The 114,481-nt window shown below is 37.3% G+C and overlaps 13 protein-coding genes across 15 annotated transcripts; 6 read left to right on the top strand and 7 right to left on the bottom strand.

Annotated features, from left to right (window-relative positions):
• Positions 1-6,305: 6,305 nt before the first annotated feature.
• On the top strand, positions 6,306-7,398 carry LOC112049319 (ragulator complex protein LAMTOR5). The gene has a single exon (XM_024087170.2). It carries the CDS (start codon positions 6,505-6,507, stop codon positions 6,781-6,783), a length of 279 nt encoding a protein of 92 aa, XP_023942938.2. The 5' UTR covers positions 6,306-6,504; the 3' UTR covers positions 6,784-7,398.
• A 266-nt stretch (positions 7,399-7,664) lies between these two features.
• Positions 7,665-22,001, bottom strand: LOC112049318 (calcium channel flower). Of its 2 annotated transcripts, XM_024087169.2 has the most exons (6): positions 21,892-22,001; positions 21,698-21,818; positions 18,862-19,069; positions 18,323-18,433; positions 14,434-14,561; positions 12,521-12,661 (listed from the first exon to the last, which is right to left on the bottom strand). In XM_024087169.2, the coding sequence occupies exons 1-5, from the start codon at positions 21,892-21,894 to the stop codon at positions 14,435-14,437; spliced, it is 570 nt and encodes a 189-aa protein (XP_023942937.1). In that variant the 5' UTR covers positions 21,895-22,001; the 3' UTR covers positions 12,521-12,661; position 14,434. The 2 variants fall into 2 exon arrangements, with proteins under 2 accessions (XP_023942936.2, XP_023942937.1); XM_024087168.2 differs by lacking the exon at positions 14,434-14,561 and having other exon boundaries at positions 7,665-12,661.
• Positions 22,002-22,398: 397 nt separating this feature from the next.
• Positions 22,399-48,425, top strand: LOC112049351 (enhancer of mRNA-decapping protein 4). The gene is made up of 24 exons (XM_024087207.2): positions 22,399-22,580; positions 23,580-23,785; positions 24,166-24,281; positions 25,937-26,046; positions 26,592-26,746; positions 27,237-27,490; positions 28,032-28,144; positions 28,864-29,058; positions 29,535-29,650; positions 30,355-30,458; positions 31,034-31,163; positions 31,486-31,601; positions 31,745-31,833; positions 32,716-32,795; positions 33,593-33,705; positions 34,345-34,510; positions 34,968-35,192; positions 36,154-36,277; positions 36,916-37,096; positions 37,826-37,991; positions 39,006-39,171; positions 39,739-39,847; positions 41,978-42,201; positions 42,809-48,425. The coding sequence occupies exons 1-24, from the start codon at positions 22,531-22,533 to the stop codon at positions 42,996-42,998; spliced, it is 3,498 nt and encodes a 1,165-aa protein (XP_023942975.2). The 5' UTR covers positions 22,399-22,530; the 3' UTR covers positions 42,999-48,425.
• A 455-nt stretch (positions 48,426-48,880) lies between these two features.
• On the top strand, positions 48,881-54,489 carry LOC112049343 (uncharacterized). Its single transcript, XM_024087196.2, has 7 exons — positions 48,881-49,149; positions 49,468-49,573; positions 51,136-51,280; positions 51,995-52,182; positions 52,746-52,908; positions 53,358-53,578; positions 54,224-54,489. Exons 1-7 carry the CDS (start codon positions 48,936-48,938, stop codon positions 54,402-54,404), a joined length of 1,218 nt encoding a protein of 405 aa, XP_023942964.2. The 5' UTR covers positions 48,881-48,935; the 3' UTR covers positions 54,405-54,489.
• Positions 54,490-54,640: 151 nt separating this feature from the next.
• LOC112049331 (reticulocalbin-2) lies at positions 54,641-69,043 on the top strand. Its single transcript, XM_024087183.2, has 7 exons — positions 54,641-55,019; positions 55,990-56,137; positions 57,676-57,823; positions 61,217-61,291; positions 62,274-62,394; positions 65,695-65,818; positions 66,900-69,043. Exons 1-7 carry the CDS (start codon positions 54,824-54,826, stop codon positions 67,057-67,059), a joined length of 972 nt encoding a protein of 323 aa, XP_023942951.2. The 5' UTR covers positions 54,641-54,823; the 3' UTR covers positions 67,060-69,043.
• Positions 69,044-69,961: 918 nt separating this feature from the next.
• On the bottom strand, positions 69,962-96,594 carry LOC112049326 (ras-related protein Rab-5B). Of its 2 annotated transcripts, none has more exons than XM_024087177.2 (6): positions 96,403-96,594; positions 92,243-92,493; positions 89,067-89,139; positions 77,604-77,820; positions 76,579-76,691; positions 69,962-76,374 (listed from the first exon to the last, which is right to left on the bottom strand). In XM_024087177.2, the coding sequence occupies exons 2-5, from the start codon at positions 92,488-92,490 to the stop codon at positions 76,588-76,590; spliced, it is 642 nt and encodes a 213-aa protein (XP_023942945.1). In that variant the 5' UTR covers positions 92,491-92,493; positions 96,403-96,594; the 3' UTR covers positions 69,962-76,374; positions 76,579-76,587. The 2 variants fall into 2 exon arrangements, with proteins under 2 accessions (XP_023942945.1, XP_023942944.1); XM_024087176.2 differs by lacking the exon at positions 96,403-96,594 and adding an exon at positions 95,865-96,262.
• A 749-nt stretch (positions 96,595-97,343) lies between these two features.
• On the top strand, positions 97,344-98,709 carry LOC112049358 (anaphase-promoting complex subunit 13). Its single transcript, XM_024087215.2, has 3 exons — positions 97,344-97,483; positions 97,643-97,914; positions 98,569-98,709. Coding segments are annotated over exons 2-3 (213 nt in total). The 5' UTR covers positions 97,344-97,483; positions 97,643-97,702; the 3' UTR covers positions 98,570-98,709.
• On the top strand, positions 97,477-99,235 carry LOC112049356 (rRNA-processing protein UTP23 homolog). Its single transcript, XM_024087213.2, has 2 exons — positions 97,477-97,621; positions 98,569-99,235. Exons 1-2 carry the CDS (start codon positions 97,502-97,504, stop codon positions 99,187-99,189), a joined length of 741 nt encoding a protein of 246 aa, XP_023942981.2. The 5' UTR covers positions 97,477-97,501; the 3' UTR covers positions 99,190-99,235.
• Positions 99,149-101,881, bottom strand: LOC112049357 (uncharacterized). The gene is made up of 3 exons (XM_024087214.2): positions 101,440-101,881; positions 100,548-100,789; positions 99,149-99,444 (listed from the first exon to the last, which is right to left on the bottom strand). The coding sequence occupies exons 1-3, from the start codon at positions 101,771-101,773 to the stop codon at positions 99,289-99,291; spliced, it is 732 nt and encodes a 243-aa protein (XP_023942982.2). The 5' UTR covers positions 101,774-101,881; the 3' UTR covers positions 99,149-99,288.
• Positions 101,882-102,118: 237 nt separating this feature from the next.
• LOC128199878 (NKAP family protein-like) lies at positions 102,119-104,014 on the bottom strand. Its single transcript, XM_052891192.1, has one exon. It carries the CDS (start codon positions 104,012-104,014, stop codon positions 102,119-102,121), a length of 1,896 nt encoding a protein of 631 aa, XP_052747152.1.
• A 360-nt stretch (positions 104,015-104,374) lies between these two features.
• Positions 104,375-106,270, bottom strand: LOC128199877 (NKAP family protein-like). The gene has a single exon (XM_052891191.1). It carries the CDS (start codon positions 106,268-106,270, stop codon positions 104,375-104,377), a length of 1,896 nt encoding a protein of 631 aa, XP_052747151.1.
• A 360-nt stretch (positions 106,271-106,630) lies between these two features.
• Positions 106,631-108,526, bottom strand: LOC128199876 (NKAP family protein-like). Its single transcript, XM_052891190.1, has one exon. It carries the CDS (start codon positions 108,524-108,526, stop codon positions 106,631-106,633), a length of 1,896 nt encoding a protein of 631 aa, XP_052747150.1.
• A 268-nt stretch (positions 108,527-108,794) lies between these two features.
• Positions 108,795-114,267, bottom strand: LOC112049355 (pre-mRNA-splicing factor CWC22 homolog). The gene is made up of 5 exons (XM_024087212.2): positions 113,054-114,267; positions 112,174-112,828; positions 111,586-111,724; positions 110,719-110,815; positions 108,795-110,589 (listed from the first exon to the last, which is right to left on the bottom strand). Exons 1-5 carry the CDS (start codon positions 114,093-114,095, stop codon positions 108,887-108,889), a joined length of 3,636 nt encoding a protein of 1,211 aa, XP_023942980.2. The 5' UTR covers positions 114,096-114,267; the 3' UTR covers positions 108,795-108,886.
• Positions 114,268-114,481: the final 214 nt, after the last annotated feature.

Here is a 114,481-nt window from a genome sequence, read left to right as displayed (position 1 = left end):
ACCCAGCTATAATCCAATGAACCTAGTTAAAATGTATAAATTATAGGTAGTCTATTTCAGTAACGGCACATTATGAATGGTTTAAATATAATGATTTTTATCTATATTAATATAATAAAAAGGAAAGATTTGATATACCAAAGACAGACATACGTTTTGGCTCGTATTGTCAATTTTTTTTTTTTTAAAGTTTCTGTGATTTCTGTGATTCTACATCCCACTTCAAAAAAAGGAGGAAGTTCTCAATTCATCCCAATCTTTGTTCTTTTTTCAATTTATGCAAAAACACTCGCAAAATATACGTTGCATAGATTTACAATTCGGTACAAGTACATTATAATTGTATGATACGTTGTCACATTATTATTACAATACTGCTTATTATTAATAAAAAATAATAAAGGTAATAAACAAACTCCTTACAACAAATTAATAGCAAATGTTTTCCCCCTGTAATTGCGCCTTCATGTGGAAAGGTATGTAAGACGATATTTTAAAGAATTTTTTTTAACGAAACTAATAATAAACTTTATAAATGAAACATGGAAATCGGTTTGTTAAAATTACAAATTGAGAGTCAACTTTTGTTTTTCAGACTTAAATCACTAAATAAATATACTCGTAAAAGCGAAAGAAGACTTAATCACGAAATCTCGAAACCGCGTGACGTTCAAAGATGAAATTTGCCAGGAAATTAGGTTTTAGTTAGTAGTGATCCGCTAAGAATAGATATTGCGACATGGCCGGAATAAGAAGGTAAAAGTACTGATCTGATTATCATGCAAAGTGTAGGTCCACGTAAGTAGGTACCTTTTTAAAAAAACGAGAATGTTGTGTACTACACAACTGAAGTAAAACTTCTTGAGCTCCCTCTCAATGTCCGTTAGCCTTATCCGAGTACACTTTTCGTAACGATTTTTACCAGCTTACTCCCCAAGTCGAGCATGCTTAAAGAAGATTTACTAAACTAAACCAGTGGCATACACGGTAAAAGTCGCGGTCGTTATAAATTTACATAGTGAAAAGGTTGCCTGGTAGAGTTTGTAAATAAGCGATAAGGCTACCTTTTGTTATGTACTTCTCATATATTTTGGTTGTAGGTAGGTACTTGTATGTAATGCAATCAACAAATTTGCAATAATTATCTATAATGAAAAATACAACCGACTTCAAAATTATAAAAATGTTTTTATTAAACTAAAAAGCGAAAAATAACATCGTATGTGCTACCTTCTCAGTTTGCTCAGTGCGATGAGTTAATTAAAGCCGTTTCTGAAAGAACTGTCTGAAAATCCTAAATCTTTATGATTTAAACGGCTTGAATTAATAAACAAAGAAAAAAGATTCCGACGAATTGATAACCTCCTCCTTTTTATATAGTCGGGTAATAATAAATACAACGGTCATAGGTAGTTACTAAAATATTTACCTTCACAGGTGTGTAAATAATACTAATTATTCGAATCACCTTTTTATCTCACAAGAAACGAGTTTTGTGAAATAAATTCTAGCTTATCAAGATTTCGCCAGGTTCGCTACACAGATTATCAATTTGGCAAGACTATTATTATAATTCACTTAAATTTTACTGTTTCTAACATCTAGCACTGTTCTCTCGTCGTTCACAACCTTGACATCTTGCAGCTTTCCTCTAAACGCTACGACGGCTACTGAAAATAAAAGATAAACAATTAAATGGCGGAACAAAGGAAAAGAAAACCGTCGTGCATATTTCTGCTGTCCACTTGACAGCAGAATTATGTAGTGTAAGTCATTAAACACCAACTGGCCTATTCGCTACCTCAGATGCTTTCAGAAAATAAAAACATCAGATCAGAAACAGAGGCGTAGTTACCGCTGTATCAGCCCCTTTCATTTATTTTAAGCAAACATTATTATTTTGTGAAATTTATACCCTTCATGTGGGCCCCTCAACTGATACAGGGCGCCTCCAAGGCACGCTACGCCACTGAACAGAACTCATTTGACATTTAATAGTTTTGTAAAGACGAGATTTGCAACGAAATATTTAGTTCGTTTCTCTCAATGAAGTTGCAATGTAAAACTTGCTAATGTTACACTGGGTCGGTTGATCTTAATAGGCCTTATATATGTATGTACACCAACGGTACACTTAGGGTTGCCAACTTTACTGTTTTTCACTAAATTATACTTTTTACTGTTGAACGAAAATAAAGTATACAAAATACTGTTTTCAGCATCAAAATGCTGACACGACATTATTGTGTGTTACTTAGACGCTCACAAATTTGTTTTTATTTAGTCAGTGGCATTTACTGAAAAAGTTTTTCTAATATTTAATGCTAAGTGGCGGGAGAATAGAAATAGAAAATAAATTTTATAAAAAATGAGCTCCTCATTTATTTTAATTTCAGTTATAATTAATTGTGATGAGGCGTAAGAAGTTTTTAAAAAAGATTGTAAATTAGAGAGTTGTGCGAGAAGCTCTAAAAGTATATATTTAAAACAAAAAATACTGTTCGTTTTTCTAAAATACTGTTTAATAATCTTCATAGCCCCGAGTATACTTTATTTCTTGTAAAAAAAAATTGGCAACCCTAGGTACACTACACCTCCGTCATTTGCATCGAAAAGCAGAACAGTTTTTTACATTCGGACTTCTGAGACAGGCTATTGAAGTAGGTAATTATTAGGGACCAAATGTGACGTGATCAATCTTCGGTCTGTTAATGAATCAATTGACAAGCTTGATTGGAACCACTTGGCGGACGTTTGTGATGTTTTCTGCTGTACTGTACCTATTCCTGTATATTATCAAAATAATTGTATAGCTTATTAAGTAGTAGAGTACATAAATGACGGAGCTTTTCGTGGGATGCACTATCAATCAACATGCTTATTTCAGGCAATATTGGCGTGTTCGAAGCATTGATTGCACTATAAGAACGTTTCCCTTGCCCTGCGAAGTGTTACTCGTTTATAGGCGTTCGTTTTACACTTACCGGCCAATCGTTATCATATTTATTGACCTACTGGATACGACATACTTTCACTTTAAAAGATCGGAGTAAAAATAGGAGAAGGTGACTCGGAGCAAAAGACCACCAGGGTTTTTCAGCGCAGGTTTCGGATATAAATTACTTAAATAAATAGACTTCGCCTTATAAATAAATGGCAATCGTATCCTTCACGCAGTGGCGTAGCGTGCATTGAAGGGGCCCTGTATCAGAATTAGTTGGGGGGCCCATATGAAAATTTCTTAAAACAGAAAGATGTTTGAAGAACCTATGAATATACGAGAATTTATAAAGTGGATTACATTTTACAAATTTTTGCTTTCACACGTAAGGGGCCCCTGCAGTTCGGGGGCTCCGTATCATTGATACGGCTGATACGACGGTAGCTACGCCCCTGTCTTCACGTAATACAACAATGCTGCTAAAAGCAGAATTAAACTTCCTATCTTCAGGCAATATCGGACCAGTAGTTCCTGAGATTAACGCGTTCAAACAAACAAACTCTTCAGCTTTATAATCGTCATCAACCCCTATTCGGCTCACTGCTGTGCTCGAGTCTCCTCTCAGAATGAGAGGGGTTAGGCCAATAGTCCACCACGCTGGCCCAATGCGGATTGGCAGACTTCACACACGCAGATAATTAAGATAATTCTCTGGTATGCAGGTTTCCTCACGATGTTTTCCTTCACCGATTGAGACGCGTGATATTTAATTTCTTAAAATGCACACAACTGAAAAGTTGGAGGTGCATGCCCCGGACCGGATTCGAACTCACACCCTCCGGAATCGGAGGCAGAGTTCATATCCCCTGGGCTATCACGGCTCTCAGCTTTATAATATTAATATAGATTACAACTTTTATAACTTTTTGAATCGTTATATCTCAAAAACGGTGGCTCGTAGAAAAAAAGTATTAATGAATTTTTTGTAGATATTTTATGATCTACAATTTTGCCTAAGGTATTTTTATGATAAAACTTACCGTTTTTCTGAAAATCTCGAAAAACTCATGTTTTTGACCTTTGACCTTAAATAAATTTTTTTCTTTACAGGGGAACTTTTAAATTTTGTTTTTAATGATATTTTAAACAATCTTACCGATTTTCAGCTTGGTGGGAATTTAGATAACTTTACTCTTATTTTTTGGTTTAATATGACCGGACTACAACTAAGGAACAAGAAATAGTAATTTACTTACAGTTCCACTTGACGACGCCGTTCTTCTCTCTATATCCTTTCCACCACTTGAACAAGTGAAGGAGAGCCATCACAGTCAGGGAGGCGAACAGACAGAAGACTAACACCTCTAACATCGCGAACGTTGGCAGTCGCCGCAAAAACCCGGTCGCCTTGATGACATTCGGGAATCGACTACATAGCGCAGAAAAATACGTAATTTGAATAATCCGCGAGCTAACGGCGAAATTCAGACGAGTTCGCAGTTTTCACTTATGTTAATAGATACTGCCTACTTTTGTATTCCATAAATTAAATAAATCACGCATCCTTTTAAGTATAATTAGAACAAAATGTAGAAATTTTAATAAAATCTACAAAATAAAAACAGTTTTCACACTGTTTTAAAAACTCAAATTGGGAAACTATGATGGTTTTGATACCATCTTAATATCCATAATATGGTAGCTGGGTCGAACCTACATTCTCTTAAAACTAGGTACTCACTTTTAACCGACTTCAGTAAAGTAGGACTTTATTTGAATCCTATATTTTTTCATGTTTCCTACTTCGTCATTTACTAACCAATTTAGATTTTTTGTTTGACAGGTTATTTGTTTTACCTCCTGAATGGTCAAATTAAATTTTCACGAAAATCGGTTTGTTTGGTTTTAAAGTCAAAATAACTAAAATAAGTGAACCAAATTGCGTATATTGTGATGTTTACGGTCACCACATTAGCACAAAAAATACATAATAGTCCCAATCATCCTTTTCCGGTTTCATCATCATCCGATGAGAAAGCTGGAACCAATATAATCCATCTTTGAAGTTCTTGAAGCCGAGTAATTTTTTTTGTTAGAAATATTTTTTATACTTACATTAAACATCTGATTAGCTTTTGGTTTTGTATATTTTATTTATTATTTTACCTCTGCCTAGATAACTATTGTAATAATTACGAGTAACTTCTCAACATGTTCCGCCAGCTCTCAGACTACCTCGCATGCACCCACACCGGTTTTGAGATGTTGTTATCGAAAATAAACTATTAACAATCGTTATGCAAGTAATTAGGCCAAATTACTGTTTTTTGCAACTTGAAATTATATTTTGAAGCTTTATCGTTTGCGACTTGCAGGTTCGTAGTGAGATACACTATCTTAGGGCATGATTGTGAATAATATTGTAACCTAATATGTAGGATAAATGATAATATTGTAAGAGGTAACATTTTGCACCTATGAATAGGTATGATTATGAATATGTGGTCAATGCTTTTTGTAAAACATTATTTTGCTTAGAAAGAAACGTAATCTTGAAATTTTGATGTAGGTACCTATGTAGGTATAATTATAATAGCAATTAGATTTATCAACTTTATCTCTAGTTAGGAAGGAACCTATTTAAAATTAATATTTAGACAATACACACATCACTATCTAGCCCCAAAGTAAGCGCAGCTTGTGTTCTAGGCTAAGGTAACTGATTTCATCCTGGAAACGTACCAATATAATACATATATATTAAAATAAACACACCCAGACACTGGAAAACGTCCATGGTCAACACACAAATATTTTCCAGTTCTGGGAATCGAACCCACGGCCGTGGATGCAGAGAACAGGGTCGCTACCCACTGCACCAGGTCACCGTCCACGTTACTGCATTATCATCATCATCCCATATTCGGCTCACTGCTGAGCTCGAGTCTCCTCTCAGAATAAGAGGGGTTAAAATAATCATGAGTTCTATCCTGGGTAACAATACCAAAAAAATATTTTTTTTTTAGTTTTTCTCTATTTATTTATTAGTTGTTTAAACCACTTTAAGTGTTTCATCAAACCTCGATGAAAAAAATAATTAAAATCAAAGTTCTCCATTTCAAACTGCCGCTGGTTTAGTTCTAAAATATTCAGCTTGCGGAACTAGTAGCGCTGCTATGTCTAACGTTTTCATGTACCTTAACTTCTCCTTGGAGTAATATATTCTTTGGTATACTCCCTCCACGCACAGAGTACTTTATTCTTTATTATCTTTACTATAGGCACTCATTGACCACAGTCCTTCTTGCCACAAACCTTAAGTATTGATATTTGAAGACAATGACATGACAGTTGACACTGACCAGTGACATTACATGTTGTGTTGTGAATTGTGATTTTTCAATTTCATTTTGCAGTTTACAGATTTTGACCAATAGTATTTTTCAATTTTTATTTTAATCTCTTAAAATAAACAAAATACAAATATATTTCGTTGTGCAAATAACACAATCAAAACTTACTGACAATTTACTATTCGATACATAATATCTGAAATAATAAATATGGAAAAGGAGCTGGACAAAGTGGTGGAAGAGATCATGTCCACACCTAACGTAGCTGGATGTCTGGTGGCTGACCACCAGGGTCTTTGCCTGGCTTCTAAAGGCACCGCACACGTCGATTCAGCTGGGCTTATCGTGGCTATATCCGAGCAGGCGTGCAAAATCGAGCCCAACTTGAAACCTCCCACCGTATGCTTGGAGACTGATAACAAACAATGCCTCATACAGAGGCACGGGACCATCACTGGTGCCGTGTTTAAACAAAAAGGTGTAGCGTAAGATGTGTATGTTGTATATAAGTAATATAGTCATAATATACAGATATTGTTAATAAAAATTGTGGATACAGTGTAAAATAAGGTATTTTTTATTCTTATTAAACTGACCCAACAGCTGAGTTTGACACTTTTTATGCCTGAATTTATTTTACAGTGAAGTAAGTAAATTTGGTAGTATTTCCAAAAAATAATTATACTCTGGAGTGTCTAACAATTGAACATTGTTAAAGTCAAAATCTGCTGAGGATGTTTTAAGAATGGTACTACTGGAACTGGGAGATGTGGGTTTTTCAAATTAATATCTGGTACTGCCTGAGCAAGATACTCCGTTCAAGGTCCAAAAACCAAAGCATGTTATTTTGTGTACTACTTGATTCTTGCTGCTTTATTAAACTAAGATGTTGTCATCATCTGATATTCTTTATCCCACTCAAGTGATCTTTACCCTTTTCCTTACCCCACATAAGTAACCTAAGATATAATTACAAAAATGTCAGACCAGGCAAACAGGCACAATTACAGACAAATTGTGTCTTATATTTGTTAAGTACGGTAATTTTGAATATAATTCATGTAATCTTATCTAATTTAAATAATAAATTATATGTTTATGTTGTGTCAGATTTTTTAATCAATTCTTCATATCTTTAACACTTATTTTATGCAACTATTACTTAAGTGTTAGATTCACCAGTAAGCTTTTTATGTGCACCACAACAAATCTTGAGATGAGAAAGACAAATGAAATATCATCCAATAGTGACAGAATAAAAATTATTGCTCGCTTTCTTTCAGTGACAAAAGAGAGTCACAGACAGACAATATGTTCACTTGATCAATGAAGTTTTTTGGGGAACAAAATAATAAATGAAAGATCAGAAACTCAATGTACACACATTTATTACAGATATGCCTTCCTAAACTTTTTAACATGTATTGACAAGAAACAATGCACTAATTAATAGCTACCAACTATTTATAACCATAATATTATATAGATTAAATTGAAGCTACCTGTAATATAATTATGAACAGTGTTGCCACACTATGAGTTAAAAATTATACCATTTTTAACCAAGTGGCTAACTACAAATCATTACACAACATTCAAACAATACATATTTCTTATCTTTTACTACTAGCAAAATCAAGTTAAAATCCTGTGCATAACATTGGAACTAATTTGGCTGTATACAAAACATTACCAGAAATCTGAATTGGCCTGTGATGTTTAACATTGATATTGCAAAATTTGGCAACTCTATTTATATCAGTCAGTTTTGTGGTCAAGATTTGTACACAATCAAATTAAAACCATTGGCAACCCTGTACAGCTAAAAATATAAATAATTATTTTATGTATAATGAAATATTTCCATAATTTAACAGTAACCAATCATGGTGTATCTCAGTAATGTGACCAATGTAACATGTTATTGTTAAATCTGATTTTAGAAAAAAAATATTACTGAAAGTTAATTTTTCTAGATTGCTTTCAGTAAAGCTTTTCATTAATCTTTTTCATATTATGCACTAAAAGTAACAAACCATTTTTTAAATAACAGCATAAAATATATACATCATTACATAATAAGGAATATTTAATGTTTTATTATTCTTAAAATAATATGAAGTATTAAAAATAAAAATTAATTAACATTATTAACTATTACACAAACTAAACATAAGGAAGCACATATAAACCTACCATTCATGATATTACAATGTTGCCAGACAAAATAAATGATCCATAAATAAATGAGGTTTTAAAAAATTTTATAAATGAAGTTAATTGTTGGCTGAATGAGCAAAGTTTTTAACCTAGAATTAACATTTACCTAAAGACTAGGGTCTTTTAATAATACTTATTACTTTTAAATCCTCCTAACATATTTTTATGTTACAAAAATATCAATAACAAGTCTCAACAAACTGGTAATTGGAAAAATGTCTGCAGTAAAGATTATACAATGAAAACGGCAGATAATATTTTAATCTATACATTTGACAAATGTGTCTTTTAGTTCATGCTAATTTCCAAAATTTCTAAACTGATTTTGATAGGTAGACTAACCCAGAGTTACAAGAGACAAATATCTTAGTGTTCCATAAACTGTGTGGAATTTTTTCCGTGTTTTAATTCATTGAGATTTGTTGGACGGGAAAAATATCCATAACAAACTGAATATGATTGTAAAGAATGAAATAATATGTAAATTCTCAACAGTAAAAAATTGCAACTTGCCGCCCTGTATAAGTTGAACGACAGTTTGGAAGTTGACACAAAAGCAACTAGAAGTTGCCAAAATATTAATTGGTTAATTAGTCAATAACAGTGGAAGTGGTAAACGTATGTGTTAGCTAACATACAAATTATGTGCAGAATATAGTCTTCAGCTAAGTATACAACAACTAGACTAACAAGAACGCTTTCTGTTTGTTGTTCAACACAATCTACTGCACATGCTAGACAAACTTACTAAAGATGTTCTTGTAAAATACTTTTTCAATAGTAATAATTTAAAGTAGTAATTTAAAGGATTAATTTCCTATGGAATGTTACATCATGTATTTATTTACATTTAAAAAAAAAAGAAAAAATATATTACAATTAATGATTAATTTTAAAAAATTGGTCTTTTTTTATAAGTAAAATTTAACTAACAAAAATTTCATTTAAAAAATAATTTTAATCACAATAAATAAATATTACAATGAATGTCTCTGATAGTCTTGGAAACTATTCTATAATATTGGTTTGAAACTAAAAAAAAATGTATACAAATTACCTAGCTGGTACAATATAGTGCAAATAATGCTCAAAATAATTTAAAGTACACATACTTGAATGTCATCCTAAAACATCACACAATAATTCACTATCTAATACACTTCTATACATAATAATATGTAATATATCGTAATTCATAATACATTAAGAAGATCAACAATTGATCTAATAATGAAACAAGGCTCTTCTAAAACGTTATAGGTAGAAGATGTTTATCAAAAAGTAAGATTGATTTAGGGTCCTGAAGTTTCCTGCTGAATTCATACAACAGAGCATCTATTTTATATTGATTGATTGATCAAATTACATTTCCATACAAAATATATATGGCTTCACATTGGCCCGCGATAAAAGCGAAAACGGCTTAAGCGAACATCGACAATGCTCCGTATCTGCATTATTTGGAAAAGCCAATGGTTATCTTATACGCTCCCGTGATTATTTCGCCTTGTATCCCTCAGTGTTTGACCATAAGCTTTACTTATGGTCCTTCGAGCCGGATACACAAACAAGTTGTAAACTGACGCAATTATATCCGCGAAGTTTTAAATCTATCAAAATATTTAGACAAAGTTATTATACAATAAATGCCATTTCAAATCTATATACTCGTAGATATATTGGTCCATAAAAATGAACTCCCAAAGTGTACTCGATTTCACGAGTAATATGACCTACAACTAGACTAATAACATGGGAATATAACATGCAAAACGTCACTTACAGTATGCGATGCCACGAATTTCGAATCAAACATCTTCAAATCATCAATCGAAATTGATACTTTGAATGTTAAAATTACAAATGACTCGAGACAAACCACGTGGCGTGTTCCTGTCATAACAAATGAAGACTTTCTATTCGTTATATGAATATACTTAATGATTTTTTCGTTTAATTAATAAACATGATTTCACCATATACAATGGTACCTAACATCAGAGTAGTTACACATTTATAATTCGGGTTAGTGCAGCAAATATGGCGAGTCCATAGTGTTCACAATACGCGTCGCCACGCCGTTGAATGATCGTCGTAAAGCGCATACAAATAATTTGGCAACACACATGACGTGGCTTATGGTAGTATCATTGCCACAATAGCTCCGGACAAAAAAAACCATGGCTCAAATATAGGAGATAAGAAAATGCAACCAAATGTTGCATTTACTAGTACAAGCAGTTTATAAAAAGTACTGTACCATTAAAATTTGGCATACACTATATTTTTTTGTTGCAATACAGTATTGGGCAATATGTTTCTATTCAAAGATTAATATTATAATTAGTGATTGATGCTTGATAATAATTCTATATTTAATCTGATAGATAAGATATGAGTTTGACCACCACAGAAATAATGATTTTTCATTGATTGGTTAATCAAAAATCATTCGGACCAGGATCCATCAACCTAAGGAGTCTGTGTTAAAGCCTCATATGGCTGTAACTACAGGCAACCATGCCATTCAGGCGAATACAGAAATGTTACTTATCAGCGTAAATAAGAAGATGACTAAATAATGCCTATCAATAATATCTAATGCAGGCCATAGGCTGCCTGTCCAACAAAACGGAGCAAGGCAGCGGAGCGGAGAAACGGATGAATGCGGAGCGGAGTTACGTACTGTGTATATACACTAGAGAAGAGCGAGGCTGCGTAGCGGAGTAAGAAAGTAATGCGGAGCCGACTTGTTGACGTGATTCCCCGCTCCGCTTACCGATTTTACATGAATTTTTAAACTAGCTCGCAAGTCCCTGTCCACTGAAGGGGAGCGGGGATTTTGTGCAATCCTATTGGTTAATATTTCCCCGTTTCTCGGCTCCGCTGCCTCGCTCCGCTTCGGTGGACTGGCAGTTCTAGTTTCTTTCTAAGCTTGACAGTTAAGTCAAGAAGACATATCAATATGATTAGAGGAAAATACAATATTTACTATTAAATATAAATATAAATAATCATGCCAATACACATTTCATATTTTAGATATGTCTGTCTATCTATGCATCCCAAAAATTATTATTAAAATACAATTTATTACTTCAACATTATATTGTTTAACAACTATTATATTGAGAATGAAAGCTTAACTATTTCTTCAAGTTTTGATGATATTGTACAAAATTTTTACCCAAAATTAAACATCTTTTTATCTATTCGTATATGTAGATATGACGGAAAAAATCTAAATTGCATATATTTAAATTCAGTTCAAAAACACATTTAGCATAATGTTAGGAAAATATTTGTTGATTAAAAAATATTTTTATCGCGCAGAGATCATTTGGAGGTTAAATAGAGATCAACCAGTATAATTTGGGCTCCCAAATAAACTAACCATAGAGCATTTCAAGTCTGAAAGAAGTTTCATCTAGCTTCAGCCATTTTTTTAAATAGCAACATAATATAAAGGTAACGTGGACAGGTGCAATGTACTTGTATATATGGACAAGTAACAGATATCTAATACACTAAAAGGAATACGATTTGAAGGTAAGCAATGCATTTATAAAATGCACACCACTGTATTGCAGATAGCTCAGTGAAGCTAAATGTAAAAAAAATCTTTAGATATTATTTTAACTTGGAGCGTACATATTTATTCACATATTGTGCTATAGTGGCTGTGTATTACCGCAAGATGTCATTTGCTATATTAAGAATTATTCAAGACACCCCAAGCACAGTATGTGAAAGTGTTGCAATAATCAAAGTCAGATTAAAATTCAAAACAAACCAATATAACTAGATCTCGCATACATACAAAAACCAACCGAGGAGCATTGTAACTTATATGAGTGACAAAGTGGTTACGACGCGAACACAATCCAATATAAGTAGGTCTCTCAAACATACTAATAACCGAAGAGCATTGAAGAGCGATAAATAGCTATGAAATTAACCAACATAAGTAGGTCTCTGGAACATACGAACAGAGGAGCGTGAGCCGGGTCGTTATGACTTGGTGGGCGGGCCGGTGAAGCTGAAAGGCTGCTCGTTGGTGACGAGGGTGGCGCGCGGCGCCGTGGTCGGCTGGCCCACGCCCGCCTCCAGGTTGGCAGCCGACGTCCTCATGTCATCTATTGACGCCCTAGGGAAACAACTGAGTGTTATGGAGCTCGCACACTAAGCGCCCACGACCCACGAACATGCGAACAAACGAAGGGTGTCGTGAAGAGAAATATCGCTTTATCTTTTTCGTTGCGTTGGGAGAAAGAGATAAATTGTCTATTTCTCGTCACGAGATATGTCGTTGGTCGCATGTTAGGCATACAGGTTGAGCGAAGAAATCATATGAACCGCATCATATCATATGCCAGACCGGGCGTCGCGACCAAGCTATGTATGGTTTGCTAAACTATGTCATTTTGCTTGAAATAAAGTCGAAAATTATTACAATAAACAACAATTACCTAATCCAGTATCGAAATTATTTAATTTTCGATTTTATTTCAATACAATGTAAAAATAAAAGTTAAAAGTAAAATAATTATGTTGTTTTTATAATAGGAGCCGGTAGCAGTAGTACATAAATCTAAAGGTACAACTAAAATATGCTTGAAAGTGCGATGTCTGATTATCAAAAGCCATTTGAAGGGAATTAAATCATTTAAGGTCGCTGCATACGGAACAGAATTAGAATGTGTAAGGGGCGGCATTACATCACGTCGGCTTCCCTTCCAGACTGATATAGAGCACGTTACGTATGCAGCAAGCTTTATTTGCAAGAATTGTAACACTAATTACAATTATAACACTGATGAATTCATTAAGTGCAAATAATTCAACTTAATAATATACTAAACTATGTACTACATTACTGTAGTAAAATATGTATGTCAAAGCATTTATTTAAATTAATTTTGAAGTGCCATGCAAAAGTGGATCAATAAACTTTAAATTCGTTTATTTCTACGTTGGTGATCTGTGATTTAGAAAAATAAAAATTATATCTTATAATCTAAGTGAATAACATAATAATCATTATCATTCATTTTGGGTTCCCCGTAGTCGGGTAAAAAATAGTGGCGTAAAAGAAAATTGTGAGTTTGCAAAAGTAAAAGGATCAGAATATATAACACATGTCACAACCCTATTTCGGCTACAGACCTGCAGATAACTGTACGTACAGTCGAGCTATTCAGTTACATCTGTGTGGAGGCAAAACTGTAAACTGTACCGTTTTTCTAATGATTTTGATTGAAATTTCAATTAGACATAATTGTACAGTTATTAGTTATTGTACAGTTAGAACTGATGGTCTGTAGCACGCATAACACGTATACTATTTGGCGACGTATATAAATACGTCTTCCGGAACTGGCTGCAAAATAAACAGGCAACAGAGTGCCTCGTGGCAGTTTTCATACTGTGACGGTCGCGTAACCTAAACGCGAAATTCTAAGGAATTGAAACAGCACCATCTAGTAGCACTGCTGCACAACTGTTTCAATTCCATATAAATTCGCGTTTACGTTTACGCGATCGTCACAGTGTGAAAACATTAAAAACTCCCACTAGGCACTCTGACAAGTCAAAAGTGCAACAAGCATCATCTCAATGACACAGGCATGTCGTCCCGAGACCGCCTAGTCCGCGAGCAGGGTTAAAACAAGCCAAAAATGCAACTATAACTTGGCAAATTCGTTCGTAACACTCCCGATGGACCGCGCGGGCCGGGAGGGGGTAGCCATGCCCCGCGCAGACGACTTCACATCCGCGCAGTCGTTCCCCCCCCCCCCCCCCCATATCATGGGAGTATCAACGAAATTGCCAAATTTATAATTCAAGTCAAACACGCGACTAGCCTAGTGAAACATGCAAGTAGGCAAGTGAAACATCCCCGCGACACATGGGTATTGCCTTAGTTGGGGCGCCACACGTCAGGGTCCTCCATGAGGGTGACGCTGTGGTCCTGCGTGGGCGGCGCGGGCGCGCCGGGCGGCGTGGTGCCGCCGGCCGCCATCGCCGCCATGTCGTCCCGAGAGCCCCTGGCCCGCAAGCAGGGTTAAACTCCGCACGTTCAACTAATGCGTTTCTGACATGTCTTAATAAACGAGCTCAGACCAATTATAGAAGGACCTGTATCGCACTCATAGTCACGAACAAAATTGTCTGTTATTTTCTGAAGAAAATGAGCTTAGATTTGGTATATATCTTATACTAAACTAGAAGTTTTTGCCCGTTTTTTACGCAATTCAATTACACAAAAAGGTTTTTTTACGGAGCTCTTTAACCGACGAACACGATTACAACTATTTAACATCGATTCTATAGAGACAGTTTTTATAATCGCATTAGATCGTTGATCATATACTTTGACAGAAAAGTAACGTCTAGCGTGGCAGGTCCTATACAATAATTGGTCTGAGTAAACGAGGTAACTTTGAAGGGACGTTGATTTGTTTTGTATAAAAAAAATGGATTTTGGCCTTTTAAATATTGAGCTATATTTTAATGATCACCGAATGACTGACATCAATGCCCAGTCCAAAACATTAATGCTGCATTAAAATTCGACAAGTGACTTCAGTTTATAAACTTTACACTAATCATATACTATGCACAAAAATTAAGGGAGCAGAAAAAAAATCCAAATTTTTGGGGGATTTTCAACAGGCTGTAACTTGTACAAAAATGGTCGTACAGCAAAAAAATAAAAAGCAAATTGTAGCTCTAAGTGTTTAGTTTTTGGATCTGAGTTTGAAAATTTTTTTTTGAAAATATTTTTCGAGTAATCATAAGAAAACCACCGAAAAAAAAATTTTCGAAATTTTTTTGGGTTTTTTTTTTAATTTACGGACGTGGAAAAAATTTTTTCGACTTAACCTCTATATGGACCGGATAGCTTGTTTATTCAGATTTAATTTCGTTTTTTTTTAAATCTCGATACGAGCATTTCTCGCTGAGATATCGATGTTTGAATGGAAAAAGATCATTTTGTCTTTGATTACCAATATCTCAGCAACCAATGATCGCACAGAAATTTTGAGGTTGGTTTTAAAAACTTGAATAAATTCTCTACAAGGATTAGCAATTGAATTTTGAAAATAAAATTTTTTTTCAATCATTACATGAATTTGAAAAAGCATCCAAAAAAGGGCTTTTTGTCGTTTTTTGGAAAATCAAGCGCCCAATCAAAAACATTGCGGAAACCACTGACGTTAAGTGTGCCTTTTACTGTTCAATATACCCACAAAAACCCTACAAAGTTTCAATTCAATCCAGCTAACCGTTTTTTTTCCCACTTGATCGAATTTTTTAAAAAATTAAAGGAGCAAGAATTTCGCTCTGAAAATGTCATAATTTTTTTTTTTCTTTAATTTTTCAAGTCACTAATACAGAATTGAGAGAAAAATTAAAAAGAAAAATTTTTTCATTTTTGACAAAAATTATGACATTTTCAGAGCGAAATTCTTAGTTTTCGTAATCAAAGACAAAATGATCTTTTTCCATTCAAACATCGATATCTCAGCGAGAAATGCTCGTATCGAGATTTAAAAAAAACGAAATTAAATCTGAATAAACAAGCTATCCGGTCCATATGGAGGTTGAGTCGAAAAAATTTTTTCCACGTCCGTAGATTAAAAAAAAAACCCAAAAAAATTTCGAAAATTTCTTTTTCGGTGGTTTTCTTATGATTACTCGAAAAATATTTTCAAAAAAAAATTTTCAAACTCAGATCCAAAAACTAAACACTTAGAGCTACAATTTGCTTTTTATTTTTTTGCTATACGACCATTTTTGTATAAGTTACAGCCTGTTGAAAATCCCCCAAAAATTTGGATTTTTTTTCTGCTCCCTTAATTTTTGTGCATAGTATATTTCTGAAATGTTAGAGGGTAACATTGTATAAAAGTGTTTGTCCTGTAAAGGTAATGAAAGAATTTCAACAACTGAGATTAAACAGTAAATAGGTACGGCATTAAAAGTGACTTCCGTTTATAAGCTTTACACTAATTTAGGACTAATGAAAAATTGTTGGAAATTTCATCTTTTTGAAATGTTAGAGGGCAACATTGTATGAAAGTGTGTCCTGTGAAGGTAATGAATTCTATTTAAAAATAGAATTTCAACTACTTACTGAGATTAAAAAGTAGTGATTTTTTTTGGATACTCACATTTTGTAATGGACAACATCTGTAGGCTTTATTTATATGAAATTGGACAGACAGAATAAAATTATCCGAAAAACCTTAGCTGGTTTTAAATAATAAACCATATGTTTTAAAATCCATAGTACGTCGTTACAAGGTTATGCCAATTGACTAATTGACAGATAGACGTCAGAAACGCATTCTTTCAACAGCCGGATTGTAGCTCAAACTCGATTAGTACACACCACACATTACAAGGGGGACTTTTCTTTAAAGCTTTTCATTTGAGGATCATCTGTAGGCCTAGGATGTGCGCCACGAGATATCTAGTGACGACATGAAGACACTATGGACCAATAGCGGTGAAATCTAAAATATTGCTCTCTCTTTCGTTACTATGGGACGAAAGAAAGAAAGCGATATTTTTGATTGTGCCGCTACGTCGAACGATATGTCGTAAACGCATCCTACTTAGGCCTTGTTGATTGGGTAAATTTTTAATTACTTTTATATTTAGTAAATTCGCAGTGAGACGTTAGTTATTATAAATATCCATGGGACCTGTTAGACGAGAGGTATAAAAAGTTGAAACACTATAAATAAATATTGTGTTATTTATCCAACAGGTACTCCACACAGAATACCACAAACATATAGAATACAAAAGATATATATAAGAATAAGGACTCATGAGAGACAATAATACTTTTCCCCTTGTATTGTGAATGGAAAAACAATACAAAATAGTGTTAGACAGTGCCCGCCACCTCATGTATTAGTAAAAAACCCCTAAAGTTAATTATTATTATTAATGGACATAATATCTACAATAATATGAATAATAAAAATATCAACTCCACTTCATTGCAATAATTGCTATTATTACAATATCCTTAGCATTATTTATATTTAAGTTATAAAATTTAGTTTTTTTTTTATTTCAATGCAATGTCATGGCATTATAATTTCGCGTAAATACACTTACTTTGATGTTACAATGGCATAAAAATACGAGTATGGTGGTTTTGACAACCGGTTAGTATCAGAAAGTCCATAAAATATAGTGTGTACTCAGTATGGAAGTCTTCAACAGGACCAAATTTTTTGCAAATTGATCCAGTAGTTTCGGAGAAATCAGTGTCAAGTACAAGATACCCTGTCAAGTACAGTATGGTACATCTACATTTCTTGTAAGTCCGTTGAAAATGTATAAACACAAAAACACAACAACATTAGTTGTTAATACAAAAACACAACAGTTAGTACAAACATAAAACTCCCATATTAAAATATTCAAGATAGTAGGCAAACCACATAGTCAATCTATGCCAGGAAGTCTGTTTCGTTTGATGTTGTCATATGTTTTGTGTGTGTAAACTTAAGGAACGTTATCATGTACACACATGTCAATTTTACACTTGCAACCTGTTTAGTCTCAAAAAGGCTAGAACTCACGAGCCGTAAAGCCAGTTCAACGTGAAAAAAAATACACTCCGGCGCGCCAGTCAAACGCTTCGCTGTATACTTTACCTCTATACGCAAAGTAAAACAGAGTTCTTGAATAGATTGACTATAGCTGGTCCTCGGCCGCGCATTCCAGGCATACGCGGTTGAGGACTCGACTCGGTTAAGTTAGCTTCTAATGCTAGACATACTTCTTTCCTAGCGCCATCATGCCGTAGATGATGCCCGTAGCGAAAATCAGCCCGCTGCCGAACCAAGTGCTCAGTGCGAAGAAACACAGGAAAAAGGGTGGCAGCGCTAATCTGTGGAGTAATTCATTTACCCATCATCATTATTGTATGTATAGTGGGTAGCCTATTTGTTCTGGGTAGAAGTACTAAAGTAAAGTCAGTAAAAAAATTCTATAGTTGGAAAGTTGGTTGTGTTATATACCCATGCCGTGCCAGCATGTTAAAGCTGCCAGTCCACCGAAGCGGAGCGAAGCAGCGGAGCCGAGAAACGAAGAAATATTAACCAATAGGATTGCACAAAATCTCCGCTCCTTTTAAGTGGGCAAGGACTTCATATTCTCTCTGCTATAAGGTGGAAGACTAATAATGGTAACAATATTGAATCATCGATTAAAGTAGGCTGAAATTTATGATATGATCGATAAACATGACTCTTCTTTAGTCATACTTATAGTTAGAATATCAAAAGAAATAGAAGAAGGTAAAAAAGAAATCGTTACCCCATATAAAGCGCCGCCTTGTTCCAATAAGGGCGCGACTCCACCTTGTCCGAGAGCACTTGCACGTAGTCAATGAAGAAGCAGCAGCAAGGCGCCTCGCAGACGATTACCAGGAAGCCGGCCAGCATCTGCCAGATGCCGGCGATGAGGCAGCTCACGTTCAGGAATATGATGCCCGTGCAGTTCAGCAGACCGAGGATAATGGCGACTGGAGATGTAAAATAATAAATTGTTAAGCCTGTAATACGCTGTAGCGCAAGGTGTCAACCCTGGAAGGAGTTGGAAGAACCTAGAGAGAGAAAGAGTAGAGAAAGTCTACACTGTACCGCAAGGAACTTCCTCGAGAGATGATCACATTGTAGCGTACATAAAGGCGTAAGGTAGCGCGCTTTACTATTACATAATAGGTCAAATACAGCTAATATATCGCGCGAGCGCGGCAAGGTAAGTGAGCAGTCTGGTTTTTCATTAAAATTGTTGATCCTAACACAGGCTGCTTAGCTCAGTTTGGTCCCCGGCTGGGCTGATTGAGGTTTTTTTATTTGGTCCAGGTCTGGCTAGTGGGAGGCTTCGGCCGTGACTAGTTACCACCGCCAAACGAATTAACATTCCGGTACGATGTCGTGTAGAAACCGACAGGGATGTGGTTTTCATCTTTCTCCAACAAGTTAGGCTGCTTTCATCTTAGACTGCATCATCACTTACCACCAGGTGGGATTGTAGTCAAGGGCTAACTTGTAAAGAATAAAAAAAAGTTAATTTTCGTAAAAAAGGAGTCGAGTAGTGTAGAAAGGCGCTACGTATTTGAACCTCCGGTTGTTTCGAATCTAACATTGACAACCACAACAAGTTGAGAGAAGCAAATCAATTAGTTTGTGTCTACACTTGTATTTGTAAGGTTCGAGGAGGGAATCAAAAGCAATTAACATTAATAAGTTAACATTCTATTCCCATATTCATAAACATGGATTAAGATTTAAACGTGATATTTATGCTCCAATGTTAACAAACAAACTCAGTTTACATAAATATCACAACTATACATACAACACTCATGTTAGTTATGTATTCCACACAGACAAAGTTGCAAGCACCAGTTAGTATACAATAAAATCATCAAAACTCCTCATTAACACTCATGTTTTACACTACAAGATAAGATTTTTCAGACATTTTTATCTTTGACATCATTAATACATTAAATAAATATAGATAACTTCCGCAATTGTTACAATTTCTTTATATTTTTACTTGGAATGTTACTTTAACCTCTCGTAGCTTGCATAAGGTTTAAAAAAATATATTAAATTAGTTAAATTTCTTCTCCAATAAAGAGTTGTAATAATTCCTAGGCTAGAATAGTGCATTTATCTATGAAGTAGTATAGCACACAGGTATTCAAATGAATAATTTGTTAGTGGGAGTAGACATTATTGGTGCTCATTGAAGACAATTTGGGTACTAAAATACATAACTAAAGCATTATACCCAACGGTACACTGAATGATGTTATTACTTTACCAAAGAAGAGACAAGAGAGAATTTTAAATTTAACGCTAAATATTTATTTGTCACATTAATATTATAACGGCGAAAGTATGTGTGTTTGTTTGTCCCTCTTTTACGCTGCAGCTACTAAAGCAATTTGGCTTAATAGGCTTTCATCCCGGAAATATCTATGGTTCCTGGGGCTGGATTTGCGAAAAACTTAATTCCACACAGATGAAGACACGGGCATCTGCTAGTATTTGATAAAATGCACATTGCGATGTTACCAGTAAACTAGCAGACACCTGACTCTCTTTTCTGTTTGTTACAAATCCCACCAGAATCTTGGATTTTTCTGAGATATGAAGTAGCCTATATTCTGCTTGAATTAGTCTATATACCAAAGGGTCTATGCCCATTGGCATGTCAGCCTCGGGAACCTAGGTATAACCCTGAATTAAAGTATATGGAGATGATATTATGGATCTGGTTTAAAAATAGGCTTAATAAAAGTATGTTTCTTGAAGAAAACAACATTTTTTTTCATTACTCTTCTTGCTCAAAAAGTTCACCAGTGAACAAAAGTGGAGAAATAACATTTGAAGCTGTATTATTTTTATCATAAGTCTTCAAAAATGTAAAGCTCAAGCTGTATGGTCAACAATCTTTGCTTGTCCGTTGGGGACAAATTAAAAATGTTGTAAAATATTATAGCAAACTTTTTTTGATAAAATAATGATTTCATTATTAAAGAAGAACTATCAATTTTTTTTTAGGTATAAGTAAATTGGCGGGTGATTAGTGTAGGCCAGGGTATTCCCTTTAAAGCTAAATTAGTTTCAGCGATTTGGCCATGATAAAGTAATGGTCATACAGCCAGACCTACTTTCACATTTATAATATTAGTATTGGGCATGGAAGTATGGATGATGGTGCATAAGGCAGAATTGTAGTAAATTGGAGTGGTTAAAAATTTCAGTTGGTTTTTTTTGTGTGATGCTTACTTGGTGTGTAAAACAGTTAAATTTTAACAATAAAAGTATGTAATATATTATATTTAATTCTTTGACTTTTTCTTTACTTTCAATATTGAAATTTATTATGTAAAAAAAATTATGAAGACTTCAGCAATTAATCGCTAATTATGTAATAAGTTATTAAATACGACAACAAATAAATATTGAAAAAAAAAGCTTTTGTTTTCTCCTCAACATTGTTTGGATACCAGCGGAGCTGATAAGATAAAGCTCATGATAATTATTGCCCCTTTCTTATTGCGATGTTTTTATTACAATTCTAGGTCATTAACATCGTACGGAGGGCGTTCAATAAACAATAAAATACTTACTGAAACTGCCAACTGTTCCCAGCCCTCGACCAGCGTAGCGCATCCACCAGGGGATGTCATCTTTCTGGGCATTCTCGCCCCCTGGCCGCGCCATTAACATCGTTATCTTGTCTGCCAACGACTGTAAATATAACACGCATTGTTATGAATAACAAATATAAATTAATATAATTTTAAAACATTAGAGATCTCACCATTTTCGAAAAAATCAATTCACTCCCCTTGCCTTGTCAGCTGTCAAACTGTGTCACAGACGAAAAACCGAAGAGATCATCGTTTGATACATGGCACCGCAGATTATATATTAACACGGCACCATAGATACTCTTAGATACGGACCACAAAAATCATAGACAGAGAATAATATATATTCGGGAGAAATCTTTAATACTTTTCCGAACATTACCGCGCCATTTTTAAGAAATATTTTGCTTCAGATCACGTGACCTTATTTCGTTTCCTCTTACTATTAGTTCTTTACCTATTACTTGGTGGTTGATTGATTGGTCGTGTCAAAGGATTGGTCTTTGGTACAAAATATCTTAGATACATAAATAAAGGTGTGAAAGCAAAATATGAATTCTGAGTTTTGACTCTTTTGTTCTATGACTCTTTGCTCTTTGTCTTTGGTCATTTGTAATAAACTAAACTAGTACTCTATCTTCATTTGTGGTCTGTACTCTGTGGTACTCTATGGTCACTTGTCAAGTTGTCAGTCGGCTTTTTTGTCGAGTTCGGCAAATTTTTCAGTTTATTAGCGAATAATTCACATTGCAACTAGTGTAATAGTGTATTTTCATGATTAATGTGTGAAATAAATAACTAGCCCAAAAATGCAACCAACTGCAATGCTTCCGAAACTATCGGATACAACTCAAACAATGTGAGAAACTTTTACTTTTTAAAAAAAGTTACTATTAGCGTTTAAAGTCTCAGATAGCTGTAATAAAAAGCTGTAGGTATAATAATTATAAAGATTGAAGGCTGTACTAATGGTTGTATTAACTAAACATAACCTTCAAATAGTCTAAACATTGGCGTACAAGTATTATGATTATGACACTACCTACTTGTTTTTATAGAACTTGCTAACCTTCCTAAAAAGACTACAATGTTTTATTTTACTATATTCAAGTAACGCTTCAGGTTTTCAGCCATCTATAAAAGCTACTTTCAGCCAAGATATTTATGATGAGATGCAAACAAATATCACTGCTAGCCAAATACTTCAGCAGTTGGATTGAGATTACAGTCGCGGAAAGTATGATATGTGGGAAATAATCCTCATGATGATGAAAGTTTTTATCTCAATTATTGACATGTTTAAAAAATTATAATTAATCATGTCACCTTGTTACCTTAAACGCACCACTCCTCATTGGACCAATGTAGTGGGTCTAAGCTCCATATCTTTAGAGCAAGTGTTGATTAGTTAGAGCCCACTACAGGGCTAGATCTCTTTTTTTATAGAGGGTGATAATATGGAGCTTGGACCCACTACATTGCTTGAATGACGAGTGGTGGGTTAAATATATTATATAAATAGGTAATAAGGTGAATTTGACTATATTTTAAGTCTAGGTCTAATCATGAGGTGTAGTAAATAAGATACATGTATCATATTTACTAAGTTATTTATACTGAAATCTTCCATGAAAAATGTGCATTTATTGTTTTATCATAGAGTTGTATATCTCCCTTCATAAAAACTACTTATTAAAATCTAATAATATGCTTCTTTTTATCCCAAAAAAAATCCATGGTTCCTGCAGGTTTTGTATTTCACATGAACAGAGTCACAGGCATAGTTATAAACTGCAAATGCTATGTTATTTGTGTGTATTTAAATAATTTTCACATGAATAAATATTTTCTATTTCAGATCATTCTCTGAAGAAGATAATGTATGCAGTTCGGAGCTTTATTCTTCCGATGTGCTGGTTACTACTAGCCGTGGCACACACAGCCACGGAAGCTCCAAGATAAGACTGAATAGTCTGGTGAACTTCAACTGGCAGGCCAAACTATATTCTGGACAGTTGGTGGCTGTTCATATCAGTGGAAACTATCTTGCTTATAGTGTTATAGGTATTTTTTTTCAAGAAGATTATTTGCCATATCTTTTTTTTAACATGACTAATATTCTCATTCCCCTCCAACTATTCGGGAAAGGCTATTAGGAGTGGGTACAACAATAGACCAACAGGGTGCCAATTGAACCACCTAAAGGTTGTACAGAACCCTTCATCATACCATCATGCATTGTCACTTAATCAGGTGTCAAGTAAGTGTCAAATTGATGTAGCCATGGGCTAACTACTCATTGAAAAAAAGACTACACATTTAACCCAACCAACTCAGGAAGAGTTTTACAGAAAATACTAGTCTTTAGCCCAAACCTTCACTTATTAGTATTTTTTAACTTAATATTTTGTTAATAAAAATATCTATTCCTATTTGAAACTCAGGGCAAACAGGACAATCGGGGCAATCAAAGCCAATGGGTATAGTGAAGATAGTGCAGATCCCTTGTCCAACAGGACAGACAGGACAGAGAGCTCTTATCAAGGGCTTTAAAACACCAGTAAGTACATAAACAGCGTACATTATAAATTTGTGATGGAACACGACTAAAACTCACGTGATGCAATGTTGGAGCATGCCCAGCTAGTTTTGAAAGTGTACAGGTCCTTTAGTCATAAACTGGTTTTTGCAATGCGGTACAATCCAAAATGCGACGCGGCGGCGCGCGCGGCCGCTCGCGTTGAGAGGGGGACTGAGGGGTGGATAGTGAAGGTTCCATTACACTCTCTGACAGTTCATGAATGTATTTCATAATAAATTATTATTAACTAGTAGTAAATTATAAAAATAAGTAAACCTTATTTTTGTAATTCACAATATTTATCAGGACAACTTAATTAACAATTACATGGACGAATGTACTCCTGTCAAACTGGGACTTGATACTATCCCCCATAGTGACACCGCAAAATATCTTGGGATACACCTAGACAAAAAACAAACATGGAGAACACATATAGTAAAAAAACGCGATGAACTAAATCAAACCTTCAGAAAACTTAACTGGCTTATGGGAAGGCATTCGCATGTCTCACTCAGTAATAAATTGCTCATTTATAAAACAGTAATAAAACCAGTGTGGACCTACGGCATTGAACTGTGGGGCACAGCCAAAAACTCAAACTTGGAAATACTACAAAGATTTCAGAATAAAGTTTTAAAAACCATCACAAATGCTCCATGGTTCACTAAGATATCGGAACTACATGAGTATCTTGACATAAAAACAGTAAAAGAAGAGGTTGAACTCAGATCAATGTGCTATAAAAATCGCATAAACACCCATGAAAATAAACTTGCAACTGCCCTCGGTCATCCAATAGATGTTAGAAGGCTAAAGCGCGCCTACATATGGGATCTCCTGTAAAAAAAAAAAAAAAAATCAAAATAATAAGAATGTACAAATGTACAAATGCAATACAAAAAATTAACAAATAAAATAAATTAGCATGGCCTTCAATGGAAGGTCAGCTACACATGCCATGTAGTACCCACAAGCAATTTGCTTAAAGCTGTTGCAGCTGATTGCACAATAGTAATGAATTAAAAAAAAAAAAAAAAAAAAAAAACTTAATTAACAAATCAAACTGTAACCAAAATAAGACTCTAGAATGGCGGAGAATGACCTTGAGTGGAGTCACACACTTGTGAATGTTGTGTGTAGGCTTAAGGGGCCCTTTGACAGTTGACAAACACTCTTCTTTTCCACTCAAGTCACTCTCCCCACCTATCCCAAGTAACCCATACAGTCCATTGGGGAGTCCTACTACAGGACTGCTAGTCATAGCAGAGATCTGCACCGCTACTTTATTGATATTCCTCAGGCACATACTAAACGGTTTAGTTCTATGCTTATACACACTGCAGAAAGCTTTTCCAGCACCCGTTTTCCTGTCCACCTATCTTATTGTATCTTCAAGTCAAGAGTGAACAAACATCTTCTAGGCAAGCTCATTCCCACCATAGTTCTTGTTCCTGTAATAATAATACAGGGCTAATATATAGCCCATATTGACACCCACAAAATAAAGTGGTAAAAGAATTTTTAAAATTGGTTTAGTAGGTCCAGAGATTACCCCCTATAATACTACAAATTTTATCTTTATTGATTAGTTTATAATATTTATTTTTAATAACTTATGTTTTAATTTTTAGGTGCAAGACCTTGCATTTGCGCATATTCAAGACCAAGTGATACTAGCCTGCATTGATGAGATGGGAAATATTTACATATATGAAATTGAACTCAAAAAAGAAGGTTTTTCGTAAGTTTATTAACCTGCCTGTAATTATAAACTTTGCTTGAATTCCTATGTTGTCAGATAAATTAAACAATTTACAGACATCCAGATTAGTATGCTTAGTTTACACTATTAGTGTGTTGATTCTTGATCTTTGACAGAGGGGTCAGCATATATATCATATTGTTATGAGCGAGGCAAGTCAGCATATAATTCGTCTAAGGGCGCGCATCATAGAACTACCTTTTTTTATTCTTTACAAGTAAGCACTTGACTCCAATCCCAACTGATAGTAAGTGATGATGCAGTTTGAGATGGAAGCAGGCAAACTTGTTAGGAGGAGAATGAAAATCCACATCCCTTTCGGTTTCTACACGACATCCTACCGGAACGCTAAATCGCTTGGCGGTACGTCTTTGTCGGTAGCGTGGTAACTCGTCACGACCGAAGCCTCCTACCATCCAGACCTGGACCAATTAAGAAGGGATCGAAGCCAGGACTTCCGTCATGTAAATCTACCGCGCATACCACTGCGCCACGGAGGCCGTCACAATACATATGATTTACAGGGTGACGGCGCTGGCAGAGGTGCGCGAGGACACGGGCGCGGGCGGCAACACGCACCGCGTCGTGTGGTGCCCCTACATCCCCGACGAGGAGGACTCCACCGACGACGATGACGTTGACGTGGCGCGCCTGCTGCTCACCACGCACGCCAACGAGGGTAAGTGTTCATACATTCTTGTGTTTTAAAAAAAAACTAGTGTCTCTGAGACCAACCAACCGAAGTAAAACTTTTTTCCAAAATAAAAACAAAGCGCCATCTATGAGCGTCAAGCATAACTGCACCGCAACAGGTTCTTGAAGTGTACAAAAAGGGATTGTTTCAAAGTTCTCTAAGAACGCCATCTACTGGTGGTTTAAAATAACAAACACTGTGGCTGTAAGGTAGCACGCATCTTAAAAGCCTCGCCCCACACTTTTAGTAATGCATTCATCAACTTACTACCAAGTCAAGCATGCGCAAAAAGTAATATTCCAATGTTTGTAATTCCCCTTCTTGTCTAATTAGTCTTTAGGACTGGTATAATACTAGTCCCAACAGGTGGGGATTAAACCAAACGACTTTGTTATAATCCACATTTCTACCATCAGTAAAGCAGAAAATAGTCTCATTGTGTTTTTTTTACAATAAGCGGTGTGTTGTGTTCCAGCACGTATGTGGAACGTGCGCGCGCTACAGGCAACGTGCTCAGTCGCGGCAGCGAGGGCGGGCGCGGACGCGGGGGCGAGCGCGGCAGCGGGCGGGGTAGCGGGCGCGGGCTGGGTGGCGGCGAGCGACGCGCAGCGAGCGGGCGCGGGGCTGTGCGCGGGCACGCACTCGGCCGCCGTCACCGCGGCCGCCTTCTCGCCCGACGGCACGGCGCTCGCCACCGCCTCCGCGGACGGATACGTCATGTTCGCTCAGGTAATTGCCTTTATTCGGATAAACTTATGCTAATAGCATTTAAAACACATAAAACTTAAAAAAAAACATATTTTGGTATTTGCAACTTGCTTATTTTCTGTAGATTATTTTGGCAATCGGCAATAGTTTCCATTTTGAACTATCATAAGCTCCTCTGTTCCATATCACTTCAGCTACTTCTCTAGTATCATCATCCAATCTCTTCTGCAGCCTACCTTTTTTTATACCTACCTTTTACCTTCTCTAGGATTATGATAACCTCAATATGTGCATGCCCAGCTCCATATCTGTCTTCTGATTTTCTATAGGTCCCAAATAGTTATGTATTTTTACGTTACATAACATCGTTTGTGTTATTAGTTTTTAATATGCTTTGCAGACTGGATAAACCTTTGACACTGTGCTCAGTTTATTCACAATCTAGTTTGTAGCCTCCATTCTGTGAAACGTTTTGTAAGGGCTTTGCTATTCATTAACTGTATAGTGTAGACTGTATAGTATAGCCAGTATAAGAATAGTAACATGGTTGTGGCACGTGCAGGTGTACATGGACCACGAGAGCAGCCCGCGCTGCCTGCACCGCTGGCAGCCGCACGGCGGCAAGCCGCTCAACAGCCTGTTCTTCCTCGACGACCACAAGGACTACCTCACTGAGTAAGTCTCTCAGAACCTGTAAGTGACGTACAGCTCTGACCAATTACCTTCTATTGGACTTGTATCACACTCATCATAACCATATAGTTTTGACAGATGGGTAACCTCTAGCGAGGTAGTTCCTATAGAAGGTAATTTGTCTAAAACTTAAGGTCAAACAGACATAAGCTTTGTCACTTTCTTACTTTATGTCAAATAACAAAGACAAAACTTGTGAATAAGCTATCATAAAAACTATGTCTAAATAATGTTACTGAAATAATAATGTCACATAATGTTAAACATCACATAATGTTTAACATTATGTGATGTTGACTTGTTCACCTTAGGTTTAGATCATCGTTATTTCTTCTTTTACTTAATTAAAACAATTGTATGATTGTGGGTAAGTAATATATACTCAAACAATTATATAAATTGTAAAATTTGCACGCCATTTATATGGCAATACACTGTGACTTTATATTTTGTATGTCCATCTTGTATATTTATTAAGTGTTAGTGTTGGTTAAGGCAAATTAAGTTCATTTCATTTCGAAAAGTTCTCAAAACCAGTCTGTTGTGGGAATTGTGCAGTATGACGTCCACAAATCTCGTCTAGCACATTAAGGCCAACCAAAATTGTATTAAACTGCACCACTTTGGTACAATTCTGGTTTTATAGGGTGGGTGCAATCTCTGTATTAGTACTAGGTAGATAATAATTATGGATGCTTCAGTTCCAACGTCCAGTTCTGGAAGTTCGCGGTGACGGGCGCAGAGAACAACACGTCCATCAAGATCTGGTCGTGCAAGTCGTGGGCGTGCCTGCAGAGCATCACCTTCAGCCCGCCGCCGGGCTGCGAGAGCCTGGGCATCAGCGCCGTGCTGGACGTCAGCGCCAACTTCCTGCTGCTGACTGACTACAACGCCAAGTGAATACTATTTTTTTTTATTCAATGAAAGTTACAAATGAGAAATATAAAGAGGCGTGTGCGTTACTCTGCGTGCGTGCGTGCGTTTTTATGCGTGCGTACATGCATTTGTTCGTGTGTTTGTGTATGTAATCTTTTTCGTGTTTCTAGGACAGCTCAATCGGTTTGAACGAAATAGGCCGCATTAAAAATGGCTTCACGAAACTCTTATATCATAAAACGTTTGTTAGAAATTTAGTTTTTTTTTAATAGCTTTCAAACGGCTATACCGATCGACTCTAAATACTAGTCAGCTCTTAAGCTCAAAAAACTTTCTAAGAATATTTATAGACTTTAAGAAACAGCAGTAAGGTTCATTTTATCGTAAAGTCAATTCAAAGAAATCAATAACAATAGGTACGTACTGTTTATTTGCCATTGTGAACCTTAAGGAGCTACCACTAAGGTCTATTGTGTAACATTACCTTCCGCCCCAGGAACCTGTACGTGCTGCGCATGGCGCGCGACAGCGACGACACGACGGCGTACTGCAAGAGCATCTCGCAGTTCCAGCTGCCCTTCCCTGTGTTGAGCTTCGCCATTGCTAACGCTGGTGAGTGACTTGGATGTCTCCTTGTATTGAATTGAATGTGTTTAGAGCTCAATGGCATGTACATGGTTTAGCAAAGTGGCTATGTACGCAGTATCGTCTGCATATACCGTCAGAGTTGTCTCGCAGAGTATTGGAATCTCGTCCGAGAACATGGAGCATAACAAGGGCTATAGCTGCCTTGGCGAACTCCTGCCACAGCTGGGTGTTCTGATGAGACTTATGCTTAAACCCTAACTCTGAACTTTCTGTCGAAAGTCAAATTGGAATCCTATGACTAGGATTAGCTTATTTAGGATAGCGGTCTTTTGAGTTTGTCAAAATTAAAATTATTAAAATTTATATATTTCAAATTGGCTTACTTTACAAGCATTTTTAAAATGTCCAATTTGACTTTTTATAGAGTTTTACAGTTTGGAAGGCAGAAGAGAAGAAGCAATGAATAAACTCAACAGAAACTCTCGTAAAATCACCATTCTTTATACTGGTCTTTTTTATGTGTCTATTAATTTCTTTGTCTATGTTCAACATACTACATAGTTTAAGCATTGTTCGAGCGAAAATGTAAGACTAAAATGCATGTTGATGACATTTATCAATTGAATAAGAATATAATAATTTATGTTGTAGCTTACTACCATCGGAATAAAATTGAGATATTTTTCAAAAAAGGGTATAATACCCTCGTATTTATATACTGTCAACAGAAGAGAAAATAGCCAAGTGCGAGTCGAGTTGCACGGACCCCTTCCACACGAACGGCTCGGGCGGCGAGGCTGACTCCCCGGTCGACTACGACGACCTGCACCATGTGAGTCTGTCATGTTTCATTTTTTTTTTATTAAAAGTACAAAATTAAACCTAACTATTATGCAACACAAACCACAGTTGGTTTTACTTTGTTTATTTCTTAATCTTACTGAATAGCGACACAATTCATTTAAATGACATTTTTTTTATAGTATAAAAAATGTACAAATGCCTAAACCATTTTCCTTGAGGTAGTTTCTAGTAATCTTGGTTTATATAAAATGTTAATCGTCATAACTGACATTTAGCTTTAGATGTGTTCTAGAAATTTATGTGTCATCGACCCATTTGCCTATTGCATCTTGTCTTTAATGTACACAAATTGTAAGAGAATCCGAGGGCGTAGGTACGAATCCAGTTCGGTGCATGCTCCTCTAACTTTTCAGTTGTGTGCATTTTAAGAATTTAAATATCACGTGTCACAAACGGTGAAGGAAAAACACCGTGAGGAAACCGGCATACCGTTTTGGGCCAGTGTGGTGGATTATTAGCCTAACCGCTCTCATACTGAGAGAAGACCCGTGTTCTACAGTAAGCCGAAAATGGGTTACTAATGATGATCATGATTGTCATCAGGATGACGGCGGTGACGGCAGAGTGCGCGGCGCGTCGCGCGTGCGCATCGAGCTGTACATCGTCCAGCCCAAGAGCTTGCAGCACGCTGAGCTGGAGTACGAGCCCACCACGCCCGGCGCGCAGCTGCACGGTACGTAGAATCGGCGAGGACTCTGCTGGTCTGCTGTATAGACCATACAACTGAAATATTCTTCAAACAGCAAAAAACAAAACGCCATTTATGAATCTCAGGCATCCCAACAGGTTCTTGAAGTGTTGAAAAATGGATTGTTTCAAAGTTCTCTGACAACGCCATCTACTGGTAGTTTTAAATAGCAAACACTGCGTCACTATGAACGTAGATGGCAGCACGCTATTATGCTTTTCATAACTTCTTATAATAAATTTAACTCCTGAAGTCAAGCATGCATAAAGAAGTTTTACGTTAAAAGCTATATATTAATTTAATTCAGATCCAGAGCGGGTGGCGCTGGAGGACGGCGAGGAGGATGCGTGCGGGGACGCGCTGCCCTCCTCCATCATCCAGCAGCAGACGCAGCAGCTCAAGAACTTGCTCATGAGGTCGCAGGTCAGGACTACGTATTTAATGTCGTCAAATTTAACCAGCTGACCTTGAGGGACAGCGAGGAGATAACAAAATCACAATGAAAGAAGTGTACTCGTAACACAAAAAACCAATTTCTTGCCTTAAATATTTCACATAATTTGCAGACACAACCCGGTAGTCTGATGGGGCCCCGACCGGAGTCTCCGACGTCGCTGCCTCCACCGCTGAACCTCATGACTCCGGATGCTTTCAGGTATACAAGCTTTACATTGATATTGAGCTAATTATAGTATATGATACTGGAGTTTCATTCTCATTTAATATGCATTTACCATGTTAAAAAAATTATACCATCCTAAGATCTTACATTACTTTTTAGTTTTTACAAGTGCCTCAACTTGTAAAAACTAAAAAGTAATGTAAGATCTTTGAACTTTTCGATAGTAATTTAGTATTAGCATTGTCTTTATCCTCTAAATTATTTGATATGCAGTTACAATATAATTTGTTGTGCAAGGGTATAAAATTGTAATTTGTAGTGCAAGGGTATAAAATTGTAATTTGTTGTAAATACTAGAGATGCGCCGACTATGACTTTTGCCGATTAGTCGACTAGCCGATTAGATTGCGAGTGTGTCGATGTGTTTTTCTTAATTGCTTGCTGATATAGCTGAGTAAAAGTAATTTTTCCAAGCAAGTGACATGATAAATATTTTTTTTTGTACAAATAATACTATTCTTGTTCATGGAAGTTAAAGACTTGTTTTAAAATTTAATCATGACAAAAAGAACATCTTTAGTAAAGATGTTTTTTTCTTCCTCAATGCATAATATTATTGAGAAATACATACAAAATAATATGCCGACTAGTCGGCGCTTTTTGCCGACTAATCGGCTTTACCGACTAGTCGGCAACTAGTCGGCGCATCACTAGTAAATACGGATAGTTTTCACATAGAATACTAAAGATTCCAGAATCAAACATTGAATTGTGTTCAATGTTCAAAGCGAGTGATTCATAAATTCCTGACTGTCGCTTCCTTGCTACAGGGATTTATCAAGTTTTCGTGAAAAAAAAATGAATTGTCCATTAGATTCACTAGAACAGAAATGAAACAATCTCGTTGTTTCCCAGTTCCCCGGGCAAACGCGACGACGATGACCCGCCTCTGTCCGCCACGCCGGAAATCTCCAACAAGTCCGCACTCTCTGGAGGTAAGTGTCCATTCATTGTAGACTTCTAAAGTAGGCGAAATATACAGTCGATACATCAAACTCATCCATTCACAATTGTATGAAAAAGTTCAGTCCTAGATTAGCCTATAAGCTATTTAAGCAATTGCTTACACCAGGTACGGCCAAGAGAAAAAACATGAAAGTCAAAGCAAATTCAAAATCCGTGTGTTTTAACATTGAGTGATATGTCTACCAACATTTATTCATTCTTTGTAGTTCGAAAATTTTGACTATGAAATACTTTAAATAGAACAAATTGACATATTTCTGCATGTTGGCTTCAAATTATTCTTTCATTTAAAATATATTTTGTAGTTACTCACAATTCATTTTCGGTTTATTTTGATTACAATTAATCTATATATATAAAAATTAATTGCTGTTCATTAGTCTCGCTAAAACTCGAGAACGGCTGAGTGGATTTATCTCATCTTGGTCAGAAATGTTCGTGGAGGTATAGAGAAGGTCTAAAAGGTGAGAAAAACTAGAATAATTGCCGGGAAAACCATAAAAACAACCGTTTTCTATTTCTCATACAAATGTCAAGTAGAAAAAGTAGGGTAGGGAGGGGTAGGGTAGGGTTAGAGTAGGGATAGGGAAGAAGTGCACATAAGTCAAAGCGAAGCTTGACCGGGTCCACTAGTCTAAAATATGAAATAAGAAAATATTTTTGGAATCTCTAACAATACTGGATGCAATTGACTTTAATTATACAAAATGTTGATTATATTTTTAGATCCTGTATAGCAAGGTTAAATACATGTGGTTTTGTCCAGCGATATCTGACGAGGCGCCGCTGGTAGAGAACAAAGCGTCGGGCGGCTCCAGCCCGAGTCGCGAGGTGCAGGAGATCATGGGCCACAACGACCAGCCCTTCTACACGGACTTGGTGAGACATCCACTCCAGTACGTCTATGATGTGTATTAGGACATAATGTCTCGTAAAAATTCAAAAATTCAAGGATATGATGCGTATTTCAATATACACACTACATATTTCATAAAGAAAATGTTTCTACATTTTCTTTATTATTACATGTTTTTGATAGCAGATGCATCCCACTTCTGATGCACGTGTATGTGACAGCTAATCTGATACAGCTAAAGTATGGAATGTTCTACAGTAATCTTTTCACTGCCATTTACAGTTTAGACGTCCTTAAAGTATAGAGTTAATAGTAGGCATCTTCTTTTACATAGAAAAGTTCTAAGAGTAAATAAAATGCGGCATTATCAGCAAGCAGGACCTATTGACCGACTAGCTACTGGACCGATTTTAAAAATTCTTCCATCAATAGGGTGCTATAGCTTGGCAATTTTATTGATGACACTCCCATGATATGCGGGCGACGGGAAGAAAGGACTCCTCCCGCGCCCCGCGTACCATCGGGAATACTACAAACGAATTTGCCAAGCTATACATTATCTACGAGTAACAGACTATATTTTATGCATGTGTACCTCGTCCTCACCCTCCGTAGTTCATTTTAATTCTGCGGTGAAACTAATCAAATTGTCTCTACATCAGGAAGAGGAGGAAGAGCTGACGAAGCAGAACGGCGCGCAAGAGCCGCAAGCCGCGCTGGAAGCTGCGCCGGCCGCAGACAGCCTGGCGCCCGCGGGACAGTTGTTCGGCGCCGACTTCTTCGCCCCGCCGGAGAAACCGCCGCCGCCCGCCAAACTCACTCACGCTAGTTAGTATACTAATAGGGAATATGCATGTAATTTAACTACCGATGTACTAAGTAAGAATTCATACGCGCGTTGTCGAAGTACTAGACATCAATATATCGCGTCCACAAGCATCGCGCGAATTTAAAATACGCGCGTAAATCGCGTGCACTACGCCAAACTCTCAACACGCGCTTGATTCGCGTGCAATTCGTATTGCGTGCAAGTCGAAATACTAGGGACGCCTTGTTGCGTCAAGTTAACGCGCGAACTCTAGAGCGAGTGCACCTTTGTCCAGGTCTGGCTGGTGGGAGACTTCGGCCGTGGCTAGTTACCGGCAAAGACGTACCGCCAAGCGATTTAGCGTTCCGGTACGATGCCGTGTAGAAACCGAAAGGGGTGTAATTAGTCTGGGGTTACAGGAGTTCGTCGAAGCGTATTTGGCTTTACATTATTTATTTGTATCTATGTTTCTTTCAGACAGCGACACATCGTGGCCCCAGATATCGCTGGCGCAGATCAACGAAGCGAACGCGCGCAAAGCGACGAGCGACAAGTCGAGCGCTCAGTCGCTCAGCGCGCCGCATCTCGCTCACGTGCCGAGCGCTCCCGTGAGCGAGCCGAGCGTGATCGAGCGGCACGTCGTGGACGAGGACACTAAGCGACGCTTGGAGTCGCTTGAACAAAAGCTGGATACTGTAACTGGTATGTATTGCTTCTATAGTAAGATCCCAGGGCCCCCAGACATTACTTATTCTCTGAGTAATGAAAAAGATGGGATATAGTAGTTATGTGTATACTCCAAACGTAACGTATGTTCGCAAGCTTGGATCGAAGGCCAGTTTACAGATACCAGGTGCGAAAGGTACGTAAAATCCTTACTTACTTTTCTAAGTCTAAGTGCTGATTTTTATATAGTTTAGTGTTATCGCCGCGTTGCAACGACTTGCGGTACGGACGGCTTCTGTGCGCTCGTGGCGTTCGAGCCGTCCACAACTCTTGTTGTGTAATTCTTTATGGGTTACTTGGGATAGGCGGGGAGAGTGACTTGAGTGGAAAAGGGGAGTGTTTGTTAACAGTCAAAGGATCCTTTAACCCTACACAACGTTCACTAGTGCGTGACTTCACTCAAGGTCATTCTCTGCCATTGTAGGGCATTTAATTGTCCTGACAAATGTTGTGAATCATAACCTTTGTTCGACATTAGTTTTCTTATTCTTGTAATCAACTCTGAGTCTGCTAAAATATGTTTTATGGAATATTGTTAATAATCAACAATCAACACTGACAGACACTTCCCGTCGGCGGTAATTTCTGCCAGACGCTTTAAAGCTTGTAAAAAATAATCATAAATTCACTTACATTCTGCTTTTCTTGCTTCATCTTTATTTATGACGTTTGGAGAACTATTTTAATACTTTTTGTAAGCAGCCAGACCAATCCTACGGGCTAAACTCCAGACAAATTAAATAGTCGATATAAGTATGAGTGTAAGGGCAGTTATTTTTTTTCTAGAATAAATAATAATAATAATAAAATAAATTTAGAATTTTGTATATTTGACCCGCGCGGTTTACGCTTAAACGGATTTCGCTTAAGCAGATTACGCTTAAGCTAATTACGCTTAAGCGGATTACGCGTTGTCTGAAGTAGCGCTACTCCGCAGAGCTGCTGTCGGCGCAGGCGCACTCGCTGGCGGCCGTGCGCGCCGAGCTGCAGGCGCCGCGCGCGCTGCTGGACGAGTCGCTGCAGCGCACCGCCAGCACCGTCGACAGCGCGCTCAGCGCCGGGTAACGTGCCCTTTATTCTTACTACGTTAAGGTCCAAATTTGTATGCATTCATGTATTAGACGTACTGCCGGGCTATTGGTACTATATAAATGGCTTAATTTCATTGATTCGAATTGTAAACAAATTATACCTAAATATTGCCTACAGTGTCGAATTGTATGTTCAAGAAATGTAAAAACTATTTATACACAAATATATAATGTAAGTAAACATAGAATTGTGCATTTGTGCGCTCAGTGGAGTAGAGAAATTCGGATTACTTTTTGCGGATTCGGATTTTGTTAGCACGTAACATATCTACTACTAGCTTGGACCAATTATTGTATAGGACCTGCCTCGCTAGACGTTACTTTTCTGTTAAAGTATATGATCAACGATCTAATGCGATTATAAAAACTGTCTCTATAGAATCGATGTTAAATAGTTGTAATCGTGTTCGTCGGTTAAAGAGCTCTGTAAAAATGTCTTTTTGTGTAATTGAATTGTGTAAAAAACGGGCAAAAACTTCTAGTTTAGTATAAGATATATACCAAATCTAAGCTCGTTTTCCTCAGAAAATGACAGGTCCTTTTATAATTGGTCTGAGACTACTAGAAAATATTAATGTAAAAGTGTGTGTCGTGCGGTTGTGCCGCAGATGGGAGCGCATCGCGCGGCTGGGCGAGGCGGCCAGCACGGCGGCGGCGGCGGCGGCGGGCAAGGGCGCGGCGCGCGCGCTGGAGCCGCTGGCGCACGCGCTGCAGCACGAGCTGGCCGCCAAGCTGTCCGCCACCGACCGCCTGTTGCGCGAGAACATCGACAAGCTGGCCAACAGCAAGGTCTTCTTAACTTGGTTTATCTCCTTGCGCCGTATTCCTCATTGCTGAGGGTCGAGACCCCTTACATATGCTTGCTTTTTGACGATGTCGCGCCATGTGGCTCGTGTGCCTTTGTGTCGACTGTGGCGCGGTCTGACTAACGCATCGGGCTCGAGGTCTCTTCCCTTCCACTTTGCCAGTGATTACTAGTTTCTCTAGGAATCCTGGCAATGTGTGTTTGACATAATTTTAATTGACATTTTAACATTTAATTGGTAATAATTACTTGACTTTGCACTAAATTTAACATGGTTTAATAATTTTGACAATAATTTTCACAGTAGTTTTTAATTAGATTTGGTCATAATCATTGAATCTTAAAATGTTAAATTGTATAAGCTATTACATATGTTTTCTTTTTTATCTGTTTTGCTTTTAAATTAGGATTATACATAGTCTATTTAAATTTTTCATACACCAAATTATTATGGTAGAAAGTATCAGGGTCTTATTTTAGGTCAGGATTAATTAAGTAATCTTTGTAAACCTGCTTTCTGATGAATAAATAAATTATTATTATTATTAATGTGGTCGAAGTACGCGAGGATCCTCTGAAGACAGGTGGTGGGCAGTCTCCTTGAGATCACTCCGTAATCACTCGGATTATCGATTGTTTTGCCTATAGACTTCTTAGTAGGATCGCTGCAAATTCACCGTGATCCTTTGCCTGACTCGTATCTCGTCCGGCAGACGGTAATGGAGCGGCTGAGCACGGCCATCGCCAAGTCACTGTCGGAGATGGTGCGCGAGTCGTTCCGCCAGGCGCTGTTCGAGAGCGTGGTGCCCGCCATGGAGAAGACGCACGCGCAGATCTTCCACCAGCTCAACCACGCCTTCCAGAGCGGCACCAAGGAGTGTGAGTACACAAAGTGCAAACAACAAACAAAATAGAAAATACACTGAGTGCCTCATCAGTGCATTGTGTGCTTACGTTGTGTTGACGCACACGACGTCGCAGCGTAAGAGTACGACCCAGTCGGTCCCAACAGTGCACACATGACAAATGACTGTTGCACTGTCCGTCGTCCGTTGAAATTTCGTATGCGCGTTAATATCGCATGTGATTGAAAATATATGAAAAACGACGTAGCGTCGACGCTCCGCCCTAAAGGTGCTCCGACATGTTGGCAATATTTATATTTTTAGCAGACTCAATAGTTGATTATAAAAATAAGAAAACCAATGTCGAACAAAGGTTAATTAACAAATCAAACTGTAACCAAAATAAAACCCTAGAATGGCAGAGAATGAACTTATGTGGAGTCACGCACTTGTGAACATTATCTGTAGGGTTAAAAGCGCCTTTGATAGTTAACAAACACTCCCGTTTTCCACTCACGTCAGTCTCCCCGCTTATCCCAAGTAACCCATAAAGAAAATTACACAAGAAATGTGGACGGCTCGAACCGTCGTTTCCGCCCGATCGTTACCCCTCTCTGACTCCCTAATCTTTACAAAAACAAGTTGCGCCACCTAGCGTCGGCACGAGCCAACACGAGATCGATTGACGCCATATCCGTCTCAGTCTATTTCCTACAATATATTATGTTTCGTTCCACATACCCAATATACAAAAAAGGGCACGCAAAATGAAGCTATTTACTATTCCAGCATGTAGGTTGGTGCAAACTCGCGAGTCACCTCTTGTTCGCGCGTTGGCTTTGCTAAGCGGGGTATTGGAGTGGGATCCGTGCTTAGATTTGTTTTTCTCCTCGCCTGCTGAATTTCACAGGACTTTTAGCAGATACGTACAAGTAATGCAGTAATTATAGATAGTTTATATAAACATATTAGGTTAAGCCTGTAATGTTTATATATGACATATGTGTATAAAATAAATAAATAAATTATTGTGTGTACTGTGTGACAGTCGCAGCGAACACCGAGGCGGCGGCGCGCGCGGCGGCCGAGCGCGGCGGCGCGGCGGCGGCGGCGTCGCTGCGCAGCGCGCTGGAGCGGCATGCGGAGGCGCTGGCGCACGCCGCCCCGTTGCAGCCGCAGCTGTTCGCCACGCAGCTCAAGGACGTCGTGCACGGGTGCGAACACGTGCGCTCTCTCTCAACAAAAAACATTCTCGATGGTCCGCGCGGGCCGGGAGGGGGGTAGCGATGCTCCGCGCGCACGACTTCATACCCACGCAATCCTTCCCCCGTCGCCCGCATATCTTCTCGTCGAACTTGCCAAGCTATACTCGCTCTATCTTCATCATTATCAACCCGTATTCGGCTCACTGCTGAACTCGGGTCTCCTCTCAGAAAGACAGGGATTAGGCCAATAGTCCACCACGCTGGCCCAATGCGGATTGGCAGACTTCACACACGAATTCTCTGGTGTGCAGGTTTCCTCACGATTGTTTTTTTCACCGTTTAAGACACGTGATATTTAATTTCTTAAAATGCACACAATTGAAAAGTTGGAGGTACATACACCGGACCGGATTCGAACCTACGCCCTCCAGAATCGGAGGCAGAGGTCATATCCACTGAGATATCACGACTCTATCTTCAGTGGATTACTATTGCACTCCTGAGTCAACAGTCTACTTTCACCGTCAGCTGCTGGAGCGCCAATATTCGTATTACATGACATGTTTGCGTGTCCAGGGTGCTAGAGAAGGAAGTGTCGTGGTGGCGCGACCAGACTCGCGCGGTGGTGCAGCAGTCGCGAGCGCACTCGCCCGCGCTCCTCACGCCCTCCATACCTGACCGACAGGTATTTATCATAATATTATTTATTTATTTTGTAAATTTACTGCATTTTATATTTAACACTTATGATATAGGTATTTTTAGCACAGCTGGCTAACCAAAACATCACTCATCTCCGATCCAACAAATTGGACTGATATGTGTTTAAGAGACTAAGCGACCACCATAGCAATAAGTATCATAGATTCCTTGTCTTCGCGGTACATCTGCAATATATGATGTCAAGGGGAGGGGACACCCATTCCTGTTAATAGTTGAATAGAGATTGTGTAAACCTGCACCCCTGTACTACGAGGACACGGTGATGTAGGTTACCTATAATGTTTGTACGATATTGAGATCATATCAATAGATGGTATGGTAGCTGGAGGCAATGCGGTATCGCGGTTTCGGTGCAGACCTTACACTGACAATTTAGAAAATGACCTTAGATGATATTCATAGACCTAAAGGCCCACGCAAACAGAAAGTGTATTAATTGCAAGCTTTAACTGCGCCAACGTTTTCAGAGACCTCCCCGGAGCGCCAGAAACTGTGTCCAGGAGTCCTTGCCATTCCTGCTCAGAGTATATTCATTTGCACTCACTCACTCACATTCGTATTTTCTTAGTAGCATATACAGGGTGTCCATATACGGAGAAGTCTGATCTGATTCACTAGAACGGCATCTAGTTCTATATTAGAAAGGGTATTCAAAGCTGCTCTTGTATGATCTTATCAAATTTGGCTAGGCGGGGTGAACAACACAAGCGTAGAAAGGAAGTGTTAGTTACCTGTCAAGGACGTCCTTAACCCTACACTATCGGTCACAAGTCCGGGAATCTACTCGGAAGTTTTTCTCTCTGCCATATGATGGACTCGACTCCGGGGCTAGGTACAGGCATATGAGATCAACATTACGCCTCAGGTGGTCTCATCGTGGACACAATACTTGCTTGTCCTGTGAAGTATTGCTATATTTAAAAGTGATGATTTTTGACTAACCATAGGGTGAGCATTTCGGAATTTGTCAGGGAAATTGGAAATTGTTTTAGAAATGTCAGACATTTTTGTCAGTGCTTTCTAGTGGACACCCTGATATATGTACACTGTACAGCTATTTGATGAGTTGTAAGTCGTTTCACCTTTTAAAAATTCAGTGGGTAATGAAATTAATTTTAAATAAAGGTTAGATAAATTATAATAATTAATGAATTAGTTTGATAGCTTTAAATTCTTAAAGCCCTCTATTTATCATGCCTTTATTCTTTTATTAATGTAATGAATTGCCAAAATAGTTATTGCTTAGTTACTAATGTTACTTTACTATAGACATAAAGTTTATGAATATTTCCCATAATTCACCTTAGAATGAGATTAAAGACAGTAATTTTTCAATCATTTTTATTATAAATTATTGTTTTTCTAGTGTTGTCTGACTAGTGTGTTAATTTAAAAAAAAACCTTTCCCATAAGGCCCTGAAACAATACGCAGGTAATTTTTATTCCATATAATTGACGAACAAAGCAGATGGTTTTGGTTAAACAGAGTTATACTTCACAAGGCATGCAATAAAGTACTATTTTGTATTCATCAATGTGACTGTAATTACATCAGAAACCTTACTGTGATTTGGCCTGTATTGTATGCTCGTATACAGGCCAAAACACACTAATGTTCTGCAGTAGAAGTGGTCCGGGGTGGCTCTGTCAGGAAAGCTTTACTAGTACTTGGTAACAGGGGCGAAGTGGGGAAATGATTAATAATAATCATTGCTTGTATGTTTGTTTGTCTCCTGTAACATGTGACCCACGATTTATACGTAGGTCCGGTCAGGATAGCGGCTATACGCAGGTCCACTGATCCGCAGAGTGCGTATCGGACGCATCGTGATTTTAAATTTCGGATGAGTGGACGCACTTGAATTACTTTCTATACAAAGAATACTAAAATTTGTTTGATGCAATGCGCCCGATGTGGGTCTGTAGACGTCTGCCATAAACCAAAAATACAGCTCTCTCTTTCGTCCTATTACAACGAAAGAACAAAGTTTCGGCTGTATTGGTAAACAATATGCCATTTTGTCTTTAAGAGATATCTTAGGCTTACTGTTACGGTCCTATCGCACACACTCATACTGGACGCAACTCGCAGATGCAGATGAACCAGATCCAGTCGCTGGTGATGAGCGGCGAGGTGAACACCGCGTTCCAGCTGGCGCTGTCCGCCTCCGACCTGGCGCTGGTGGTGGCGGCGTGCCGCGCTGCCGACCCCACGCGCGTGTTCGGCCCGCCCTGCTGCCTCAAGCAGCACGTGCTGCTGTCGCTCGTGCAGCAGCTCGGCGCCGACATGGCCAACGACACACACCTCAAGCACAGGTACGACACACCATTGTATATGCTGAATCGTTGAAGGGCTTGAAAGTTCGGTATTCATTCATTCTTTCGCCTCTGAAGCTAGTACACTACAACACTACAGATTCTCAGCCTCTCCCATTCACCAACGACATCACGGGGCTAAAATCACAGGTACACTAGACGTAACTTACGACTATTCATCAAATTTCCAAATATTTAACCTCAAGCAATGAGCTAACCCTTTACGTATTACAACTACTCATCAAATTTACAAATATTTGACCTCAAGCAATAAGCTAACCCTTTAAGTATTACTACTACTCACCAAATTTACAAATTTTGACCTCAAGCAATAAGCTAACCCTTCTCACCCTTAACCTCTTTCTTCGTCATAAACTAGCTTCCCATCCCATATAGATTTTGACAAAACTAAGAAAATCTCAAGTTTACTGATACTAGTGAACATTTGGTCCTTCTGATTTCTGAAGTCCATTTTCAACAATTATCGTCATATTTCAACTAATTAACAAAAACGAAAACTGACAAATTATATACCAAAATCTGCCTCATGAATTGTTTTATATTATGTATACAATAGATTGCCCTAACAGTATTCACTTGTACACAGGTATCTAGAAGACGCGATAATGAACCTGGACCCCAGCAACCCGGTGATGCGCGAGCACCTGCCCGGCGTGGTGCGCGAGCTGCAGAAGCAGATCAACAACTTCCTCAGCAGCAACGTTGGACACGCGCTCAGCCGCTCCTTCCGCGTGCTGCTGATGGCCACCGACGCGCTGCTCAAGCAGGCGGCCTGACCGCGCTGCTGCCGGTGCCGCTGCGCTTGCCCGCACACGTGATATATACCCTAGCGGTGACAGTGACTCAAGTGATATATATCCTAGTGGTTACAATGACTCAAGTGACGTTCATAGTGATATATACCCTAGCGGTTACAGTGACTCAAGTGATATATACCCTAGCAGTTTACATTGACTCAAGTGACATTCATAGTGATATTATACCCTAGCGGTTACATATACTCAAGTGACGTTCATAGTGATATATACCCTAGCGGTTACATTGACTCAAGTGACGTTCATAGTGATTTAAACCATAGCGGCTTACATTGACTCAAGTAACGTTCATAGTGATATAATACCCTAGCGGTTACATGTACTCAAGTGATGTTCACAGTGATATATACCGTAGCGGTTTACATTGACTTAAGTGATGTTCATAGTGCTATATGCCCTAGTGATTGTGTTTACAATGACTCAAGTGATGTTCAGTGATAATATATACCCTAGCAGTTGCGTTTACAATGACTCGAGTTATGTTCAAAGTGATAATATATACCCAAGTGGTTGTGTTTACAATGACTCAACCGATGTTCATAGTGAAACATACCCTAGCGGTTGCTTTCACTGACTCTAGTGACATTCATGGTGATATATAGCGGTTGTTTATACTGACCGCAGTGATGTTTAGTGATATATCCTAGAGGTATCATTTACACTGACTTGAGGGACATTCATAGTGATATATTATACCCTAGTGGATACATATACACTGACTCAAGTGATGTTCATAGTGATATATATCCTAGCGGTTGCATTTACAATGACTTGAGTGATGTTCATAGTGATAATATATACCCTAGTGGTTACATACACACTGACTCAAGTGATGTTCATAGTGATGTATATCCTAGCGGTTATGTTTACTCGGGCTAGAGTGACTCTCAGTGATATATAGCCTAGCAGTTACGTTAATTCTAACCGCAATGATGTTCACTGATATATATATTGACTGTTACATACTCATAGCAGTGATATAGCGGATTTAATGTACCCAAGTGTTAATGCACTGATTGAGCAGTGTTTATTTAGACATTTATAAATTTAAACTAAATATTGTAATGATTGTTTTTTTTGAATACTGAAATAGAAAAATGTCTAAAGCTTTACCTTAATTTGACTAGTTTTAAATCCAAATGTTGGGTATAATTATGTGGTTATTGTCAAAACATACCTTGATATCCAACCTGTGCAGAATTCTTAAAATATATCTGAAATCTTGAAAACCAGAACTTGTACAGTATAAGTGCACGATATATTTAATTTGAGGAAATCTGATTTATGTTGCATTGCGTTGTTAATAACTAAAACTTGTATTTGAAACTGGTTGTCTGGTCATGTCATATGTTCTGACTACGCACTTGAATTTTAGACATTTTTTTTTATTCTTTACAAGTTAGCCATCGACTTCAATCTCACCTGATGGTAAGTGAAGATGGAAGCGGGCTAACTTGTTAGGAGGATGAAAATCATTCACCTTGAAATTCAAATTCCTTAGATACAGAGCAACAAATTGGTGCTGACTCTTTGGGCGGGTTCAAGGAGCTTTGACCTTTATACATGAATCCTTATGCCAATGTATTTGCTGTTTGTATGACTAGAAAATACATGAAGCAAAGAAAAGTGGGTCAGAGGAAAATGAGGTAGATTAAAGTATTATATTATTAAAAACCTTTAATACTCGGTAAAAACGTAATAAGTAGTAAATGGTACTGCTTTTTAGAATTCTAACTGTTTGATTGTATTGTTAATGTTTTGGTCCTTACAATATAAGAAATGATTCAATGATTTATCAAAAAAAAAGTATTTTATTTGACATTGCTATAAATTATTTTCTGTAATCGTTAAAATAGTCTTAAATGAAACCTTTTATAGTGCTTTTAGTTTTAAATTAAATATAGAATATAGAATTTTTATAGACAAAGCATATAGCAGTCGTGGTTCCCGTTCCCGTAAGAATATGGGCATATATATAGCTTCCCAACAGTGAAAGAATTTTTCAAATTGATTCAGTAGTTTCAGAGCATATTGCATGCAAATACACAATCAAATCTTTCCTTTTTATAATATGTATTTGTATATATAAAACTTAACGACTGAGTATGTAGATTATACCTAGCACTTGTATATAACGCATACATTGAATTGTAACACTAATAAAAGGATAGGAATGATTGTCTGAATGTCAAGGTAGTTTTATATACTTGTAATATTGACTAGTCCATACAACATTGTTCTAGCTTAAGCCTTTTAAGCTAAAAGGAGATGATCCAAAATTGTATGGAGCCCAGGTCCAGTCATTGTACCCTAGCGGAAATAAAAGAAAATATTTTTTTTAACTATTTTTGATTATACAAATCTATAAATTTACTTTAATTCTTTCAAAATAATATTCATTATCTGCCAAGAAATGCAACACTATTAAGGTTAATAATGGCGGATTGATGACGTTTTCAATGCAGTCATCTATTTGACGTTTGCTGTCAATTGTCATGTCATAGTGGGCATGATGACTAGGTTTGAATATATTGATTTTTATGATACATTCGGGTAAATAAGGTCTATGTTAACTAATTTATCCGCGGCAGTGCCGCAAATCTGACCCTTTAAATCCCTGTAGCTCCGAAAGTAATGATCGCAGATACCGTGTTACTTTTACAAAATTGCTTTACTATTAGTATACTCTTAATTTATATACAATTTAAAAAACTGTCATCATCCCTGTTGCTTTAAGGGTGCCATCTTGATATAACTCAAAAACTTGGGTTTTAATTTTATTTATTTCTTTTTATTTAGTCACATTTATTCACTTTAATAAATTTTAATAAGATCCTTGTATTTTTAAAATTTTAAAGATATGGGGTACAAGACAGGACCTGAAATGGACCATCTCCTTTAAAAGATTCTAATTATAAAAGGCGTACATAAAGTCACGAATTCCTGTCCCATGCCAGTTTGCCATCCCAACAGACTATGAGAGTGAGGGAATAATAAATTCACCTATGTTAGCTCTCACACTTGTGCACTATAATATCCAGTATAAATACATCAAATGATTAATTCAAGTTTGTTTATTTTTGTTTTTAATTTAATTAATAATATGGTAGAATGTCACTGTGGCTATGTATATCCGTGGTGTCACCTGGATCAAGGTAAATCGCAAATAATTTTTTTTCTTTCTTTTTTTTTCTTTCTTTCAAATATTATTTTATACAAAACAATACATTACAAACATAGAAATATTTGAATTGTAAAATAATTTACAATTTCGTAGGTGTGATCAGAAAATCAAATCTATAATTCGTGTGGATTAACTTGACTGCTACCTTAAGCAACAAACATTATTCGAGCCAGGTGTCAAGTTATTCCGCACGAGCTGTAACGCGCAGACGAATTTGCAGGCACTCATAGTATGTTTCTTGTCTTACTACCATAACTAAAGAAGATGTAACTTAAAACTCGCATACATTGTTGAACTGCGCTGTTTCAAGGTTATGCCAACTGTTTGTCTTTGTAGTGATGAGACAAAATAACGAGGCAATTATAATTGAATATGTTTGAAACGCAATCTCTGAGCGGTCAGACTTTAGATGACTATTGATATTGTGGAATGCGTTTTTTAATTATCACGATTTAACGAGTATTTCGTGAGTAACTATATATGTAACGCCGCCATGTTTCTTATCGCCATAAACCATAATGTTATTGTTTATTTTTTATGTTATGGTATGTTATTTTACAGCAGCTTGAAGTGCACATTAAAAAAAGCATTACGACAATAGGTACATCAACGGATGAGAATTGAACCTTGGACTTTTTCATTTCATTAGACCTTCAGTCCATGAGGTGTTGAGGCTCGATTTTTTTATTGTTGACTTTAGTGTTTTTATGAATAATAAAATAATTTGTTATGTTTTCTGCGAACAAAAATTGGACTAAGTATTTGTAGAAATGGCTAGTTGGATTATTGTAATACAATTTAGTTAAAAGTTATAGAACATGTAAGTAAGGGTGGGGTTAGAAATGGTCGCTTGAAAAAAATAATTGATTTAAATGAAGCAACAAAAAACTAAATTACAGTTTATTTCATATAGCATGGTGCCGGTTACAATTCGTTTCGCTCTTTAAAGTTGGCCGCGTTAATAGTACGTTTTATGGACGTCATAAGGCAACTGTCACCGTACCCATGCTATTTGAAAAACATTATAGATCGGATGCTGTCGGTACATACCTACATACTGACTATTAGTGTCGCCGCACACGGGCCACACGCGACAGCCACAAACGCTGCCACAAGAAGCAAGAAGGGGCCACAAAAGTAACTGAAGTGCGACAGCTACTTGTGGTCGGTGGTCGACACTTGTGATCGGTGGCTGCTACTTTTCGACTCTGACAGGTTTACTGAGATATGGAGAGAGGGGTGTGGGATCGCCCGAGTGGCGTGTGGCGGCGTAAAGTTTTTTTTTTTTTTATTCTTTACAAGTTAGATTGATTACAATATCACCTGATAGTAAGTGATGATGTAACTTAAGATGGAAGCGGGCTAACTTGTTAGGAGGAGGAAAGAAAGAAGAAGTAGAATCTAAAAGTTACAGACAGTCAGTACCCTATCCTTATGACAGCATGTCTGTCTGTAACCCTTAAAAAGAAAGGGTGTACAGCTCAGCATATGCCGTGCACTACGTACCAGTATAATATACGGCGCTGATTTTCAGCTGAGACTCGTGTGACGTCACAGCTTATTACTAAATTAAAATAAGCAGCAAATATGTGTACCATTTTAAAAATATATAATTACTAATTAAACTCCACGACAGGAATCCACACCCCTCTCGGTTTCTACACGACATCATACCGGACGCTAAATCGCTTGGCGGTACGTCTTTGTCGGTAGGCTGGCCACGGCCAAAGCCTCCCACCAGCCAGACCTGGACCAATTAAGAAAACCTCAATCGGCCCAGCTGGGGATCGAACCCAGGACCTCCGTCTTGTCAATCCATCGCGCACACCACTGCGCCACGGAGTCCGTAAAAGTGGCCTGTGTGAGCCACAAAAAGCGAGCAGCGACAATTGTAGCGTGTGGCGGCCACCGGCTGTAACCGTGTGGGCGAGTCCATATAAAATGTATAAAAACTACAGGAAATATGCCGGTAGCGGCGTTTTGTGGTTGTGAACGGTGGCCCGTGTGCGGGACCCCTTATAACTAATACACCGTATACTGACTATAGTATGCGAACGAGACGATAATAAAAGCAACCCCATTTATAATCCTTATCTACCCGTGTTTGTCATTTAAAGTATTAAGTAAACTAAATGCCTATGACTAAACTGTTTATGATGAAAATATCACGTTAAAAATGTGAATAAAATTTATTTGATTTGTTATTTGTGTTTATTTTTCAAACCCACCTATCAACCAACATAATTAAGATAACAATATCTACTTGGACACCTAATTATTCTAAAAATACCTATCCGGAATAATTTAAAGGTCCCTAAATTAATTGGCCAAGTCGAAAGTTCATCCAAATGTTATATAGCAAAGGTTCTAAGCGCCCTTAGGTCCCAGAAAAGCCCACAACGATCTCGGCCAGAGAATTTTATGTTGTCACAGTGATCATAGTACCTACTTACGAGTATATGAAAAAATATGATGAGGAAAGATTTGATTTTTTGTTTGATGGGCTTCGAAACTACTGGGCCGAATTTCTCATCAATGGAAAGCTACATTATCAGTGAGTAACATGTTAGATTGTATTCCCACGAGAATGGAAACTATTCGTGGGGTCCCCTAAGTATTTTCGTCTGTAAAAAATAAATAATTGTTAGAAGGTAGTTGCAAAATATCACCTGACTCGCGTAGCTTGATAGTCTGACTAAAGTTAAGTGATAAAAATGTCTCCTCGCAGATTAGCAAGTATAAAGTTACGAAGAACCAAATCAGCCGGTGATTTGGACGTAATAAACTGCTGTTTCGAATCAAAGTGTGGGAAATGTGACTGTCCCAGCTCTCATAAATGCTCGCCTGCGAATGATACGCTGCTGGACAGCTTTGCAAAATGTCGTAAACAGATTTTGAGTTTGAAGCAAAATAACCAGAAATTAAGAGGTGAGAATATGTTCAGCACAGTGATTTAACTATTTTAGATTCAAAAGAGGATTTATTTAATTGAAATTGAGAAGATACCCGCGAGTCCGTTTCGTTAAATTCTGTTCTGCAGGAATCATGGCATTTTCCGAGATAAAAGTAACCTATGTTCTGCTCCAAAGTCCAACTTATCTGTTACGTAAAATTCATCTAAAGTTTAGCCACGAATGGTAACAGACAGACAGACTTAAGTAATTTAGCATTACTATATATGGATTTAGGAGACAATAAACTATTAAAGTTAAATAAACATACTATTTTTGTATATTGTTTAAACAGGTATCCTGATGAATCAACTGCAGCGTGTAGTGAAAGTAATAAAAGACGACTCTCAACTAACTTACAGAAATATAATTGCAAGCTTCATTGAGGAATCTACGAAAACGTAAGAATTAATTATTGTTATTAAAACAGTTGTTATCGCCTGATGCACCTCACTTCCCCGCACGCATGATTTCACACCCGTGCAGTCTGTCCCCCCGTCGTCCGCATATCATGAGAGTGTCATCAAGTCTTGCCAGACTATAGCATCTGATAGTAGTTGTTCAAGAATAGCGTGGTTGGCTTGTAGGTCTAAGGTTCAAACCTCCTTTTTTCTTTACAAGTTAGCCCTTGGCTACAATTTTACCAGATGGTATATGTGATGATGGCTAAGATGGAAACGGGCTAACTTGATATGAGGAGGATTAAAATTTACATCCGACATCGTACCGGAACGCTAAATTGCTTGGTGGTACTTCTTTGACGGTATGCGTGGTGACTAGCCACGGCCGAAGCCTCCCACCAGCCAGACCTGGGCCAATTAAGAAAACCTCAATCGGCCCAGCCGGGGATCGAATCCAGAACTTCGTCTTGTAATTCAATTGCGCCATGGAGGTCTGGTGCTGTAGTGGGCTGGTAAAATACCTCTCTTGTGCACAATAAAAACTGCATAATTTTTTTTTTTTTTTTTTTTTTTTATTGAGAAAGAATACAATAAGGAACTTAAGCTAACTTATCCTAATAACTATACAAATCATGCCCACGTGGAATGGTTGCCAGCCAGGCTGATCCTTTGCGCAAAAAATGAGCCAGCCCTTCTGTCACCAGTCGAGGCAACAAGCCGCGGTGAAATAGTACGGAAAAATTTTTTGGCACTGCGACTCCATGGCCCAAGGGTCTCCACGGCAAAAGGTACAAATATGTAACTCTCTGTCAGAGAGGCATACTTGAGCCACTTACCGGTTTCAGCTTTTTCTGCTGCGGCTCCCGGTCTTGATTCTGTCTCCCTGATATGACACGGTGCTAATGTGTCGACGCATGTAGCGTCCCACATTAGGGCCCGCCCCATTTCCCAGGGAACCAGCGTCAATCCATCAGGTCTCTTGCCATCATCCCGACTGATTCCTAACGGCTCGATTAGCGCAGGAATATTTATGGTGGCAAGAGCCCTTTTTATTATGTCATTAAGAGAGCCATGCCGAAATAGCCTACCGCCACTCCTTTGGCATGAAAGCCCGTGGATTCCAAATTTACTCACCTCTTTCCCACATGGACATTTGTGCTCTAAACACAATGGTGTACCCAATCTGAGTCCTAGAGCCACACGAAAACTTTCGTTGTCTAATAAAGTGCCAAGATTTTTCGATGGCAAAGCATGGAGCCAATACCCAGATTCCTTTTCGGATAATGCTAGAAGCCTGGCTCTATCTACAGCACTTGTAAGATTTTGAACTAAATTTTCATGTGTCAGCTGAACCAATGGAGCATCCCAAAGTTTTTGTGTAGTACGTTCCTTTGGGATGTCAACGTTGGGACATCTGACCTTCCAACTCTCTAGAGCCTCTGTGGCATAGGTTATGCAAACTGAATTGGAATTAAGAATACGAAATAAATTACCTCTATGATAGATATTTGTTCTAATGTTTTATGGACATTTCATATGTTCAATTTGACATTTGTCTCCAGACTAGACGAGTTGAACTTTGAGGGCTCGGATGATTCCGGGGAGTCAAATCAACAAGCGAGGAGTCTCCTGGCGGCTATCGAGCCTAAAAGCCTGCAGATCGACGCGGACATACGGGATGCTCTTACTAAGTTGACGCAGAAATATGTGAGTTTGTCAGATAGTGCGTGAGTTCAGCTAGCCGAGTATTATGCACGAATCGTTAAAAGTTCTACGTTTTCGTGACTTAAGTACCTACTCGTAATTATTCAGCATGTTTAAAAAAAAACTAACTTTACCTTTGCGGGACATTTAACTGCAACCGGTGGTCAGGGCTTCCAGAGTGGGGAACCTCTTCACAATACGCGCCGTCTCAAGAATAACTGCCTTCTGTATCCGACTCTTGATACAGCAGCTGAGTAAAAGGCATTGGCGTATCTAGGATAATATCCTAGGGTGGGCCCAGGCCCACCTTAAGGGGCCAGCCCCTGACATACCGCTGAACAGAGTCGACACTCATTATAGAAATGTCGTTGTATGTTTGTGGACGCTGGCCTCTGAAACGGGTCGACTGATTTTATTGATTTTTTCTTTGTATATTTTGTATTTAAGCGTCCATCATAGAATTTTAAATTGGTAGCCCAGAATTCTAGAGTGGGCGCTGGACCATTCTAGGGTGGGTCATTTTACATCAAATGGCTGTGAATAATAAAATAATTATATCTAAATTTAAATATTATTAGATAATGGTGATAATAATTTGTCGAAAACTTAAAATTGATGGGGTCTCTCCTTAAAGGAGAGAGAATATGGATAAGCTTCACGCCGCGTCGCTCCAATGCGTGTTAATTAATATTTATTATTATTTATTTACTAATATAGGAGCATCAAGAACAAGAATCCGCTCTGTTACTGAAGCGAATGCTCAAACCGCCGAAGCCTGACGAAAGCTCTAAACGAGGAGCATGTCTTGAAGATGGAAAAATTACAAGACAGTGGTGGAAAAACTTGTCCAAAAACAATGATCAGAAACTTGATCCTATCCATGATACTATGAAGACTAAACACAAGTTAGAACACAATTATCTATTTCACTAGTTTATATTTAATAATTTAATATTCTATTACGTATATTCTACATGTTTCAAGGATCATCAAACATATTAGAATAAGGTAAATTTAGTAAAATACTCGTATATTATACGCCTAACTTCAAGCCAGTTGTAACCCGCCAAGAGATATATAGAGATAGATGACACGATGGCAGCACTTTTGATTAGTTCCGATTTTGGCTACGCGCAAACTTATGGTGTGCGCAGTCTAGTTTCAGATAGCCTCAAAGATATATCTTACAAAAATCCTTACTTTCGAGTAGTTGTTGTAGGTATGTTAAGTGTAATATATACATATACGTATGCATAATTTAAGTACTTAGATGTACTTACGGAAAATTAATAAGTTTAAAGATTGATCCTATGAAGCTTTACCTTACCTTACCTTACATTATCAGCCAATAGACGTCCACTGCTGGACATAGGCCTCTTGCATGGATCTCCAAGCACAACGATTTCGAGTCACCAGCATCCAGCGGTTATTTGAAGCGTTACCATTATGTAATATGAGTTCACCATAGGTCAGGTTACGAGAATAAGAAGTTGGCAACACCCGACTTGTTGCCGAAGCTTGTCCTTCCTCCGCTAGTGGTGGAGACAGACCACCTCTACGACGGGGAGCAGAAGGTGCCGCCCAGCCCGCCGCAGCCGGTGGACCCCGAGGTGTCAGTTATAGATCATCTGGTGAGATACTTGTTGCACTATAGACAGCACAACTGTAACAATAGCTATTTATATTTATTATTTATTCTACAACCATTGAAATAAGTAAAAGATTAAAGCACTAGCAAACACCTGCGATTTAGTCCACTTTTAGATCTCCAAACCTTCACACTCGACCTTTTAGTCTGGTCAATGTGCATGTCTCGTTTGCACGTCGCAGACCTTGGACGAGTTGGAAGAATTCTACAGACCATTGATTGGTGACCCGGCTGCTAGGTCCCGCAGCAGATTATTTCAGCCCTGTCCCAAAATTGCGCACGAATGGTAAGGTACTGTTTGTCCACCATACCACCACCATCGACATTCAACATTGCGCATTCTTTAAGAATCTGTGACAAGATACTCGTCTCGTTTGGTGTTTAGATTTCCTCCGCCTTTTTTTAATTCGGTTAATGAGTCGTTAATTTTAGATGCAGTCGGCAGTAATCAACAAGAAGCTGTCGGACGGCGACTTCAACGGCTCGTTTGAGGAGGCGCTCTCGCACTGCAACCTGGCGCTGCTGATGGGAGCGTGCCGCGCGGCCGAGCCCGCCGCCGTGTTCAGCCCGTGCCGCCTGTCGCAGGCCGTGCTGCTGTCGCTGGTGCAGCAGCTGGCCACCGACATGGTGCACGACACGCAGCTCAAGTGCAGGTACCACTTGGCACTTCCGCCTCACGTCTGATCAACACGAAATTTTGATATCACGCGGCTTCAACATGTTGATAGGGTTATTCATGGCACCTCACGTATTTTTTCTCTGATTGTGTAAGTGCCGTAGGCTCCTTATGGGACCTCAGCGGCGTCACCGGGGGATTTGGGCGAGCGCAGAAGCATCGCCTGATGGGGCCCGAAGGCAGAAGAAGATGGGCGGAACGACTCTAAGGGCGTCTCCTCTGAGACTCGTACCTCGGCTTAAAGGGCCGTTCGGGAAGGGTGTTTTAGCCTGGCACCTCACGCACCATCACCCGAAAATTATGTGTTACCAGTGGCATAAATAGGGCGGTGCCCAGGCACAGGGCGTAGACTTTCGGGGGCGCAAGAATAGACAGAATTAAGGATCAGAATGGGCAACGCATTCGCAGTAGTGAACCTGCGTTTGCGTTTTAGTGAGTGAGACACAGTGGGTGGTATGATAGGCAAAGGGCGCAGTTATAGAAGCTCGCACAGGGCGCGGAAAAGGCTATTTACGGCACTGTGTGTAACTACGCATAGTTTAACCAAACCGCTTACTATACTTAGGTATCTATTAATTGAAGACGCTTCTGTATTTTTAATAAGTAATTTCATTATTTTCAGATATTTAGAAGAAGCTCTAATAAATCTGGACGTAACGGATCAAGTTACTCAGAAGCATCTACCGTTAGTTGTGGAAGAAGTTCGCAAGCATCTTTCGAAGTTTGTTCGCGCCTACCCACATCACGTCGCCAACCGTCGCATATCTTTGATAGTTATGGCGGCTGATAATTTGATCAAATGAAACTAAATTATGTATAATTTCTTTATACAGTTTCTTTATGTTTATGGTTAAAATATATTAAAAACCTACCTACAAGATCGTTGTACCTACTGTTTTTTTTGTACCTACTGTCGTCACGTCGGGTGGCGTCGGGTGGCGTCGGATGTCAGTAATGTGTTTCCGCCCTAATACTTAAATTGAATCAAGCTTTACAATCTGTCCGCTGCCAACTGTCAACAAATTGATGTTTCTTTTGTGAGTTTGTGACATTTTGTTATGTGATGTCTGTGCCTGTGCTTTTCATCTAAAAATACTTGCTGTATGTATTGATTGTAATTTGTGTTATTTCTAAAAAATAAAAAACAAATGCGTTACGCATAAAATAAGTAAGCGAAGGCGGAATCAATAAACATTGTGTTTTGTGTCAAAAACGTGAAACAATGTTGTCTCGGTACTTCCTGCCGTTCCTGTTACTCCTGACGCCAAACATTTTGGTGATATTCCTGTGCGCGACGGTCCACAGCCACAGCGTGGACAACAACGAGCGGGAGGAGGACGGAGCGTACCGGCCGCGGGACCACGACCATTATAACGATGTTGAGCACAACGTCGAGTTCGACCACGAAGCGATTATAGGTGAGTAAACAACGAGCTTACCGCTTGGCAGTAGCAGCGCCTGTCTTACTCATTGTGTATGTGTATATTTGGTCACGGTGCGCGCACGCAGGCTGTGTTGCAACGTTTAGTCTCTGATAAGCAATGTGGTTGAGATGTCGGTGAAACTCGCGCTGTTAGCCCTCGTACCGGTCGTGTTGGTTGTTACTTACTATTACTCGATAAGTGCGTAAAGTTTACTAAATTATTTTATTACTTTGCCAGTACCATGTATGTGTTGTTAGCAGCTTCACACAGCCAGTGAAATCAATATATTCTTTTTATGGTAGGCTGACTACTATCATGCCTGATGAAAAGTAGTGATCTTATCCTGGGTAATACTGTGAGCCAGATAACAAGCTCAAATGTATTGTTTCTGCAAAAAAAGGCTGAGGGAATTGAGTTTTAGTGTGTTTGTCTAGAATATGCCAATTCACTCTTGTCTTGCAGGTGTACAAAGTACAAGTTATTCTTACTATCTTGGCATCTTCAAGGCAAAAGTGAATGAAACTTCTAGGTAAGATTTCTCCACCTTAAGCATACTCTTACCTTGTATTGTGGATAAGCATGAGTATATTTCATTTAAAAAGAGAGTGGCAGGAAAGGTAATTCAACACTACTGCTGGCTTCTGACTGACTATATTAACTTGTTGAATTTCTAAAGTTATCTTAACTTAGAACTACAACCCTATATGCCACTCATCCACTAATGTTTTGTCTCACCTTTATCCTATCTTGAATTTTTTTTAACAATGACATGGTACTGATTTCTAAAGAATAAAATTATGAAAAGGAAATAACAAAATATGACTTTTTGTAATGCAAATATATTATTTAACTATATTGTAAGATATCAATTAAAAAAATAAAAATGAATTTGATTTTACCCTAATGAATTGACATGGGTAAAGCAGTTTACTTATTTCTTGGTTAATTAAAAACAAATATGTAGGTAGTGTAAAGGAAGCGGAGGAGTTTGATCGGCTCAGTCCAGAAGAGTCACGGCAGCGGCTGCAGAAGCTGCTCTACAGGATGGACCTCAACGGAGACCAATTCATCAGCAGGCCAGAGCTCAAAAAGTGGATCCTGAACTCTTTTATGTAAGTTTGTGTTAATTTTGTCATAGATTTGTTATACGAAATAATAATAAAATCATTTAAAAGCCAAATCTGGATGTTGAATATTTTTTGAAAAATTAACTGGAATGTGTAGAATTAGAAAGAATCAAACAGATCTCCAAAACAATTTTTTGATGTACAGTGAGATGGAAAGATGAAAGTAATTAAGTTGTTAAATAGGTTGAGTTTGTTGTAGGCTTATTATCACAGTAGATCCCCTGCATTTTTAACCAACTTCAAAAAAAGAGACTTCTCAATTTGATGTGTATGTTTTTCTATTTTTTATGTTTGTTACCACATAACATTTATTAACCAATTTTGAAAATTCTTTTTTGTTTGAAAGAGTATATACTTCCAGATTGGTCCCATTTTATTTTCATGAAAATTGGTTTGGTAATTTTGTGTTAAAATCAAAATAACAAATCATTTTAATTAACTTTGAATATTTTTTGTTAACTAGTAATGTCATTTGAGACAGTTAATTAATGGAAGTTTCACTTATTTTTGTCACTAAGCAGCATTGCTTACTTGTTTGCCCTGTGCTGTATTGGTCTTTGGCCAAACCAACTTGTGTTTTTATGTCATGCATTGTTGAACAAAAACTGTTAACCTAAACAACTATTATATATTTACATACAATGTTCTTGCTTGATTATATTTATTATTTATATCTTAAATGTTCTTATGGATTGTGACCACACCCTGCAAAGTATTGTTCTATTTATAGGTGATGGATTACCACTTCACATCAGGTAGACTATCTGCTACTATTACTATAAAAAACACCCTTAAACATATTTGAAATATATTTGAATGCCTGTTGTAACAATAACATACATTGAAACATGTTTAAAAAGATTTAATATTCTCAGATTTACATATTAAACTAGTTCTAAAATGCTTTTGTATTGCTTTGTGTGACATAAAAGGAAACTTCTGTCTCATTTGCATTTGAAGCTATGATTCATTCAGTAAGCATTTGAATGTCTGTAGACACAGTAAAGCTTTAACAACCTTACAATGCTCTTAAACATAAAACTGTATAAAGGTACATAGTTTTGTTTGAATGGGACAATATAAATAAGATATGTTGTTGTAAGGATGTATACAGCTAACATGGCAAACATTTTTCTGCTATATCTTCTTTCATATACATAAAAAAAAACTAAAATTGTGATTAAAACATGGGGTAGTGAATTAATATACTGTTTCTCAAACATGCTTGAAAATTTTAGCATTATTTTGACAACCTGCATAGAGATAAATCGAACTTGCTGTACTGGTCAAGTAGCAGCACTGGCAATGGTTGTATGAAAATCAATATCTATCGAGTTAAACTGCCAAAGAAATTACCATGTAAAATCATATTTGTCGTGTAATAAAAAAATGGAACAATCTTCTACTAAAACATGACAACCAAAGAGGTACAGATTAAAAATTTTATTTAATTTTTTTTATTGAAATTTTGCTAAGAGGTTTTCTGAGGAGTGTGACCATAAACGTGCAAATGTTTTGTGCAGCAACCTCTCTAAGGAGGAGGCAGAGGAGCGCATGTCAGAGGCGGACGAGAACCGCGACGGCATCGTGACGTGGCAGGAGTACGTGCGCGACACCTTCGGCGTGGACGGCGACGACCTCGACGCGACCGACGACGCCGACGCCGGCATGGTGAGCGACACTCCACCGTCGACAGGCGGACGAGCACCGCGACGGCATCGTGACGTGGCAGGAGTACGTGCGCGACACCTTCGGCGTGGACGGCGACGACCTCGACGCGACCGACGACGCCGACGCCGGCATGGTGAGCGACACTCCACCGTCGACAGGCGGACGAGCACCGCGACGGCATCGTGACGTGGCAGGAGTACGTGCGCGACACCTTCGGCGTGGACGGCGACGACCTCGACGCGACCGACGACGCCGACGCCGACATGGTGAGCGACACTCCACCGTCGTCGGACGGACGAGCAGACGTCGGGTTCGATACCCAGCTTGGGATAGTTAGGATTCTGTAATATCTAATAGGTCTGGACGGATTTCTGAGTCTCTACAGGCAAAGACGTAAAAACCGTCAGAGATATGGGTAGAATAAACTTGTACCTCTTCCAAATTAGCGCGCTTCCATCCATCATCACTTACCATCAAATGAAATCGCAGTCAATGGCTTGACTATTGTCTTTCAATAGTAAAAATAAGAAAATGAAAAAAAGGCGTCGACAGAAGGATGACCACCGCGACGGTGACGTGGCAGAAGTATTCTTATCAAGTCGAGGTAAAGTTAACTATGAGGGACTATTCAAGTTGTGCGTCATGTCGTCACAACTAGACGTGACATTTCGTTCTTACGAGCAGCTGTACGGTCGCAGAGACTAAACGTAAACAGTGCACGGTTCACGACACACGACGAGACTTGCATGCTACAGGTAAGGTTATTTTTAAAAAAGAATATTTGCCATATCTTTTAAATAAGACCAATATTGCCATTCCCCTCCGACTAGTCGGGAAAGGCTGTATTAGAAGTAGGCACGAGTACGACAACAAACCAACAGGCCGGAGTTCGAACCATTACCCCTCGGTGAAGAGTCCGACCGAGTGTTAAGCTATTGAGGCAAAGTTGGTATGGGAATGAATCCGGAGACTGCCGAGTGTTCCTCTTTGATGATGATCATGAATAAAAACTTTCCCAAGTCAAATACTGCTCATTAAAGACATCACAGCGACAAGTTAAAGTTTGCGAGATCGCTAATGATGCTTTTGTACAAAGAAATATGGCTAAAAATGTGTATGATATCCACCAATACAGATTTTTAACATAAAGGCAAACGCAAATCTATCTACGTTAGAAAAAATAGGTCGAAGTAAGTCCCTGAGCAATAATAATTGCTTAATATTCTTCATGTTGGCCCACTTATGTCAATTAAGGTTCGAAACAAATCCGTACCATTATATCTCATATCTAAATTTAGTGTAAGAATATTGTATCGACGCTCCGCCCGGTAATCTGTTTACGACGCGAAGTACTGAAATAACGTAGTACTTCGAATATCATTACCAAAACTCGCTATACAAGTGGATACGCCCAATTGTGTGGTGCAATCCATAATAATATGGATTAAACATTTATATTTATACTAGCGGACGCCCGCGACTTCGTCCGCGTAAATTTCGATGTCAACTTTACTACTACCCCTGCCCTACCCTACCCCTACCCTACCCTACCCCTACCCCTACCCTATCCTACCACTACCCCAACTCTACCCTAACCTACCCCTACCCTACCCCAAAACCTACCCCTAACTTACCTACACCATACCCCCATCCTACCCCTACCCCCATCCTACCCCTACCCTCCCCGTACCCTATCCCTTTCCTACCCCTATCCCACCCGTACCCCTATCTCACGCCTATCCTACCCCTACCCTACCATTTCCCTATCCTACCCGTACCTCTACTCTACCACTACCCTACCTCTACCCCTACCCTACCACTACCCTAAACCCGGCCCTAAACCTACCCTACCCCTACACTACCCCTACGCTTCCCTACCCGTACCCTACCCTGTAATTTCTCTATCTTACTCCTACCCTTAGCAAAATCGGTCCAGTCCTTCGAGAGTGGTGGTATGACCAAGAGAAATAGAGACTTCTATGCTAATAATATAAAGAGGTAAAGTTCGTGTGGTTGTAGGAGGTAATCTCTGGATCTACTGGACCGATTTGGAAAATTGTTTTACCAATAGAAAGCTACGTTATTTGCGAGTGTCATAGGCTATGTTTGATCCGCATATTCACACGGGAACGGGAACTACATAAATGAAAGCGCCGGGCGTCATATAGCGAAATTTCTGCGTCTTTTAGAAATTTTGTATTATCTCCGAAACTATTTAAGTAATTAACATACTGTAAAGGGCAAATCTTATCTCCATAATATCCTTGTGATTATTAAATAATTTATTTTAATAAGGATTAAAGTTTAGTTGTATAAATAATGACGCAAACCTACGTATATAAAATTAATAATTTTTAAAACACAAAAGGTACTATATCTGCTAATATATAGAAGATAGATATGTGGTGTCGCGGACTTTTTTGTAGAACTTTTAAAGATACATAAAGTCTCTATACATTAATTTCAATTTTACACAATAGTTAAGGCAGCGCATGCGAATAAGTCTGTTTAAGAGGATTTTCAGTCCGACCTGTATGACAAAAACTGTGATAATTCGGCTAATATATATGAGACCAATATAAAATATAGCCTATAGCACTCCCCGATAATGTAGCATTCTACTGGTGAAAGAATTTTTAAAATCGGACCAGTAGTTCCGAAGATTACCTCATTTAAAAAATGTGACAAACTTACAAACTTACAAACTTTACCTCTTTATAATATTAGTATAGATATTTACTAGCGGACCCGGTCAAGCTACGTTTTGACATAAGTGCACTTATTCTCTATCCCTACTCTACCCTTCTACCCCTACCCTACCCCTACCGCTTGACTCTTAAACGTTTGTATGGGAAATTGAAAAGGGCAGTTTTTAGGGGTTTCCCGGAATTTTTTTGATTTTTTCTCACCTTTTAAACCTTCCCTATACCTCCACGAACATTTCAAGACCAAGATAAGATAAATCCGTTAAGCCGAACAGCAATTCATTTTTATATATATAGATTTATTATTTATTTATATTAATATGCTTTTAAAATTTATCATATTTTAAGTAGTTCAGCGTTTAGCAGAGCTCAATCATCATCATCATCATCATCATCATCATCATCATCATCATCATCATCATCATCATTATCATTACCAGCCAATGGACGTCCATTTGCTGGACATAGGCCTCTTCCATGAACTTCCAAACAACTGTCACGAACTGCCAGCATTCAGCGGCTGACGGCTCCCTGCATCCCGCTTGATATCCTCGCTCCACCTTCCCGGTGCGGGGTCGCCATTCCAAAACCTTGGGGATCCCAAGGTTCTGACAAATTAGGGAGTTTTTTATTTTTTATTTTAGAGATAAAGGATAAACTCCCATAGTAAGGATTTTAAATTTTACAGATGCTCCAAGAGAAAACGATGTGGCAGGCGGCAGACATAGATGGCAATGGAGTTCTCAATTTTGAGGAATTTTCTGTAAGTTATTATGATTCTTTTATGTGTTTTTCTTGAGCTCAGAAATAGATATTTTCATGTGCGTGTCAGTTGTCTATTTTACCTTATTAGCTCACGATAGGGCCAGCTCGACTTTTAATTAACTTTGAGTAAATTTTGTGGATTTACTTTTAAGTTACGTGTTTTCTAATTCAATAATAATTTATTGTTAATTGATCAAAATTATCAACTAGTGAGTTTGCCATTGTAATTTTCGCTAACAATAGGCTTTTAAGGAGTACGAAAAATGCGATTGTTATTGATTTGATGTTAATACTAGGTGCCTAATAGACCAAAGCTAGTGAGTGAATAGGCTGATCTCGCTCTGTGTCCTAAGTATAGCCATCCTATACGTAAGGACAAACTGCGAGACCTTAGATCCATCCATCTGCTTCAATGCAGATAAACTTGGGCTTTGTCTTACGTTGCAAAGGCGGCCTTATCGTTAAAACGATTTCTTCATTACTTGTACGATTACCTATATCTAAGCAACTACAAGAGTTCACTAACCCTGAGGAGCACGCATCCTTTGACTTAGGGTTGCAAAGGCAGCCTTATCGTTAAAACTATTTTTTTAATTACTTGTACGAGTACCAATATCTAAGTAACTGTACAAGAGTTCACTAACCCCGAGGAGCACGCATCCTTTGACTTAGGGTTGCAAAGGCAGCCTTATCGTTAAAACTATTTTTTTTAATTACTTGTACAAGTACCAATATCTAAGTAACTGTACAAGAGTTCACTAACCCCGATCAGCACACATCCTTTGACTTAAGGTTGCAAAGGTAGCCTTATCGTTAAAACGATTTTTTTCATTACTTGTACGAGTACCAATATCTAAGTAACTGTACAAGAGTTCACTAACCCCGAGGAGCACGCATCCTTTGACTTAAGGTTGCAAAGGCGGCCTTATCTTTATAACGATTTTTTCATTACTTGTAGAATTATCTAAGTAACGTTGCAGGTGTTCACGAACCCCGAGGAGCACCCGCAGATGCACGCGCTGCTGGTGAACCAGACGCTGCGCGAGCGCGACGCCAACAACGACAGCGTGCTGGACTTCGGCGAGTACGTCGGCGACCGCGGTATACTGCGCTACAAGCTGCCTTTACACATCCCGCTGCAGATATACTAACTTTATACATCCATCTCCTATTCAAAACTGGACGCACAATCAGCTCAGACTAATTAGATAAAGATCTGCCTCGCAAGACATTATTTTTCTGTCAAGGTATATGATCAACGATCTTATGCGATTATAAACACTATCTCTATAGAATCGATGTTTCATAGTTTACAATCGTGTCCGTCGGTTAAAAACCTCCGTAAAAATACCCTTTTGTGTAGTTAAATGGTATAAAATATGTATGAAATCTAGCTTAGATTTCATTTCGTTTTCCTTAGAAAATGGCAGAAAATTTTTTTAGTTTGTGAATTTTGGTGCGATACTAGTCCTTATGTATTTAGTCTGAGACAATCAGCGACCAAAAAACGTCCCCACTCCATGAGCGCCAAACACAACTTCTTGGCACTCAATTCAAGTAGTCGCATTTGCAAAATCAACCTTAAACACAATCCTTGAGGTTGAATTTGCTCTGAATTTGGGATTTCATTGAATATTGGACTATATTTGAAGGCCTTTAGGTATAATTTTCTTTACCAATAATTCTATAACTGTCAAAGCAAAGTTGGCCAGTTTTTAAGTGACATTTTCTACATGATTGTGCGTCCTTTTATTATAAGAGGTCAATGACTTTATACTATACTATACTAGTACTAATACATAAAGCACTAATTTGTCATGTACAAATATTTGCCACCATCATAATTTTTAGTCAGTGGATGTCCTCTTCTTGTAAGACTTCATACAGCATGAAATTTAGCCGACTTTTTATATACACAATAAAAAGTGAGGGATCCCTTAAACCGACACCCATGGCCACAAGTCCTGGGACCTGCTTCAGGTGTTTCCTCTACCACAAAATGTTGGTACAAACACTGCCGCGTCCCGCTATACTATCTTCCAGGGACTTACTTGCATCTCAATGGTCGATGTGTTTTAAAAGTAAGGTTTACATGCTGATTTTTCATAAAACTTATTTTGTAGATCATATATTTTATACTGTTCAGCAATTATTAACCTAACCTAACCTATCAATTGATAGGTTAGGCTAGGTGTATGAATTATACAAACTAAAAAATATAACAAATCATTGGAATTACAACCGCTTTACTAACATGTAGTATAATTTATGTATTTATATTATAGACAAATTAGTGCTCGATTGATCTCACCTAATATTGCCAAAAATACTTTAATTACTGACAGAGTGAGTGTTGTCACATTAATAATTGTCCCTTTTACAATATTATGTGTGTGTGTATTTATTATGTATGAATATGTGTGTGTAGAGCGTATATATAGGTAAAAATAAAAAAAAATATCGTAAGCGAGTTTATACTACGTGTTATCTATAAGATTTTTTACAGTCTTTGTTTGACCTCTATGCTAATCCTTTTTGTAGGAATAATAGTTAATAAACCGATTGTAATGGGACTTACTTGTGCGTACGGGGCATTCTTTGAGTAGCGTTGCAATAAATTCGAAAAAATCTGTCTACAAAATATACAACAATTGACATGTAGATATGTTATACGCAGTCCGAACTGAGCAATTAGAATACTATTGTTATTTTTTTAAATAAAACATAGTAATTGAAAAAGGATTAATTAATAATAATTGTTTAACAATGCGTTGTCACAGTGAAAATCTATTGAAAAATTAAATTTATTATTTATTCTATAAAGCAAACTGAAATTCTCTTATAAAATGTAAAAATTCTACTCAACTACCTTCAATATGACTGCATAGTCACCCATCTCCCGTAGGTATAAAATAGCAAAAAAACAATTTGTCTATTCCGTGATTGTCTTTTTATTGTACAATATTGTTAACTATGGTCAATACATTCCATGTTCGTGATGAAAGCGGTTTTATTTATATCTTTCAATCAAAATTTTAAAAAGTTTTCTGTACCTATAGATATATCTTTTTTTATTAGTTACATGGCTCTGGAATCTAGCGCTATTGAACCAAATTTAATACTGTTTGTTTAACAGACTTTAATTCACAAACAAATACAATAATATGATAAATGAAATTTTGTTCGTTTGTGTGTGTTTGGATGTTCGTTACACTATAATTCAAAAATGGCTGAACGGATTTGCATGATATTTGGCACACTATAAGTTTATATAACAATATTTAGTTTATGTAGCTAACTAACATGCAGTACTTTTATCTATTTACGTTAAGTACGATTTTTCACACTAAGCTAATTTCGAAGCAAAATGTACTGTACTGACATTTTGTTAAAAGTTAAATTGGAATCCAAAACTAATGACAAAATTGCTATCCCAAGGGAAGTTTAAGAAGGGAAAGTTATGTCGTTTATGAAGACTTGCAGTTATGGGTTTTTTTACTGATGATACACGTCTATCTTCAGAAAAAAATCCTTATCCATTTAACTGCGCGCAGGATGCACACATCCCGGAATTTTTCTGCCTAGAAGTGTGCTAGATTACCCGGCTGGGCAACACTTTAAAATAAAACGAAATTGTGCTCTATTTTGTAATTATAAGATATATTTTAGACTGGAGAATGTAGATAAACTTGTAAAACATTCTGTGGCCGTAAAATCGGTTATCGGTTATTTATATAAAATTTATAGAACAGATCAAATAATTATTTTATCATCTGACTAAAATAAGAAATATCTTATTTTGTCATATCTTATTTTATCATCTGACTAAAATAAAAAATATCTTATTTTGTCATCTGACTAAAATAAGAAATATCTTATTTTGTCATATCTTATTTTATCATCTGACTAAAATAAAAAATATCTTATTTTGTCATCTGACTAAAATAAGAAATATCTTATTTTGTCATATCTTATTTTATCATCTGACTAAAATAAAAAATATCTTATTTTGTCATCTGACTAAAATAAGAAATATCTTATTTTGTCATATCTTATTTTATCATCTGACTAAAATAAGAAATATCATATTTTGTCAGATGTCAGTCAGATGATAAACTTCACTTGTATATTGTACTTGTATGTTGTATGAGTTCCAAAAAGGAATTTACGCTATAAAAGCGAAAAAATGTGTTGTTGTGTCTGTGACGTGTTTAGGAAGGATGCCATAAAACCTTGAACATAGCAAAAATGGTTAGCAACAAGAACTTTCGTTCAACGATAGATAAATCAGAGTCAGAAAGGCCTCCAGACATCGTTGTCAAAAACTACATAACTTTCCCTTATAACTAATGATTGAAATTCCAAAAACGCTAAAAAATACTAGCTCCCGTTGTTGGGCAGGCGTGCAGCAAGACAAGGAGTGGGTGCTCTCGGAGCGGGACAAGTTCGAGCACGAGCTGGACTCGAACCGGGACGGCGTGCTGGACGCGGCCGAGGTGCACCGCTGGGTCATACCCGACAACGGGTGAGTTAACATATTACATTAACCCTTCAAGTCTCTTGGCACTCGACCTTTTTAGTTTGCAATGTGTATGTCTTGCTTGCTCGACGCGGCCCTCGGGGGGCCAAATTCTACATAACAATTGATTCTACAAAACATTTATCGACGACCCACTCGTGGGCTTCCCGCCAGTTAACAAGACTGGCAGGCACAAGTTCCAGCTGATGTATATACGTACATTAGCTGGAACTTGCCCTAAGATTTTCCAAGATAATTTCTCAATTCTATTATAAATTACTCCTAAAGCCTTGGGTGACAAATATATTAGCATTCCTTTATGTCATTGCACGTTTTATAATTTTATGTAAGTTAGAAAATATCTTCCAATTCGAAGAATCTTTTACCCCTGGAGTCTTAATCCAAGAAACTTTTAATATCGGTCCGAAGTTGGTGATGTTACAACCCGTCGGTCCGTCAGTCTCGGTTATTCATGTAATCTGATAGTGATCGTTATTCATGTAAAGATCAAATAAAAAGAGAGGAGGATTTGGACACAGTGTCCAAATCATAATTTTATTTGAAAAGCGGACTTAAGGCGATACAATGTGCCTACTTTGAATGGCCTCTAAGGCCCAGTTCAGACTACTTTAGTATTTTAGTCGAGTACGAACTATGTTTAAAAAAAGTTTAAAAGTTTAAAAAGTTTTATTTGAGCAGTTTAAAAAGTACATAAAAACAAAAGGTGACGGTGATCCCACAAAAGTTATAACTGTGTTGTAAAACTGTGTTGTTTGGGCGGTAAATCCAAAAATTGTTCGTACTCGACTAAAATACTAAAGTAATCCGAGGCCATTCAGGAGAAGTAGAGTATACATATAGTCTGGCAAGTTCGTTGATGACACTTCCATGATATACGGTTGACGGGGGGAAAGACTGCGCTGATGGGAAATCTGCGTTCGGGGAAGTGAGTGCATCAGTTGTGGGTTTTTCATTCATCGCTACACGCTCCCCACCGCGCGCGGAAAATCGGGAGTGTTTCGAACGAAGTTGCCAAGCTATAGTCAAGTATTAGAAGTAGAATGATGACTTGATATTGTGCTCGCAGCGAAATAGCAGATGACGAGGTGGAGCACTTGTTCGCGGCGGCCGACGACGACCACGACGGTGCGCTGTCGTTCGCCGAAGTACTCCGACACCACGACGTGTTCGTGGGCAGCGAGGCTGACTATGACCACGACCACGATCGTTTCGACGACGAGCTGTAAACGACTTCCGACAAGCTGTGATCAATATCCGACGACTCGCCTACATACACCTTAACTAATGCATAAGACTCACTGGCAGAAAGTTTCCAACGGCTTTTTCTGACAACTGACCACGATTTAAAAAAAGTTGCCTAAAGAAAAAAGGCCTTTACTACCTGGATGGACGCTAACTTATCGGATGGTTGGGTAAAAACATTATTGAAATGAATATTTACAAATACTTTTGCGTATACAATGTATTTTTTGGACTGCCAATCTATACTAATATTATAAAGCTGAAGAGTTTGTTTGTTTGATTCAACGCGCTAATCTCTGGAACTACTGGTCCGATTTGAAAAATTCTTTCAGTGTTAGATAGCCCAAAAAATCTTTCAGTGTTAGATAGCCCATTTATCGAGGAAGGCTATATATTATCCCTGTATTCTTACGGGAACGGGAACCACGCGGATGAAACCGCGCGGCGTCAGCTAGTAATTTATAAACATAAGTTTGATTGTTATAATGCATGTAACGGTTATCCCTCGATAAAAAACACGATCAATGTCAAGGTACACCTTTAATACAACTGCGCCTTCGTTGGAGAGGACCACCCTACATAAAACGAACTGTAAGTTTATACACAAATGCGCTGGGTCACCTTACCACTAAATATCCGAAGCCGAAGACTTTCCGGAATGTGTTGACTGTATCTTTTTTGTAGCTTACGATTTTTCAACGCACTACCGTCGTTAAACCGTAAAAAAATATTAAAATTAATTACCGATATGTCACGACTAAGTTATACACGACTCGTTTTTATTGTGAAGTACCTATTGAACTAGAGCCGTGATAGCCCAGTGGATATGACCTCCGCCTCCGATTCCGGAAAGTGTGGGTTCGAATCCGGTCCGGGGCACGCACCTCCAACTTTGTAGTTGTGTGCATTTTATGAAATTAAATATCAAGTGTCTCAAACGGTGAAGGAAACATCGTGAGGAAACCTGCATACCAGAGAAATTTCTTAATTATCTGCGTGTGTGAAGTCTGCCAATCCGCATTGGGCCAGCGTGGTGGACTATTCGCCTAACCCCTCTCATTCTGAGAGGAGACTCGAGTTCAGCAGTGAGCCGAATATGAGTTGATAATGAACGAATGACCTATTAAACATTGTAGAGTAAATTTTTCTTTTCCCTAAGAAAGAACCTTCTAGGGCGTACGTAGAACAATTTACCTAAATCGCAGCGCGGTCGGATGTTTGATGAACGCATAGAAGTCAAGCATAGAATATACCTACATAGAATATTACATTAGTAATAAGAATTTTATTTATGTTGATACCTACGTTTTCTTTAATTATTAAGTTTAATGTTGTATCTGCATCTTAGTAATTAAGTTTATATTATTTTCAGTATCTGAAATTTTGTCTAATTAAGTAAATAGATAATTTGGTACAAATGTTATATTATTATTTATTGTCATTGTTTGCGTACAATTTATATTTTTAAGATACCTACGAAAAAATTGTATCCATAAACATCTAAAAACCAGTTTAAAGTACTTATTAGTAGTCATATTAATAATAATAGGTAGTTATTTTGAAAAACAGGCTTACGAAAAGATAATAATTTAGTTGGGTACATATACGATATTGTTGGGTTGGTAAAAGTCTATGCCAGTCGAACATTGTTTTGCCTCTATAAATGTAATAAGATTATTATTATTCTGTCTGTTCAGCTTAGCTATAACTCAAAAATGCAATTTATACATTATTTTCATAAAGTTCATAATACAAGACAGAAGCGATTACCAAACCCAACACTCATACTAGATTTGATATTTAGAATATTTTCTGCAGATGTTGTTTTCACTCAAAAACCTTTCATCAGAGGCTTTTTTAATGTTTTATACATATATTTTGTTTATACCTTAGAATGGACTGTAAAATAAATGTTATGTTACTTACATTGAATTTTCCTAGTCAAATAATAAATGGATATTTACGAAACATTGTTTTGTTTAGGTACATCCTACACTGCCCTGTCTTCAATTTCGCTATATGTCCATTCCTAACTCAATAAGAATCATCAATGCAGAAATTAATAATTAAGATTAAAACTAGAGAAAATTCATTACTATTTATTTTCATACACTTAACATATGTGGTTTTTGAAGAGATACTGTTATAGTTTACCGCAACTATGAACGCATGCCAGCAGCTTAAAAAAAAGGGATGGAGGTTGTTTAAATAAAAAACATCAAAGCATTTAAATTTACAATATTTTTTTATTCAATATAATAATCTTAATAAATCGAAAATATTTACACGATACAAAAACATACTATATGACCAATGCCCCCGCAACTGTTACACCGATTCACTTTGCTTGGCGAATACAAGACGGAGTTAACTTCAACATTAGTCTATAAGATTATACTATTGACTTGTTGAGACGTGGGTTTTATACTCCCTATTGTAAGAAAACGCATGCAAAAGTACTTTGCAACGCCACGAATATATCCGAATTATTTCTGTCGATCTTTACATCTACGCATATCAGCGATCCTTGCAAAGTGACGATGCAGTCTAAAATGGAAATGGTAATCTTAGAGTATGGCATATTTATTAAGCTACCCACATCACCGCGACATTCCAGAACCCACCATTCGTAACTGAATAGCGGTAAGCAGTGAGACACCACGCTTGAAACTGACCTACTGAAGTCATTTTGATGAAAAAGATGATCCAGAAGCCGCTATTTTCTTTGCCGTACCTAATTTCACATTTGCTGGTATAAGGGTCTAAAATTCAACACATTATGTAGAAGGAAACCAAACCTACATTATTTTCCTTAGAGATAAACAAAAATTTTCCAAATTAGGAACAAAGGCAGGTAAAGCAATAAGGTGGAAGTAAAACAAAAAATCAACTATAATATAATAATATATTATTTAAAGTATACATATAAAAACGGGATCGTGGTGATAATTCAATTAAACACCAAACCTAAACTAAATTGACAGCTGTATGTGCCATCCTTTTCAATGAAGAAAAGTAAAAAATATGACTTGAATGTCGTAAAAAATTACATCGTAGAACACCAGGCAGTTTAGTTTAGAATTCGTGTACAATCGAATTGGGACCAATTCTCAATTAATTAATTTATGTGGTTAGATTCATATAGAATACCAAAGAAAAGCCAGCTGAGACAATTGGTATTCTGTCCTCTCTCGCATTTTTAATTTTTAGAATTCTTAATTTATTGGCTTTACTTTTGATTTTATATGACCAAAATTACTATAGAAACCTTTATACAGCCAGACGTTGAACTAGACTCAAATTCTAGTATTTTGAGTTCCAGCCATTTTTTTTCTATCATGTCCTATGATTTCTTTACTTAGTATCGTATAAAGCACTGACATAACGATTATTTTAGAATATTATCACAACTATTAAAATTGTGATTTTTTTTGTTATATATTACACATTATTACTGATTTTTATTTAGCAGTAAATTTTAGTTTTTTTTTATATAACTTACACAGCGATTTAATTTAACCCAACCGTAAAACTATATATTATGTATAATATATTAACAACTAAAAATTACTTTACTACAATATTAGAACAATATATTTATGATGATGATGGTGATCATTACGATGATTTTTTGTTGTTGTTTTTTTTTAATTTACAACTTTTCATGACAATTTAAATGCAATTTACACGAGTGCTATGTCGTTCGAAAGCAATCAACGGTAAGTAGGTACAATCCGCTACAGAACTATCTGTATACGCAAATATAGACATATGTTGTTGCACAGCTAGTTGGTCAGATCAAAGATGCTGTAGAATAATTGAGAGATTCTCAGCAGGTTATAACAAAATCACAGCTGGGGATATTGAGTCTATACTAATGCCTAGTTCGGACTACTTCAGTATTTTAGTTAGAGTACGAACGATTTTTGGGCGGTAAATCCAAAAATTGTTCGTACTCCACTAAAACCCTAAAGTAGTCCGAACTAGGGATTAAAAATGTTGGGATAAGTACTAGTATAGAACTATCCACAATGTCAATTAAATAAGACTCGGACCAATTACCTTCTATACTACCTGTCTCGCTAGAGGATATAGTTATAGTTTTGACACCTGTCAAAAGTATACGCGTATGATCATATTCAAACGTGTTCATAAATACTGCGTCTATAGAATCGATATTTCATTGTGTTTAAATTACAGGTGTGTGTATCTCGATTTAAAATTGATAAGTAGTTTCGTTTAGTGTTTTTATTGGTGTTAAATATTTTCGATGTGCGAATTCATCCCTTTCAAAAAAACGACAGTTTTGTTGGCGAATTTGAGTACGATAAAAGTCTAATAGAAGGTAATTGCTTTGAGCCCAGCCTTATGAATCAACCAAAAACCAAGTTCTTCAACCAACTTGAGGGAAACCCGTTTGATATTATATGTATATGGATGTAAATATCTTCCATACAAACCAACGCAATGGTGCGACCAACTGGTTGTTCTAATATATCTGTTATTTGTATGACAAAAAGATGAGGTTATTCATAATTCTATATATCAGACAGCTTAATAACACGCGCGCGGCACGCTATATAGTATATATACGTACGTACAATTACTACACATACCCACTTTGTATGAAAATCTACTAACAGAATAAGGAGCCAGACGATAAAATAAAATGAAAAATATTATATCCAAATAATATTATAATTATAATTTCTTTATAATACAATAAACAATTTATTTCATACAATTCATACATTATGAGCGGTTCAACATTTTAGAATTTAGGACATTTCTAATATCTTCATGCTTGCCGAGTACCACCAACTAGCCCAAAAGATTATTAACATTTAAATCATTATCAAGCTGTATACAGCTTTTGTTCTGCTAATATATATAAGCTGCAACTCTGTATTCTAGTTGTGGGACGAGTGTATACAAAAGAATGGTATGATGGTCTAAGATCAGGCATTAGAAATATATACCCTCATCTGTTATTCATTAGTGATACATATATGATAGACAATGTTCACTCACTGTGACACATTGCAAATATGTTGCCTAAAAAACAGCGGCCAAACACATTTTTCATACAAAATCCAGGAAACCATGAAAGTTTAATTAAGCTTAAAATGAGCTTTCATTTAACATGTTAGACGACTGAAAAACTGATGAGGGTATATAATTAACATGACTGTTTATATCTGGCAACCCCACAGTTGCAGTGTGAAAGCAAGCAACCTTTACTTTTTTAATTCTTGATTCTTTAAAATTAACCAATGAGGGAAGGAAATTAAATTAATTAAAAAATAATAATAATTTAACACTATTTGCAATTTAAATAAGCAACCTGTGTGCAACGTGTCAATGTGAATATTTTCTATTATCTAATTCTTATCCCAATTATATACCAGATGAGGGTAGATATTTCTTATGCCGGCTCTTGTACTATAATATATAACCGTCATACAGCTGCAACTTGTGACTATGTTCTGGACGAGTGTATACAAAAGAATGGTGTTTGTATGAGTCAACACTTACAATGAGTCTCAGTACTGGTGTACGAAAGATACAATCAAATGCGATGCGTCCTAAGCATTTTATACCTTCCATTTGCGCACACAAACAAAACTCACGTTTTTAACAACTCCTAACGGAGACGTGCAGGAAATGGAGCAATCTGATTGGTGGAAGATGATGTAATAAAGACATCACGTGATCTTCTATTCATTTGATTGGTCGATTGATTGATCGATGATTCGTTCATTTCTAATACGTGACAAATGCGCGTACAGGCCAGCTATACGAGATAACAGGGCGTGGAAAAGGGATAACACTAAATTACAATGCATTTTTTGAAGGAACAGTCGTAATACTACGACTTAAATTCAAAAAGTAGTTTAAATATGAGGAATTATTTTTTATTATTGACTATTACTAAATTACTCATTGTATACAGTCTCACCTGACTACTGACAAGTGTCATTGACTTATCAGAGGGCAGGTAAAATCAATGAAAAAACCCAAGAAAGTCAGAAAGTTTATCGAAATGTTCAAGCACTAGATGTAAGTCTTGTACGACTTAATTCCTTAAATTGTTCTGATGAAGATGCAGACTAAACTAGCGTTGATCATCAGTGAGCACGGTTGCATTGCTATAATCTGTTATCACTATTTATATGTACCACCGAACATTGCGAGGCGCGCCGGGCGCGTACACTAGTGTGTGAAATTCCGTCACCACATTCAACCTGTATAATGCAGGTCATATTGTATAACAACGTAGTTCTTGTTCTGTGCACTCAGTGCAGAACAACTCAATCACCACAGAATATGACTATTAGAACAACGTGACACATTGTTCCGATTTATTAACAGGGTGATGTAACAACTGTGCGTCAGACACGCATATTGTTCTAAATATTGTACAAAGAACAATGTGACACTTTGTCCAGAATTAATTTGAGAACAATGTAACACTGTTCCGACCATTGATCTTATAACAGAACAATCTGTTCTGATAACTACAATGCCAAAAAGCACAATGTTACACTGTTCTGATAACTCATATGTCAATAGCACGATATGACACTGTTCTGACAACTAATAAGTCATTAGCACAATGTGACACTGTTCTGACAATAAATCTATCAAGAGTATCAATGTAACACTGTTGTGACCACTGATCTTTCAAAAGAATGATGTAACACTGATCAATAATGTGTCAAAAGCACAATGTGTCACTGTTCTCACAACTAATCTGTCCAGAGAACAATATAACATTGTTCTGACCACTAAATCCGTCAATAGAAAATATGTTCTGACCGCTAAACTGCCTAGAACTCATATAGAATACGTCTAATCAACCTTACCGTAACATACAACGCTATGGAAATTATAAATCTGAAGTGATCTTAAGCTAAGGAAAAACAACGCCGATCGCCTATATAACTTGATACAAATAAAATTTTTAAAGTATAATATTTAATATTTATATTCTTTACTCGTTACATAATGACACGGGTGCACTTGCAACACGACACGACACGACGCGACGCGACGCCACGAATGTTCAATCAAAATAAATATTAATATTTTATATGAAAGACTTTACCAACATGTCTACCTAAGATACGCATGACCAAGAGATAGGTTTATTTACGTACCGCACTCTCTTTCTTAGCGATTATACAGGGTGCTCGGGAGTGTTTCCCATAACTTTAAGGTGTTGACGAGTCCACTTAACGGAGTCGAACTGCATAAGTAATATTTATTTAACTAAAAAATAAAAAAAACTATTAATGTTTTCATACAAAATAATTCAAATAATTCCGACTATCCATGTAACACACGCCTTTATCGATCCTTGCATTTTAAAATACATCGACGAGATATTGTAACTGGCACTCTGCACTAGTAAGCTACTTCATGATATTTATCAAATAAAGTTTGGCTAGGTTATAATATAAGGATGCGATATAAGGGACACAATTTAAAATCTATTTACAAAAGAAATATTTTTTTACTCCGAAATATATATATAGAATACATGTTCCTTAGACATGTTTTAATTAATTGTCCTTAAAGAATATAACCCTAGAGTTATGGCAAATACTCCCGAGCACCCTGTATAGACAATTATCTCTTGGCTCGCATTTGAGGGTAGTATAGACATGAAAAATATTAATATTTCACTTGTGGCGTGTCGTGGTCAGTGGCGTGTTACCAACGTGTGTCCAGCTTTACAAATAAGTTCATGTAATCCTAGACATTATATTTAGCATGTATTTGTTTACACTTTGCCAGCGCGCACCTCACTAATAGACACTACGCTACGTCATAATGCTAGGAGCACACCTACAACACACCACGCGACGCCATCCCTTTTGACAAGGACGACATCACAATATGCTTATAAAGTTTACCAGACATAAAATATATAACATGTATTAAGTTTTGATTATATTAAACGCATCGCGCGACGTGTTATAAGTGTGCCAGTGTCTTAAAAACCCGTAAAATTACACTAGGGAGCTTAAGGTATTTTTCTCCTTTCTAAATCTCATGAATTAACAATGTTTTTAACACTATCCCTAATGTAATCTTAGGATTTACTATTATAAATAAATCGTAATTTGATTAAAAAAGCAATAGATTATTTAAATTAATTAAAAGATATAGTAGCAATATATTACAAATAATAATATAAAAAAATCCAGCCGCAAAATTATACAAAAATAATAAAGTATGACTAATTAAATAATCAAATAATTTCAATGTAGAACTAATTATTTAGTTCAATCAATAGATTAATTACAAATAAGATTAACATATTATTTTCCCAACCCCCACATTTCATACTAAACGTTGTAATAAAAAAAAGAATTACCAAAACAATAAGTGATTATTTCATTAAAATCTAGCAATTTTAACACGTTACAATTACACATACTTTCGACATATTGCAATATGCCATATTTGGCGAACATTTGGCCAACGCACCGCAAATATTGGTTAGACCAATATTGACAACTATGACGTCACTATACGAACGTTAACACACTGAGACAATATGGAATATGTATATTGTATTTCTTATTTATCAGTAAAATTGTGAGATAAAATATCATTCTACTTTTATTTACTTTCAATAGACAAGTAAAACATGGATGACAGATGAGCACAGGTCCAATAAATTACTTATCCTTACTAACATTTGTCATAATGTCTAAGCAATTCAGCATTTAAAATACTGTCTAACTTTAAGCAAACACCACCATTTTAGCGCGCAATGGGAATGTGGCCTGTGACGTCACAAATGTCAAATGACACTATCTATTGGTTGCTTGAACTTGTTAACGTGGAAAATTGACACTTTTCGAACGAACCAATAGCAAATGTTTCACTATTATTAATATTCTCGGGTTATACTAACCCATAATTTAAATTGAGGATATTAAAAAAAATATTGTTGTTGTGAGTATAACGAAAGGAATACAAAGTAAAATATCTGGTCTTACCTAATCTGAATCATATTCCATATTGTTTACAAATTTAAAAATACGTTCAGAAATAGCCCATGTGTCTACCGCGAGAAATGTAAATCGGCCAAGGGGTTTAAGCCAATGTTGGCCAAACGCCACCAATGTCCGCTCGCTGTGGTGTCGTGTTGGAGCCAATGTTTGTACGTCGGCGGTGGCGGTCGTAGTGTCTATTAGTGTCGGGGCGCGGTCGTGTCGGCGATAATTCATTATAAATAGCCTACCTCAGCCCCCGCGCGCGCCCTCGCCCTTATGCGATGTTGTCTGGAAAATAGAAAATATATCTCTATAGATCACAGAATACAGAATACAGAAGAGAACAATTATGAAGAATGAGTCTTAACAAGCCGCGTGAAACCCTAAACTCACGCGCGTCTACTTGACATCCGCGTTATGTTGCTATTGGCTTAAAAGGGCTAGAACCCAGATCCGTAAAGCTTATTATTAAAAAACAAATAGCCAGCTCACCTGCGGGTATCACTTGCAGCAGGAGGAGGAGCGCGGCGCGTCCGCGTCGTTGAGGCGCCGCGCGCCGCCCGCCGCGCCGCCGCCCGCGCTCTCGCTCTTTGGTAACTTGTTCGCTGCAACAGACACGAACATGAGATTAACTTGCTTAAATAAAAATATAACACATACAGCTTTACACGTGATCGAATTATCATTTGCATATGAAACTAAGATAGATAGAAATAAATAAAGATACGGTCGAAAATATGGTCCTCCGAGCCGGATTTGTGCTAATATCAACACAAAAACACACGTTTTTTATGTTTTCATGTTTGGTGACATGATGTCCATTTTTGAAGACTAACAAATTAGATCAACAGCTTCTCTATCCCCCGGAAAAGAAGCATCTTGCAGTGGCACAGTAATAAGAATGTTTTCCTCTATACAACGCAAAACAGAGGCATCGCCGTGTTCTTTCAAAAAACATGGCGATGCCTCTGTTTCAATCCGGAGCCATCCAATATGCACTGAGATTTTAGTAGAGAAGACTCACATAATTCCATTTATTCCCCCCAAGAAATCGGGTATAACTGGAGATTCACTTAATAAAAAAAAGGCGTCTTCTCTATCCAAACATACCATTCATCTTCAAACTAACAAAATTAAATAAAATGCGTTCTGTTCTCTTATGGGTATAATCTTCACAATGGTCTCAACGGCTAACATAAGACAAGGCTACTCATCGATACTGAGCCGTGACAGCCCTGCCTTCAATTTGGAGGGCGTAGGTTCGAATCCGGTCCACCTACAACTTTTAAAGAAATTAATTTTTTTTTTTTTAATTTTAAAAAATTAAATAAAAAAAAAATCACGTGTCTCAAACGGTTAAGGAAAAACATTGTAAGGAAACCTGTGTACCTGAGAATTTGCTTAATTCTCTACGTGTGTGCAGTCTCCCAATCCGTTGTGGACTATTAGTCTAGCCCCGCAGATTCTGAGAGGAGACCCGTGGTCAGCAGTAAGCCGAATACGGGTTGTCAACTCACCGATAGCTAGGAATATGTCGTTGACGTTCATGGCGGTCTTGGCGCTGGTCTCCATGAACAGCAGCCCGTTCTCGTCGGCGTACGCCTGCGCCTCCTCGAACTCGACCATGCGCTTGGCGGCCAGGTCGCTCTTGTTGCCCGCCAGAGCGATCACGATGGACGGCGACGCCTGCCGCTGCAGCTCCTTCACCCAGTTCTTCGCGCGACCGAATGTGTCCTGGAAAGTTATAGTAAGCGATTTATAACAACTGGACTCCTAAAGGGATTACATCCACGGTGAATAATCTTACAGATGTCTTGTGTACTTGCGTTGTACACAACAGTGTGTGCAGACAAATGTGGAAGAATCGGACAATCGTAGAAATGTTTTTATAAAATATGTTATAAGTTGTATACAGAAAGATACAGAATACACGGAAAAATAGGAAATATTAAATATAAATAAAATCCAGGCTCTTTAAGTAAAGAGCCTGGAGCCTTTGGCCGAAAGGGATAAGAGAAATTGTAGATACTCCTGATTGGATGAATACACGGTGAGTAATCTCACAGATGTGAACATGTCAAACTAGACAAATGTGGAAGAATAGGACAATCGTAGAAATGTTTTTACAGAAAGTTTTATACCTACATGGAAAAAATAGGAAAGATTTAATAAGAATAAAAACCAGGCCTGGTTTTTTTGCTGCAAAGCATAAGTAGATTATTTTTAATTCATAATTAAGTCCATTTATTTTAGTTGATATACATAACACAATCCCATATATGGTTGATTGCTAGAAGATAGCCATAACAGGCTAGTTTCACATTTATGTACAATATAAAAAAATATTGAAAATGTTCTTTGCACAGCAAGACCTACACAACTGAAATGGTTAAATTCGCTAGTCACGATAGGTTTTTGAAATTTATATTTAATAGGTTGTGCAGAATCAATTCATGACTCATAAAATAAATCTGTGTTATTCTTTCTAGCAATTGATACAAGTGTTATTGATCTATTCGCAGCGGGCTTTGCCCTGCAAGAATGTACGAACTATCGGCGAATGGCCCACTGGTTGATAACGTATCACTGTCGGTCTGTCTGTGCGTTATAAAAACAATGCGCTCGAAATAGTAAACAATTAATTATGTTACACTGAACTCGTTAAGTATTTTGTAGGCTTTTTTATGTGTCAGTCATCCTGGAGATACGAAGTTGGTAATGTTACACCCTTTTACATCGGAGTTTTTTTTTTTTTATTATTCTTTACAAGTTAGCCCTTGACTACAATCTCACCTGATGGTAAGTGATGATGCAGTCTGATGATGGAAGCGGGCTAACTTGTTAGGAGGAGGATGAAAATCCACACCCCTTTCGGTTTCTACACGGCATCGTACCGGAACGCTAAGTCGCTTGGCGGTACGTCTTTGCCGGTAGGGTGGTAACTAGCCACGGCCGAAGCCTCCCACCAGCCAAAAGAGTATATTAACCCATTGATTCTGGTAGACAAAATCCCTACAAATTGATCCTTGTATGAAAAACACTTTTATTAAATTCAGGACAATATAAATTGGGAATGCCCAATTGCCCAGGCCTACCCTAACCACCCGGTAGTTTACTTATATCTAAAAAAAACTTGACTAGGCTGACAATATCTTAAAAAAGAAAGAAAAATTCATTATTTCATATAGCCTGACCCAGGATTCGAACCAAGGACTCGTGTTCCGAACCACATAAGTTAACCACTGGACTAACGATGAAGTTGCTACAGAATAGTAAGTGTAATTCACGAACTTATTGAGGTCACATGATTCCTGCAATGGCAGACATCCGTGACACATGTGATATCATCACATACTATTGATCTGTGATGACATACGAGGCAGACTGAGAATAACTGAAATTCCATTTGACAGTCCACAACTGTACCAGCCTGCAGCGTCGAAGAGTTCATACAAGCCGATTCGCGACGGGTTACCTTTTAAATATCCATACATACATATCCATTGTTGTAATGAATATAAAATAATTATATATGTATGAGAAACGGGAGTTTGGAGGAGTTGTGGAGTATCACGCGATATGAATTTCCGGAATTGAATTTCTTACGGGACGGCTTGTCTTCATCAAAATTCCATCCTTCGCCACTGCCAGCCTGTAGCGGGCCGTTAGACAATTTTAACAGCCCGCTACTATACTATACTTGAAAATAAGCTCTCAGTGTACGCATGGGTTTGCCTGCACTGTACTGTCTTAAAATTCCCAGCTCTGATCAACCTAATCCTATAATTTCTAAATTGGCTCAGGTCTAATCCAGTGGTAGGCATCGTTAGTACCCAAACGGCAAAGACGTGCTGCCAAACTGTTGAGCGTCCCGGTAAGATCCCACGTAAAAACCGTCATATGGGTAGAAAATAAACTTGTTGGTACCTCTTCCATCTTAGGACTACATCGTCACTTAACATCAAGTGAGAATAAGAAAAAAGAAAAAGAAGTTGCCAGATAAAATTGATTTACATATGACGTCACTAGTGCGTAATGTTTGTAGCGGCAGCAGTCTGCGCCGACCTTGAACTCGCGAAGACTTATGCGTGTAGCTAATGCGATTGTGCAGCCCACGCCCGCCGCGCCAACACTTGGGGGGGGGGGGGGGGCGGCGACCAAATACTGACTACATACGTGCGTATGCGAGCGGTTTCATACTGGCGTTTTTTTTTTCACGCGCGTGTCGGCGCGAATGTCTTTAGACCGGTCGGCTTGTGTCGTCACAAGCCGAGATAGTACGAAGTATTCCTTGAGTTAGGAGGGGAGTAGTGGGAGTCTGAGTGCTGGTTATATAGGCGACTAGCTCATTCTTGTCGTGGCGTTCGATCCGTTCACACTATTTATTGGATAATTTTTCATTGATTATTTTGGAATAGGCGAAGATAATAACTTGAATGGAGGAGTGTTATCTAGTTTTAAAAGACGTTTTAACCCTACGTCCAACGGTTGCAAGTCCGGGATTCCACTCAAGGTTATTCTGTGCCACATTAGGATTTATTGATAACGTTCTTGGTGGGAATTGTTAAACATAAAAGGCTTTCATTCGATAATTGTGTTTTGCTCTTTAGATGCGCTTCCGATGTGAATTTGTTTCCGAAACACGCTTAAATTCACTTTTCATAAAACCTGTAAGTCTTTATAATATAACCAAAGGGCCGTTCTAAGAGGCGAAGTCTGTATGTATTTAGCATTGTAATGAGGAATTGTATCGCAAATCGAATGTCAGCAATTACCGACAGCGCGGCTGAAGGTCACGGCCGAGCGATGGTCGGATCGCTTCCGATCTCGACACAACTCTGTTCGGGTATTGTGCGTTCAAAGCCTCTATAGTTCAGTGATATTGGAGCCGGGCTCATCACCGAGGGGTGGTGGTTCGATCCCCGCCCGATGGATTATCGTACGCACTTTTAGTTTTACGTTTTGACTGCCTCCGTGGCGCAGTGGTATGCGCAGTGGATTTATAAGACGATGGTCCTGGGTTTGATAAGGCTGCCGCAGAGAAAACTATCAGAAATATAATTTGAATAAAACTTGCGCTTTTCAAGTATCGCGATATCAAGTAAAACTCAAAATTCATTTATTAAATTTTGGTTTACAAGCACTTTTGAAACGTCAGGTAATGTTTTTAGACAATGGTGATAAAAAGTCAATAATTTTTTTTCTTTTAATATCGTTTTGGTATTTTTAATCTTCTTTTAAATTTTAACGATTTGCACATTTTTATGTTAATTACAAATCATTTATGTTATAGTACCTATGCATATGTACTTAAGGGAAGTAACTGGCCCTTAAGGCACGGGCTTACCTAGTTTAAGGGCAAGACGTCATTGCGATTCTATACTGAGTATTTCAACAAAACATCTCTTATTAATATTCTTATTCTTAATTAAAGTTACCAAGGTTCTAAACGCGCCTTGGTCCGAGAAAAGCCCACTACAAACTCAGCCAGGGGTTTTTTTTTTATAAAAAATCCTACCCTAGTCGTAACCTTAGTGCATGCCACCGAGTCGTAAGTATTCCGTGTAATAAGCCTACTTAGGGCTGCAACGCTTCGTACGTAGTTTCAAGTCGCTCTATTTACATTCTGTAAGCACGTAAATCAACTAAAAGATTTCAAATCACCGCGTAGCTACTAATGCATTTTAAAGTGCTTTTGGAAAAAAATAACATATATTTCAAAGGTAGTGAGGAAAGATATGTTATAAAATATGCCTTGACTTAAAAGCTTTACTTTTTAATAGCTTTAAGGGTTTTTAGTCGATATTTTTATGGGCTTTTCAAAAAAGTTAGCCAATGAAAAATGATTGACAAACAAACAGGCGGATTTCAAAATGCCTTAAAAAGTACTCTTAAAACCTACTTTTGACTACCAACATGAGAATGGAGTGGCATGAGGTATGAGCTACAAAACTAGAAATGTCCATCAAAAATAACTAATTGATTTTGCATAACTTTTAAATAAATAAAAAGGAAAAGTTATATTAATTAATTCCATCAAACAAACGTAGAATATATAAATATATTTATACACTTGTATACATAAGCCGTCAGCGAATTGAAGACAAACCAAATGCAACGCGTTATAAATTGCGACTTCATTTAACAAACTATATATACCGTTTATCTGCCTAGTTGGTTGGTTGGTTTCGAATCACAAGGTCCTGAGTTCGCATCCTGGGTCGGGTTACCTCCTGAGCTTTACTTTTGTCTAAGAAAATTTCAGCTAAAATTCTCAGCCCGGAGAAACACATCGTGAGGTATACTGCATGCCTGAGAATTTTCTCATTTTTCTACGTGTGAAATGCCTGCCAATCCGCATTTGGCCAGCGTGGTGGACTAAGGCCTAACCCCAGTCATTCTGCGAGGATATTCGTGCTCAACAGTGAGGCAAATAAATAATGATGACACACACACCATAAATAACCACCCTGCAGTTGGGTAAAAAAGCCTAAAATTGTTAGTATAACTGTCGCAATGAAGTCATAGTTCTATTATAGTGGCGCGTGGGTCGAAAATACCTGATTATCTAACCCTTGCGCAACCCGTATCATGCTTCACCACATTTAACGGCCAAGGGCGGAAAGATATACATTTCGCGTGCATCAACTGCGTGTTGTTCTAATGACGCATGAATGGGAATCAATTATTATGCTTTGTAAATGGTCTGGGTTCTATTCCAATTCATTCATAATCATGAACCTGTTCTTGATCGCCCGCTGCAGGCTTGCTCGCTCCTAGAGGAAGATATAGGAGCACAACAGACTTCCTCATTTCGGACTGTTATCAAAGATTTCGCGGATGTAATTCTAAACTATTATTATAGAGATAAGATTTGATATTTTGTTAGTTACGATATAACTTTGAAAAATCTTTTACTATTACCACAAGCTACATCTTCACCAAGTAACATGGGCTATTTTATCTCTGAATTACAACGGGATCGCAAATTACGCGTAATGAAGAGCGGGACTAAAAAGAAGCGAAGGACTAAGAGCGGGAAGAAGACTTGAGCTATGAACTATAATGGGTTCTTAAGTTTAGTTTGAAGACGTGATAACCCATACGAAGGGTCATATCCACATATGACCCTTGCCTTCGATTCCGAGGGGCATGCACTTACAACTTTTCAGTTATGTGCATTTTAAGAAATTAAATATCACGTGTCTCAAACGGTGAAGGAAAAACATCGTGAGGAAACCTGCATACCTGAGAATTTTCTTAATTCTCTTCGTATGTGAAGTCTGCCAATCCGCCAGCATGGTGTTGGTGGTTACTATTAGCCTAACCCCTCCCATTCTGAGAGGAGCCTCGTGCTTAACAATGAGCCGAATATATCGGTTGTTAATGAATGAATTAATTGAACCATGCAATCAAGGGTGCGGTCCCTGAATTCAATCACCGCACCCTTCGAATCGAAAGAGCAACAAAAAGCTGCTTAAATACAGGAATAAGCGTTGTGGTAGTACTTCCCCGGGCGAGCGAGCACTCAAAGATAAACAAACTTCTACAAAATTTTTGGAGTTGCCAAATTTTTGAGGTAAGTAGGTACATTTAAATAATTATTTAGACTATAAAATATCCATTAGTATATTATGCATATTAGCAAGTTGGATTTCCGGTTTTCTATATCGTATTTGTATGACAAACATACGCCTCTGACAAATCAATAAAATCCGAATCCTAATTCAGATGTAGTATAATACAAAGGTCAGTCACACAGCCGGTCCGATGTACCGCTACATAAAATAATGTTAAAGTAAAAAGCGCTCGATCGACATTTTACTGCTAAACTCGCTATTTTTGCTCGAAACGGTGACTTAATTTGCGAGAAATTGGTCGATTTTACGGAGATTTCAAGGATTTTTCAATATACGAGACTCAACATGTGCCTTTTTTAAGCCTTGACACATTTAAAGGGTTGTTATAAGTTTGCCTGCTGTATGGGACAGATTTTTATCGAGAAGTTGATTAAATGGGTTCAGCATGGCTGGTGGGAGGCTTCGGCCGTGGCTTATTACCCTACCGACAAAGACATGCCGCCAAGCAATTTAGCGTTCCGGTACGATGTCGTGTAGAAACCGAAAAGGGATGTGGATTTTCATCCTCCTCCTAACAAGTTAGTCCGATTCCATCTTAGATTGCATCATCACTTACCACCAGGTGAGATTGCAGTCAAGGTCTAATAACTTGTAAAGAATAGAAAAAGCAGTTTTCTGGATATCTATGTGAAAGTGAGGAAGAACCTCCGAATATTTTCAAATTCACCAAAGTGTATTCTGTGCTTTGATTATATAGATTCTTAGACATTTATGTTTGTTAGTCAGGACATAGTAGGGATTTTCAAATTTTTAAAATTTAACTCGTTTGCAATTTGCTCTCGTGTCCTTGCAAATAGAAGAAGACAAGAGAAGAGGAAGTCGAAGTCCAAAAAAGAGATGGTTGGAGTGTGTGAAAGAGGACATGTGTATAACATAAAATTTAAATTCTTGAAAGACTTCCGAAGGTCATGAAATTATTAATTAGATACTCTCTCGATCAATATTCTCTTCCAGTGCGTTTTAATTTGGGACCCCACTCGAGTATATTTGCAGACATTCAATTATTCTTCCCCAATTTCACCCTCCACAACTTTTAAACGGCTCAACCGATTTTCATCAAACATGTCTAAGAACTGCGCGCAAAAGTCACCTCTAATACAGAACAAACTATATTGTAATTCGTTCCTCAGTTCGGCAGCCATAGACCACAGACACGACTGACAGACAGACATACACGTAAAACTTATAACACCCCTCTTTTTGTGTCGATGGTTAAAAAGGAGTTAATAAATTGACGAATGGGAGAGATTGACATATTGTGCCGACCCCACATTAGTGGGGTAAGGAATAGGAAATAATGATTATGAAGAGGATCGATCTCACTGTATTCATCATCACCATTCCAGAATGTCACTAATTACCTAAGACACACTTGTTCAATCATAATCTACAAATGTCACTAAGTATTATAATAGAATCGAATATTATGTGTGCGCAGATCCTATTTCGTGTTGAAGTGCCGACAAAATAATTCATAAGTTTTATAATCACGCTAGGGAGTTATAACTACGTGTACTTACTTATATTAATTATTTTTTTATCTATACCGGTAACCATGCTAAGTTAGAAATTGATAGGGTAACAACAAAACTACTTATTTTTGTATTTAAAAGGCATAGAAGTAAAGTTTAACCTGTACAATACGTTCTTTAAATGTAAAATAATCTTTTTATTGAATAAAACAGACAATATTTAGCACTACGCATTTAACTGAGTTTATTTATTTGATTGGTGGGTGGAGGCTTCGGCCGTGACTAGTTACCACTCACCACCGACAAAGACGTACCGCCAGGCAATTTAGCGTTCCGGTACGATGTGTAAAAAACCGAAATGGGTGTAGATTTTCATCCTACTGCTAAGAAGTTAGCCCGCTTCTATCTTAGATTGCATCATCACTTACCATCAGGTGAGATTGTGGTCAAGGGCTACCTTGCAATGAATTATAAAAAAAATCGTCTCTGATGAACTAATCCACCTTTCAGGAGATCCAACGGCTGGTTCTGATTGTGCCTTGTCTAGACTGTTATTAAAGCTAGACACCGTGCAGTTGGATAAGCATTTAGCATATGAACGGCGTATGTACATGTTTTTTAGAAAAATAATTTTGTAACTGTTTCCTTAGTTTTACTTTAACTTTATTTAATTTTTTAATGTTTTGTAAATTTTGCTCTTATCAATCATGTGCAATCTATAAACAAGTTATTAAGTTGCCAATTGCGACAATTCTTTCATAGAAACGTCCAAAAATTCGCAATTCTGGTTACAACCAATTACAACGTTCGAAAAATAAAATTTCGTAGGAACCTATAAACTTAGGGCCCATACATATAAATAAAATTGTACGTAAACTCAACACTAATGTATTAGGTGTGCGCATCACCTTATTCATAGTGTTTGTTAGCTAAAGAAGGTCACATTAGCCAATTTTATTATCAAAACATACATTACTCTGTAAATATTTACGAGTTACGACAATAGAGAACAAATATCTCTGAAATATGAAAACACGACCTCCACAGCGTGCCCTCCAAACGTTTCAACCGTACTGAGTTGTCAAATTTGACGTCGCAAGCAATTACGATGTCAGTGTCACACAAAACATTCCGCATGCACTTTGTAGTATCGATTAATGTGTGAACTCTCACATTTTCCGGACACTCACTCCGATAGACTACAGGGAGAAACACGAGGGAGAGGCATACTCGTAGATAGAGTTTGGATAATTAAAGTACAAACTGAAGTCGACCGGCAAATTTAAAACAAAATGGAGGGTATTCCCAAAACAATAGTGCAAATATTTAAATAACTCAAGTTTGACGTTTTTTTAATCAAGAAATGTTGATTTTTTTTAGAATGTGCCGGGCGATTAAAGTCTCGACTTTCATTAGCCAAACTATATTTCAATAACAAGGCGTGTTTCACTTTAAATTATAGGGCCTCGTGTCACCGACGGATACTCGACTCTAACGAGCAACAACTAATATTCACTTACTATATTAAAACTTAATCATATTTAAAACTAAAAAACTAACTCGAAACACTACACCCAACACATACAATCATTTCTTTCTGTACAACGGCACACTATAAAATGTTATGGAACTTAGACGTAATGTAGTTGAAGAAAGTTACTATACAGTCGGTATTACTGTTTTTCTTGAGTTTTGGTTTGGTTTTGAGTTATACACAAGGTGCTTGTGGGAACAAGGTCACGTCCAGAAAAAATTAAAGTAGGTACTATCAAAACTTTCCCCTTGGTACCCATATCGAGGGATACACGAAAAGTAAACGATCCGTCATACCATCCAAACAAAACATATGTATAAAACTGTTGAAGTTTTGTACACGTTTTGTTTTGATAGTTGCCGAAGTTAAGTTTAGTTAAGTTAAAAAATATTGCAATTTAAAAAAAATATATTGTCAAATGTAAATGATATCAACATTTAGTCTAGCGACATGTCTGCGGTGTGCGACGCACACTTAAGCGGTCGACTCGATAATTTATACGTATTAAACACATTTATAATCACGCGAGGGAATTGAAAATATTACAACGTTATTATATGAGGTTAACGTACAGACGCGAGACATTGTCGCGCGCGGCGGCGACGCGGCGCCGGTGTGCGAATATGTTTATGATTTTAAATTCGTGACTCATCGCATGATAATGCCAGTGTTTTTCTCAGGTTTCAATAGATACAGGTCGCTGTGGACTGACATTAATCTGTCCAGTATACCTGCGACTAGGGTTGCCAGCTCGCCAAACCTAATGGCCGGACAGACCGGCTAGTTGGGTCAGACATTTGGGAATAAAAAATCCGGGCACCCTACATTTTTGAGGATTTTGTATCAGTAATCAAGCTTTTTATTACTACCAAAACTCTGATTAAATTGTAATAAATATGAATAATATTGAGTTAATCTATACTAATATTATAAAGCTAAAGAGTTTGTTTGTTTGAACGCACTAATCTCAGGAACTTCTGGTCCGATTTGACTAGCCTTCTATTCTTTCAGTGTTAAATAGCCCATTTATCGAGGAAGGCTATAGACTATATATTATCTCCGTATTCCTACAAAAACATCAGTTAAAATTAAATTCTTGATAAACATTCGACTCACCTGCGCTAGGCCACGCTCGTTTGCAAAATATAAAAAGCCTAACAAAAGCCGGACAAGCCGAACAAGCTAAACTGTTTATTTTGACCGGACACGCAAACAAAAAGCTTAACTATGTCCGGCATTATCCGGATGCCTGGCAACGCTACCTGCGACGCTGTTCTCCGTACGTCCTAATATTAAAAATGCGAATTTAAAATACGTGTTTGCTTCACGTCTGTATAAATCAGATCAAATCAAATTATTCAAGTAACTTTAAACAACAATTCTATCTTTAAGCACAATTACTATAGGTTTTCTATTCCCGAAAGACGGTTGCCTATAAATATAAAGCTTGGCAACTTCGTTCGTAACACTCCCGACGCGGGAGCTGGCCGGAGGGTGTGTAGCGATGAATGAAAAACCCACGACTGACGCACCTCACTTTCCCGCACGCACGATTTCACACCCGCGCAGTCTTTCCCCCCGTCGCCCGCATATCATGGGAGTGTCATCAACGAACTTGCCAGACGTAAAAATACGTAGGACGTAAAAATATTTAGATTGGTACAGAGGGAGACATGTCGCATAGAAACCTATTTACCAACAAACCGTTGCTCAGTAACCGCACTTGAAGGGTTGCTAGTCACTCGGTGTTTTACAAAATATATTTCGGAAAGTGTGCACAGGAGCTATTTTAGCTCGTACCTCCATCGAACTGATGGAGGTACGAGGAGGATCGAAAAGACTCCGGTAGGTTTCCATCCCTATGTCATCGACATGTCTAAAACTCGTATGAAGAGATTTGCTTCTTCGTTTCGTATACGCATGGCTAGGGTACGGAGCTCTCTCCCGAAGTCAGTATTTCCTAATTCTTACAACTTTGGACATCTTTAAGATAAGTGAATAGGCATCTTCTAGGCAAGCGTCTAGGTCTAGAGTAGGGGTAGGGTATGGTTAGGGTAGGGTTCGGTAGGGGTAAGGTAGAAGTAGGGTAGGGGTAAGGTTGAGTCCCTACTCATCCCCTGCGTGGTAGGGTAGCTGTAGAGTGGGAGCAGAGTAGAGGATCGCGGGCGTCCGCTAGTAAATAACTAAAGGAGCACCAGCAAAGGAAAAATGTTTAAAGAAGCATTTAAAATTCAGAAAGCTGCCCGTTCTATATTTGTACGGTTTTGGGTATAGGTACCAACAACCTCAAAAGCCTCAAATCATGTTGCATGCAATAAAGAACGTAACTCGTACCTGATTAGTGATGTCGTAGACTACGATGGCTGCCTGCGCGCCGCGGTAGTACATGGGCGCTAGACTGTGATACCTGCAAATTATACTCAGTTGTAACTTCACTAATATTTACCAATTTTTACCAAAGACCAATTAAGAAAACCTCAATCGGCCCAGCCGGGGATCGAACCCAGAGCTCCGCCATTAAATCCACCGCGTATACCACTGCGCCACGGAGGCCGTCAAGCTATACTAATACCACAGAATACATGTGTACAAGCTAATACTAGCTGGTACCCACGACTTCGCGCGAAATAAAGGTTTCTGCGTGAAAGAGCACCATCATAAAAATAAGTTTTTCGCAAATCTCGCAGGAACCATCATCTCTTTCGGGGCAACTTATGTGTTAATCTGGGATCTATTTTCTATAAATCTATTTACATAATCTATTTATAATATAAATTTCAGCTAAATCGGTTAAGTAATCGCGGCGTCGAAGAGTTACAATCTCGGGAAACCACGAATTTTCGGGGCAAAGAGTAATGTGGTAATCCAGGGCATTATCTATTCTTCATTTTAAATTTCAGCCAAATCGGTTCAGTAGTAGCGGCGTTAAAGAGTAACAAACATCTATGCAAACTTTCGCGTTTATAATATTAGTAGGATTATAAAGAGGAAAGATTTGTTTGTACGTTGTTTGCATTGAATATGCCCTGAAACTACTGAACCGATTTAAAAAATTCTCTCACTGTTAGGAAGCTACACTATCCCCGAGTGCTACAGGCTACATTTCATCCCTGTATACCTACGGGAACGGGAACCACGCGGGTGAAACCGCGCGGCGTCAGCTAGTTTACTAGAAATACAATATTGACGTAACAAAAATAAACTGTTGTGCACACGAGTATAGAATATAATTCAAGCCACGTGACGCTCAAAGTCGCAGTAGGTATAGATAGCTTGACCGTGAATCACAGTTAGCATTACTTTACAATACTTACTTACTTATGTTAACTATACCGACGCCCGTAACTTTGTCCGCGCGGATCTCGAGCACAGATTGACCGCATTTATAATATAACTGGCGGACCCAGTCAAGCTTCGCTTTGACTGATGTGCGCTTTTTCCCTACCCTTCCCTACTTCCACCCTACCACTGTGTGACGATTTTTAGCTTTCTACCATGAAAACTGCGAAAAGTCCCATAATTTCACCCCCTCTTTTAAAGGGTTGGGGGCGGATTTAAAAAAAAATGATACACGACAGACAAACGCCGTGAAAGACAGACACACACTTTCACATTAATAATATTAGTATGGAGGGCAGACGCCGCGCGGTTTCACCCGCGTGTTTCCCGTTCCCGTAGAAAGTACAGGGATAAAATATAGCCTATAGCGCTCGGGGATAGTTTAGCTTCCCAACAGTGAAAGAATTTTTCAAATCGGTTTAGTTTCACAGTCTATTCAAAGCAAACAAACAATTATTTCTTTATAATATTAGTATAGACTAACAAAATTCTAGACATAGACTAAGAAAAGTCGCGTATCTAGTTCACGTGCACGAGATACGAGCTTCTACAGCTCATCTTGATGGGAAAGGTTACTGGTAGAAGAGGCGTTGGTTTTGGTTTGGTTGGTTGGTTGCTGTGAAACATCAGAAAGTGGACCGGGATCGCGAACGCCGCACAATTATTTCGCCTCGCGAAGGGTAGAGAAGAGTTCAAGAAACTGACCAACCTTCGCTAGTCAGAGAGGCACCCTAAGAAAATGAAGATAATACTAACAGAGGGCACCGCGATTTCACTCGCGTAGTTCCCGTTTTCGTGGGATTCCGGGGATAAAATATGCCTATGTTACTCACTCATAATGAAGCTTTTCATCAGCGAATTTTTTTTTAAAATACACTCAAATCTTACGTCCATATAACATTAGTTATATATATCTAACATCCCCTTTTTTCTTCCAACTTAAGCAAAGAGGCCTCTTTAATGCAATACACGGGGATCGAACCCGATATACTCGTAGTAAGAGAGTAACAAATACTACGCCGCGCCTCGTCACGTGCCAACCCTTACCAGTACCAATAACCAGCCTACGTCACGACTGAGTTACGTATATAACAAAGCCTTTACAGCCTTTGCACGTTTAAGGATTACTCCATAATGACACGTGCTCAGAACTGGCGGATTGTCGATAATGATTCATGAAGCATTACTGATATACTGGCCCAAGCTGCGCACTAAGACATTTAGAGATGAGAGAAACACAAAACGTCGACCAATAGCAGCAGAATCAAACATTTAGCTCTCTTTGCAAATTTTACGTCATTTTCGGCAGTCAGATCCGCGAATAAATAAATTGGGTCACAATTATTTAATCCGCGAATAGTGAAAACGCGAATAAAGGAAACTTTTACTGTACCAATGAAATATCATTGGTGGACAATGTCTTTTCCTTTTTACAAGATATGACCTTGACACATGCTAGGCCTATTGATGTCATCTTTTTATATATATATAGTAGGTAACTAACGGACGACCGCGATTTCGTCCGCGAGAAAATCAGTGTAATCTTTCCTTGTATGTGACCATTTTTAGAAGATCATATGTGTATAGTAAGTTATCCTCAAAAGAATATGTCATCGCAGACATTTTGTAGATGTATATAAGAGAAATATTGATAAATTTGTTTATTCTTTTACATTTTATTAAAAAAAAACAAAACTTTATCTAAACTATTATAAAGAGGTAAAGTATGTAGTATTTATGGGTGTAAACTATGGATCTATAAAACCGATTTAGAAAAATATTTTACCACTAGAAAGCCACGTTATTTGTAAATGTCATAGGCTATTTTACCGCGTACTATCACGGGAACGGGAACTATTCCTGTGAAACTGCGAGGATTCGGCTACTTTAAATTCAATTTGGTATGAAATGACATTTCCTCCCTTCATTTCTAATTTGTTGGTTGTAAAAAATAGCACATTGTGTTTTGGTATGTAGTAACAGAGAGCCTATTGGGAGTTTTCAATATGAAAATATTGTGACGATCGCGTAAACGTAAACGCGAATTTATATGGAATTGAAACAGTTGTGCAGCAGTGCCACTAGATGGCACTATTTCAATTCCTTAAAAATTCGCGTTTACGTTTACGCGATCGTCACAATAACAAACTGCCACAGTAGTCAGTTCTCACCTCTCCTGCCCCGCCGTGTCCCATATCTCGAACTTGACGGTGGTGTCGTCAAGGCACAGCGTCTGCGTGAGGAAGGCGGCGCCGATGGTGCTCTCCTGGTACTCGTGGAACTGGCCCTTCACGAAGCGCAGCACCAGCGACGACTTGCCCACGGCCGACTCGCCCAGCAGCACCAACTTGAACTGGCACACTTTGGTCTGCGGCGCGCCGTTCGGCCTCTGCGCCGCGGCGTTTCTGTTCGTTGCCATGTCCTGCAAACGTACACACAGTTAAGCTATGGTTGTCTCATAGGAGTGCATGCACTCACACTTATATGGAAATGGGCCGGCCACATCTCAAGATATGTGGACAAAAGTGTGGACTATTGAAGCAACACGATGGAAAGGTCCATTAGGAAAAAGAAATGTAGGAAGACCAATCCGACGGTGGGCTGATGATATCATTCAGATAGCCGGAAACGAATGGATGAAATCTGGCAAAGACAGGGAGTTGTGGAAGAAGATGGAGGAGGCCTTTACCCTTTCAGGGGTCCATATTTAATAAGAACTTACTAACTAATATTACTAACATAATTTAAGAAAACTTGCTAACAGACTACTAACAACTTTTGAAATGTAATTTAGAAATGTAAATGTAAATATGGAATAAACGGCTTATTTATTATTATATCTCATAGGAGACACCCTGAGTGTCGTTCCGTCCTCTATCTTTATTTCAGCCTTCGGGTCTCATCAGGCGATGCTTCTGCGCTCGCCCAAACCCCCCGGTGACGCCGTAGTGGTCCCACATGGAGCCATCGGCACTTACTCAACACAAAAAAAATTAAGCTATGACGTAAGTTAAGTCACTTGGTGCAATGATGTGCCTAAATATTAAGTAAAGTAAATATCTTGGTAGAATTCAATACATATAAAAAAAATTCAACTGTCTATCTGTGATTTCAAAATAACCATGTTTTATTAACTTCTTAAAGTTATTTACACTATACAAAAATACAAATGAGATTTTTATTTAATTTTGTCTGGCTGTATGTCTAGAACGGCTGAACAATGATTTTAATGGGACATTCATTAGAGGGAGGTTTAGTTAGCAACATACAGATACTTTTTATTTTGTAAAATCCATAGTTTGATCGCAGGACTTGCGAAAAACTGAATTTGATGCGGAGGAAGTCACAGGTGACTGCTAGTAAATTGATAGGAAATTTTTTTACTATATAAGGGGTTTGTGGATTTTCATCATTCACCAAACAGGTTAGCCCGCTTCCATCATAGATTGCATCATCACTTACCATCAGGTGAGATTGTAGTCAAGGGTTAACTTGTAAAAAATAAAAAAGAACAATGATTTTTTACCAACTTCATTTGCTTAAAATTTATTTTACAATGGATCGCCACATATTTCTTTTATGGGGTGATAGGAGAGATCATTAGCTATACATGACTTTTTAGAGACTTTAAGACAACGTTTAATTTTGGTTATAAACAAAAAAAATCTCTATCCAAATAGCCTCAAAAAGACAAGAGTCTCAAAATCATTAAATTATGAACAAAATGTAAACTGTAAAGGTTCCCTTTCATATGCAGAACAACAATGAAAATACGAAGAGCAATAAAGTTTTATCATTAAATCTATTGTACTCGTTCCATGACAAACAAAGAAATCACATGACCTTGTTACTTGTTACCATAGGTAAGGTAGTAAGGTAATGTATCTCTTACTACTTTTTTACTTAAACACTGAAAAAATTGTTTATATTTAGAAGAAAGTTCAGTCTCTCTGGAGCCTAGAGCCTCAAGTCTTTTTTTCTTTTTAATAAATAAGAATGTTTACCATGTCTTTCTTTATCAATAAAAATGGTAAACAAAATAAAAATAAAACTTAGCTAAGTTTGTTGTAGGCTCATCTCTGACCAAGGTGCATTTGGAACCCTGATAACTTTAATTTTAAGTTTTCAACTTTAACTTCCATCATTATATAATGACATAACTTAATGTTACAAAAGTGCTTGTAAACTAAGCCTAATTGAAATCGAATCGAAGATAATTAATTTTGAATTTGAATTTGAATATGACCTGTATTATCAGTCCAAAATTCTATTTTTAGAAACAGGAACAACAATAGCCCTCAGGGATTCAACCCAAGACCCATCAGTGTTGACTCCAGCCCGGGTTTCACTATTCATTTAAAACTAATTAAATAACTAATACTCAATTTTTTTAACCAAAACGAGGAGGAGGTTACCAAATTTGTCGAAGTTTTTTTTTATAGTTAGCTATGACTTTTCCTTTCAAGTAACTAAGTAAAAATCACTGCTAGTAATGAAACCATAGGCAAGCAGGCAAGCATCAAACCCAGAACTTCACTGCTAGTAATGATACCATCGGCCAGCAGGAAAGCATCAAAATCAGAACTTCACAGACTGGGTCTCAGACCTAACCATGTTGCTATTTTTTGTTTTTACAATAAATATTAACTTAAATTATTACCTTAAAATACACCAAAGCTCTTAATATAGTCTTAGGAGCTATCTAAGCATAGTAGGAACTATTGTATTGGTCAATTGTGTGTGCTAACACACAAGTGCACTATTATCCTTTTCAGTTTAATGAAGAGAATGCAGAAACAGCACAGAGGTATTCCTTAAATGCTGACTTTTTGTGGCTTGTTTACAGCCTTGATCTCTCGAGTAAAAACTGAACCAACAAATCTAGAAGCTGTAAGGAATATTGTCAATAGCTAGTTAATGGTTGGTATGCATAACAACTGTATATTTTTGGAAAAATTAAGACAAAACTAGATAATGTCACAAACATTATCTCTGAAATTATTATTACTTTATATCATACACCAATAAGCATGAAATTACAGCTATAACTGATAAATGAAACAGATTTTATTTGATTTATGTGATGCTAATTATAGTACTTTACAGTCGTTCTATCAGCCAGGTCACATCCCAATAGCCCATAGTATCATAATATAATTGGCTAAGCATTGTTCTGTTATAATTTTACAAGTTGATAATTTATTTTTGATTATTAGAAGCTCTGGTTATCATATTTTGATTTTATACTTTTACTTTTTAACTGAATGTGTTACCTTACAAATAACATTGTCTTCCTACGACCACTCGTATGCACAGCATATAAACATAAAAACAATGTTTACCCGACAGATTTGTGAAACCTATGTAAGGTGAAGATTTTCATTCTAGATTATTTGCTTACATAGTACCAGAAAGAGTACACTGAACGATGCATACTGATTTACAATATCTATTTTGTTATTATTAATATGTTATTTTATATGATGTATCAAATTAAATGTTTTTATAACAAACCCAAATAAATTCTGGCTTACATCATCAAGAGAGACAGGCGTCAATTATATTGTTTTATTACTTTTCAATTATAATTGCTAATTATTACCAAAAAGTATTTGCTGATGTCTACTGGATACAACTTACAACATTAGTTAAATAGATTCCTTATTAAATTCTACTTCAAATAGGAAAATTCTAATTGGGAAGCCCTCCCAACAATAATAGGCAACATTTATCACAAAAAGTAATTGTTATTCAATAATCACAGATTAAAAATGTTTCAATGATAAAACTCACCATTTATCAGGGACACAAAAATACAATTTGCCACCATCGACGACACGTAGGTCCCGAAACGCCCATCAAATCGCGGCGATATCAGGGTTTCCCATGTAAACACAACCAACTCGGGCGACAAAACAATTGGGTGGAGAAAAAAAATCCTCAACAAAAACAAGATTCGTTATCTCTAATCGCGTATCTCAAGAATCACAAAGAAAACATGAACAATGGATTTGTATCGGCGATCATTTGACGCAGTTGCGGAACGGACGAGACGTTTCCACAAAACCGTCGGTCGCTGTCTCCAGTTGATGACTAACGGTGCCGCGGCAGCTCGTATCAGTCGCTTCCTTCGTCCTACTGAGTATGTCGCCTTCCGCGAAATCAGCTGTGCTTCACACGGCAGACTCCCACAAACAGACACCAACTTTACAACGCACGAAGCGACCAAACACACTATTATCCGACGTAATATTGCAGTAACTCCTCTGTACTGCACATTATTTGATAAAAATGACGCATTTACTAGATTAAAAGTATATGAAAGACGTACCCTCCCTGTTATTATATCGCCGTTGTACACTTTTTAGAGGGCGACTGATCCTCGCAAGGTCGCCGTGATTCCGATAATATCATTAATTACACACTTTCGAAGGATGAAATCATTAATTTAAATGCTAAGCTGGAAAATCTAGCACAGAAATGCGAAATGACCACGAACAAACATGGAAGCGAAAGAGCAAGCAAGACAATTCACAAAATCTTAAATCTTGTCTATGGTAAACTTTCATAAAACTTTTCTTTGTACATAAAAATTATCAACAATAAAATATAATATAAAAAAAATATTATTAAATAATATAAATATAATATATGTATTTAAAAAACATAAAAAATTCTTGGACTTTACAATACAAGATGTCCTTAAAATAATAAATTACAGTTTTAAAAAATATATTTTGGTATCACGTTTGTAAAATCTAATGTAGAAAATGTACATTATTTTTGTATAATATATTTTAATTCTATTACAAAGAAAACAAATTTTAAAATGACTAAATTCCACTTCATATTAAACGCATATTTTTTACCTTTATATAAAATGGAACGTTATTTGTCTATGCTCAGACTGCTCAGACGAATTACATGTGAGGGGAACTAAATTATTTACTGTCAAACTGACATCTAATGTTGCAATCGTAGACAGAGAAAGTAACTTCGTTCACGCTTGCATTTCAAGAGGTAAAACTAAAGAGGGTCGAAAGGGGTTGATGAAAGCTTACACTAATTAATTGCAGACGAAGTCGCGGGCGTCTACTAGTAATTCATAATGTAAGTTAAATTTTGATTTGTAGTTTAAATTTATGATCAAGATTGCGGTAGTTGCAAAACACCTCCATGTAATTTGCTCTATGTTCTATAATATCCTCTATATCTGTGGTTCTAATGATAAAAAAGTTAAACTCAACTGTCAATGTCAAAGTGTCAACTCAACTGCTTCATTTGTGGTCTGTGCTCAACTGTCAAATATATAATTTACGTCTTGCATGTGTTTCGTGCGCTTATTTTGTAAAATAAAAACACCATTTTGTGAATTGAATTATTAACTTTCGTCCGTTATCAAAGATATTAAGGTACTTAGCTAATTCAAAATGAAAATCACGAGATACAAGAAAGTCCAAAAGTATCTAAAATTTTACTACAACAACTTTGGTTTCCACCAACCTTACCAAGTGTTGATCGACGGGACCTTCTGCTTTTCAGCTTTTAAAGTGAGTTTTATTTAATTACAGACTGACTTAAGTTTGGAATACTGCTCGTGTCCATTCTTCTGTTAGAAAATATTCCTCAAAATGGACAGTAAATATCGGCGTAATGGACGCCTGATCGATATAGTAGATGAAGAGTGGAAAGCGGAAAAATTGCCTGATGAAGACATCCAGGTGCCGCTGGAAGAGCTACCGGACCCTGAGGCGGATAATGCTGATTCCCACTTGACCCTCAAAGAGCAAAGCATGCGCTGGCAGGAGAACTTCCCAGAACCAGCGAGCAGTAATCTAAACTAGTTAGTAGCAAACACTAATCTAAACTAGTAAGAGAATGATACAGAATGAGTCTTTACAAGCCGCGTAGAGAAGCTGGTGTAACCCAAAAAAAACGAATGTCACGTGACTTTAGCATCCACATTAAGTTGCTATCTACCATATACAAACTTTTTTTTCATAATTTGTATTTCAAGATTTAACACTAACAACAATTGCGTAAATTAATATCATAATAGACTAATAATCAATAACCACCTATAAAAAATACTCCATCTTATATTTTTAGATTTAGTAAACAGTTTTTGAAATATTTAAAAACATAAAACACCATTTTTCTTGAATAATGTTGAAAATTACTGATGTGACGCTTTGTGTCTGACTTGAGAATGTATTAGTTTTTGTATTTGGAATGGCTGCATCACTGCCATGTTTCAGGCACTCTATCTGCCTATTCTTTAATCTGTGGCAGTTTATCTATGCATACAGATGTATTTGCTAGACAATAACTCAGCTTCAATAGCTCCATAACAAAGGGGTCAGGTCATCCCCACCCTTTAGGCTTAAGACTTGTAACCATTATAATAGTAGGTAACAATTGGTCATATTTCATGGATATGGCAAATAATTAAAATTATTTAACAATAATTTGTTTAAAAATATTATATTTGTTACAGGAACACATAGCAATAAGAGAGCAGCTCACAAAATATCTTAACGGAAATGTTAAGCTGCTCACAACTAGATGTATTATAAAAGAAACAGAAAAAATTGCAAAAAAGACTCATGGTGCATTAACTATACTGAAACAATTTGGTATTCATGAATGTGGTCATAAAGAACCTGTCTCCGGCTCGCAGTGTATTTTGTCTATGGTGGGCAAGAAAAATGATAAACACTATATACTGGCAACACAGGATAGGGATTTGCAAGAAAAAATGAGATTGAAAGCTGGTGTACCACTACTTTACCTACATAACAAGTCGCCTACACTTGAAAAACCATCACCTGCAAGTTATGGTAAAGCTGGTCAAAGTTTAGAAGCAAATTCTTCTATATTCATAAGCCCAACTCAAAATGAAGCACTAAAGAACATGAAAAAGTCACTCGGCATCGAAGAAAAGGATGAAACTAAAAAAATAATAGTCAAAGAGAAAAAACAGAAGAACCCAAATCCTTTGTCTTGTAAGAAAAAGAAAACAAAACAAGGCAATAAACAAAATGATAAGAAAGATAAAGTTTTTGAGGGTAGAGTAAAAAAAAGGAAAAAATCTAAACACAAGAATACTTTGCCTTAGTGTTTTGTTGTGGAATAAGTAAATAAAGTTTGTTTTATAATTTAAACACTAGTTTTATTGTAAACAAAACAAAGAAATGAAACTTGAAATACTTAAATATCATTTCATATTAAAAGGCCACATTATCTTCAGTCTATCCACCTCAAATGTAAGGATATGCACGAGTGGCAAGTTGCAGAGGTAGTTGGTATGAAAGTGTGACATGATGTCGTAACACTCCTCAGGCTCAAATACTTCTTGACCATCTGGTGAATCCTGGAAACATTTAATAACCACTAGCAAAATCTTGCAGTTTTACCCGCATAATAGTAGTCCTGCACCAGAAAGCACAGTGTTGGTCGATCCCCCACTAGATGGACTGAGGATATCAAGCAGGTTGCAGGGAGCCGCTGGATTGTCCATCTGCTGTTAATGATGATGACTGGGCTGGCTGGGGTATAAGATATGGTGTCTTCCTTCTAAAAATATTTCAGTAAAATTCTCAAATATTTTAGAGTTGGGTAATTGGTATCTCTGAACTAAAATAATTTGAGGGAGCGGGGATAGAATGAGTATATCTATTGTAAACTGGCTGACGCCCGCCTTTAGTTCCCGTTCACGAGTGAATACGTGGACAAAATTTAGTCTACGACGCTCACAAATAACGTGGCTTTCTAATGGTAAAGGAATTTTCAAAATTGGTTCTGTAGATCCAGACATTACAAAAATTAAAATAAAAACTTGAGAGGTGCCAAGGGACCCCCGGATGGAACGAAGTTCGCAATCGCAATAGCTATCATCGCTACCTTGTAGCTCACCAGCTGTCTCCAGCTTAAAACTATGGCAAAAACATTACCCTCCTTACGCAATCGGCTAAAAAGTGTTGGTTCAACTTTTGGTCTTAATTTTTTCCGTCTAGCCCCCTTTCGCAACGATAGGGAACTTCGTTCCAATAATATTTGTATTAGATGTGCCTTTAAGGTCGTAGCTCATTAGACCCACCCGAGACCCGACCCGCACCACCTCGTCGCTAGGCGTCCATTTGTCGTCGAGAGGTCGACCACGGGTAGACGTCGCGTTGTCCATCAGTGAACCTCGCGTGGTCAACGAATTTCTGACAGTCTACATGTAGACCGCGGGTGGACGCCGCTTTGTCAACTCGCGGTTTAGGCGAGGCATGCATGTCAACAGCGAGCTATCATCGAGTGCTCCACTCGCGGCGCGTGGACACCTCGCGATCGAGGCAATTCGGTGATGGTACGTAGTTGATGTAGTAAGCGCATGCCCATACAAATCCATACGAAGAATACTAATCGAGTCTCTCAAGTCGAGTCGGTCCAATGAGCTACCACCTTTAGAGTAGAAATGTGATACTTCACCTCAATTGTATGTTTAATCATCAAACGTCTAAAGTATTTCCAGACGGCTGCAGGTGATATCCAGTAATACCACTTGAAATACAAGTGGGTAGCCAAATAAATAGACAGCAGGCAAGCAAGTTTGGACACATTAAAGTCTCTCTGGGCTGCGTAGCTTATGGTCTCCATGACAAATATTACGAGAAAATATTTTTCAGTTACATGGTAATTTGTCACAATATTATATCTCACAAGGATTTCAACTACAAAGAGAAGGATTTAGTAATACAAAAGTAAAAAATATCTATTAAAAGTAAAATAAAATCAGGTTCTAAAACGATTCACACATTAAGCAAGCTTCTTAGAACATTGGGCGTCAAGATGTTTAATAAGTACATTTAGGTAGGTATCAGCGCCCAGCGGGAACATAAGGTATCTTCAGGGAAAAAAGAAGGAAGGGATAGAGAGCGCGCAGCGCCTAACTTCGAGTTTACTGAAGGCCGGGAGGCATATAGTTGCACAGTAAACAAAATCAAATCTTAGCTGGATTAATTAGTAGATGCGCAATTCGGCATGTTGCAATTTCACGCCACAGTGCGACTAGGAACTGACGCATCGCATACCTATAGGTACCTGAACCTCAACCTACTATAGTAATTTCCTTCATAGCCTCTTTGGATCATGTTGGGTTGGCCGATAGATGTTGGATCCCTAAGTGCTGGAATGTCGACCCCATACTAAAAAGCGCAGCGACCCCCCACCAGATGGACTGACGACATCAAGTGAGTCGCAGAGATTCGCTGGATGCAGGTGGCTCAGGATCATGATGTTTGTAAGTCCCTAAAAAAGGAGTATGTTCTGCAGTGGACGTCCTTCAGCTGATATGATGATGATGGTGATAAAAAAATACAACCTATCCGTTTCTTATATCCACTATAAGAGTCATCGATATCCATAGCCGCGACCATTTCTATTACATCGTCCTCTTTGATCAAAGTGTCAATCAGTAGACGAAGTATCGGTTCTTTTCCTGGCTTTCTGAAAGGTGGAGCTTCGTTTTCTTTCAGCGAGTGAAAGTAAAACGGCGCAGAGGGCGGCTCGTTTAGAACAACTTCAGATTGTCTTTGCATCCTCGGAACGGAAGCTGCCTTCGTGTTGCATATTGTTTTGGCGTCTTCGTTGGTTTTGTCGTTTGAAATATCAGAACTCGAGCCGCTCATATTTGTGACCATTTTCACAGAACTCATATTCAAGAATTACGCAAATTAATAGTTGAGGGTCAACAAGCTTCACAGAATGTAATGAATATATAAAGTATCCATAAAACTTAGTGATTTTATAGGTACCAACGATTATGAGTACTCTTTGATAGTATATTTAAGAAAAATGACTGGTGTCATTTTGTATTTTTAAATAAAAACTAATACTACCTACACTACAGGTTTTAATGGTATAATGTACGATTATGAAAAAAGCAAAACTCGAAAGATAAAAATCCAGTTTGGCTTATAAAACATTTAATGCCTGCTTTATAAATTTAAATCAGATTTTTACAACTTAAAAACGTAAAACATGTTAATATCAAGTCAATGTTAACGTTCGCGCTTCCGTTCAGAGCGTTTCTCCTTTTTGCTGCTTGTTCTACTCTCTACAAGAAATTTGGAACTTTCTTTGCCTTCAATATCAAATGTGTCCCAGTAACGTCCACCTTTGTTTACAGAACTCTCTGAACTCTCTGAACTGTCTGAGGAATCTGAATCAGCGCTTTCGTCACTTACGTTTTCTTTATCTTTTCTTTTATCACGTCTTTTTTGTTTCCCTTTTTTCGACTTTGATTTTGTTTTTTTGGATTCTTTGCCTGTTTTACGATTCTCCGGTTCATCTCGCCGTTTATGCCGAGAATCTTCCTTGCTATCATCACTATCGTCTCTTTTATGATTACTTTTTTCTTTCTTATGTCTTTTTTCTTTATTTGCTTTCTTCGCTTTTTTATTTGATTTTTTACTCTTTTGCTTATCATTTTGCTCATCATCACTACTGCTGGTACTATCATAATCTTTCTGATCTTTCTTTCGTGGCTCCTCGTTTCTTTTGGAATTTCTTTTTTCATCATTGTGTTTGTTCTTGTTTAGTTGTTTGTCATTTCTGTCGGATCTAGTTTTTTCTGTTTGTCTATGGTCATCGTCTGAACTACTATTTTCATCACTAACTTCATCGCGTCTATTTTTACGATTAGTATCATCTTTATTAGATCGACTATCTATTATCTTTGATTTGTTTTTCGAATCCTTTTTATTATACCTCTCTATTCTATCATTGATCTGGTTTCTTGACTCCCTAATGTGTGTATCTTCGTGATTGTTTCTATCATCACGATTATTTCTGTTTTCTTCGCGTATATATACTTTATTGCCACTTCTTTCTGTTCTTGAATCCCTAGTGTCATTTTTCGGATTCGACTCTTTATTATACCTATCTTCATTATTACGACGATCACGATTGTTTCCGGAGTCCTCGAACTCGCTTCCTTTAGTAGTACGATTATTTCTTCCTTTTCTAGAATCCTGATCGTTGTCTCTTTCTATTTGTTCTCTGTCTCGTTCTCGACCTCTTGAACTATGATTTTGGGCATCATAATTGTTTATGGGCTCTTCATGTTCATTTACGTTACTTTTGCTATTTCTATCTTTTCTTGAATTTTGATTATCGATTCTTTTATCAGACTCTTTATAATCGCGATCTCTTTTTTGTTCCTTGTCATTATCCCCCCCTTCTCTATTCCTAAAATCTTTATTGTTATATCTGTCTTCATTACTGTTTCTTATTTGAAGACTTCTTGTAGCTCCCTCTTGGCGTTCATATTCCTGATTATTGTCATTTCTTTCTGTCCTAGATCCTCGATCATTATTTCTTCTATCTGACTCTACATTATTCTTCCTCCTGTCGTCATTAGGTTTACTTCTATAATCATTTCTGAAATCTCTCTCTGTTTCTCGTCTATAGTCTTGTTGCTCTTTTCTACGATCTTCTCTCCTATCATTATCCTGATGATTTTTACTCCTTTCATTATGCTTATTTCTTTCATCGTTATTATATCGTCCATCTCTTTCTTTGTTAGGTCTTGATTCGTTCCTTCTCGCGTCAGGACCGTAAGTATCATAAAACCCATCATGTCCCCATTTCTCGACATTGTTTCTTTGATTGGAAGAATTTTCAACTTCTGGAGACTTTGTGGTTTTCTTTCCCCTTTTCTTATTATTTTTTTCCTTTTGCTTACTATCAGAGTCTTCAGAGTCTAAAAGTGGAGCTTCGTTTTCTTTCAGCGAGTGAAAGTAAAACGGCGCAGAGGGCGGCTCGTTTAGAACAACTTCAGATTGTCTTTGCACCCTTGGAACGGAAGCTGCCTTCGTGTTGCATATTGTTTTGGCGTCTTCGTTGGTTTTGTCGTTTGAAATATCAGAACTCGAGCCGCTCATATTTGTGACCATTTTCACAGAACTCATATTCAAGAATTACGCAAATTAATAGTTGAGGGTCAACAAGCTTCACAGAATGTAATGAATATATAAAGTATCCATAAAACTTAGTGATTTTATAGGTACCAACGATTATGAGTACTCTTTGATAGTATATTTAAGAAAAATGACTGGTGTCATTTTGTATTTTTAAATAAAAACTAATACTACCTACACTACAGGTTTTAATGGTATAATGTACGATTATGAAAAAAGCAAAACTCGAAAGATAAAAATCCAGTTTGGCTTATAAAACATTTAATGCCTGCTTTATAAATTTAAATCAGATTTTTACAACTTAAAAACGTAAAACATGTTAATATCAAGTCAATGTTAACGTTCGCGCTTCCGTTCAGAGCGTTTCTCCTTTTTGCTGCTTGTTCTACTCTCTACAAGAAATTTGGAACTTTCTTTGCCTTCAATATCAAATGTGTCCCAGTAACGTCCACCTTTGTTTACAGAACTCTCTGAACTCTCTGAACTGTCTGAGGAATCTGAATCAGCGCTTTCGTCACTTACGTTTTCTTTATCTTTTCTTTTATCACGTCTTTTTTGTTTCCCTTTTTTCGACTTTGATTTTGTTTTTTTGGATTCTTTGCCTGTTTTACGATTCTCCGGTTCATCTCGCCGTTTATGCCGAGAATCTTCCTTGCTATCATCACTATCGTCTCTTTTATGATTACTTTTTTCTTTCTTATGTCTTTTTTCTTTATTTGCTTTCTTCGCTTTTTTATTTGATTTTTTACTCTTTTGCTTATCATTTTGCTCATCATCACTACTGCTGGTACTATCATAATCTTTCTGATCTTTCTTTCGTGGCTCCTCGTTTCTTTTGGAATTTCTTTTTTCATCATTGTGTTTGTTCTTGTTTAGTTGTTTGTCATTTCTGTCGGATCTAGTTTTTTCTGTTTGTCTATGGTCATCGTCTGAACTACTATTTTCATCACTAACTTCATCGCGTCTATTTTTACGATTAGTATCATCTTTATTAGATCGACTATCTATTATCTTTGATTTGTTTTTCGAATCCTTTTTATTATACCTCTCTATTCTATCATTGATCTGGTTTCTTGACTCCCTAATGTGTGTATCTTCGTGATTGTTTCTATCATCACGATTATTTCTGTTTTCTTCGCGTATATATACTTTATTGCCACTTCTTTCTGTTCTTGAATCCCTAGTGTCATTTTTCGGATTCGACTCTTTATTATACCTATCTTCATTATTACGACGATCACGATTGTTTCCGGAGTCCTCGAACTCGCTTCCTTTAGTAGTACGATTATTTCTTCCTTTTCTAGAATCCTGATCGTTGTCTCTTTCTATTTGTTCTCTGTCTCGTTCTCGACCTCTTGAACTATGATTTTGGGCATCATAATTGTTTATGGGCTCTTCATGTTCATTTACGTTACTTTTGCTATTTCTATCTTTTCTTGAATTTTGATTATCGATTCTTTTATCAGACTCTTTATAATCGCGATCTCTTTTTTGTTCCTTGTCATTATCCCCCCCTTCTCTATTCCTAAAATCTTTATTGTTATATCTGTCTTCATTACTGTTTCTTATTTGAAGACTTCTTGTAGCTCCCTCTTGGCGTTCATATTCCTGATTATTGTCATTTCTTTCTGTCCTAGATCCTCGATCATTATTTCTTCTATCTGACTCTACATTATTCTTCCTCCTGTCGTCATTAGGTTTACTTCTATAATCATTTCTGAAATCTCTCTCTGTTTCTCGTCTATAGTCTTGTTGCTCTTTTCTACGATCTTCTCTCCTATCATTATCCTGATGATTTTTACTCCTTTCATTATGCTTATTTCTTTCATCGTTATTATATCGTCCATCTCTTTCTTTGTTAGGTCTTGATTCGTTCCTTCTCGCGTCAGGACCGTAAGTATCATAAAACCCATCATGTCCCCATTTCTCGACATTGTTTCTTTGATTGGAAGAATTTTCAACTTCTGGAGACTTTGTGGTTTTCTTTCCCCTTTTCTTATTATTTTTTTCCTTTTGCTTACTATCAGAGTCTTCAGAGTCTAAAAGTGGAGCTTCGTTTTCTTTCAGCGAGTGAAAGTAAAACGGCGCAGAGGGCGGCTCGTTTAGAACAACTTCAGATTGTCTTTGCACCCTTGGAACGGAAGCTGCCTTCGTGTTGCATATTGTTTTGGCGTCTTCGTTGGTTTTGTCGTTTGAAATATCAGAACTCGAGCCGCTCATATTTGTGACCATTTTCACAGAACTCATATTCAAGAATTACGCAAATTAATAGTTGAGGGTCAACAAGCTTCACAGAATGTAATGAATATATAAAGTATCCATAAAACTTAGTGATTTTATAGGTACCAACGATTATGAGTACTCTTTGATAGTATATTTAAGAAAAATGACTGGTGTCATTTTGTATTTTTAAATAAAAACTAATACTACCTACACTACAGGTTTTAATGGTATAATGTACGATTATGAAAAAAGCAAAACTCGAAAGATAAAAATCCAGTTTGGCTTATAAAACATTTAATGCCTGCTTTATAAATTTAAATCAGATTTTTACAACTTAAAAACGTAAAACATGTTAATATCAAGTCAATGTTAACGTTCGCGCTTCCGTTCAGAGCGTTTCTCCTTTTTGCTGCTTGTTCTACTCTCTACAAGAAATTTGGAACTTTCTTTGCCTTCAATATCAAATGTGTCCCAGTAACGTCCACCTTTGTTTACAGAACTCTCTGAACTCTCTGAACTGTCTGAGGAATCTGAATCAGCGCTTTCGTCACTTACGTTTTCTTTATCTTTTCTTTTATCACGTCTTTTTTGTTTCCCTTTTTTCGACTTTGATTTTGTTTTTTTGGATTCTTTGCCTGTTTTACGATTCTCCGGTTCATCTCGCCGTTTATGCCGAAAATCTTCCTCGCTATCATCACTATCGTCTCTTTTATGATTACTTTTTTCTTTCTTATGTCTTTTTTCTTTATTTGCTTTCTTCGCTTTTTTATTTGATTTTTTACTCTTTTGCTTATCATTTTGCTCATCATCACTACTGCTGGTACTATCATAATCTTTCTGATCTTTCTTTCGTGGCTCCTCGTTTCTTTTGGAATTTCTTTTTTCATCATTGTGTTTGTTCTTGTTTAGTTGTTTGTCATTTCTGTCGGATCTAGTTTTTTCTGTTTGTCTATGGTCATCGTCTGAACTACTATTTTCATCACTAACTTCATCGCGTCTATTTTTACGATTAGTATCATCTTTATTAGATCGACTATCTATTATCTTTGATTTGTTTTTCGAATCCTTTTTATTATACCTCTCTATTCTATCATTGATCTGGTTTCTTGACTCCCTAATGTGTGTATCTTCGTGATTGTTTCTATCATCACGATTATTTCTGTTTTCTTCGCGTATATATACTTTATTGCCACTTCTTTCTGTTCTTGAATCCCTAGTGTCATTTTTCGGATTGGACTCTTTATTATACCTATCTTCATTATTACGACGATCACGATTGTTTCCGGAGTCCTCGAACTCGCTTCCTTTAGTAGTACGATTATTTCTTCCTTTTCTAGAATCCTGATCGTTGTCTCTTTCTATTTGTTCTCTGTCTCGTTCTCGACCTCTTGAACTATGATTTTGGGCATCATAATTGTTTATGGGCTCTTCATGTTCATTTACGTTACTTTTGCTATTTCTATCTTTTCTTGAATTTTGATTATCGATTCTTTTATCAGACTCTTTATAATCGCGATCTCTTTTTTGTTCCTTGTCATTATCCCCCCCTTCTCTATTCCTAAAATCTTTATTGTTATATCTGTCTTCATTACTGTTTCTTATTTGAAGACTTCTTGTAGCTCCCTCTTGGCGTTCATATTCCTGATTATTGTCATTTCTTTCTGTCCTAGATCCTCGATCATTATTTCTTCTATCTGACTCTACATTATTCTTCCTCCTGTCGTCATTAGGTTTACTTCTATAATCATTTCTGAAATCTCTCTCTGTTTCTCGTCTATAGTCTTGTTGCTCTTTTCTACGATCTTCTCTCCTATCATTATCCTGATGATTTTTACTCCTTTCATTATGCTTATTTCTTTCATCGTTATTATATCGTCCATCTCTTTCTTTGTTAGGTCTTGATTCGTTCCTTCTCGCGTCAGGACCGTAAGTATCATAAAACCCATCATGTCCCCATTTCTCGACATTGTTTCTTTGATTGGAAGAATTTTCAACTTCTGGAGACTTTGTGGTTTTCTTTCCCCTTTTCTTATTATTTTTTTCCTTTTGCTTACTATCAGAGTCTTCAGAGTCTAAAAGTGGAGCTTCGTTTTCTTTCAGCGAGTGAAAGTAAAACGGCGCAGAGGGCGGCTCGTTTAGAACAACTTCAGATTGTCTTTGCACCCTTGGAACGGAAGCTGCCTTCGTGTTGCATATTGTTTTGGCGTCTTCGTTGGTTTTGTCGTTTGAAATATCAGAACTCGAGCCGCTCATATTTGTGACCATTTTCACAGAACTCATATTCAAGAATTACGCAAATTAATAGTTGAGGGTCAACAAGCTTCACAGAATGTAATGAATATATAAAGTATCCATAAAACTTAGTGATTTTATAGGTACCAACGATTATGAGTACTCTTTGATAGTATATTTAAGAAAAATGACTGGTGTCATTTTGTATTTTTAAATAAAAACTAATACTACCTACACTACAGGTTTTAATGGTATAATGTACGATTATGAAAAAAGCAAAACTCGAAAGATAAAAATCCAGTTTGGCTTATAAAACATTTAATGCCTGCTTTATAAATTTAAATCAGATTTTTACAACTTAAAAACGTAAAACATGTTAATATCAAGTCAATGTTAACGTTCGCGCTTCCGTTCAGAGCGTTTCTCCTTTTTGCTGCTTGTTCTACTCTCTACAAGAAATTTGGAACTTTCTTTGCCTTCAATATCAAATGTGTCCCAGTAACGTCCACCTTTGTTTACAGAACTCTCTGAACTCTCTGAACTGTCTGAGGAATCTGAATCAGCGCTTTCGTCACTTACGTTTTCTTTATCTTTTCTTTTATCACGTCTTTTTTGTTTCCCTTTTTTCGACTTTGATTTTGTTTTTTTGGATTCTTTGCCTGTTTTACGATTCTCCGGTTCATCTCGCCGTTTATGCCGAGAATCTTCCTCGCTATCATCACTATCGTCTCTTTTATGATTACTTTTTTCTTTCTTATGTCTTTTTTCTTTATTTGCTTTCTTCGCTTTTTTATTTGATTTTTTACTCTTTTGCTTATCATTTTGCTCATCATCACTACTGCTGGTACTATCATAATCTTTCTGATCTTTCTTTCGTGGCTCCTCGTTTCTTTTGGAATTTCTTTTTTCATCATTGTGTTTGTTCTTGTTTAGTTGTTTGTCATTTCTGTCGGATCTAGTTTTTTCTGTTTGTCTATGGTCATCGTCTGAACTACTATTTTCATCACTAACTTCATCGCGTCTATTTTTACGATTAGTATCATCTTTATTAGATCGACTATCTATTATCTTTGATTTGTTTTTCGAATCCTTTTTATTATACCTCTCTATTCTATCATTGATCTGGTTTCTTGACTCCCTAATGTGTGTATCTTCGTGATTGTTTCTATCATCACGATTATTTCTGTTTTCTTCGCGTATATATACTTTATTGCCACTTCTTTCTGTTCTTGAATCCCTAGTGTCATTTTTCGGATTGGACTCTTTATTATACCTATCTTCGTTATTACGACGATCACGATTGTTTCCGGAGTCCTCGAACTCGCTTCCTTTAGTAGTACGATTATTTCTTCCTTTTCTAGAATCCTGATCGTTGTCTCTTTCTATTTGTTCTCTGTCTCGTTCTCGACCTCTTGAACTATGATTTTGGGCATCATAATTGTTTATGGGCTCTTCATGTTCATTTACGTTACTTTTGCTATTTCTATCTTTTCTTGAATTTTGATTATCGATTCTTTTATCAGACTCTTTATAATCGCGATCTCTTTTTTGTTCCTTGTCATTATCCCCCCCTTCTCTATTCCTAAAATCTTTATTGTTATATCTGTCTTCATTACTGTTTCTTATTTGAAGACTTCTTGTAGCTCCCTCTTGGCGTTCATATTCCTGATTATTGTCATTTCTTTCTGTCCTAGATCCTCGATCATTATTTCTTCTATCTGACTCTACATTATTCTTCCTCCTGTCGTCATTAGGTTTACTTCTATAATCATTTCTGAAATCTCTCTCTGTTTCTCGTCTATAGTCTTGTTGCTCTTTTCTACGATCTTCTCTCCTATCATTATCCTGATTATTTTTACTCCTTTCATTATGCTTATTTCTTTCATCGTTATTATATCGTCCATCTCTTTCTTTGTTAGGTCTTGATTCGTTCCTTCTCGCGTCAGGACCGTAAGTATCATAAAACCCATCATGTCCCCATTTCTCGACATTGTTTCTTTGATTGGAAGAATTTTCAACTTCTGGAGACTTTGTGGTTTTCTTTCCCCTTTTCTTATTATTTTTTTCCTTTTGCTTACTATCAGAGTCTTCAGAGTCTAAAAAAGAAATTTGCACTAGTTTAAAGTTTCATATTTACATTATCTCTATCATTTAACAAATTATACTTTGTCATAGTTGAAAGCTGCAAGCAAGCTTGTAATATATCACGGAAAATTATAACTTACCACTAGAACTAGAATCACTAGATGAGGAGCTGTCGGAACTGGAATCTGAACTGGAATCACTGTCCAGTTTGATCTCTGTTATAGCTGCTGGAACATTCTAAAAAAATAATTTACTGATTAGAAATTAAAATAAATCAAAATATGAGAACATAAAAAAAAAACCTGTGACTATAATTGGACAAGAATTGAATGACAATAATTGGAAAGTTATTAAGACACTAGCGGACACCCGCGACTTCGTCCGCGTGAAACTCGATGTAAAATTTCAACTACCCCTACCACTTTTTAAATTTTTTCTCTCAAACCTAAGAACCTTCTCCTGACAATAACAAACACATAAAAAAAAGGAAGGGAAGGGAAATATAGATTCATTTTTAAATATATAGATAACAAAGTTTTACCAGCAAGCCTGGCATGTGTCAATGACATAACATCTCAGGATGAGACAGAGGAAATATACTGTAGATCAATAGCTGCAAAATTAAATATCTCTCTCTCTCTCTATAGTTGTTCTTTCATTACTGAACATCGTGGTCCTGGTAAGATCCCAGCCTCCTGCAGGTCCACGCCTTCCATCGGCTTCTGTTGGTGGCCATCACTGCTATAGTGTAGTGCTGTAGTTATAGTGTAGTGGGATGAAGTTCTACACTATAGCAGCGATGAAATTAAATATAATGCCTTCTCAATTGTTGCATTGGGATGAAAGGTATAGCCCATCCTAGGCCAGTGCATTTGGATTAAAACAAACCCAGAATCTTTTATTTGTGATTGAGCAGCTTCAGAGATTGAACAACTCTCAAACTAATTATAAATGTTTCATGATGATGATATAATTTTTGGGCCTTTGAATTACAACTGGACACATACCTTTGGCATTTGCTTCAAATGTTCTCTCAATTCATCGGTTAAACCACCCAGACCAATAGAAGTGAAGAAATTGATTGAGAACCTTGTGTTCTTAGGATTGTCCCGGGGGAATATTCCAGAAAAGGCTGTCTGCAAAGTGCTGAAAAGAATTTTAAAGAACATTAGAACTTCAACTTAACAAATAAAGCTTTTAATAAGGAAAAACATTTTTTTTAGAGATGGTTTACTAAAGGCCTTGCATACTGTAGAAAGAATTTTTCAAATTGGACCTGTAATTCCTGAGATTACCGCGTTCAATCAAACAAACTCTTCAGCTTTATATATTAGTATAGATATTTACTTTACAAAAAAATCAATTATCTTTTTCTCAATTGCTATTCATAAAATATATGATCAATATTTCATTTAATAAAATTAATTATTTCATGTACATTTGTGATTATTTCAAAATATCTTTCAATTATTGCTTCCTAAAAAAAACCATTTATGTATTTTGAATTTAGTCAAAGCTGCAAACATGCTGTATTAGTCAAACTATTATGAAATTTCTCAGCCATTGAATGTGAACCATCTCCGATCAAAACTTACGGGTCCTGCAGGCGATCGTTGAGCTTCTTCAATCCCATATACTCTGCTAGTTCTTGAAACAGTATTTTAATGTATATTCGACTTGAACTTGTGGTGTCTTCTTCATTTAGTTTCACACATTCAAGCACCTCCCAGCTTATTGAGTCAGTGAATAAAAGATGAGCAAAAAATTTACTGACATTTCTAAGTCGGTTCGTATCCAGTCTGTGGGCAGTTGAATAAGAATCTTTAAATATTTCCTCGAAAGGGCCAATGTAAATACGATTTATATTGCAGAATCGTTGTGCTAAAAGTCCATAGAACTTTTCATATGTCCTCTGTTCAGCGCAACAGTCTAAGAACATATGGCATAGCTCTATCTCTTGTCCTGGTTTTAGTTGCATCTTCATTAGCTTGTGAGCACATTCCTCAAAGTCCAAACTTGAGTTTATTGTAAGGTAGATTGTACGACGCAGGGCAACTAAGTTAGTTTCTGTATTATCTATGATTGTCATAGGCTTTTCTTTTTCTTCTTCGTCATCATCAGATTCTTCACTGCCCGATTCCCCAGAACCATCTTCTTCACCAGATTCAGCATCAGAGCCGAGGATTTCTTTGCTCAAAGCTTTGTACTTTTGCTCATTTTCTTCATACTTATCATCAAATTTGAATACATCTGAAATTAAAAAATTAATATTAGGTTAGAGATGGTTAGGTACATGATGAAATACTTATTAGCTAGAAAATTTAAAATTTTACTGTCTCTATCAAGCAAACTAACTTGGGTTATTCAATTCAAATTAAAATCAAGAAGTTAAATTATATGATTTAAATCATTTTGAGCAATTTAACAAGATGATTTCTGTACAATATTAGGAATGAACAAGTAATAAGTACACACTCAGAATATCCTGTGAGTCTGTAGCATCGTCTAACATCAGCAGATGAGTGAACTGATCCTCCTCCGGCACCAACTCCAGCTCCTCAATGACAGCGGGATGGTCCTTGAAGCCATCCTTCCACACTTGGAACATCACCTCTATCATGTACTGCACCCTCTTGTCAAGCTGTCCTTCATGTAAAATGTTCCTCAACATCTCAAATATTGCGTTCACGCCCTTGGAGGAGACCTCTGTAAGTTTCTGGCCACACTCCTTTAAGAATGCTATAGCGACTTCCACAGAGTCATCAGTTGGGGACTCAACAAGTAATGTTAACAGTTCTAATGCAAGAATTTCATGAGCGACCCTCTGGTTGACCAAATGAGCGATAAATGTTGCCGATGATATACAAATAGGTTTATCATTTCTCTTGAAACCTCTTTTAAACTGTATCACTAATCTTTTTAGTAACAACTCGCCGATATTTGGAAATCGGGAGTTTACAGCAGCTACCAGGGCCGCATAAACGTTAGTAAATGTTGGTGAAGCAGCTTGAGCTTGAATCACTGACCTACTTAACAAACCACGTCCACGAACTATGTTCTCTTTTAGGAGCTCTTTGATAATGATGCCAATGTTACCCACGTTGATTTTGTTAATGTGACCGTGGATAGACTTCTTCAAAGCCTCCCACGCGAGTCTTTGGTACGCTGCTGACGTTTTGTCTGTTATTTGCGCTTGCATCATTCGGAGCCGCGCTGGCGGGATGTACGCGCCACCAGTTCTAGTGTTCAGCATGTCGGTTTCTTTCGGTTTCCTCACCGGAGCTGCAGGTTTAAGTTCTTCAGGCTCCTTTGGGACGTAATCGCGACGCCTGTCTTGTTTGGTTGGTACAGGAGATTTTGACTTGGAATGTTTTCTCTTACGCCTAGAATCCCTATCTTGCGCCCGATCCGGAGTTTTGGACCTCGATCTACGCTTTTTAGGTTTTTTCTCTGACCTGTAATCATCACTATCATTGGGTTTATCCTTTTTACGTTTACTCTCCTTGTTGGAATCCATTATTATGCACAAATAAATAAAATTAGTTTAGTCACTTTAGTAAGTGGGTATTTTATTAAACTACAAACAAGAAACGTGTTTTAGATTAGTTAAAATTTAGTTTTCACGTGAAGAAAACAACGAACATGAAATAAATAGCGCATCCATTTTTGCTCAAATAATGACAGACACAGACCACAAATGAAGATGACAGATCACAGATTAAATCAAACACAGATGTCAAAAAATAGATTTAATTGAATTTTTTATTTGTAAAATGGCTTTGAGTTCTAACCTTTTTGTGCCTAAATAGATAGAAAACTTGACAGACTGAGGAAGAAAAAGCCGATAAAAATTATCTTAGCAGCGCTCCGCAGTTCGCAATGGAATACGGGGTTAAAATAGAC

The sequence above is a fragment of the Bicyclus anynana genome, chromosome 3 (assembly GCF_947172395.1).
Source record: "Bicyclus anynana chromosome 3, ilBicAnyn1.1, whole genome shotgun sequence".
In the NCBI taxonomy this organism is placed as follows: Eukaryota; Metazoa; Arthropoda; class Insecta; order Lepidoptera; family Nymphalidae; genus Bicyclus; species Bicyclus anynana.
This window is presented reverse-complemented; position numbering and strand designations above follow the sequence as displayed.

Bases quoted from the DNA above. Each gene is read 5' to 3' on its own strand.
- LOC112049319 (XM_024087170.2), top strand. From the start codon at position 6,505: ATGGAAAAGGAGCTGGACAAAGTGGTGGAAGAGATCATGTCCACACCT.
- LOC112049318 (XM_024087168.2), bottom strand. The intron at 19,070-21,697 runs GTAAGTATTTTA...TTACATCTCCAG, and splicing joins GGGAACAGTTGGCAGTTTCA to TCGCCATTATCCTCGGTCTG. The intron at 18,434-18,861 runs GTAACGATTTCT...ATTACTCCACAG, and splicing joins AAGGCGGCGCTTTATATGGG to ATTAGCGCTGCCACCCTTTT.
- LOC112049351 (XM_024087207.2), top strand. From the start codon at position 22,531: ATGCAACCAACTGCAATGCTTCCGAAACTATCGGATACAACTCAAACA. The intron at 34,511-34,967 runs GTTAGTATACTA...TGTTTCTTTCAG, and splicing joins CGCCAAACTCACTCACGCTA to ACAGCGACACATCGTGGCCC. The intron at 39,848-41,977 runs GTATTTATCATA...CGCAACTCGCAG, and splicing joins CCTCCATACCTGACCGACAG to ATGCAGATGAACCAGATCCA.
- LOC112049343 (XM_024087196.2), top strand. From the start codon at position 48,936: ATGTCTCCTCGCAGATTAGCAAGTATAAAGTTACGAAGAACCAAATCA. The intron at 51,281-51,994 runs GTGAGTTTGTCA...TTACTAATATAG, and splicing joins CTAAGTTGACGCAGAAATAT to GAGCATCAAGAACAAGAATC. The intron at 52,909-53,357 runs GTGAGATACTTG...CGTTAATTTTAG, and splicing joins TGTCAGTTATAGATCATCTG to ATGCAGTCGGCAGTAATCAA.
- LOC112049331 (XM_024087183.2), top strand. From the start codon at position 54,824: ATGTTGTCTCGGTACTTCCTGCCGTTCCTGTTACTCCTGACGCCAAAC. The intron at 55,020-55,989 runs GTGAGTAAACAA...ACAAATATGTAG, and splicing joins CGACCACGAAGCGATTATAG to GTAGTGTAAAGGAAGCGGAG. The intron at 57,824-61,216 runs GTGAGCGACACT...TAAATTTTACAG, and splicing joins ACGACGCCGACGCCGGCATG to ATGCTCCAAGAGAAAACGAT.
- LOC112049326 (XM_024087176.2), bottom strand. The intron at 77,821-89,066 runs GTACGAGTTACG...ATAACTTTCCAG, and splicing joins TCTACGACATCACTAATCAG to GACACATTCGGTCGCGCGAA. The intron at 76,692-77,603 runs GTGAGTTGACAA...TGTCTGTTGCAG, and splicing joins CGACATATTCCTAGCTATCG to CGAACAAGTTACCAAAGAGC.
- LOC112049356 (XM_024087213.2), top strand. From the start codon at position 97,502: ATGAAAATCACGAGATACAAGAAAGTCCAAAAGTATCTAAAATTTTAC. The intron at 97,622-98,568 runs GTGAGTTTTATT...TATTTGTTACAG, and splicing joins TCTGCTTTTCAGCTTTTAAA to GAACACATAGCAATAAGAGA.
- LOC112049358 (XM_024087215.2), top strand. From the start codon at position 97,703: ATGGACAGTAAATATCGGCGTAATGGACGCCTGATCGATATAGTAGAT.
- LOC112049357 (XM_024087214.2), bottom strand. From the start codon at position 101,773: ATGAGTTCTGTGAAAATGGTCACAAATATGAGCGGCTCGAGTTCTGAT. The intron at 100,790-101,439 runs GTTGTATTTTTT...TTCTCTTTGTAG, and splicing joins TGGATATAAGAAACGGATAG to TTGAAATCCTTGTGAGATAT. The intron at 99,445-100,547 runs GTGAAGTATCAC...AAATGTTTCCAG, and splicing joins TGATTAAACATACAATTGAG to GATTCACCAGATGGTCAAGA.
- LOC128199878 (XM_052891192.1), bottom strand. From the start codon at position 104,014: ATGGTCACAAATATGAGCGGCTCGAGTTCTGATATTTCAAACGACAAA.
- LOC128199877 (XM_052891191.1), bottom strand. From the start codon at position 106,270: ATGGTCACAAATATGAGCGGCTCGAGTTCTGATATTTCAAACGACAAA.
- LOC128199876 (XM_052891190.1), bottom strand. From the start codon at position 108,526: ATGGTCACAAATATGAGCGGCTCGAGTTCTGATATTTCAAACGACAAA.
- LOC112049355 (XM_024087212.2), bottom strand. From the start codon at position 114,095: ATGGATTCCAACAAGGAGAGTAAACGTAAAAAGGATAAACCCAATGAT. The intron at 112,829-113,053 runs GTGTGTACTTAT...TTTTAATTTCAG, and splicing joins AGACTCACAGGATATTCTGA to ATGTATTCAAATTTGATGAT. The intron at 110,816-111,585 runs GTATGTGTCCAG...TTATTTTTTTAG, and splicing joins ATTTGAAGCAAATGCCAAAG to AATGTTCCAGCAGCTATAAC.